This window comes from Neopsephotus bourkii, unplaced genomic scaffold (genome assembly GCF_033783945.1).
Source record: "Neopsephotus bourkii isolate Nb327-2 ecotype Australia unplaced genomic scaffold, CSIRO-AGI_Nbou_v1 NB_1493, whole genome shotgun sequence".
NCBI classification, from domain to species: Eukaryota; Metazoa; Chordata; class Aves; order Psittaciformes; family Psittacidae; genus Neopsephotus; species Neopsephotus bourkii.
The window spans coordinates 330518-459663 of record NW_026901969.1 but is presented as its reverse complement, the minus strand read 5'-3'; the positions used below and the strand labels follow the sequence as shown (position 1 = coordinate 459663).

The following is a 129146-nucleotide window of genomic DNA, read 5'->3' as shown; positions in this document are numbered from 1 at the left end:
AGGGTGTGCTTTGAATTTCCCAGTTGTCAGAAAAGAGGCTTATGTGCTTGCTACAAGAGCTGTCCCTCAAGATCACTCCTGCTGTAAGGAAGTTTTCCTGCCATACTATTGAATATGATTGTGAAACTTACGTCTTCACCAAAAGCACATGAATGGTGCACACAGGCACATTTTACTGTGATATGCCAATTGATTGTATTAGCCATATTAAATTTTGTTATTTTAACTAGAAAGCACTAGATTAAGTTTCTTACACCAGTTTACTTTGAATATCTGGTATTCCAGCTTGTTGCACTCCCTCCAACCAATTGTCACTGATGTTAAATCATACAGTGATCCATAGTGGTTGTCAAATTTTGGTATTCAGATTCACAGCACAGATCATAGCAGATTCTCCTCCAAACCAAAACAAGAAGATGATGCTCAGGCAAAAGTATGAGCTGACAGATACATAGTTCATAGCACTCCTGGCATTAGTGCCTCGAGGTGGAGGAGCCTGCTTTTAAATACACAGTTTTCAACTTGTATATTCCTTGGTTTTGCTCCTCTCACTCCTGTCCTGTTACCCTGCTTTGATTCCTTTGAAGCTTTCAGCCATCTCCTCATTGCTCATGCTTTTCTTTCTACTCTCCCCTTTCAGCTCCCACTTAACTTCCTTCACCCACAGTATTTTAGCTGTTGCTGTCTCCAGCTCTACTTACGGTGGAGCTCTGGAGGGAGCACCTTTCCGTTTGAGTTACACTGTCCAGAGAGCAGCCCTTGCAGCTGACAGCATTGAACAAGCATCGGCTTGCAGCAGCAGCAGTTCACCCAAAAGTTGTTCTGGTGTGGTTCACCCACCACACTGTCGCAGAAGATGCACCAGCTACTAAGAAGGAGAAAAAAAGACTGCTACTGCTGAACCCAGGACAATGGCACAACTGATGGGACACTGCAGGAGCAGAGCAGTTAAGCTGAGCAGCATCACAGACTACAGCCCTGCTACATGTAAGGCTCAGTTGAATGTGATCGCACACCTCTGTGAACAGGCAGAGCAGTTTGCTCAGAACAGGTACAGTTTTGCTGGACAACAGACAAGGCTGACTATACAGATGTTTAACAGGTTGCAACTTGGCTATGATTTCCACTGGGATAGCAAAACAGATGCCCAGGCCCAGGAGATCCTCTTTGACAAGTGTCGAAACTTGTTCAAAACCTTGGAAATGGTGAAGTATCAGCACCAATGGGCATTAACAGAGAAATAATACTCCTCTCTCAAATGCCCTTCTTTGAAATGGCTAGGCCCTTTTATTTCATAACATTACTCTTCACCCCAGAAAAGCAAACCTCTTGATCTGTGTAACTTTATTAGGGTGATTAGCGGTTAAACATATTTCTCCATGAAGTTTCCTGGAAGGCCTGATTTCCAAGTTACAGTACAACCAACCATCAAGCCTTGCAAGACTGAAGCAAGGCAAGAAAGCCACAGGAGCCCCTGTCTTGTGTTTGGCAATATCCCAGAATTAGTCAGTTTTGAAATAACTATCTACAGCTTAACTGTTGAACTGAAAATCAATTCGAATGCAATGTTTCAAACTGGGTGTGCTTCAGCATCTCAAGTCTTTTTGACAGTGATTACCAGAGATCAAGCATGACTTCAGAAAACAAACACTGAGGGGTCTATTGGTTGTGCTGATTGCCTTCAGGGACAGTAATGAAGAAAGCTGATGTAAAGTGATATTCTCGAGTGGTATTTTATCAGCTCACGCTCCTCATCCAGCGATCAAAAAGCCCGTAGCACTTCCTCATTTAAAGTGCTGATCATGTCGATTGGTATCAAGCTGACACATGATCATTTGGTTGATGTTCAGACTTGGACTCTTTGTGACCCTTTTGGAAAAGAATAGTCAGTGAGATTTGAAGCTGTAATAATTGTATTGAAGCACTGGCATGCCTGAAGAATGGCTGGGACCCCTGCTATCCAAAACTCCTTCAAAATGACAGTTCAGAATAAATTTAACCTCCTGCTGTAACGTTCATCTTCTGATGAAACGTTAATACACTTCAAATGAAACATATTGCAATATACTGGCCCTACAGAAGAAAATTCAAGCTATTTCTGCACCTTTAGGATAGAGAGCCAGAATGCAGCGTATTAAGATTTAGTGGTATAGGGAACTCGCCCACATCTTCTATACATACTTGTTTAAATCTGGTTTCGTATAAAAAGCAATGTGTTATTTATAACAAAAAGAAGGCCATGACAACTCTTTTGCAGAAACCCAGCTATTTTTTTCAAGAGTTAGAATGTCAAATTTCTATTTGAATCATCTCATATTACTTTAACATTTGGCCAGCCAGCCAGCTAGTTCTACTACGCAGCTCCTATGTGGACTATTTGACAGTGGGTTTTTCCTATTACATCCTTTTTAAGGACAGAATGACAGTTTTGTAATGTCAGGCTTCCTACATTAGCATTTGAAGTTTTATATGCAATTATCTGAGAACCAGTAAAAAGAGACTCCAAATCTGATATAAGAGTAAGTTCTCCAAACTTCTGTAACTCAGAGCAAAAGAGGGAGCATTTGATTTGTATGTAACAGAACTGGTATTGAATATAATTTGATTTCACTAATACTTTGCTCAAGTAGATGAAAGCCTCTAACACCAGCACTCTATGAACCAAGGTAAAGAGAAAAACCAGCTTCTCAATTCCATTTAAATTATAGGCTTCTGTGACTGAAAATACATTTTTGGTGCTCTTTATTCTTGACCAGTTAGAAGAATAATATAGATTCTGTTATCTTTATATGCCTGAAAGAGAACTTTCTTTCTTTATAAACTGATCTTAAATGTATAAATCCAAGGGAAAAAACCTACAGTAGCTTTGAGGAAAAGGAGCAGGTTCTTGCAAGGAGCCCTAAGTAGAAAGGAGTGAAACCACATGGATCTGTAAGCAAGGCAGCTTTTAGTTTTCCTTAGAAATACCTACAATTTTTATTCTCCATACACCTGAAAGATTTGACAGAGAAAGCAGAGAAATCCTCTTATTCCTTGAGGGGCAGCTGCTTTCCACAGCTCTGCAGCACAGCATTCTGGAGACCACATTAAAACATGTGGGCTTTCCTGTGAATTACAGCCCTGAAATCGCTAAGCATGTCTGGCTTGTACTGTAATACTGGAAGGCATAAGCAAAGTTCATAAGCAAAGTTCAACAGACATCTACTGAAGAAAGTTTAAAAACAGGATCACAAGGTAGCATAGGTTGGAAGGGGCTTTGGGAAGTCATCTAATTCAAACTTGTGCTCAAAACAGAACTGCGTGGAACATCATTCCTTTAATTCCTGCAAAGATAAAAAGGCTGTGAATTTTCCTCACTGAAGAGTTATTTGCCGCTAAATAGTCTCCGATCTCCACAAAAGAATAACTGAACAAGGTGTTATTTTGAACACTGGAATACTGATTTAACCCAGTACCCCTCTTCAGAGCTCAGAATATCTTCCCAAACAGCTGTCTGCAGAGCTGCATTGCACGGTGCTGGGATAAGCTCAGGAAGGAGGAGAGGGGGCAGGGATTAGAAGCCACACAAAATCTCTGCAGTTCAGCTCTGAACAGTAACAACTAAGCTCTCCTGCAGGTTTCTGTCTGAACAGGAGATGAGAAAAGCTCAAATCCAGTTTAAGCTTCAATAGCCTTTACTAAGATTCACCGGGAGTTAAAAACAAATGAATAAAAAAACCAAGGTACCTGAAGCTTCCTACAAGGAGCTTTTAACTCATGACCAGCAACTTAATTCCTGACCACCCCTGAAATCTAAAAATATTACCACTGAAGACTTCAAGATTCGATGTTAGTGTAAGTTCAGCCCACTAGAGAACACCTCTAACAACTGTAAAAACAAGTAACATTATTTGCACCAAACACCATGCTGCTCACATAGGACAAACGAGGAATAGCTGCTAGGAGAAGAGAAAAATGCATGCTGATATTGACTGGAAGATGCTCCTACAGAGGAATGGGAACTGCATGTTTTCTTCAGTGCACATATGCTATCCCCTGTCTTACGCAGCTGATGGCCCTGTCTTTCCAAAAGAGATTGAAGCCACTGGTGACATTTTAGACAACCTGAGTCCCTCTGTTGTAGGAAGTGCTCTAAGATACTTAAGAGGCCAGCAAGCATAGATATGATCTTGCATGCAGTAACTTAAAGCCTGAAAGCTGTAGTGTTTTAGTTAAAAAAAAAAAAAAAAAAAAACAGGCAAGGAAGAATTACTTGTGCTTAATCATATAATTTTGGGAGTACTTTTTAAGTGGCAGCATCTCTCAGTGCTGTTGTCTAGAGCAACTCATAGGGGAGCTCTTTTGACAAGGTGCATGGCAAGAGCTAGCTTTGAAAAATATACATTTTTAAGGCAGAGGGACAAATTTTCTTCCCCATTAGAGAAACAAGAGTACAAGTTTCCATTTCAAAGTATTGAAGCCCAAAAGAGCTATCACCAGAATTGCTTAGCTGTTTACTTGGCACATCAGGACTCCAGAAGGCCCATCATGTCTTTACAAAACATAGTTATCATTGATGCCTCCTTAAGACATTAAATTTTGACTTTCCAGTCAGTCATCATTCAGAAAGGTTTACTATAGCAGAAGCAACCCAAGGTCTGCTATCTCAGTAAGCCCTACAACAGCAAATATCAGCAAGCCCAAATGTTCCTTTCTTGCTTTGGCTCAGATTTGATCACTCCAGTGACTGATTTCTTTGCTGAATTCCATCTATGTGGTGAAATAACGAGGCTAATGGAGAAACCCCTATAGGACTATACCTCCTGCTCAGGAATTTCAGGATCACAGAATAGCCAAGGCTGGCAGGGACCTCTGGAGATCACTTGGTAAACACCACCCCCCCCCAGCAGGGTTAGCTATAGCACAGCGCTCAGGGCTGTGACTAGTTGGGCTTTGAGTGTCCACAACAATGGAGACTCCGTAACCTCTCTGGGCAACCTTCTCCAGCATATGACCATCAGCACAGTACAAAAGGCATTTTCTTGTGTCCAGGCAGAATTTCACATGTAGCTTGTGTCTGTTGCCTTCTGTCCTGTCAGTGGGCACCACTGAGGAAAGTCTGGCTCCCTCCTGTAATTCTACCCATCACACATCCACAACTGTGGCAAATAAGACCCCTGTGCAGCTGAAGAGCTTGACGCTTGTTGTGGGGTTGTGTGGTGGGGAGGAAGAGGGGCTGTTAAGCAGGTGTTTGTTACCTGGAGCAAAGGGATCTGTGCAGCACAGCACAGCACAGCACAGCCTGCATCTGTTCATGTTAATTGTGTTGTGGATCAATCAATCACTCCTCCATGTACAGGGGTCTGCAGGTGAGGATCACTACACTCATTCAAGTAAGTTGATGGTTTATTTATATATCTACTTGCCTTTGCATGTATTTTCCCTATTAAGTCCTTATAGGCCTTTTATGCTCATTTTCAAAGTCCTGCCCTTAGGACTTTTTGCTGAAGCAGGTCTTGAAAATATACCTGACAAATGTCTACTATAAGACATAATGCTTTTGAAGTTTCCTGCCCAAGGCTTAAATTTGAAAGTGTTATCCTAATTCTCAGCACCTGCATATCTGCAAGCATGTCCAAAGTCCCTCTATGCGTAGAGCTGGAAACCTGTCTATATTCTGAGGTGCTTTCATATTAGCAGGCACGGAGGTACAAACATCAAGGTGTTTTTTTATGAACTATGTGGAAGAAGCGTTTGTTCATTCTCTACTGCTCATTCTTATGTTCATTCTTAGCCTAAAACCTAATTCTTCAATCCTTCACACCAATTAAAAAGTGGAAGCAGCACATTAAAGACCCTTCACTGGAACACCAACAGCCACACTGCACAGCAGTTTTCCAGTGTTTACTGATAGCAGGTGACATTTGAAGTAGAAGGCAGAAGATTGTAAGTTGAAGGATGATAAAGCAGACAAATCCACAATTGCACCTCTTACTCTCTCTGTCCTTCACTGATTCTCCACAATAGTCCTTGGCAGGCTGGAAGGGAGGAGAAGGGGAGAAGATACCAAGTTTTCGGTTAGGTCCGTATTAATACCAGATTTATTAGAACAGAGCATGATTGATTTGTACAAGGAAAAATATTACTCATCTTTTGGGAAATTAAAATACAACAAAATACCTTTTCCAGAGTATTCTTTTCCCTTTTTTTTTTTTTTAATTTAAAATCATAATACAGTTGGTTTTGATGATGGTCCTTAATGAATTAGGCTGATACACTGATCAGAATATTAATGACCAGTAAATGGCAAGTAAAGACATACCTTCCAATCTTTAAAAGTAGTGTTGTCAGAAAGCAAATCCTATTGCTTCCTACCAAAACAGCAATTCCAAGAGCTCCCTATTTCACGTAATGTCTGACTCACGTATCTTTTGACAGGTCCTCTGACAACAATCTGATGTTATAAATTGGTAATTTTGCTCTCTCCTAAAATACAGAGCACAAACCACTACACAGTAGCTGCCAGCACAGTATTCTAAATAAGCTCTATGTGTCCCCACAAACACCAGCCAGATAGAGGCTTACCTTCAGGAGATCTTGAGACTAGCTTAAGTCATCATCACTGAAGATTCTTTGTACCTACAGCCATCAGAGCAACCAACTTGTACACAAGGGAAAGTGTCAAGTTAAATCCCGTATTTGTAAAACTCAAATTGTCAAAGACAACAGAGGCATCATCTAGGGTTTATGTGTAGAGTGATTTGGGGGTTCTATTGTAGTACCTTAAATCAGAAGTTCTGGGTGGCTATTCACTCCAAGTGTAGAAGCATCTGAACCGTACACTGATTCTCTACAGGAGACTCTGAAAGCTTTTAAACAGGAAAAGCTAGGGTTCACTTTGTGCCTCAGCAACTGTCATGGAGCAATGCCAAGACTGTGTTCTTGCTAAGGAGGAAGCCATAGAAAGCTTTCTGTATGATCATACTTACAGTCTTCCAGCATACTTCAGCTTCATGCCCTGAGAGACAGCCTAGGAAAGCAGATTAAGATATTTAAAGTACTATTAGATACCGCTAGCTTTGCAATGAATCAAAGATACACAGACTGCCTACTTCTGTTTCAGCAAGCAACTGCTGCGTCAGAGTTGGGTTCATACATGTCAATACACCAGAATTTGATGCCAGGTGATGTTCCAATATTCCAGAACGTTCACTTCCATCAACCAAAAGCCATTAATTCCCAGAAATCCCCGTTTTTCCCACTGTCTTCCAGTAAGAGTAAGCCAAGGAACCCTTTTCAACTTAACAATTTTATACATTTTTAGAAGACGAGATTTCACATAGCAGTAATAAAGAGTTACAGAGGAATTCACTAAATCTTAATGACCAGATATGACTGAAGCAAGTTACTGCCCATTTTCTGCAATGCCAGGTGTCCTTATCTATCTTTTAAAGGAATATACTCAGAACACTGACAAGATCCAAAGTGGTCATAAAGTTGTATGTGAACACGGAACAAAGTCCTCTGCCTGCTCCATACAGGACAGGAGAAACTTGCTTGCTCCCTTGTAGTTGCTCATGTTTTGGACATAAACTATGTCAATCTCTCCTCCATTTATATATAATTTGTTAATGCTTCTGAGTTACTATGAAAGTGTAAGAGCCACATCCAGTTTGTTTCCCCTATGGAAGAATACTCTCTGCTTTGTGTGATTTGCAGTGTAAGCACCAAATCTACCTTTAAGCTTTGCAACTAGAAAGGTCTCATTGCTAATGTTCTGTCTAGTCAGCTAACTTTTTAATGCTGTCTTTTAGGGGCTTGAGCCCATCCTGCTTTTTAAGCAAATCCTCATCCTAGAATCATAAAATGGCTTCGGTTGGAAAGGTGCTCAAGACCATACAGTTCCAAGCCCCTGCCATGGGCAGGGATACCTTCCACTACACCAGGTTGCTCAAAGCCCTATCCAACCTGGCCTTGAACAGTGCCAGGGATGGAGCATTTACCACTTATTTAGGCAACCTGTTCTGGTGTGACAACCGGTTAAAGTGAAGGAGACTTTACTTTGAACAAGAAGAACAAGTAGGAGGTTTTTGGTTTAGACACTGTGTAAGCTGCACCTCCTTGATGGATATTGCAGTCTCTTGAAGAAGGTGGTTAAGTGTACAGTCCAGGTGAGAAGTTTAGCAGGAATAGCTCTAAGGCTCTTGATTCTGGCCCAGAACTTCCTGTGACATGGCCCTGAATAAGCAGACCAGTTCAGCCTGGAGATGGGTGGAGCTGGACCCTCCATGCTGGCCAGGCTCATCCAACAAAGCTATTTCAGTGAGGGCTTGAAATCTGTAGGATCAGAGGATATGCATTGCTTGGCAAAGAGGGTAAAGGCAGAAAAAAAGCAGGAGCTCTTTAGAACCAAGTATTTGCATCAGTACATACAGGCATTCTACTTTAATTTATTCAAGGCTTAATTTGATCTGGATTCCTCCAGGGCTCTGCAGAGGCTGGCACCACTGCCTGGAGAAACTGAACTTATCAAGGCCTTTGGAATAACTTCCCAATGCAGCCAGCCATACACGAGTTAAACTTTCCATGAAAATTACATTTGCTTGCTTACTTTGAAACACATTCGAAAACTTCCTTTTATTCTAAGAAAGTCTGAGAGTTTGTATTTTTTTTTGGCTGCTTACACTTGCTGCATTTACCCGTTGGTATGCCATTAAGGCATTTGTTTCCATTGTTCTCTCCAGACTACTTGGTGGTGCAGCATTTTCATCTTCCTGTTAAGACCAATACAGAAAAAATGAGTCCCTTACACTACAATTTTCATCCCCTCCCTCAAAGCCAAGATTATATGTCCTAACATGTCTTGTACACATGTATAGTAGACATCCTACCCAGAATACTGCATTTTAAGCCACTTCAAACAGCCTTTGGTCTAGAACTGCATTTATAAGTTACTACTGCTTGATGCCACGTACACCATGACCTCTCAAAAGGGAATGAGCTTAAAGCCGTAGCAAGAGCTATTTTACAGAGTTGCCACGCACTTCAGGTTGAAATCAGTACTGTACTGACATTCAAGAATTTCAGTCCCCATACAGACTGAGATGAACAGCACTTTTATTTATTTCAGTTACAGGAAGAAAGACAAGTAAACCTTACAACCAGAAAGGCAATGAAGGCCTCATGAGCTCAGTGAAAATCATTTCATAATCTAGGCAACATGTTACGATTTCTTGAGATCACAAAGAAAGCATACTCCACTCTTCAACAACTTTTCCTTGTTTCTATGAAGAAGTTTCCTGTTAACAGAATCAAGGACACCAATTCACAAAGCCTACATTCACCCTCTCATCCCCCCTCAAAAGCCTTAAGTGTAGACTTTATTCAAAAAAAGTTAACATGCAGTCATGATCACAGCTAGAAGAGAGAGAAAAATTAGTCTGTCATCATATGAAGTTAAATTATGATGTGTTAATGAACTTAAATGAAGATACTTTCACACATGGCAGTGTACTTCATCGGTAAAGAAATTCTCGTCATTTTAAGCCAATGCTTATCTAACTATTCTAGTAGGGAGAAAACAGCTTCAATAAAAACTGATCTCCCTACCAAGCACTCTAGGTAAGAAATATGATGCAAGTGCTAGAAATATGTGGGAGAAATCACTATACAAAGTGTCAAGTGCAAACCCCCCCTTGCCTAGAATTCAGTGTATTTACTTAAGTACAATAGAAAAGACTGAGTTCAGGAGTGGCTGACAGTGGGATACAGTGCTACAGGCTGAGCATCATCCACTAAAAGGCAAACCCAAGCATGCATCTATCCCACCACAAGACACGCTTGAGCTTCCTAACCTGCTCATTTCTGCCCTTTGCTCTAGTATTATCTTCTCCCTCATCATCAACTTAGTTCCTGCACTCCTTTAAAGAGACCCCTTTAAAACTCTCCAAAATTCTGGATTATTTGGCAAAAAAACCCAAACCACCCACTATTTTAAATAACACATAACTAGAAGAAGAAAGGAAGAAACAGAGTTCATAATTCATCTCTTCGGTTGCTCTTCTAAGCTGTATCAGACCTAGAAAACATGATGAAGTACTAGATCAAATACTGTTTCATCATCCTTGAGGCAGATCATAACTTCAGTCAGTCGCTAGGCAGGTCAGTTTTGGTGCACAAGATGTTAATCAACTGAAAAATGTATTGTCACCCATGCTGTATGTCATGTCTCAGTTTCCCCTCACTTATGTGGTCAGGGATACATTTATCACGCAGTACTCACAGAAAGTCTCAGAATTTCAGGCAGACCTATTCATTCCCAAGGAGTATCCTTTTGGCTCAGTGAAGACTTTAGAGTACTTTGGTTTACATTCATTCTGGAGGCAGCCACCATGACTCCATTTACCCAAAATACTATTGTTAGTGGGGCTGTTACCATCTTGAAATTGCAGTGTAAAGCTAACCAGCAATATAAAAGAGTACTTTTTCAGTGTTTCCAGTGAAGGAGCTGAGAAGAAAAAATAATCTGTAAGAAACCATTGCTGCAATTTTATTTTAACAAAAGGGCAGATTTATTCATGTTTACAAACAAGTTCCAAAAACAAAAAGGAGAACATGTATGCTACCCACTAACAACCTTTCAAAATGCCAACAGCCCTCATGCTGCATGAAGGATTCTATAGATTAGAAAAAAAAAATAAAATAAAAATCACAGTTCCACTCACAGTTCACCAAGACAGCACTAAACTAACATGTTTAGACAAAAACAAAGGACTAAGATTCTGATGTATTTTGATTTAATCCATTTTGCCCAAGATAACAGAAACATTTCAAGCAAGTTCCATCACAGATTGATGTCCTGCATTAAACAATCCTACTAAGTTCTGAACAAAAGTTATTCAGTATGTTTCTCAAAATTTTTAAAAATTAAACAATTGTTTCAAAACCATTAAGTAGTAAATGTATTTAAGAAACTAATTAGGACAGAGGCCATAACTTCATTAGAACACCACTGCTCATGTTTTTACAAAGCATTAGTGTTATCTATTTGGCTATTAGTAGTAGCAATTTATCTACAATATTTAACAAGGTAAATTGCAGGCAAAATTTAGTACAGTTTCAATAGAAACACCCTTTTCCTGAAAATACAGCAGTATTTGAAGGACTAGTTTTTTTGTTTGTTTTTTGGGGGGGTTGCTTTTTTTTTTTTTTTTTTTTTTTTTACTTTTTCTCCGCATCATTTATAAGGAAGCTTCCCATCTATGAACAGGAACAAAAAAGTATCTACAAACCTTGTAAACAGATCTGTATCATTTATAAACATAAATAATCCAAATTATTAACAGCCAACAGCAGAAATTAAAGTATCAATTCAACGATCCAGGGCCTCCTTGCCCTTCCCAGCCTTTCCCTCAGAAAAGGATCATGATAAACTAAAGCTCTGCTAACACACTGTTCAGGACCATTCTTAAGTACAACAGATGATCCACAGGTCACTTATGCTGAGTTACTGTTTATCTGTCAGAGTTCATTATTACTCCCACCCCAGAAAAGCACCCTCCAGTCTGGCAGAAAGCTTTTGTTTTTTAAAAAAATAAATCTACATTCGTACAAGTGTGTCTTCTGTTGAAGTCCGAGACAAGAATATCATCTTGTCCATCATAATGTGTGAAGAGACCCAGTTTCAATTTCTTTACAATGCAGCTAGTGCGTTAACATTCAGCTTACAATCAGAGTGATGTTTCCAAACTATGTAGCGGGCTCCCTGGGGATGAAGAGGTAGCAGACTTGTTCATGTCTGTTGTAAGGTGAATTCCACTGTCAACCGCATTGTTATTTTTATTGGGAGAGGGTGGGGGAGTAGAGTTGCGTTTTGTTGGAGCATCATCTTCAGCATCAGTATCATCAATAAGGGGAATATGAGGCTCGGAGTCTTCTATTCTAAACTCAGGATGCGTCATAAAATTGTGAATTGAACTTCGTGTCTCAGGTTTCTCTAGCCCCTCATACAAGGAGCTACGAAATGCATTCACCACTCGGATCTGTGAACAAAGGAAAAAGGTTGTTAGAATGCTGCAGGCTTCTGGCAATGGCATGGTTCTTATGAGTTTGAATCCACAAACAGCTAGACATGAGTGAATCGAATTTGTGTATGATGCAGTGGAACTTGCAATAAACTGTAAAAAATGAAGAGCGTTTCAGTAAGCACTGCCAAATCTACACAGTAGGAATAAAAATTGTACACGTACTGCAAAAAGCTGAAGGGCCTAAGATTCATTCATGGCACTAGAATGGTTCAATTATTTAATATGGGCTAAGAGTTATTCAGAAGTGAGGTTGACAACTATTTACTTATTCACAAATTAAATCTCAGTGAGTGTTTTATTGAATACTTGGGGGAGGTGGGAGTGGGGGAAGAAGGAAGAGGCTGGAAGTAAGTTAGAGGATAAAAGGGTTACTAAATCTCATGCTAGGAATTAGGATGTCAACTGACTATGAAAAAGCCAAGCAAGTGTAAGCCAATGTCACAATGACCGGACACTTACAAAGAGTCATGCAAAAAAGAATACCCCTGTAACAGCTGTAAATATTCGAGTATATACCCATTTACGACACTAGAGAAAGCTCCTTACTGAAAAGTGCTTCGGAAACTTAAGACCAGAACTAGGAAATTGAATAGTGTATTGTACAACTACGTAGCCACGACAGGTCTCTCTTTGAAGAGACTATTCAAGTATGAGAAAACTAGGTGATCAGCCTTTGCTTGAGTCTTCAATTTACACTGAATTCATGGACAAAATTCCGAAGGAGAGTATTATTGCAAGTCCTTTCATTACTTAACTAATGTTTTTCAAAAAGCTAGGTTTACAGAATGCATAACATTCTACACTCAGGTAGAATAAAGTACACCTTCATTTTGCAAACTGTGCATGTCCAGGATTGACTTGAATTTAAGCTTTCCAAATTGTGATGTGAATGATGAAACCTCCTGCCCGCTCACCTTTTTCCCTCCCACACCCCACACATTTCCCTCACCAACTACAGGAATTCAGAATTCATTCTTGCACTGATAAAACAAAGGTTAGGCAGCAGTCAGTAACCCCTTTGTCCAACCCTTTTATCAAGATACAGTTTCCCTCATCTGGTAGCTCCCTGTTCGGTTCTCAACATCTCTACTCTGGATGTACCCAGCAAAGCAGTTTCAATCCCAAAGCTCCTCTGTTGTCTAGTAAGCAGCAGAGCAACTGTGAGTAAACAAGAACTTACTGTGACAAACAGTAAGTCCAATTTAAAGATATTTTTAAGTACTTCCAAGATGACTTGTTTCAAGCTGAGAAATGTGTCATGACTAGTGCTTCCATAGAATTCCTTGGCAGTAAAAATAAAGTGACTTCCAGGTGAAGGAATGCAGGTGGATGGTCAACCAGACTTTAAAAGCAGCTAAAATACACCAGCCAACCTCACTGAAAACGGAAGTGCTCCCTAAAAGCAACGCATTATCAGATTTGTTACCACAGAATCACTGCACATTATGGGAGTCTTAGGTTCTGACCATGTTCTTTGACATCCAAAAACAGCGCTGTTCCCCACCCCTAGCCCCTCAGAGTACTTGCACAAAGAATTTTACTAAAAAGCATCACGGCCCCATTTTATCCTACAGGTACAGAGCTGAGCCCCATTACCAATGAAAACTGGGGCAGGAGCAGGGGGGAACACACACAAGGAGGGGACATAACTGTAACTACAGGAGGGCAGGGAATAGGATGCATGTCCTTGAGAAGTAAAAGATTACAACAGCAGCTGATACTTTACTGTTTATCACATGAAAAAATAAGAACACGCTGTTAAGGAGCTGGTGTGTTACATGAGCTTTAAACAAGTCAAGCAAGCTGCATAAACTGTCTTGGCACTTACCAAGAAAAATCAGCAGTGACAATGCCAGACTAAAAGTTTGCAATGCCTTTATTTGGCATGTTGCATCCCACTGCACCACTGATTTATGTGGCAGAACGAAATATGACTGCCTCGTGGGACTGCTTTTTCATTGCTTACAGATGGTAAGTTAGAATGTAAGCAAGAATGGAAAACAATTTTTGGTTTAACAGGACAGATGTAATTATCATAGGAATATAAGTATACCCATGATAGTCTTGATTCCCATGCAGAATGCAGACTAAATAAGCGGTCTAGACACTCCTATGAACTCAAGATCCTCAAAGAATCCAGCCATGAAGGCAGAAATCAGACTATCAGTGTTTTAAGTTATGCTTAAATCTAGTGTTTCAAAGGCTTTATTTTCAACTACTAACGATAATTAGATGAGAGGGATAACTATAAATAAATCGTATAAGTGAGGAGCCAACAAGACAATTCGTTACGTGTAATTTATACTGTCATCAGACCTTCCTCATATTAGTATCAGAATGGCAAAGGAATGCAGCAAGCACTCCAAATCCTTCTAGCCAGATGGCTGCTCAGGAGTTGCAACCTCATTTCATAGGAACAGCTGAACAATTTTCCAACAAACAGCTCTGAAAAAGAGACAGAATGAAATAACACATCTGCTTCCCATTAATACTTATTAGTTATCAAAAGCTGCTCTCCTGAAAGGTGTAGCAGAAGGCTGTACTGCTTAGTAAGGATCAAAAACTAGTTCTCTGGTATTGTGGCTCCATATCTGCATTGGTCATTTGATGCAATGAGATGCTGCAGTGCCCTTTAGATTCTGATCAAATGGCAGCATGGCATGGAGTTGCTCTCTAGAGAGTTCTGAATGTCTAATTAATGTTCTTGAGTGTAGTTAGGGATACAGGTTACTAATTAGCATTTTAACTAGGAGATGCAATCCTGTGCATCCTTACTGTTAAATCTACTTTTCACATTTCATGTTCTTGAGGCATATGAACTTGCGAGCTGCGCTTCTTAACACTACTGCAAGGTAGGAAAATACCTGCCTCAGCAATGGAGAACAAGTACAGAGGTAAGCACTTGGTGAAGCTCACACAGGAATTCTGGCCAAAGCCAAAAAAAAAAAACCCAGCCCACCCAAACAAACAAAACCAAGGGAGTGTATTTCTTTTAAGACAGCTCCTGTAATTAAGGGTCTTCATCCATCTGGTAATCTGCAAGTTTAAAAAGCAGGGGGGAAAGAAAAACCCTCTCAGTTTTAAGAAGCAATTATTTAACCAGTCTCTAGGAAATTTAAGAAGGAAGTTAACAGGGAATATATAATTAAGCTGGAAAACTCTTTTAGCAATAGATATTAGCTATCAGTATTCAACTACAACTGTTATGCGTCTTCAGACTCCAGAGTTTAAACTCATATACATGAGTAATTAAATCTCTAGCCTCTACAGAGAGGAAGGCTGTAACCAAAATGCCGCTTAGAGCACAATATAAAAAGGGCAGAATTAAGGTAAGGCAATCTTTACTTTCACTGATGGCTTATGAACTGCTGCCAGAAGAACCTAGAGAGAAAAACCCCTTCAGATTTGAATGGCAATTTAAACATTCAGTGCTTAAACCTTATTTTCCTTTTGTATGAGCTACTGGAAAGTTCTTCTGACTTGCATGCATTTTAGAAGCCTTGATTCGCCACCTGAATCCTGATGTTGAGAAAGTCATGTTATTCAGTTAAAAAGGTCCAACAAAAGCAGGGATTTAGAAGCTCCTTACAGGCTACAAAGAAAATGTATTTAGTGTTCCATATTCTAACTACATTCATATTTTTAACATACCATTTGCTTTCCCATCAGCTTGTTTACCTCAAGTATCACTTGTGCTGCAGTGCAAGACATCTATTTTTGTTGACCTGTGTCCAAGTTAATTCACTTACTCAATGTAAGTCACACTAAGAGGCATATACTCGAACATTTACAACAGTTTTCCCATTTTATCTTATACATCCCCCTGTACACAAATGGATGAAGGCACAGAATGTGCAGGCTCACAGCTTTCACATTAAAGTCTTTTGTTGAAACTGTTCCACCTGTTCTCAGCCCTCTAAGAAAAAAAAGTCTTGAGGACTCCACTTTGTGGAAGAGCTCTATAAAAGCCTGAACGATGATTTTAAGTACTAAGGAGAAAATGAGAAACGTTAGGTACGTGAATTAGGAAATGTTAATTTCATGCACTTTAGGAACACACACTCACACCCCACAGTAGTAGAAGCAGTAGTAGAGGAAAACACTACATGTGTAGGGGTAGAAATATTTGTTACATCATGGTGCTGGCTGGCGATGGAGGGTTGCCGCCTTAGAGCCCCCTGAATGGTACTTCCACTCTGGAAAGCATTCACTACATCCATCTGCAAGGAATCAGAGATTGTGACAGCTTGCTCAGCAAGAGAGAGAGAGAACAAGAGAAAGGACCATCCCATCTATAACACACAAAAAGTAAAGAGAAAAGGCACTTTTTTTAATAGGGAGATACACAAGCAAGAGTTGCATTTAGAGCTGAAGAAAACAGAGGACTGAGGGATTACACATCCATCCATCCATCCCCCCTTTTGACAGTCTCAGTCACACGAGTTAGAACTGCCACCTTAGTCAAAGGACCGGAGATGGAGAGATTTCCCTCATAACACCCCGTGTCCTACCTTTTTCAAGACCATACCTGAGTTTGTATCCTGTTTAGGCCCCTAAACCACAAGATCTGACCACGACGTAATTCTCTCTCAGCATGATCAATCTCCTCTACGTCTTCTGCTAGTTCTTCTTCAGGAATCTCTTCCTTTTGTGTTCCATGACCAGCTTCTTTAAGGAATTTCAAGCGGCTGGTTGGAATTGTTGAAATCAACTATCGGTGAAGGAAAAATACGAATCAGGATTATTCTTTAAAAAAACCCAAAAGAAAATAAAGGAAATAGAAATACCAGACTTGAGGCTTAACATAATATCCTACATACAATTAGCAAAGGTGAAAAAAACCAAATTCTGTAAATGGGATAAATGCATCAATGTAGAGGGATCCCTGAATAGATGCAAAGCTATGAATATCCTTACCACTTCAACTGATATGTGAAATATAAACCTGGAGTACAAATCATCCTTGCTAGGGACATAGAATTCCACTTTCACATTACATGACTATGCCAGGAAGAAGTACTGGAGCTACAAAAGCCATTAATTCTGCAGACTGCACTTGAATCTACAGCTTTCAGAGCTCCATCCGTTTGATGAACATAATGGGTTACCTCAAATGAGACACATCACTGGAACAAGTCCAGAGGAGGGCCACGAGGATGATCGGGGGGTTGGAGCACCTCCTGTGTGAATACAGGCTGAGAAAGTTGGGGTATTCAGCCTGGAGAAGAGAAGGCTGCGTGGAGACCTCATAGCAGCCTTCCAGTATCTGAAGGGGGCCTATAGGGATGCTGGGGAGGGACTCTTCATTAGGGACTGTAGTGATAGCACAAGGGGTAATGGGTTAAAGCTTAAACAGTGGAGGTTTAGAATGGATATAAGGAAGAAATTCTTTCCTGTTAGGGTGGTGAGGCACTGGAATGGGTTGCCCAGGGAGGCTGTGTATGCTCCATCCCTGGCAGTGTTGAAGTCCAGGCTGGACAGAGACTTGGGTGACATGATTTAGTGTGAGGTGTCCCTGCCCATGGCACGGGGGTTGGACCTAGATTATCTTATGGTCCTTTCCAACCGTAGCTATTCTAAGATTCTATGATCATTTAATGAAAGTAGCCACAGTTACTTCAGAAATATAGAACAGGCATGCATTATTTTGTGACCTGGAAGATAGCAGTCCATTTGCAAGGTAAGTGATGTTTCCAAAACTCTATCCCATACTGTTACTTTGAAACTTGGTATACACTATCTTAAACTAAACAAAAGCTACATATGGCTGTTCCAGCTTTCCTTTTCATCCCCACCTTCAGGGATATTCTGGTGAACTATGTAGTTAAGGGGAGTCATCTTTTGATACGTCCCATCTAGCAGATCCACACCAGTTCCAAGACTGCTTTCCTTGACCATCACAAACCTAGACGACCATTTCAGCAGCTGCAGAGGAAAAAGACTGCTCCAAAAGCAAGATAAACAGCCCTTTATGCTGAAATTGCTATTATGAGTGCTCCCAGATCACACTTCATTTTCTATTATTCCCAGAAAATCAAAAGTTCTTTGGCTTTAATGAGATGCTAGAGCAGCATGAACTGCAGCAGGGAAGCTTTGCCCTTGCAAGACGCTTTGGGTCAAAGGTATTTTGAACCATCTTGATTTTTTTTCTAGGAACTTCTGAACCTCAGAGTGACTCTATTTGATTTTAATTTTTAATTATTTATTTTTCAGAAAGCCTTATTAAAAAGCTTATACCCCCTTGCAGAATATGCATATATATATATACACATATATATGTGTACGTATGTATTTACAACTAAAATGCACCCTACCAATTTTATACTGAAACCTGAAGTGTCCTTTTCATAATGGAAGGAAAGATACTGTAATGGAAAACTCTTCATGTGGTATTAAAAGTTTAGACAAGTATGTCCTTAAATAATGGAAAACGCTGTTGCTCTAAAGTTTCATGTAAATCAGCTTGCTGCTTACCAGCACTGTTGTGCATGCAATAGTAATGAAACCCTAAGCGAGCGAGCAAGTAAAAATCAAAATGCAGTAGCTTAGTAGGGGAGAGAACTTTCCAATTATTTCATAATTATGCAAATGAAGCTTCAGAGAAAGTTGGTTTTCAGTTTTGCTGCATTTCTTGCTACTCCAGAAGTTTTTAAATCAAGAAAATACTGTCAAGTTTAACAGAGCTGATTTTTCAAGAAAATCATTCATTGCAAAGTTAAATATATTTCAACATTAACATGTTCACTGCATCTGTATTCTTACAGAATTTCTAGTACTTATCTGACTAAAGATATAACTTTGTATTTTAAAAGTAACTACAGTTTCTTCTAGTTAAAAGTTATTAAGCATAAACCAGCCACAGCATCTAGTTATGAAGTGTAACTAACTGACCAACTCAGAGTAAGGACTATTCACTTAAAGACTTTCTGGCTACTGAACTAGTCAATTTTAATCAGTATTTACTGTTCATCTCCATATATTCATACAGTCCACTTGAATGATCTGAACATTAAAGACACTGTATTTTTCATCTTCTATGTAAAGTATTTTAATGCGGTAGGTATTTGGCATTTTGAAAAAGCTAGTTTACCTGGCCCCAAAGTAGTGTTCCCATGCCCAGGAAAATGGACCACAGCCACTGTTCAATCGAGAGTTCTGAGCAACTGAAAGGCTTCCCACCGAACTGCACAATTATTATCTGTGAAGAGCAACATCATTAAACAAAATGTATCAGTGACCTGTTATCAGAAAATTCCCTAATGTTTCAAGATCACTAGAGACAACTCTGCATTTTATAGCACAGGATTTCCCATTTTATTAAGCCCATGCATCATCCACTGTCTCAGCAGTCTGAGCAACTTTCCAAACCTATCATCTTCAGCTTTTCAGTATTTCAACAGCTACCTGTTTTTCTTCAAGTGTCACAATCACAAAAACCTGTTGACTATTTCATTTTGTTTGCAGTTCTGTTTCACAATTACAGCATGTATGCGATGCTGCAAATTTACAGTGGTTATTTATCAGATGATCATCACGCATTTAAGAACCCAGTTTATTAATCGGTTTCTATTAACACAAGTTGTAGATCCGTAAGACATAAAACACTTCAGAAATGATTCAACAGAATATTACTATGTATCCCATCAGTGGTAAATGTCAGACTTTAAATCATCAGTGTGACATCTATGTAGTAAATCTTAGGAGAAGGGGGAGAGATCTCAGAAGTTAAAATAAATGAGCTCCTACTGACTTACCTACTATTAGAAAAAGCTGTATGGGCCCTAATGAGCAAGGTATCCCTCTGCATAGGAATTATATGCATGAAAGTGTGCCCTGGAGAATCAACAATTCAAGTAGCACAACAGGCATAAAAAGGAGACAGTATTGACCATTAAGTAGGACAACCTGACAGCTGAAAAACCCTAGAGTATTTTATTAACACAGAATAAAATACTGAGACAACAACTCAGGAGTTACTTATTTGGGAAGACACTCAGCCCACCAAGTTTATAAAGGGAACACAGTTGCAGCCAGGAGTCATTTCTACATATTTAGGTTTGTTGCTTAAGAGTCACTATGATGTCTTGCAGAGTGCAAACCTGAAAATAAGAGTAGCTTCTGAAGAAGTGTCATCCAAAAAAAGCCTAAACATGGAAGAGTAAGTGAACTAACAATGTGAAACAGAGGTGCATATACTTGTATTGCTTAAACTGCTACAAATTTGGTCCCCCACTCCCCAAGAATTTACTTACCTGCACAACGAACGTCCCCAGAACAATAGAACAGAAGATAGCATTGTTGAAGATTCCTTCAAACACATTTCTTTCACCATGGATTTTCCGGGCATTAATTTCATTAAAAAGCTGCATCATCACAAATGTGTTAAATACAATAGTATAATGCTCTGAAGGAGGAGCGTGTAGAGGTGCATTTCTTCCACTGTCAATATCAAAAATTCTCTCACCTGTGTTTAAAAAGCATTTGTCAGCAGCGTAATTGGTGTTTTTACACACATACTACAACAAAAAAATCAGTTTTATGATCACATCTCTGTATAACTTTTAGGATAACTCTATGAAGCCTCAGTATTCTTACCAGCAAAGAGGAGTGTGAAGACCACTACGAGTTGGTAGAATGCATGACCCAAGATGTTCTTCATCATTGTACGAGAAATCAAAGGCTTGTTTCTACCATAAGGCTTTCGCAACAGCAGAGCTTCAGTAGGTGGTTCTGTTGCCAGGGCAAGAGAAGCTAATGTGTCCATTATGAGATTTACCCACAGCATCTGCACAGCTTTAAGTGGAGAATCCTAGAAAGACAGATACATAAACCCTCCAATAAAAGTGAACAAATTGCAGCTATTAAAGGCATTTATTATACAACAGGGGCATGTTCTGAGGAACACTATGATCTTTGGACTAATGTCTAAGATTGAATTCAAGAATTAATCAGTCATGACATTTTCAACTATTATTAGCTAAACAATCCACCACCAGTACGTACTTGTGTTATGCATGCTCCTGTAAAAGCAACAATTACTGCTACTACATTGACAGTAAGCTGGAACTGAAGAAATTTGGAGATGCTGTCATACACATTTCGTCCCCACATAACTGCTTTAACAATACTTGTGAAGTTGTCGTCTGTAAGGATAATATCAGAAGCTTCTTTAGCTACATCTGTTCCTGCAATACCCTAGTAGAAAAAGAAAAACATGATGAAATATAACAGGATGCACCAACTTACATAATAGAAGCTATTATATCCTTGGTCAGAATTCACTTCGAATGCACCAACCCTGAAGGACTATTTTAATTTAAGCATCTAACATTCTGCTGAATCAAGTTCTGCTTACAAGTTCCACACAAGCATGGGGAATCATAAACAAAACAGAAACCTTAATGTTGTCTTTAAAGATCTTGACATAAAATCCTCGTGTTGATGATAAAGACACTGTCTTAACTTGTCCCAAAGAAACGTTACTGAATCCTGTACAAGTTAAAGGCCACCAGATGGTGCAGTACTACAGTTTGGTCCATGTCCTAACTAGTCTGCTATACAGACTTCAGAAGTAGGGCAACCCATGCGTTGGTAACACAGCAGAATGATACACGTTACAAAAAAACCTGTTGCAGAAGAGCACTGGCATTAAACAACAACATATGCAATGTCATTCATATGACATTCTTAAGTTTTAAGCGCCTGTACTCTCCTGCAGTATGTAAACAGCTAAGCTAAGTTCTGTGTAATACCTACCTGAAGGATATTTATTTTTCTTTCACCATTTCAAAAACACTAACTCAACAGCAAATTTAATGATCCTTAGTCTGGATATCTTGTTTTGCCAAGGAAATGAACCACCTGCACAGCTATATGCACACCTTAAGAAGTGTCTTTAATATCATATGGAAGATGGTATATTTTAAGTGCTGTTTAGATAAGCAGTTAGAGGAACTAGTTTCTTACACAGCTGAACATAGACAGCAACTGCAGGAAACATTTAAGTTCTGGAAGATTAAAATAAATCTGCCCTTGAAAGTGCCAACTACAGCAGCTATACAACAGCAGAAAACAGATACCCGTTAAAAGAGAGCAAGACTGCTACAGTCTAGAACATTTCATACATAGCTGTCAAATTTGTAAGTTATGCTTTTGAAAAATACCCCTCAAAAATGAACAAAAGCTCTTCCTCTTCCCATTTTTTCCTGCAAGAGTAGCATCTAAACCAATGCAACTGCATGCAGATGTCTCCCCCTGCCTTCAAATGCTTAATAATCAAAAGGAGCATGACCAGCAGGTCAAAGGAGGTGATCCTGCCCCTCTGCTCTGTTCTCGTGAGACCTCACTTGGAGTACTGTGTGCAGTTCTGGTGTCCTCAGCATAAAAACGACATGGAACTGTTGGAACAAGTCCAGAGGAGGGCCATGAGAATGATCAGGGAACTGGAGCACCTCTTGTGAGAATACAGGCTGAGAAAGCTGGGGCTGTTCAGCCTGGAGAAGAGAAGGCTGCGTGGAGACCTCATAGCAGCCTTCCAGTATCTGAAGGGGGCCTACAGGGATGCTGGGGAGGGACTCTTCATTAGGGACTGTAGTGATAGGACAAGGGGTAATGTTTTAAAACTTGAACAGGGGAAGTTTAGATTGGATATAAGGAGGAAATCCTTCCTGTGAGGGTGGTGAGGCACTGGAATGGGTTGCCCAGGGTGGCTGTGAATGCTCCATCCCTGGGGGTCTTGAAGGCCAGGTTGGACAGAGCCTTGGGTGACATGGCTTAGTGTGAGGTGTCCCTGCCCATGGCAGGGGGGGTTGGACCTAGATGATACTAAGGTCCTTTCCAACCCTAACTATTCTATGATTCTATAATGAGGTTTTAAAGACTTAAGTGACCTACTGGCACCAAACTGTCTTTCTAGCTTAAGACTGAGGAGAAATCTTGAGGAAAAAGGAAGCTTTAGGAACCCATCTTACACTGTTTTGAAAGACAAAAGAAAGCTGAATCCTTCATACTTAATGCATGAGTCTACCCAGTATTAGCACTTAAAGCCAAGACTTGGTTTAGCTGCCATGTGAAAGCGTAGTTTGAATTCAGATTGAGAAAGCCAAGTAATCTAAGAAACCATCCAGACAAATGCAAATCCTAGGTTGTCATAAAACTCTGATACTTCAGCTGTACTAGAGATGTCTCTTAGTATATACTCCAAAACCACTTTAAACATCAACTGGCAGTCTCATACATTATAGTCTCCCTGTTGCTGTTCATTGTTTCACGGAAAACAGATGAATAAGCTCATTCCATATTACATATAAGCTTTTCTCAAAGTCAGCACAGTATGCTATCTACCACCTAGTCATTTTGCCTTATGTTGAACAGATCTCCTTTTAGAAGTCTTCAGTATCATTAATTCTGTTCCTACATGGAACATGGATAAGTTAGAAGAATGAAGGAGGAAAAAGTACTTAGTATTAAGTCTGAGAAATGTTGTCTACATAAACTTAGTATATTAGACTAATGAAACAAGCAAGGTTGTTTAATCTTAAGTGATTTGGGAAGTTACTGTATCAAATCAGGTCTCCAAAATACTGAAGATTAAAAATAAAATATCATACCATAGCAAATCCAACATCTGCCTTCTTCAGAGCTGGACCATCATTGGTACCATCACCAGTTACTGCTACAACTTGCCTCTGTTCAAAGACAGTGCTATCAATTATACCTAAAATGGAATGACATCTTGGTGTTAAGAGTTTGACAACATAGCACAGATTAAACCTGAAAGAGAAACCCAGTTTTGTCTTCCTCAGTCATAATTAAAAAAAAAAGGAAAAAAAAAAGAAAAGAAAAAAGCCAGAACAAGAACAGCTAGACCTAACTGGCTCCACTTCTCAAAGAGGAAAAAGGAAAAAATGCATCATTCAGCAAATGAAGACACCCTCATAGGCATTTCCCCCTGCTCAGTTCGAGATGGTTTTCTAGGAGCTTTACTTAGAAGCACAGCTAGTTTTTAATTACCTTTTACGAGAGTGTGTTTGTCAGTGGGAGATGATCTTGCAAGAACACGGAGCTTTGGCCAAATTTTATCTATTCGCTCTTGCTCTATCTGCAAAAGAACACTGGTTATATTGCACAGTTAGGCGATTTAGAGTATCTGCTGATCTACCTCACAATCAGTACGCTTTACCTCTCCTTTTTCATTGCGTATTCTCCTGTTAAAGTCTTTGCCCTCTAAACACAGAAAATCTTCACCAGGATTCAGAATTCCACATTTTAATGCAATAGCACGAGCAGTGTTAATGTTATCACCAGTGACCATACGTACAGTTATGCCTGCACGTTGACACTTCTTTATTGCATCAGGTACCTGTAAGAAAACACACAGGCATAGAGACTGTACATTATCTGAATAAATCTAGACACGTGAGTCTTTTTTTAAAAATCAAGACTGATGTTATGGAAAATTTAAAAAATTAAGTATCTTACCACAATTATTTTCCTGAAAAACACAGAAATGGCAATAGTGGCAAAGAGGCTTTGTTGCTGTCATTACCCCCTTTCCCCCCCCCTTAGTTTTCAAATACTGCAGTATTTAAAAATACCATAAAAATGCTCATTAGGCTGTAAGTACCAAGTACTGGCTTTTCATTTATGATTGTGTGAAATCAATTACATCTCAACTCTCCACTATTTTACCCATGACTTTTTGTGTAAAGTTATGATTATACAGGTCAGATTGGAGTTCCACTTATATGTGTCATAAAAGCTTTCACTATTTAAAAACACTGCCCTCCTTAGATGTCAACCACAAGCCAGACTCCATACCTCAGCTCTCAGGTGACAAACTCTCCTCTCTATTACCCATGAGAAGCTGGCAACAAGTACAATGGTTAATATTATCCTAAACAATGCTCCTAATATTCCAAGCGGTAAAAAAAATGACAAGCTGTTCCATCTACTACTGAGACCCTGCACATTGAGGACCTTAGTTTGTACAGAGCTTCAGTAACACAACATAAATGACATTAAGAAGTTTAATCTTTTATAGCACCATTAACTTTCCCCCCAAGTTAGATTTTCATTTATTAACCATGTTTAAGGCATACAATAGCAATTCAGTTTCATGTACTCTCTGCATAACAAACCACATGAATCAAGATCCATAATGCAATCACTGCAGTTTAGTCAATGACCCTACCTCAGGTCTCACAGGATCTTCAATCCCGACAACAGCAATGCATGTCAGGCCAGTAACAATATCATTTTCATTGTCCCATTCTGGCTCAGGTTCCCCTGCTGGGAAGTCTCGGAATGCCAAGCAGATGGTTCTGAGCCCTTCAGAAGCCATTGGCTCAATTACAGTTTTCACGATATCATCACGGTCCCTAGGTCTAAATACCTTTGGTTCTCCATTAGCACTCAGTATTTTGAAGCACCTGAAAAGGAACGTTTCAAAAGTTAGCACATCTTAACCAGAAGTTCAGACCATTCAATGGCTTATTAGTCAACTCCAGTAAGTTTCCACAAGCCTTGTTTTCAGTAGACTTGAACACATACAAAAAAGGCCAGTAGCAACTTCTCTGAAATAATTTTCTTCAGATGTGCTTAATCTTGTCCCAATTGCAAAACATCTTAGCTGTAGAAAGTTAACAGAGACAGTCATCCTAGGATGAAAATAATGCCCAACAAATTTAGGACACAAAATTTAGTTACCTCCCAGAAGTATCCATTTCTCCATTGTATGTAAACAGACTAGTGCCTGCACTGGTTGAGTCAAGTCAATCCAGTTTCAAGTTCAACAAAATATTCCCACCTTGTTAACAGTTATACAAGCCTCAGAAGAGCAGTATGCTTCTAGAACATGCATGTGGTGCTTAAACAGCTGTAAACACTAAACTTACAGCACTAAAAGCAAACTCTGGTACTCATATCCTGGAGTAGTAAGGTTTGACCCCCCCAACTAAGTGCAGAGAATTTAGAGAGCATCTAGCATAGAGTTCTTAATGTGAAATATTAAATTAAAAGCAAATACTTAAATCTGATTTAAATGTTTATACAAGAGATTAGATTCAACACGATGTACTCTAGCATTTCAACACATGCTTTTAATTGTTTCTTTAGTTTCTTCATGCCAAAGAAACCACTGCTTTCACAGACAGCTTATACATACACTTCACTAATACGAATGTAACACTACCAACTATTTTGAACAAAAAATTTAGTCTTGTTCATCTGCATCCTTAGCCAAGTTTTGCCATAAAGCAATGCCATAAGCACTTGTTTTACAAATTAGTACTAATGTGGCACTGTAAAAAATTAAGAATTCATTACTTTTTTTTTTTTAATATCAAGTTCAGACCTGGCATACCCCTCAAGAGGACTACTGTTATGCTTAAGTGTTTAGTCCCAAGGGGTTAGGGAATTCCCAGGTGCAATACATATAAAAAAGTTTCCACCTTGTCCAGGATATGGAAATGGAAATGAAGCAGTCTCTTAAAGCTTCATAATATTCATCATAACTGAAATTTGAAGTCTTATCTAAATTTCCTGATTTTGGTTATCTGTTCAAATGTCAGCAGTCACAGGGCTTATGATAAATTCAAAGCATTCCAAGATTACTAAATGGAAGCCAAGAAACTCTATGTAAAGATTACATTGAAATGTATTTCAAATATTTGACTTGAGCACAAAGGAAAAAAAATAATTAATGGAGTTGATCTGCTTGAAAAAGTCTGATGCATTTTTTCTACACTTGTGAGTCATCTGCATCTTTTAAATATTCGTGTTTAAGTTTCCAGTGCTCAAGAACAGTCATACATGTTATAATAACGAATAAGCAGTACAATTGAGAAATGAGGTTACAAACTCTGAGATTAATTTCTGGCACTGCAGAGGTGGCGGGTAAAGAAAGTGTTTTATGCTATTAAGAGTTCTCCCAGTCAGTACATACTCTGAAATAGTTTTGGAATTACAACTATTGCAACAGTATCCAAATCAGTTTTCTTGTTCTTTGCCAAGTGCCCTTATTATTTATTTTCTTATCTCAGGTATGAAACCACACGAGGCTGAATGAGTTCTATCAACTTCTATATTTCAATTGCTCAGTAACATAGCAAGGTACAAAATACTTCTGAAGATAGACGCAAATATAGGCATACTTACTTATTCATTGATGAGACTTGACTTAAACCTTGCTATGATAAAAATTACTTCTAAGTTCTGTATCAAAAGGAACAAGAGTCCTTTACAGACCGACAATACTAAATTGAGGAGAAGGAAGATTCTGGATTTTTCCTTTATTAGTACTTTCCTAGATAATTATTTGGGGGTCTAGTAGTAAGCAAAAAGGTAAACTGAACAGATATTATTTATGTGCTACTTGGACTAGAAACAAGCTGATGTTAGAACCAAAATCAGAGTGGCTACCACTGCTGTTCCTAGAGAACATGGTGCATACACACTTGACTTCCCTTCTTGTCTAATTAGGACTTAAGACAGCATTCTTTACACCTAAAGGTTTGTCCCAGTAGCGACTAATCTCTCAGTAACAGTCCTACCTCATACTAATAAATCCTCTATAGATGGGCAGATGGATAAAGAAGCAATTTGCTTTGTCACATTAAAAAAAACTCCAGTTTTTCCATTGGCCAAGTTAAGCCACCTTTTAAAATGATCAACTTGGGCACCAACCTGCACAGTCTTTTGAAGCTAAAAGCAATCAAAGGCACAAGTGCTTCCTGGAATCTAGGCACTGTAGCTGCTGGGACTACTGGAAGATGAGTGAGCATTTAGACCAACCACACCTAAAACTTGAATAGTTTACCTACAGAACTGATCACTTCATAGATACTTTCCTCTAAGAGAGTTCACAAATTAACCACAACCAGCTCATTCTGGGGGGAGCAGGGCTGGGGTGTCAAAATTAAAGTAACTTAAATGCTAATTGCCTTTCTTGATGTAGGAAGTCAAACAATTGAAGGAGACAAGCTGAGAAGCCGGCTGCAGTGAGAAAGGTACAGGACTGCTGCACCTGTTTGCAAGTAGGGCAACAGAAGTATTTCACAGGCTATGGCACAATGTTGTTTAGCACTTCAGTCTCCTCACTTATCAGAACATTTAGCCAAATTTAAGTGCTGAATTACAATAGTTGCTCTTACTTTTTAAGAACTATCTCAGAGGCACCTTTACTGAATATCCGGAAACTGCCATCAGAGTTTTTTAAGACAGTACTCATAGACTTTCTAACAGAGTTGAAGGTGTACACTTTGTACAAGTCCTCTTCTGGTATCTCATTTCTTACATCCTGATAATCACGCTTTAAATCCAAGAGCAATCCCAGCAAGGCACATTCAGTTTTATTTCCAACGTGACGTGGTAGGCCACCTTCTTTTTCAGGAGGCTGCAAGAACAACAAGAACCTTCACTGATTAGGAGGTTAATTTATGAACCACTGAAGTACAGCATTTAGAAAAAAAGAAGTCAAGGCCAAGCTTAGCTCTGGGATGGGGAAGTTTCACTTTCACAGTGCTTACTCTATAAATTCATGAGTCATAAGTCAAAGTCATGCTGCTGGCTTTTATAGGTAACTTTTGTACCTGTTTAGGATTTTTCAGTCCCTTTCTCAAGACTTAAAAATCACTCATTCAGTTTGTATCAAATTGTAACATGGTATTTCTGAAAGGTATTTTCTATTACTTGAAATGATCAAATTCTGATTGAGTGTAGTCCCTGAACAATTACTTCACGTTTCAAAAATACATAAGTTTACTTAAATTAGCATTATTTCTGCTAAATTAAGTGTCCTTTCCTGTAATAACGCTTCCTCAATGACTTAAGACTGCAATCACCTCACCTGTTAGCCTTCCACTGAAAAACCTAAGTCTTTAAGCTTCTTAAGTCTCGCTACAAGTTCCGTTTTCCAGGTTATGGCCTATTTAACTGGAAAGAGTTCAGAAACAAGTTTCCAACCCTTTACTGCCAGAACAAGTTTCTTACCTCATCAGTGTGAAATATGCACATACTAGTGCTGTAAGTAATGTGAAAAATTTTCTCTCAAGTTATTCCTGAACCTATATAGCAGTGCAGTCTGTAGCAAAAACCTGCAGAAACACTTAGTCAGCCTCACATGCCTCAAGCATCTAGAGCTGAACCGTATTAATCGTGAGTGACCCATTCTCATTTTTCAGAGGTGCAGCATCTTGGATTTGGCTGTACTGAATGCTCACACTTTCAAAATGTTCATTTTAATGTGCAGTTTAAGATGTCCAGTTCTAAGCTTGCCAGTAAAAGACACACGGACATCCAGAGGCAAGTCAGCCATGTGCCACAAAGACATATAAGGACTGGAGCACCTGACATGTGAGGAGTGGCAGAGAGCTGGGACTGTTCAGCCTGGAGAAGGCTGTGGGGGAGAAACTTATCAGTACTTATTAAATGCCTGAATGGGGCAGGAGGGTGGAGCAATGGTAAAGACTACCAAAGCCAGGTTTCTTAGTGGTGCACAGTGAAAGGACAACAGGCAGCAGTTGCAAAGTGAAACTCTTGAAATTCCATTTGAAAATAAAGAAACACCTTTTTACTCTAAGGGTGGTCAAATACGTTACCAGGTTGCCGAGAGGTTTCAGAGTCTCCATCCTTTGAGATTCTTGAAACCTGACTGAACACAGCCCTCAGCAATGTGTTCTGACTGACCCTGCTTTGAGCAGGTGGGTTGGACCTCAGGATCTCAAGAGGCTTCTTTTAGCCATTTGTGATTCTGTGAAACAGACTAACTATGACTGCCTTGTGTGTAATTTGATTAAAATTATAGTAGTAAGGGGCCTGGTCAGTTTACATGCAGCTTTTTATTTTTTTTTTTTTTTAATTTCTATATAAAAATCTTTAGAAAATTAGACTGTGAAACTCCTCACATGCTATAAACCATTAGCAGTATTACAGTCTTTTTTCACAGGAATCAGTGCTGGCAATCTTGATGTGCCAGCCACCTTAAGTACTGCTACTGAAATTCTTGCAGAGGTCCAGACTGGCTGAAAAGTGGCTTTTGGACTAGGGTTTGACTGCTATTCTTACACAAAGCACTCATAGTGTAGACTTCTACTAAACCTTGAAGTGCTAATTTAGTCTTTAAAGCTAGTTACTAGTTATTTTTCCTGCCTAAAAGAATAGAATTTATGCAACACATTGGAATAACTACATCAAGGGAGCTATGTAGGTTCAGAAAATGATGCAAGTAAGTGCTAACTAGTGCAGTATTTAAAATGTGTAATGGTCCATTATTCTTTTCATTCCAAAATATTTTGCAAGTCTCAAATAAGGTATGAGCAAAGATGTTACAATTCTGAAGCCTACAAACTCATACAACAGTACTTGGAATAAAAATCCATTAGTATCCTCATCTGTACCTGCATTTTCCCATTCCATTCTAGCTGATGTTATGCTCCTCTTACATGCTTACTTTAGAGTAGCACTCAAACACAGCCAAGATGTTCTTCAAGTTAACAGCCCCACTTATAAAAACAAATTTAGATACAACTGTGATCTTGAAGTTGTCTTCCTGAGACTGTATCTTTGAACTATCAGTTCTAACTGAAATAAGCTATTTTTGCAGTTTACACTCAAATGCCTGAGCAATCTACAGCAGCTATAAAATACCCTATGCTGCATTTTGTCACACACACTTACTTAGCTGACTACCACCATGTGGGCCACCAGACAATTTAGAAATTTTGAGGAAGTTTTTTTTACCTTGATTAGAATGGACATCCACTTACCAGTATTTTGGAAGTATAAGCACAATTAACCGAAATTCCTGTCACAAGGTAAGCCATGGTTTTCTCTGGAATAGCTTCTGGTTCTGGAATTTTTTTATAATGTTTTTCATTGATGTAGGCTTGGACCACTGTCATTCTGTTCATGGTCAATGTTCCTGTTTTATCGGAGCAAATAGCTGTTGCATTGCCCATTGTTTCACATGCATCCAGATGTCTCACCAAGTTATTATCTTTCATCATTTTCTAAGGAAATAAAAGCAGTCAACAGGTATAACCATTACTTCATATTTCAGATAGGGTGTCCAGTCTTACACAGCAGCTTCAGAAGACACTGAGCCTTTAAGTCATCTAGCATGTTACAGAGGAAGAATCTGTGGCTGCCACAGTCAGTCAGGATTCCTTTAACTCTATTACGTCACAGTAAACTTCATTTTGAACAAGGTTCATAAACAGTCTTAATCCATTACATCTGCATGTCTCACTGACTACTGACACTTTTCAGACTGTTACGAGCAAGTATCTTATGACGATATTTATAAACAGAGGAGAGGTACAGACTGAGCTTTACCAGACACAACAAAATGAATAAATAAATAATCTTTCAGCTTATGAGAAAGATCAAGTAAGTTGTACCACAGACTTATCTGAACATCAGGTAACGTATTTCAAAAAGCTAAAGTCAGACTTGAAATCAAATACAAACTGGGAGCCCAATGTTTCAGCTAAGATAGTGAGGACTACGTAAGTTTCATAGGCGAAATATCTCTTTAAATTCTTTACTTAACAGATTTGGATAGTATTTTAACCTTGAAGAGGCAGTATTCAAATGATAAAATGCTAAGGCCACTACTAGTTAGTGTTGCAGGTTAAGTTTTGGAACATAGGCTAAAAAGCCGCATCTTTACAATCAGATTTTCAGATTAATAACTGGTCCCAGCATGAGGAAGCAATAAGAAAATTTAGAGAACAAAGAGCATGAATTAAAAAATGTTGCAAGACAAACAGAAAGCTGCATATTCTACAATATTCAATCCTCAAGGAGAATCAATCCGGAAACTTTTGTAGCAGTTGCTTAACACATCAGTTAGGTAGAAGTTCAGCTTTACAGAAGAGTTTGTTATTTACAAATTCTAACACATTATTTATTATAAGCAAATGCTACGATGTTGTGAGTTAAACCCATTCATCCTCAGATGGTGACAGCAGCCTGCCACTTCTCACTGTTCCTGTTAGTGTGTATTCAGATATTAAATAAAACACTTATGCAGCTCAGGGAAACAGGAAAAGCTTCCCCCAGTCTGTTACATATGTGATGCACCACACCTAAACAGATTTACAGCTGATAAATACACCCACCTATTCTTAAAATCTGTTCCACATCTATTCACTTACCTTAACAGAGTAAGCCAGAGATATAGTGACTGCAAGTGGAAGACCTTCTGGTACTGCCACCACCAAGACTGTAACTCCAATAATGAAGAACTTCACAAAATACTGAATATAAATTGGTGTACATTCAGCAAGCCAAGGTCTCTTCTGAACCCAGAAGGTATCAATTATAAAATATAACACAAGGATAATGACTGTAATTGCAGACATCAACAAACCTTGTTAAAAAGAGAATAAACAGTTGTCAGAAAGTATCTCAAATATCTGGCAATACATACCATGGATAAGTCAAGTGCAAATACTTCTGCCTTTATATGAGCTAAATAAGTAATTACTTTATGTGATTTTTGAACAGGCAATTCAAGAAACACTGAGGTAGTTCTCAAAGGTGTTCCAACTTCCAATGCAAGTACTTCTTCATGCATTTCATTTAGAAACTTCTAGTATCTTTTTTCACCCCTATCCATTTAATTGAAAAGTGAAAGATCTAATTATGATCAGGACAGACAAATATGCAATGTCAACTGACTAAGCAGAACAGGAACTGAAATAATTCAGCAGAACTTGAACGACTGTACTGCTGAATTAGTTAGTAGAGAAAGCTGCTGACAGTCTGCACCCTGCTTCCTGCTGAAGCTGGGATTAAATATGGCAGCTAAGCACAGTGTTCAGTGAACTGGGAATAACTGGGAAGACAAACCAGAACGGCTACTAGCAAGCCAAGCAGCATGTTTAAGACACCACATAAAAACAGTGAAGGAAAATGGATCTAGCTGGAATAAAGGAACAGAATTCACTGTATGAAGAGTGTCAATTCTTTGTAAAAAGGTGCTTCAGTGTGTGCAGGACAGAAAAACGCATGCATGAAGATGAGCATTAAGGTTATGTGGAGAGTTACAATGGATCAAAAAGCAAATAAAGGAAAACAGAAGCCCTATGAAAAGTGGGGGGGGGGGGGGGAAGGTGTTATAAGAACAATACTTCACATTAAACATACCATGGAAGCTTTATTCCACATTTGTCAGTACAAGTCTTCCTGAAAAATTAACATTCCTATACATAACTAGAGTGCTAAAGCTAAAAGCTTAATTGCTTTGTTTTCACACTGTAACTGTCTTATGACATAGATGCTGAAGTCAGCCCTTTTTGAGCTGTGGGCTCGGTTACAAGACTTCTTGAAGTCCCTAACCTACATCTTCCAACAATTCTATATGGGTCAAAGTAAACCCTGAAATATTTTAATTAAACCTCTACGTGCTAGATAACATAGCCTAAAATTTATACTGAACTTCATTGTTGCTTTAGCCTACTTCCAAGAAGCAACTGTTTATGAAGACAGCTGAATACTAGCTGATTGAGGAGTAACAGAAGCTAAAGGATAGTAGAAAGTGCAAAAGTGTTACATACTGTAAGTCATATGTTAAGTGGAATTATCTAAGCCTCTGGAAGTACTAGAGATAACCTGGTTGACCCTACTACATTTTCCAGACTTCACTCAATTTGTAGCTCTTAGGTACATCAAGAAATGCCTTATCTAAAAATAATCTTTTGAAACAGTTGTCCAATGTTATGAAGTTCAAATTTTCTCTTCCAGAAGCTGGCACTCTAAAACCTGCATCTACTTAAATCAAGGAAAAATAAAAGCCATCCGTATGACAATCTGAGAAGCCATAAGCTTGCCCAGTGGCATACTTGCACATATTGGAATTTTGCACTTAAATAATCAAAACAGTCAAGGCTAGCTACTTCAGTTAACCCCTCACAAACTGCACACATTCCAATTTTATTCAAACACATGATATCAACATAAGGAGCTTAATGACACATCATACCTGCTTTGCCAATCTGAACAGCAAGCTTCGTAAGTTTGCCTTGAAGAACTGACTTCTCTTTCTTTGGCAAATTCGCTCTCTTCTTGTCTTTCTCGTCTCCATCCCCGCCATCCTCACTCTTCAGTGGCTGCATTTCCATGGCTGCACCATCCTGAGCTTTAGCTAGAAGATCAAATTAAGTTTATCCACTGGGGAGCCCCCAAAATCAGTGATATTTACAAAGGTTACCAACACCAGTACTGTGTAGCACCTTGTACCCAGAGACACCATACTACACATGAATGTTTAAACAAGTATATTGGTTGTAGGTGCCCAGGTGCTGGCAGCTAGGGAGCTGCAGCCCATGAATAAGACCATGTTGAAGCAGGCTGTCCCCCTGCTGCGCACAAAGTACCACAGTGGAGCAGATCTCCACCTGCAGCCCATAGAAGACCCCAAGCCAGAGCAGGGGGATGTGCCCTGAAAGAAGCTGCAGCCTGTGAAAGGCCCATGATGGAGCAGGCTCCTAGCAGGAGCTGTGGCCTGTGAAAACCCAAACTGGAAAAGTTCCAGTAGGATACAGTCCTTTCTGAAGGACCCTGTGATCAAGAAGGGGAAGAGTGTGAGGATGAAGGAGCAGAGGCAAGCGTTATTAACTGACCAGAAAACCCTGTTTCCCATCTCCCTGCACTCCTCAGGGGTAATTTTGAGTGAAGTTGAGCCTGAAAGGAAGGGGAGGCAGAGAGGGGCAGTTGTTTTAGATGTTTCTGTTTCTCACCATCCTATTCTATTTTTAACTGGCAGTAAATTAATCTCTCCCAAGTTGAATATGTTTTGCCTGTGAAGATAATTAATGAGTATCTCCCTGTCCTCATATCAATGCACAGGATTTTCATCCTGTTTTCTGCCTTGTTCTGCTGAGGCAGGCAGGAGTGAGAGAGCAGCTGGGTGGGTATCTGGTAGCCAGCCAAGGGTAACTCACCTCAACAAGATAGCTTGAAAATCAATGGCAAACTTTAGTTTTGTAGTATCTAGCTACGTTGAGGCTACCACGTTCATTTAAGCATGTGCTTTGGACAGATTAACTTATGCCATCTTTAGCATAAGCACTTTGGATTTAAATAATTCATCTGCTTAGGAAAGTATGTATTCATTATTACAAACACTCTCAGAAAATAGGGACTTGCAAGAAAGGATCAGAAACTCTGCATTTACCTTTGTTACGGTTTTCAACAGCTCCATCTTGCTTTTTACCTGTTGGAGAGGGAAACAAGCTGCAGTTTAAATTGGCTGTGCAAAGTTCATTTCAGTATATATATTTATATATAATGCATACATTACCATATGCTGAAACAAGCAGTTATGTGAGGCAGAGGGATCATGTAACTGAAGCTTTAAAAGCAGATGTCAACTCACAGAAACAGTTTGCATCAGGATTTTTTTTTTACTTTTTCCATAAAAGACTGCTGCAGAGTTATGCTACCATAGTTAAGCTTGCACACATTACTGTAACAGATATTTATTACTTGTGAGAAAAGCTTTTAAAAGGCTTGCCTAAGCATTTTTCTAGGGTAAAAAATGGCAACACTAAGGTGATTCTGGTGGCCTCAGTCTTGCTCTTTGTTCCTCCAACATTTGGCAACTTCATCTGACTAGTACTGTAAATAAACTACAGAATCTCATTTCCAGAAGCAGTGCTTTATTCAACACTGCAGAAGCTACTGTAGTATGAAATATTTATAACTCCACACCAAAGCTTAATGGAGGTACAGCACTGGATTACTGGATCTATGCTAACCCTATTTACACAAGCATGAACATAATCTATAGGCAACATACCAACATTACACCACTAAGAGAACAGTTCACATTCATAATATCCCTCCTAACTCTCTTCAGACATGGAGTTCAAGAGACCAGAAAGAAGGACAGTGAAGTAACAGAAGAAAATAATGGACGAAACATTAAAAGTAACTAGAAGACTGACACATTGTGTGGAGCTTATGGGGGGAAGAAGGGGAAAGACAGAACCGACGCTACCTTTTTTTATTTGGGTTTTGAAGGAAAAAGGTTTAGGTACTACCTTGGCAAGTGACAACAAACGTTTCTCTTAAATAGAGAAAGCAAGGGCTATAGTTACTATCTGCAGTAACCTGAAAGACAGAATTGAGGAGCTTGGGGGAAAAAAAAAAACAGAATTTTTCGGTACCACTGGCAATTTATTAAGTCTTCAGCCTTAAGTTACATAGACTGAAACGTGTAAGAGCACTCAGGTAGAAGAATATCAAAATATCAAGCAGCCTGTCTGCAATGGCATTTAATACCTCCACTGTATTATTGCTTTAGACAGTCTGATTGCTATACTAAGATCTTCCCTCAAGCATCTTCAGAACAGCTGAGGAGGGGGGAAAAAAGCATGTTCACTTTCTACAGAAAAGTAGAAAAGAAGAAAAGAAGCCACTTCAGACTCAAGAACTCATCATTGTATCCTAATTTAGTACTTATTCTTTCCTATTTCCCCTCTCCCTCTTATAAGAGCAAAATTCTACACTTGAGTTACTTCTAACTCCTTGTGCTTTCATTCTGAACCAAGCCATACACAGCCATCTGAAAATAGCCACTTTAATCTCCTTAACATTGGCAGAGAAGCTAATTGAGTTTAACCTGAGTTTTACCAAGGAGAATCTTATTAGGCACCTAACTTAAAGGAAGGAGGAAGCTGTGTGTCTTGGGAGACAAAAAAGAGCCCCTTAAATGTTCAGGCCCTAAGTTACACCAAAACACTACTTGTCAAAAATACTGCTCCTAAATAAGAAATGGTGTTAGAATAATAATAAAACCTATAATCTTCTGCACATTTCCTGTAGCAGCTGGTAGTGTTGCTTGCTTCCTTCTTCCTCTGTAAGGGAAAGAGCAAAGGATGGAAACAGTTCCCCACTAATCCCTAGAAATGTTTACCTTCACTACCATGCCTGAGCTTCAAACTAACTTTGAACTTCCAATTCTCGTAACAACTCTTGTAACTTATTTAGGATGAAGTTTACTACCTTAGTTTTCAAGAAGGGTCAGAACTGTAAACTGTTTGTGGATTAGGACAAAACAAAAAGCACAGTTCAATCCTAATTTCTGCACAGAGCACACATTTCAACAGTTGCCTTTTTAGTTTGAAGGCTATCAAGATTCCTAAGCCCATTTCTGTACTGCTTTTTATTACTGTTTCATGTTCTTCTGATGAAAAAGTATTTTTTTTGCCAAAATCCTCAGGCTCAGTCCTACCAATAGATTTCAAAACAGCTAAGAAACTTTCTGTTGTGGTGCAGCTTAGTCCTAAACATGCCTTATGAAAGCTAGTATTAAAGCATTACTCACTGACATTTCTAGATCTTTGATTCTCTGGATAAAGGCTATAGCTTAAATAAGTGACCTTAAAATTCCAGCTACTAAGCACATCCCTCAGAAGAAGGAAGATAGCCCATTTCACACTTTACAGAAGGCCTCATCCCACCAAAAATAAGTTTACAGAAAAGTGCAACTAGCGATTTGCCTGAGCTCTGAGTTGCATTCGGAGTTTCAGCACTCGAAGAAAAGGAGCAGCAGAAGCAGGTCATCTTTATGAAAATCAGTCATATATACTTAAGATATTCATAAACGCAGCAATAACAATGATACAAACTTTCCCCTTCACCACTTTTTGATTCTATGATTCTAAGTATCATAGAAGAGCTCACTATAAAGGACATTTTCTATCTGCCAAAAGCAAAATGAGATACTTCAGTGGTATTATTGGCAATAACCTGTTTGCCACAGACAGGTATTTGCTATTATTAGACATGAATGCACTTCACATTGTATACAGTTAAATTACAGAAGATGGCAGTTTAACAATTTACAGATGGTATGGCTGGTCTAGAGTTCTAAACTCTCCAACCTTTAATTGCTCAATGAGATCTGAAGTTTAATTAAAAATCCACTTCAAGAGCTATTAGTAGTAGAGTAGTCTCAGGTCCCTGGACCTGAGTTTTCTTTCAGTGAAACTCACTGAAACTGTAAGGCTTAGAAAAAGATTTCTGTCTCCAGATGACCAGTACATGCTTTCGTCCAGTAACATTCAGGAGTCCAACCCTCCCTCCCCAGGAATCCAAGATGATTATGCCTACTTTTCTTGTCCTTCTTCTCCTTTTCCTTCTCCTTCTCTTCTTCATCTCCTCCAGCCCCAAGTAAGGTAAAGATGATTCCAGTCTGAGAATTCACACCTACAGCAGTTACTACCATTCTTCCAGAGCCTTCCATCACGTGTGTGCCTGAAAGATTGAATCACGTTTTCCATTGAGACTTGAGCAGTTACAGAATCATAAAATAGTTAGGGTTGGAAAGAACCTTAACATCATATAGTTCCAATCCCCCTCCCATGGGCAGGGACACCTCACACTAAATCATTTCACCCAAAGCTCTGTCCAGCCTGGACTTGAACACCACCAGGGATAGAGCATTCACAGCCTCCCTGGGCAACCGATTCCAGTGCCTCACCTCCCTTACAGTAAAGAACTTCTTCCGTATGTCCAATCTAAACTTCCCCTGTTTAAGTTTAAACCTATTACCCCTTGTGCTATCTCTACAGTCCCTCATGAAGAGTCCTTCCCCAGCATCCTTACAGGCCCCCTTCAGATACAGGAAGGCTGCTATGAGGTCTCCACGCAGCCTTCTCTTCTCCAGGCTGAACAGCCCCAACTTTCTCAGCCTGTATTCACACAAGAGGTGCTCCAGTCCCCTGATCATCCTCGTAGCCCTCCTCTGGACTTGCTCCAACAGTTCCATGTCCTTTTTATGCTGAGGACACCAGAACTGCACACAATACTCCAAGTGAGGTCTCACGAGAGCAGAGCAGAGGGGCAGGATCACCTCCTTTGACCGCTGGTCATGTTCCTTTTGATGCAGCCTAGGATACGGCTGGCTTTCTGGGCTGTGAGTGCACACTGCCGGCTCATGTTCATTTTCTCATTGACCAACACCCCCAGGTCCTTCTCCACAGGGAGAAGCAAAGCACAATGGAAATGAGCTCCCAAACTTTGTGCTGACAAATGTAAAATGTGCACATATAACACCATGTTCTCCTGGAGCTTTAATTGCCAAAACTATGTGGAAGAGGAAACCATAGAACTGACGAAGATTTTATGTAGTTGCTTGAGAGTCTACTCACTTTGACAAAGCGCTATTTTTGTATACCTCAACATTTTAAATAACCAGGTTACCCCCATAAAGTTCTTAAAGAACTGCCAAATGCTACACACCTGACAGCAGCATAGGATCTCTGTCCAGGGATTTCTTAACATGATCAGATTCTCCAGTCAGTGAGCTTTCGTCAATTTTAAGGTCGTTTCCTTGAATGAGTACACCATCAGCCGGTAAGAGATCACCTACAAGAGATCACTGGGTATGTTGACTGCAGTTCCTTTTTTGAAAATAAAAGAAAGTTCAACTTTTAAAATATGTTTACCATATTTCACTTGTGCAATATCTCCAACAATTATGTCAGCTACTGGTATTTGGATGACTTGGCCACCTCTGATGACTGTGAATTTCTGTTCTTGTTCAATACGACTCTGCAATCCCCGAAACTGTTTCTCTTTACTCCAGTCATTGAAAGCTGTTACTAATACCACACAAACTACAGATAGGAGGATTGCTGCTCCTTCAATCCAACCTGTTTCAGATTCGTCCTCTTCTTCACCAACATTTACTGATCCACATACTGTAGAAAACATGTTTTAGATTTAAGAAAGTTCACACAGATAATTATTCAACAACAATAAAGTTCTGTCAAGAAGAAGAAACTACTATTTGTTGCTAAACTTTTTCCATGCTAGCCTTCTTTGCAATTTTACCTTTATTTTTAGTCAGGGTAATACACAAAGAAGCTAAATAACCTGAAAGCTAGAGCAGTTCAAGGAAGTTAAACTGCTTAGAATTTACATCCCTGCTTCTCTGAATATAAGAGAAGTTGATATAGAAAGTTACTTGTCTTTATTATCTTGTTAAATGATGGCATGAGAATGTCATACTAGTTGATTAGTTAACAACCTTATGCTTTCGCAACATTTCCCCCTTCACCTTTATCTTAGCAAGCCAGATATCATTGCAAAAATTCAGTTCAATGAAGGCCAGATGCCTACATTTTCCGTTTAGAAGTATAAATATAGCTTCAATTCCTAAATTAGAAAGTTACCAGTGTCATATTGCAAATCAAGGAAAATTTAAGACTTGCTGACTCCTCAAAGAAAGCACATGACCACAAATTACAAATTGCTTAAATATTTGAGGCAAAGCTAAAAAAAACACTTGCACAGAAACATGACTGGATTTAAGACAAGTCCTTGTTTGTGCTGCTTGAGCTTCACCTTTGCATTATTTTAGTCAGAATGATACCAGATCATGACCAGGGAAATCTCATGTTGCCTTTCTACAGTAAGCTAGACTTTTAGTAGCACTCTCTCAATAAGGAACAATAGGTTGCTTTTTCCCTGACTTACTGTCTCCCACCAGATTTACAGTATAGGCATGCTGGACAAGAGAAAATGAGTAGCATAATACAGGTACATACCTACTTTTTAAAAGGTTTACTTACATGATTCATTTCCTCCTGGAGGCTGGTAAAAAGAAAGGCCCAAGGATACTACAGCTGCAATTTCTAATATAATTAGTGTCACGTCCTGCAGTGCTTCCCATACTAACTGAAGAAATGTTTTTGGCTTTTTAGGAGGTATAAAGTTCTTCCCAAAAACTGCTTCTCTCCTTTCTATATCTGCTGGATTTCCACTTAAACCTATTCAACAACAAGACAAAGTTAGTGACATTTACTTGCGTTTCACCCTCACATTAGAAGTGACTGAGGTTTCCCATTTATGGAGTGAAGTCCCACTCTGTAACTCAGCAACAATGCTGAAAAACCATGCCAGTATTATTGTTAAATCAGAGTCACTACAGAAAACCAGCTATATTTTATAATTCACACTTTGCCAATATAAAGTAAATTGATAGTCTACCTAGTTGCACTTACTATGACATAGCAAAAGGTAATGGTAACAGACATACCTTCCTAGCAAGTAAACAAGTCTGCAAGACAAGATAATTTGTAGAGTTACTACTATTGAGACTGAGCACCACCATGCAGCTTTAGCAAGAACACAAGACTGTGAAGTCAGCTCTGGCTCCCACTGCAGGGATTCTGTATTCAGAGATAACATCCTGGGATCCTACAATTAATGTAGCATTATAATGAAATACTTAATGTAATTAATAAAAATTCCATAAATATGATAAATCAGTATTATTTAATTATTACGGAAAATTCTACTATGAGTTTGTGAAGCTCTCCAGGCATCATGTGGACAGAAGCAGCCACTTAAGGATGCTGCTTCTACCAGGACAGCAACTGTTTGCTCTTCTGAAGCTTTACTTTCTATCTCCTCTCACACAGAGACAGCCCACATTTAGCACTGTGCAGGGTCTGTCCCCTCAGTTTTATAACCATCTTATTTCTTATGTGGCATATTTGAGTCCTCTCTTCTGTCTCAACTCTTGTGCCATCTTTAAGGTACACTAGCAGGCAAGAGTGAGTGAGCGAGTGGCCTTCACTAAAAGGCACAGCAGGCTTCAAGAATTGGCAAAGTCCTTAAAAATAAAGAAATACAAAGTACATTCAGTGCAAGGTGATGCACTCAAGACCTTCTGTAAGTATACCTCGTGTTTATTCCTTCAACATTTTCCTGCTGCCATTCAGAATTTAAGCTAATAGCTGATTTTTCAAAGCAAAGTGGCCAAACATCCAGCCATGCTCAGAGCAAAGGTCTGGATGCTTCAACCCTAATGCCTCCAAGGGTACAATAAGCACCTTCTTAAAGACAGCAGTTTTCATAGTAGCAGTTTTTTAGTAGTTAACCCATCTGCTTAGTGATAAAGACACTGCAAACATGCTAGGTAACCAACAAGAACAGTGACCATTGCAACTGCCTTTCGTAAGTGGGGTATTTAACACATCTTAACATGCACTTCCTAGAACTGTCAGATGTTATTTCAGGACACTGAACTGCAAAGCTCAGTTTTAAATGCTAGCAATTGCTATGAAATCACTTAACTGAAAGGCAAAATATTACGTGCAGATCTTTCTAGAAGTGAAATTAAACATACTTAGTGTAGATAATAAATTATTCTAACACTCTTAGATTTACCTTGAATTCATTGCTTTGGAGGTTTAATACAAAGGAGTAGTTTTACCCGTTATCCCTAAGACTGTACTTCTTGAAGTTCAAGCTTTGAGGTGCTTACTTTCACTCAACTCAAAGCTGCAAGACCATTTTCAAAATTCGAGCTATACAAGAGGATCTAGAGAAACTCAGAACAGCTTGGCCAATCCAAAATGCTGGACCATATTGCTATTTTGCAACAGATATCGTTTCTCTCTTCCTTTCAGAATAGTGAAGTTTGGAAGATTATTTACATAATGTCAGCAGCACCACTTTCTTCTTCCTTTAACAGGGTGCATCCTGCAAAAGGATGCAAAATACCAGAAGTGTACAGCAACAGTATATGTATGTATATATATAATTATTATGTATATATAAAAAGCCAAGCTACTGTCAAGAACCACTTAGTGAAGATTAGCAAATAAACCCAGCAAAGACAAGAAGCTTTTGTATTTTTAGTATTCTCCAATACACCATGCACCATTACCAAACTTGATACATTTACCACACAGCTGGCAATTTCATAGTTCATCATCTACAGTCCTGAGGCTGACATTACTGTCATTATATTGTTCATTATGTATCTGAATTAGGCTAATTTATGTTATTTAGTATTAAGTTGAAAAATATTGGGCAAGTGAATAACTAAAGCTTCATATGCAAATTTTATTAGAAATCTAGAAGTAATAGTTACTAGAAAACCAAACTTATGTTGACCTGTGGCTCATCTCTCCAGAACCCAAGGACCTTTACTACTACAGATGTCAGACATTCATTTATTCACATTTGCATGCATACAAGGACATAGTAAACACAAAATACTAAGCAGCTAAGTCTGCTCAGTGTCTGTTTTAGTAATACTAAAAAGTAAAGGACAGATTTCATTTCTCATTTCAAACCAGGCAGGTCTGATCCACATTTTGCCTGAAAACAGACATTGACTTACATTGTTCAGTAACTTCAAAGCAATTAATTCAAGTAATTATACAAGCTGAACTCATTGACTGTACCATTTTAGAACTACCTGTACTTTCACTGTGAATCACTGATAATTACAAAGGTCAGCCTTTCATACAACAAAAAAAAAAAACCTTCTGAATAGGAAGAAGTGTCATAGGGTCTTGTAGGCACACCCATGAGATTTTAAGAGAGCTACGACTACTCTTAACAGTTTTCTGCATGAATCTTGCCTAGTTTTTCTTCATTAGAACATCTCCATTCCTACGCTTACAACTTGAACTTGACAAAAGAAGAGACCTAGTTCTACTTTCACAAGAGCTCTCCTGTACTACCTCCAAGAAATTTATAGCAGCTTGCTTTACAAAAAGGCTGGCTCTTTAAAGTTTCATGCAGTGATTTAGAGTCAAAATGACACCTTTATAGAGGACACCGATCTAACTTATCTTACTTAACCTTTTCTGAGCTAATTATCACATTCAACTGTTGAGGTCCTGCTGCACATATGAGCTGCTCTTAAACTTCAAAAAAAATGATGGCACCCTTTTATCAAGTTAGTGACTGTATTTAACTGATTGCAGTACAATAAAACTAAATGTCAAATCCTTTTGAAAGTGAAAGGCCTTGATCACCCGGTCCTCTGTACAGCAGAATCAATCTACAGGAAAAGGCATCTAACCCTTTCTAGTTTTAGTAGATGTCAGCAGATGCTCATTTTCCCATGTTTTAACCTGCTTGTTACATCACAAAGTGAATCCTGCCATATGCCAGGTATTTGGTGCTTAGTGCATCATTACAGTCTACGGCTGTACACCCAGATATCATTCAGTAATAATAGGCCATAAGCCTTGAAGATGACTGCAAAATAGGATTCAACTCTGTTTCCAAATACAAAAGCTATGGACCCTCTTCATTGAAACTTGTCTTTCAAAGCTATGCAACTGCTTAACAGGGTAAAGAGAGATTTTGCTGCCCCAAGAAGTGTTACACTGCTTGTATGCAGCTGTTTTTCATACACATGCCCTAAATTTCACAAGTCTGTCGATACTGAGGAACAGGCATTTGCACACCTCACGTTTTACAGACTTCTTCAGCCTGGAACTGGTCTACTCCCATTCATTGGCAAGTCACGCATGAGAGCTGGCAACTTTCATTTTAGTAAAAGGAACCCAGTTCATGTACTGAAATAATTACTGGAGTCTGGCTTCAAAAGCAGATCAAACCAAAACATGCCAAATGCAGATGTACCCAGAGATACCTGATTAGTAGGTTTTTCTTGATCCAAGGAGACAAACCCTTCCAAATGCTTTCCCTAGCATTTCTGAAGAACAGAAAGCAACAGCTCTCCACGATTACAATAGCAGGTACTTTACTGCTGCCAACACTATATGATTAAAAGCTATGTGAGGCCTTAAATGCTGAGATATAATTCACCCATATCCTGATTCTGGTACTTCTCACTCACTACCAACAGCAGGAGTTCACACTGAGCTACTATTAGATCAAGAAACATTAAAAACATTTGTACAGGATACTACTGTTTAGATGTTTTAAGCAATAGGACTTGCATCTTTCACAAATATAAGCTCATAGCCTTCCTTTACACTAGAAGACAGTAGTGAGAGAGAGACAGATCTTAAAGTAAATTTCCATAAAGCTCTCGGGAAGGAGACTTGTTAGGTTTATTTCCTTCTCTACATATATCTTGGAATAATAACTGTATAGAAGCAAACACATCAGGTAGCCACACTTCACAGAATGCTATCAAGTCTAACATGACAAAGACTTCCTTAAAAATGCTTATTTCTAGACAACAGGAGTATGTGATCACTTTGCAAACTTTCTAGTAATAGCTACAGTACCTCTCAGTGCCTAAAGTTGCATCAATATTTTGCACAGATCAAATGAAATCTAAAGGAATACTATAGATTTAAAAACTAGAAAATGTCATCAGGAATCAAATGTAGTACAAATAGAAAAGAGATGTCATCAGTTTTAAAAACTGTTGCATTAGGGAATACAAAAACTAGGTATCAACACAGATAAGCCCTGAACTAGACTATTAAAATCTGTGTTCTGTGACAGCATGGTGCGAACTATGAACTATAGGTCATATGAGCTATTCATAAAAACTTACACTTTTGCAGCAAGTTAAACATTGCTGTTTTGCATTTATATTTCATATGCAGATGCTTACATCAATGAACTTTATTCTAAAGTGGAACTTCATCGCTAATCAAACATCTCACTTGCAGTTCAGACTAACTGAAAAAACTTCTGCTTGATTATTACCATTGAATACCTCTCTGCCTTGAGTAAGAAGCAGTATCATAAACTTTGCTATATTAAAGAATTAAGTAGCTTGCTTCACTGAGGTTTTTCCTAAACGGAGTTTCCTCAGTAAGTGATAAAATTGACTTACCTTCATTTGGTGAAGTTTTCAATTTTGTACAGATGCCATGTACATCTCCATAGCATTCCTGTATTTTATGCAGTGCATCTGCAGCTCGAAGTTCCATGAGAGAACGGAGCTCTGCAAGAGTAACTCCAAAATCTCCATGATTAGCTTCTTTTACAGCGTTTTTTACGCCACTATATGCAACCGAGTTGTTTGCCATATCACCCATGATGCGTACAGTCTTTAGTGTAGACAGTTGCCAGTAAGGAACAAGATTTCAACTTAAAATATTTCCAAAAGGAAAATAAATCCTTTGGGTATGAAGACAAGTCAGGAGAGCAGACACATCACCCAAGTAAGAGACCCCATCTGGAGAGGTATCTTTGAGGTTGTCCCATGGCGCATTCTGTTCCCGAAGCCAAATGGCATGTACAGTCTAGGGAAAGAATAAATATACATTTAGTTACAGAACAGCTATTCTGAAATGCATGGTAACACAACCCTCATCTTCACACTGAAATTACGGAACAAACTGCTGCCTAAGGACAATTTCTTCATATTTCCTATAACATTTTTAGTTAGCATTCAGCTAGGAAGAGTGACAAGGCATAAAATGGATGTTGCCCACTTTCTGAAATCATGAAGTTATTAGAACAGCTGTTGCCTTGCTGTTTTCCATTTTGCTTGATGATAAACCAAAGATCTGTAACAAAAGGAAACCTTTAAGAATGCCTGGAAGTAAATATGTTTCCACAGAAATGGAGTTTGGAGTATTCACCACTGATGTCACATAGGGTAAAGCACACGCTCAACTTAAAGATCACAACTTCTCAACGAAGCTTTCACCTCAGAGTTTAGGATGACCAAGCCTTTTTTTGTTCCCACAAATTCATTTATACACACCTCAAGGAAAACAGTTTCAACACTAAGTTAGCCCATGCATTAAGTACTTTTGTAGTGTAAGTAGGGGTATACCTTTAAGCAGACCTAGGTCTTACTGTTAATTTTCATGTCCAAACAGTTTTAGCCCCACTCCAGCCTATTTCATCACCAGTCAAACCGCTCACAGTATCTGCACTTAATTCTTTGAACAGAGGGGAAAATTGCACACCACCACCTTCCTACAGAAGGGATAAGGAGATTAAGAGCAGCTCTTCTGTCTGATTATCAGAGCACTGTAGCTGAGAAATTAACAACTACCCACAGGATTCTTGGCCTACACAGGCACTCGTTATTTAATTCCCACTTGGCTGACACATCTTGCACATACCCATGTATCTACACAACAGAATCGTGAATGCACAACCACTTCATGCCTATATAAACATCTGTTGTGCGCAAAAGACAAGCTTGATCAGGTACGTCACCTTTAGCAACTTAATGGATACAGTGAGCACAAGTAACAATATATTCCCCCATGAAACATTATGACTGCCAGGCTCAGATGAACAGTAATTTGGACACTTCGGGCTCAACAAGACCCTCGGGTATTATATGTTTAGATTAAGGCAAACAGTTACCACTGACTGCAGCACTGCTTTATGAAGGTAAAGAATCCAATAGCAAGGAATAGATCTCTGGCTATTGCTCTACCAGGTTAGGGGACTGGTTCAGCTGGACCACTGTGTCTATATCGAGCTCCAGCTATAAAGCACCTAATTACTAGAAAGTCTCTGCTCTCCACTCTGGAAACAACCAGCTTCAGCTATAGCAAATCTACAATTTTAAGCACCATGCCACAGTACTGCGTTTGCACTGAAGACAACCACTGATGCTGAAAGACCCTGAAGTGATGTCACTCGACCACAAGTGACAGTCCCATCTCCAGCAGAACTACAACCACTCTTCCTATCACTAGGAGAATCTGAGAAAAACTGTCTACAGCTGTTTTCTGGAAAGAAACAAAAAACAGTCATAATAAAGCAGTCAATACTTAACACACACAAAACTTCAACACCCTGTATCATCATCAAGGTACCTGATTTAAAACTTAAATCTTCATTGTTTACTGTTATTTGCAAAAAAATAATTCAACAGTTGAAGAATCCATGACAATGGTGCTCACCTGCATGCTAAGATGCAGTTTGGATTAATATACATTCTTTGTCTGACTATAACATGTTCTGCTAGAGTGTCCTGTAAGTGAAGAAATTCACGCAAATGAGTTCTCTCTAAGGCCAAACCATGTTTTCATCTAATGCCTGAAAGCTGAATGCTCTTGACCAACTAGTACCCCCGGAGAATTTCTCAACTGGTATCTGATCATAGCTATGACAGCATAACAAGAAGCAGACAAGGCAAATGAGTTTGTGTAACTATAGAGAAGATGCTGCAGCTGCTAATTAGGTAAAATAGACCAAGGAGAATGCCCTACAACTAATTACATCAAACTTGATCCATTTTAATTAAGAAAAGCTCTGGTTAAGCCCTCACTTGAGGTCCAAATACACCAAGTGCAGAAGTGAGGTTAAGAAAAGCTACAGCTCTAGTCACTGCTTACCTGGCACTCAAAAGCTTTGAAACTGAATATTGAGCCAGGGCATGCCTTGCTGTCATATGCAAATAATTTTAAGAGCAGTAACATTGCTCAATCATAGCTCTCGCCGTGCTCGTGCTCCATAATCTCTATACTGAGTTCTATCATCTCTATGCATCTAGATCAATTTTTGTTAAGACACAATACTCCAGTAATGAGCTATTAACAGTTTATCCTGAAAGGGGTTCTCAGATGTTCTGAAGTACCTCAGTGGTGTCTTAACATACCAACATGCCTTCAGGGCTCAGATAGAAGTTCAGTAAGTTTACATTAACACTACAGAAACAGCATGGTTCTGCAGATCAGGTCTACTAGTGTTACAGACTGTCATTCATTAGAGTCAAGAAATAGCTGTGGAAAATAGACAGAAACAGTGTGAAGACACTTAAAATTCTGAATAATGAGCAAGAACAGTTTTGCTCCATGTTATGAAAACTTGGTTAAACATTAGCAATTGTTACAGCAAATCAGACCAGAAAGAATCTGCTCCAGTAGCTCATTTTTTTACCAGGCATTGCAATAGACAGTACAAAACCCTCAGCACATGGGTACAGAATGGACTTACCTTAACATCATTTCTTTCCTGATTCCTAAAGAGAAACCTTGCTACAATTTTGAGAAATATCCTTAATGCAGGTTAAATGTCAAAATCTTGCAACATGCATTCGTTTCCTGTTACAGCAAGTTCCAACAGCCCACTTTTGTAACAAAGTAGTGATGCATAATGCAACTATAAACAGTGAAATTAAAGTGTCATGAAAGAATCATAGAATCATTTAGGCTGGAAAAGATCTGCAAGATCATCAAGTCCAACCTCTACCCCAGGACTGCTGAGTCCACCACTAAACCATGTCACTAAGGAACTTAATCTACGTGGTTTTTGAACACTTCCAGGGAAAGCGTATTTTAAGCTACATAGATCATCTAATATTTGTCTCTTCAAGTACTGGAATATTTTTTCTTGTTTTGATCAGTGTTCCAGATCTCAACTCAATTCTTAAAGCAGTCATTTGAGATACATCATCCAAGTAGCATGAGCTTCGAAGCAATATAGCTAAAAGTGACTCACCTCAAACTTGCAATCTGCTAGTATCTCAAACTTTTAAATTCAAGAAACAGTTATCAAACTGCAAGTCACTTATACACTATTGCTGAAGTTCCAGTTTAAAGTTTAATTCAGTTGAAGTTATGTTAGTGTCCAGATTAAAAAAACCTGCACACAAAATGTCTGTTGTACGTTAGGCACATGAACTTTCGGATAATCCTTTGTTTGTGCATAATTGAGACTAGGAACAACTTTAAAGCTGTTTTCTGTCACACTCAAATGGCTATAAATCCTGCAGTGCAGAGGCACCTTACAGTAGCAGCATATACTCTCACAGATAGAATTCAGATACTTGCAAATTCTCTCTGAAAAGACCCTGCTGCTCTATGACAGTAATTGCTTCACCAACAGATCATGTCATTGTGGCTGCCCATGAAGAATACTGCATCTTAAATTCCTTATCCAAATCATATTAATATTCATTGCTAAGTGAATATGCTTTGTTACTAAAGACAATAATTCAAAACCATAACCCATGAAATAAAGGTTAGATAATTTTGCCAGTGTCATAAATCTAACAGCCTCATGAACCTCTGCAGTTGGCCTGGAAAAGGGACAAGCTCTAAACACAAGTCTACTTACAGAGATGTATGAAGAGACTAGAGTACAATTCAGTTAATGCTACCAGAACATACTATGTTAATCAAGCCCGAAGTAGCCATAACACGTTTCTTAGCATTCTTAAAACAACACTCTACGTATAAACCCATGTTAATCCCCTGCCCCACCCAAACAGAAGCCCTGAACATTAAATATGCAAACAAAAAGGACTCCAGAAATAGTCCTTCACAGCTGAAATTATTTATTAATTAGTAATTTAATATTTAGTAATTCCTTCTATTTGAAAGAAAGCAATAATCTGCATTCTACATTCATTAGAAACTAAGGCTTCCTTGAAGTGACAGCTTGCAGTGGCCATTAACTGACAATCAAATGTGAACAGCAGAGCTCAAGTGTTGCATAATTACTACTGCCCAGATACACAGAACCTAGCATACCTTAGACCCCTATGCAAGCCTTTCCTGTTATTGAACTTGCACTTAATACTTGCTTCACCAACCTATGGGAAATGTGTTTTAATATTAAGAAAATTAAATCTTAAAATACTTGAGCAAACTCAGACATCAAGAGCCAAAGTTCCAGCTATCATACATCCTGTGTCATTCAATTTAATTTATACATCTGCTTGCATACTATGCATTCAGATATTAAGCATTAGCTGTACTAGCATTTGACCTTCAACAACACTAAAGCTGGTTGCTGCAATATAGGAAAAGGCTTGCAAAGTGATTATCTCAGGAAAGCCTTCGTTTAATCACATTAGTTCAATGAAGACTAGACAGATCTGCATACCAAGAGGCTGCAGTGATAAAAACTGTCCCCATATGTTTCAGCTGCCATGCTATTTTAACCTGTTTCAAAAGAGCTTTCAAGGCACTGAAAAATATGCCTTTGTATACTTTAGCTCGAAACCCATAGCACTCTTACGTTCCACTGCTTCAAGCCATCAAATCACGTTTCCTTGTGGTGAAGAGAAGGAAGTTATCTGTAATATTATGGAAAGTACCTGTAACTGAGGAAAGTGACCTGGAAATCACACTGAAGAAGTCTGAGGTCTTCTGCTACAGAGGTCAGTTTTATGACTTTAAAAGACTTTTCAAGTCAAAAATCTACTTGAAATACTACAGACACCTACTTGAAATACTACAGAAACTCACCAGATGTTTCACAATAAGTATGAATGAATGCTAAAAAACCCCAAAAGTTCATATAGAACCATATGCATTTACAGGTCACTATCCCCTGTTAAAATGCACCTAACTGAGCAGGAGCTAAATAATTTCAGTGGCATGCTGTTGTCTTGGTGCCAGCATCTCAGAAAAATGGCTTATGAAAAGACAAATACAAGTAGATCAAACAGCTAAGAGCGAGGGGGCACAATCATGGAAGACACTCCACAACATAAAGTTTTTAATACATCACTTTCAGCCTTAAATGTGCCCAACAGCACTGTAATGACAAGTTACCTTTATTACAGCTCCTGTGTTATAAACAGTACATTCATCAAAGGTGACAGGTTGCTGAGTTTTCAAAGAGAAATCTGACTTCATTCTGAAGCTTAATCTCCTGGGAGGCAGATGTACTTGCTTAACTGAAATAAAAACTGGCTGCTGTTCCTAGACTCTGCAGTGCCTGCAAACACTGGTATTTATCCCACTTAATCTAAAGGATCGTTGCTGACTACTGTGATTGACACTTGTGTAGTAGCAGTTTCATCCAATGATAGTTTCTTTGCTTCAAGACTCCAAATTATTTCTTTTTGAAATGATGGCTAACAAATTAGACTGCCATAGGCTGAAGTCAACTGGGTGGTTTAAATTAGCAACATTCATGCAAAGGATTCCCGCATCACTTCCCTCCTATCTTGGCAGCAGCAAAGGAAAATTTTAACACTCTTGAAGGTGAATTATTAGGGAAGGAAGAACATGACCTTCTCTTATGAAGCAGCTTGCTCACAGCCTCTGCAAGAAGCCTGGCAAGCAAGCAGACATTATCTTATACCATCAACCAACTGCACAGGCCTGTATTGCCCTGCCTTGTCCAAGCCATGGCCCTTCCACACTCACAAGCCGGTCAACTCTGACTAAGTGACAGCTGGATTAAGAAACAAGATTCAAAAAGTGCGGTATCGAATAGTCTGAGTAGAAAAACGATCTTAATCAAAAGCTTAAACTAACCATTAGCTTTCTGAATTTAAGGTATTTTAACTTGAATATAACAGAATTAAATAGATACTAGAGACTGATCCAACAAGTAGGGCTTTAGAAAAATCTGTGTAGACTTTCAACGAACATCAGACTTTGAGACATACTAGAAAGCCCTCGAGAATAAAAAAACAGCGCAATCATCATTACAGAAGGAGTCAAGCATCCCCTGTATTTAAAATACTATGCTTTCACATTCTCCTATTTCGTATTACAATGCCGAGTTGTCCACAAGAAGCCAGACACTTCAAGACAAAAATCCATGCAGAAGAGCCAAGTTTTTAACTAGTAAAAACACTTTACCAGAAGTAGCAGTTACTCATTTCAGGTATCCATTAACAGAGCAACGCCTTGAAGGGTCTTTGTGCAGTCCACAGGTCTGATCAACACCCAGACAGCTTTTCCCTTCACCACCTGCAGGCCCTGAAACTTCTTTTTTAGCAGCTTCCTTTACTAGGCTCATCTACTTTTTGCTCTGCAATGACACTGTACTAAAACTAAAAAGCCAAACTTGACAGGCCTTCTTGTAATACCAGGTAATTCCAGGTTAAGACTATAATCCCAGAGAAAAAAAGATTTAACTTCTAGACATGACTCTGTCCCATTCAGCATTGTAGCTAGTGTGTTCAAGTACCTAAGATGCATCCAACTGTGTGTCAGCTGCCTCAGGTAACTTGAGTAGAGGTGCCAAAATTTGGACTAAGGCAGCTGATGGCTGAAGGCAAGCCTGAGACATCAAATGCAAGGTGAAAAAAAAACAACCCCAAACCAAACACAAACAAACAACAAACCACCAGCAGAACACCACTTGCCCAAAACTCATCAATATTTTCCTTTACTTCAGTTGCATTAAGTCCTAAATAAGATGACTGAGGATTTACAGTCTCTTAATCCTGCACATTTCGAACTAAAAATATTTGCAATAATTATGCTGTAAAGCAAGTTATATTAACAGGTCTGTCTTATTAATAACTTCATATATAACCTTAAAAGTAGATACTTTTGTGTGTGTGTGTGTGTGTGTGTGTGTGTGTGTGTGTGTGTGTGTGTGCGCGCAGTAAAGTCAACCACTGACAAATATTCACATTAACAAGTTCAGGAACAACTTCCCACACTTTTCTCATCAACATTTATCAAAAACATTGTCAAAATTATAATACAGGAAGATAAATTATTTTTAATAGAAGAGAGGGTACCTATGATTATACATCATAGGATTACAACAGATTTTACCTGCATTCCCAAATTACAAGATGCACTCTAGTCACAAAACCTGAAAAAGCATGTGTTAAATGAGGCATAATGACATTGTTATATGAAGCTAAGTTTCAAATAAAGTGAGATGGTACCAAATTCCATCCAACAGAGCTGAAAAATGGATTTCTGGATTTCGCTCACTTGTAGCTTTTCAGGCTTAGTGCATGCCTGTAAGCAATGCATCCAGCTGGTCAGTTCTGATGATAATTATTGACTCAGAGCAAAACAGTAGCTGATCTCCTTATAAGTTATTCCCACAGGTATGTTACTTGTTTTGAGAAATCTATCTTTTTTCACAAAGCCTCTAATTTTTGCTGCTTCTCCTTAGCCCTGCTCCCGACGCCTTTTGGGCTAAACACACGTTTCATGTTATTTCTATTTTTACTTCCAATTCCCACAATACCAAGCACATCACTGAAATTGCTCTAAGCAGTCTGAGCAATGAGTTTCTTCCCATGTCATCAGATACTAAGTAGACTAGTGGATTTATTTTTTTTTTCTTCTGAAGCTCCAAGTCAACTTCAGGAGATCTTAACACCAGAAACCTTGTTTAACAACATGTTGCACCATTTAAATTAAAACACGTTCAAGTTACCAGCATTTACCATATCATCCCGAGTTGAACAGACCCCCAACTTTCTTTCGGGAAGTATTCTTCGATGTTAATATCCATTTAAGCAGATCAGTAACAAAACTGGGAGGAGTGCCTGACACCCCACAGTGCTGTGCTGTCATTCAGAAGGATCGAGGCAGGCTGGAGAGATGGACAGGGAGGAACATTTTGAAACTCAAAAAAGGCAAGTGCAGTGTCCTGCACCTGCGAAGGAATAACCCTATGTACCACTGCAGGCTGGGGGCTGACCCACTGGGAAATAGCTCTCTGGCTAAGGACCTGGGGGTACTGGTAGACAACAAGCTGTCCATGAGCCAGCCACGGGCTGCATTAGGAAGAGCGCTGCCAGCAGGTCGAGGAACGTAATCCTCCTTCTACTACTCCCTCACCCTGGTGGGGCCTCACCTGGAGTACTGTGCCCTGTGTTGGGCTCCCCAGTACAAGAGGGACTGAAGCAAGTCCGGCAAAGGGCTACTAGAATGATTAAGGGTCTCAAGCATCTCTGATATGAGGAAAGGCTGAAGTAGCCAGGTCTGCTCAGCCTAGAGAAGGCTCGGGTGTATGCGTGTGTGTATGCACACGTGTCTGATCCCTGTGTATTAGGGAGGATGTCAAGAGGATGGGACCAGACTCTATTTAGTGGTGCCAGGCAACAGGACAAGAAGCAATGGGCATAAAGTAAAACACAGCGAGTTCCACATGAACATAAGGAAGAACTTCTTTACTGTGAGGGTGACTGAGCATTGGAACAGACTGCCCATAGAGGTTGTGGAGTCTTCTTCCCTGGAGCCATCTGGACACAATCCTGAGCAATGGGCTCTAGGTGACCCTGCTTGAGAACATAGACTGGATGATCCCTGGTGGTCTCCCTTCCAACCTCAACTATTCTGTAATTCTGTGGTATGCTTTTGACTGTTAACTATACTTCCTGATATCAAAGAGGTGCCAAAAGCTCTTTAGAGCTATAAGCCTTTGGGCAAAGGGCAGAAGTCCACCCCTATCCAGTTCTTTTTGTATTCAGGAAACCTCAAGAAAAATTCTTAAAGCTATTAGGAAATATTTATGCCTAATGAGATTAAGCCTAAGTACTTGCATAAAACCACTCTGCAAATGACTGACTCATTTCTATTAGGGCAGTAAAACTAACTTAGTAGAGTTAAGTTCTAAGAGGCTTTTTTGCTACCTTGCACTAGCTTACTGCTATGCAGAAATGGCACTATGAAATATTCTATATGCTCATTGAACTATAAATGCATAATATATAAATAGCAATAGTTATGTGGTAAATCCTCTGCGATCCTCAGAATCACCATCCCTACCAAGCAATGGTTTGGAAAGTTTAAAAGTAAAACAAAAAAAAACAGTTCTAGTCAGGTACCTCAATAAGTACATACTATGCTGCTAAATTTCGTATTTGTTTTGTCCTTTTGTGGCCAAAGTTAAGAAGCTTCCCTCTGGTGTTGTAATGCACCAGTTTAAGAGCCTTCATCTTCAGATTCTTCAAAAGCCCTCTGGCAATACAAGAATACAGTTTATTCTGAACCTTAAACCTTTAAAAAAGCCTTACTTCTTGAAAAATATGTAATTTGAAAGCTATGGTAGCTTCCCCTGCACATCATATTTGTCTCTGCCTACCAGACACAGAATCACAGGTTAGGGTTGGATACACCAAGTTAACTAAAGGCTAAGGACTCCAGAAAACAAACTCTTTCAAAACCTGCAATTACATTTGGCATCCTCTGGTTCTAAGGAGCCAAAGCTTTTTGGTTGGTTGATTTGTCTTTCTTTTTAATGCAAATATCCTAACTAGTCTACATTGAAGTAGCTCTTTCAGAACTACTGCACCAGTTTGGTACTCCTGCTGGTGGTGGCAATAGGATGATCAGGGGGGTTTGTTGGTTTTGGTCGTTTGGTTTGTAATCTCAACACTTGAATTTGAGAATCCATGGCATTTCAAGAAACACAGGTGTGGGATCTCTTACAACTTTCTGCACTGATTATGCTGATCATTCCTTTAGCTCTTTTTGATAAATTTTGCGAGCTTAGCTCAGTAATCCATTCAAGGGGGCTCCTGTTTCTAGTACAGCGTTAAGTAGGATCTTCAGTAAGTTAAGAATCATGGTCTTCTCTGTTTTGCCCATTTAGTGAGGCTACATACTGTTTTATCCTTCAGGCACATCTCCAGTTTTAAAACTGGTCCTTCTGTGTGATTATACTTTTTGATCTTTCTGAAATCTGACACCTACTTAAAGGCTAAATTATCATGCTGTCTTCACTGTCCTGCTCTTTTAGGTACTCCTTTTAAAGAACTTTCTCATTTATGCAGGGTTGGTTGGTTGGTTGGTTGCTTGCTTGCTTTTTTTCTTGTTTTTTTTTTTTTTTTGAGGTTTTTTTTATCAATTTTTTTTTATTTTGATTTTCATACATTTAAGCATTTCTGCAATATAGTTATTGGTACCTGTCCATAGAATGATGCTGAATTAAATGCTGTGCCATCAGCATGAGTTACATGACAATCGCTGGTCCACCATTCAATATGAACTAATAAATTCTTCACATGCCAGTTTGTTTCTTTATCATAGTTAGGGAGTGTGTAAGCACTACCAGTAGACAGGATTTGCAAAGCTGAGATTCTCCCCATAGCACTTCATAAATCTAACAAAGGAAGCAGCAAGTCTGTCATACCTGCAGGCCACCAAAGGTACGGCTGTGCTATAGTGTCTAGGCTTAAGACTCTCACCCACAGAGGTCCTGAAGCAGCTCTCATTATTTGATACTAACAACAGTGCATACACCTATCACCCTTACCCTTTTGCACTGGGAGAAGCCACCTACATTAATTGGCAACTGCGCTAATGAAGCAGTAGACTATGCAAAAGCCTGCTGTCGCAACAATCACACAGAAACCCTAGGGCTTGGAACAGTAACTTCTTATGTGCCTTTTTACTCTTCTTTACATCACATCAGCCACTGAAAGACAACACTTCGCTCTGGGGTGTGCTCTAAGTCCATCTCTCCTAAGACACACAGCACTCCAATCAGTTTTAGCACCCCTTCCTTAACTAATCCTTTTGCCACTGCTCTTGCCTTCTCCCTGCACTTCCATGATGTTTACGAACAGATAGGGTTTTTTTGACAATAATGTAATCTCCCCATCCAGAGAGATCCAAGGAGACAGAAAGCACCATGCATGTTCTCAGGTCTCCACTTCCCACTAGCTGCAACTGTAGTGATTGCATTTCACTCCTCTACAGTCCAACAATGGGCTACTCACAGCAGCCTGGTGCAGAAAGCAATAATCCAAAAAGCATTTCCACTTCCAAAGCCACAAGATAGAGCTATAATATTTAGACCTATCAGAGTTTGTACTGGTTGAACAAATTACTACAACAGATTCCCAGAAGTTTTCCCCACAGGATGCTGAACAGCTGACCTATTTGTAGAAGTCATAGAGGCAATGCGGACGTGTCAACTGAAAGAGCACACATCCAGCTAATGCTGGGAGCATCTTCATCATGGAACTATGCTCCTCGCACTTTTAAGATAACATTAATTTCCATTCAAGGAAAGGTTCATCTTCCCTTAATTATTTCAAGTAAAATGACAGACCACTAAACAAATCACATGATACATCAATTTACTGGTTAAGGCCAGACACTGTTTAAACCGAACAGCAAATTCAGCAGATCGTCAAACTGCAGCTCAAGCAGATTTAGTAAGTTTAATTAATTTCTTAGTTTTAGTAGGTTATTTAATAATTGCTTTATAATCCGGCTATACATGATTAACAACTGCAGCTTCATTTCTAAAGTCTTCAGGTGTGAAGATCTGTACTCTTTAGGTTTCTGAGAGCACCAGGACATCAGTTGCACGATTAATTCGCTAGAAAAAAAAGTGACTGCAGCAAAGACTGCAAATGAATCTGTGCTCCATGACAGTATTTAAAAATCCTTTTCTACCCTGTAAAGGAAATCCCTCCCCTACTTTCCCATAAATTTGAGGATGGTTGTGCTTCCACTCTGAGCAGTAAGCTTTCAAATTTGGAGGTGAACTAGGCGTCTATTTAGTTCTGGCACAAAGCTTATTCCTCTGCGTATGTAAGACCATGCCTTGAAAGACTTCAGAGCAACCAGCCAGACCTATTCAGTGCTGAGGATCAGGTATTTGCTTTCCTCACACCCCTGCCCCACTGAAGCACAAGGCTATCAGAAATAACGTGGCAAGCCATCAGGCACTGATGCCTAGAGCACAACTACCATGAGTGCACATAGTGCAGTGTCAGACTCCTGCTAAGGCAGCTTGAATCCTCAGCAGTACTTCCTAGTGCTTAGTTCAGTAGAGGGAATATTCCTTTTTCCAAAAGACTATACCTGAATTAGGAGCCTACTGTCATTAGTCCAACTGCACCTCACCCTCAGGGCCAAGAGCCCTCCAATCCATTCTGTCTACAGATCATTATTCTGACTCAGCTAAATCAGACCTATTTTGTTCCTTCTACATAATGCTACTTCCCACGAGTGTTTATTTAACAGCGGCACATAGTAACACTCCACAGTTTCTGCAGTCAGGTTGTTTTTAGCAATAGCATACAGTGTCTTTGAAAAAAGGAAACTGGGAAGGGAAGTATCAGCTCCCTGATAAACTCAGGTGATAAACTTCAAACAACCTGCTGAACTGTTGAATTTGTGCATATTAGACTAACTCCAACCGGCCACTGCTGAAGGCACAAACTCCTTTACAAAACAAGACTTTTATGTCCAGCGTAAGGTTTCCAACAAACTTCCTCAAAAGGCCACTGCAATTACATGTCTGACTGTAGCACGCCTCAGCTCAGCATGAGGTGTGCTGAGCCAAGTAGGGGCTCACAAACCAGCCCTGATAAGTCAAAAACTAATTACATTTTTTTATCTAACACCTGTAGCTCACAAGTTTTCACTACTGCAACAAACGGGTAAAATGGAGTAAAGCCAAAAGCTTCCTCTAGCCTGAGGCTAGCAAGACTTGGGGAAATTACTGCTTCCCCATTGGAGGGCAGTAACTGTGAAGAACAGAGTATCACAAAATAAGAGCGACAGCATTGTGAAACAAAAGATAGCAGGAACTACCAAAACTCCAACAGTAATGGACTCAAGACTTTCTAGAGGTAGCCTAGGAAGATGCATGGAAGTTTCCGCCTCTGCCTCCTAGTGCTCTAGTTTCCTAAGCAGTCTCCTGTATCCCTGGATAGCACCACTTGGTTTCTCAGCACCTTCAATAGACTCTTTAGCTTGAAGGACTGGTAGCAGTCTCCATTTCTAATGGAGAAGAGAAAGCATACTTTCTCTTCTAGCAGCTGTGCTAGAACTGTTCTCCAAAGAGCTGCTTATTATTTCAGTTCCATTAAGAATGACTTATTTCAGTTCTCAAGGGAAGCACAAGAAGCAGCCATCTGATAACCTTTATAATTAGGGATTACTTCAGTAGTGTTTCCAAAAACCTACCCAAGGTAGGCAAGACTTAAAAAATACCTGCTTCAAGTATGAAGTCTGCTAGTAACTACTAGCAGACTTGTTTTTCACACTTTCAGATTTCCTAAGTTCTCTCTAGGCAAGGCACCAAAAACTGCTAAAAAAGTGAAACCTCTAAGTCCTACACCTTCAAAAACAACCATATGCCTCACTTCAAAGTAATCTTATGAATTTGACTCAATTAAGTTATTAATGTGCATATTCCAGTCTGTACACTGTGTCAAGCAGGTTGACAATATCTACTATGGTCTCTAACCTATGTTCAGTTAAATTCTTAGTTTGATTCCAGTTCCAACATTTGACAAAATTTTTTTCTGTTCCCTCCTTTCCTGGAATAAAGGAGTGCTTTAAGAAAGACACAAAGTTATACCAACAGAATTCTGAATATCCTTCATATGTTTAACATTCACGAGTATAGTAATGCAGAGTGCTTCCAGTTCACCTTCAGAACAAACATGGATTTACACTGAACAATTATGTGTAGTTTTGTATTTTGCACTTGCAGATTCGATACCAGAAGCCGGTAGCTTTCTCTAGACTATTAACAGCAAGTTGATTCTTGGTGTGCTACACTCCTGCTACAGAAATCCTTCCCTCTAACCAAAACAGCATTAAGTGGTAGTTGGATTTTTTGAAGGGGGAGCAGTTTCTTAGATTATTGGTATTTGAACACAGTTTAAAGCAGTCACCTAACTAGAAGAACTCAGCAATGTAATCAAGCAATATACGGTCAAAATTCAGAATCCAACTAAGTGTTAAGGAAAAACAGTATTAAGACAGTTACACAGCTGTCTAACAAAACAATAATCTAGCTTGAGGCACAATGCTTTACGCACATAATTATGACTAGACAGCTTTTGAGACAGTTTCTTCCTTAAAACTGAAAAAAAAATAAATAAAATAGGTACTTACTAAAACATTACTTTGTTGTTGAGCAATTATAAAAATAAGCTGTTAGCTGTCAAAAGTAGTTTTCATGTAGCAAATATTAAAACAACTGCCTCACAGTTCAAAATTGCTCAAAGAAAGACTAACCCAAGCTATTTTAAGCTACTTTATTATTTTAAGCTATTTTAAGATTAGGAATCTCTGACTTGTTAACTTGGAGGTTTCTAAAATACACTAGGCTTTCCTAGAAAATGGAAGCATTTCCCTCTGGACTGAGAATCCTCAGCTGTTCTTGCTTGACAAGATTAGGGTTCGAGGCAGGCATTGCTAAGCTAAATTTTACAGTCTATATTAAGTAGGTCCACAAGTTCTGGCTTACTTGTCAACTAATATAGACATTATCAAAACACAGTTTTGGACATTAATACTAAAATTATTATGCATGACAGTAAACCTCTAAATTCTGATGTGAAGTGGGGGATATCCATGTCATAAGGCTAAACTTCAAGACCTTAATCCACAATAGCATGCCCAAAGGAAAAACTCTGGAAGAACATGATTATTTGGTAGGGGGAACACACTCTCTGTGAGAGGAAGACTTGTTCTAACCTATGTGTGAATGCCTGGGCAATTGCTTATTTCTATACAGACAAGTAGTCCCCTCTCAGTAAAGCAATGCCTAAAGCTATCTGCAGACAGCCATAGGTTACCTAAAGAGAAAACTAACAGGAGAAGCCACAAAGCTTTTGGCTGCACTGAATTCTTAAATCAGGGTTGCACAGCAGTCTTCCCTTTCCAGAATATGTGACAGTCATGAATTATACAAACAAATGTCTGGACAAAAGACAGCGCTTTCCAGGAAACGTACCTTGCAGGCATGAAAAGCCAGAAAACATCCCTGAACTTGGCAACAAGAAGCCAGGATCTCAGTATCACAAGGCTCAGGGATTCTTGTTCAGGTATATCCTGAACTAGCAAAGGCCAAGAACACAGTCTGGCTTCATATTCCACTTATCCAGCTTCAGACCAGCTACTGACCACTGGAACAGGGTGTATTATTCTCTCAGTCCTCTGAAACTGTTAAAACCATCCATAAATTTCAAACTCCAAAAATAATTAGAAAAGTGCTATAACAGAGTAATACCAGAAAACAACAGAATTAACTGCATTTGCATGTAAAGATGTTTGTTAACTTAGAAAAGCAACTGTTTGATAATGGATATAATATCTGTACCAAGACTTTGAGGCCTGAATTTCTTCCATCCTGGCTTAGAATTTTTATATCCAATATCCCTACACATAGCAAGAAACCAAGAGTCTCAGAATAAGCTGCTAAATGTACAGAGCACTGTTAATTTATGGAAGGATACAAATTCTCTTCCCCTGTGGAGGCTTCCAGGTATTATACTTTTTTATGTACATACAGCACATAATACCTATAAAAACAGGGCTCATATGTATGACTAGATATACAAGTATTTGGTAGCTTAATTCGGATAGTCCCATCCAACCGCTGATACACAAAAACAGAGCAGACTACAATTACAAAGGTATATACAACACCAGTGTTTACCATTAGAGCAGGAGATAGCATCTGAGACACCTGATTACCTTTCGGTAACTATTAGTTGACCCATTTTTCAGGAAAATCCCTCTTCCATTCATTAAACTGTTCTTAACTCAGAATTTCACACAGGCATATTTGTAAGAGTTGCTACTCGACTATTTAGGCTAATGAAAGCTATTTTTACAGAGCCAGTAGAGGGAGTACAGACATCATTTTACTTATCAGCCATGGAAAAGATATTCACCTTGTAAGAAAGCACTAAAAGAGCTGTGCCTGCAAACCTAATGCGGTTAGTTTAAAGCATGCCAAGAACTTCCTCAGGCTTTCACAGACCTGTATGTCAATGGCCAGCAGAACTGGTGTTTTGTTTCTAATTCCGAGTTGGCAGTCACATCTCAAAGTCTTACATGTGACAAAAATGGCAGAATCAACAGTACAAACAAGAACCATAAGCCTGATGCTTCACATGTCGGGGGGGAAAAAAAAACGTAAAATCATATAGGTATAGTTCAAGCTAGTTCAACAGTTCTTATTTCTATAGATTCTGCTGTTTCGCAGTTTCAGAAAAACTAAACCCTTCAGATGCTAATTTCTTAAAAAGCAGCTTCACCTTAGAAAAGTTGAGAAACTCAAAGAGTTCAATACAACCCACTAGCTGGGAGCCAGGAGGGTATGGCACAGTGTCAGACTGGAAGGTAACAAAAAGCTAACTTTTCTGCTGGCATTCACAGAGGCACGCACCTACCAGCAAATCTGGTTTTACACATCCTCTGAGGCAAGAGCTCTGCTGCTTTATTTAGCATTTCCATTGATCAGCCTACTTTGGAGCTGGCAATTACGACTGAGCAGTGTTGACACAGTGGCGGCTGTGGGAACAGTCTGAATGAGGAACAGGCTTTAAGCAGACAGATTGATAGCTTTTTGCCATTTCATGGAGGTGAACACTAAGCTCTAGGCCAACATAAAACAAGACAAAATATCTTCCTGGCAAAAACTCCACAAACAGACACTCCTTGCTTTTTTTGACTGCAAAATTGACAGGATTTTTTTTTTTTTTTGTTCTAAATTAAGTCAGTATTTCTCAACTTATTGTCAAGAGGCAAAGCTAATGCAAAATTCTTGCCAATCTCAAGCATCTATCAAATTATTTCATTGGGTGGCTATTTCTGAGCGTCACTATTTAGAAGTGCGATATGAAAAGCTCACACAAATGTGATGAGCTCCTTAGTCTCAAAAGTTTCCTCTAGAAGAGCAGCAAAACACTCTCCTCCCAAAAGAAATTTCCATCATCTTAAACTTCACATGAAGTTTCAAAAGCTCTGACTATTTGAATCATTAGATTTTGATTGCTACCTACCAAAGAAGAATGTGCCTGTAGCTATGGAATTTAGCCTTCACTTGTTTCAAGTTGTGAAAATAGATGAACCACCCTTCAGCAAGTTAGATGGCTGCTGCTGCTCTCCACTTCCTACAGGGAAGTGGTGTTCACTTCTCACCTGTATCTTTGCATACTAGATTCACTAAATGTGTAAGTCAAAGTGGGCCAAAACTGGTTCCCATCTTACAGAGCTTATGGTTGAATACTGTATAGCTGAGTAAAAGTTCCCCCTAGCATGGGTCAAGACCACCTCACAGTTTTGCTGTTGAAATTCAGAGCTCCAGCAGCATTCCCTTTTGGCGTGCTGGGCCTGGCTGGTTCCCAGGACTCTGGCCAGGCTGTTCACTATACTTTATGTAGGGCAACCACAGCCAGAAAACCCCTGCCTCTTCCACCACAAACATGGTGATGCTCAAGTATCGGGATGCATCTCAACCATTCTGATCATCCTGCCCTTCCACAAGTTATTGCTGTCTCCTGTGATGACAGTGAAAAATGCTGTTTTTCAGTCAGGCAGTTCATCTAACCAGATTAACCACACAGATAATACCAGTGCCAAATCAAAACAGGGCACACTGAACCAGCAAGTGTGAAACCATACTTGCAGAAAAGATGCCTTTTTTTTTTTTTTTTTTTTTTTCCAGAAGAGATGACTGGATTTCTGACATATAAACAGTTGGGATAAGCAAGGTGAATGCAAAAATTCACACAGCTATTTATGAGTTGAGTACAATACCGTAACTAATTATTCCTGCAACTGGAGCCTTGTTAACCTCCCAAATGATTATGTTTGTAATACCCTTCCCATTTGAGAGACTGACATTAGGCTTCTAATCAGCTAGTTAAAATATGTGATCTGTTCACAGGTAATAGGTAGAGTGGAGACAAACACTGAAAAGCCCCTTGATACAAGTATGTCTGGAGCACTCCTACTACACAGCAAATTCCACAGAGTTTTTACACCTTAAGATTACTACATCTGCCTTTAAGGATCTGTGGAGGTTTATTATCTCATTTTTTAACCTAAACAGCTGAAGATCTTGCCTTTAGTACAGAGCTGAACAATTACTGATTCCAGTATTAATCACTCCTTAAGATTTACTGCTTCACTAATTAGTAACAGGCAGCATGCCTGTTTTTAGACGCAAATGATGATGTTTGCTCTTCTCCATCCCCTTTTCTCTATCTGAAGAAAGGCCTTATCTGAAGTTCTGAAGCTTGTTTGCATTCCACAGGTTAAAAGTTTACATTCCTGTCATCACATGTGAGATTCACTTGACCAAATGGTTAACACCTACACCTCAAATAGGCACATCAGGCTTTTGTTTTTCACATAGGCGATGGATAAATTTTAACTTCTCCAATGGAAAATTAAATTTAGCCACCTAGGACAAGATCTGAAATAGTCAGATGAGTGTCATCTTAGATGCACTTGTGTCTGTTCAACAGCAGAAGAGGCCCAGAATGCCTAGTTTCTGTTTAAGATGTTTCTGTAAGTGGGCAGGATTGCTTTGCAGAAGTGAGCGCAGCTGATTGGGCTGAACTCATATATCAAGCAGCTGCACTACCATGTCAGAGCAGGCATATGCAAGAGGAAGGATGTGGCTTCACAGTTAGTTTAGGAATATCCGAGCCTATACTACTGCCAGAGGGTACAGTCAGGCACCAGCACTGACACTCACCTGACCTCAAGGTCAGGGGACAGTCCCAGATCGGAACGGGTGGCAAGGAAGAGAGCAGCAATGCCAGAAGTTGCTCCTGAAGGTCACACAGGCGGTGGGGACTGGCCCCTTCCCAGTGCAGCACAGGCCTCACCAGCTCAAATCGATCATCTCCTCACCCCCTGTGTTTCTCCTGGGGAAATAAAAGTGCCTGGCTGCACCTTGGCTGCAATGCCCCAGTTAAGACCATCACCAGGGTCCATCCTTAGCCTTCTCCCTTCTAGATCAGGCAAAGCTATCTCAGTCAACCTCTCCCCAGGCACCACAGGATGGCCCCTAACATGCCTGGAGACACCCTGCCAGCCTTCCTTCATGAGGAGAGGGAGGGCAATAGCCACTGGCCATGCTTTTGCTAATGTGGCCCAGCAGGAGCTGGTCCTCACCAGCACAGGAGCCCTGTGCCACCCAGTCCAGCAGGGTGGCCAAAGCCTTTCCTACAGGCAGATCTTCCTCCAGCTCCCCCACAGGGGACCAGGCACCAGGGTAGCCCCAGTTTTGCTGTTCACCTTACCCCAGGGATCTAGGCTACCCACAGCCCTACCACCACAATCAGCACCAGATACACATCGCCATTTCCAGCTACTCCCAACTGTCATGGCAAAGAAGGAAGCCCTTCAGTAGTGTTTTCACTTTCCTAGTTCAGTAATGCTCAAGAAGGACCTCTGGCAACTCCCGTAAGGAGCTTGAAACAGGCCTGTTTTATGCTCACTGCCTCAAAGTAACATGTATTTACTTTGTGCAGTTCAAAGCATTTTGCCCATGGTTATAGTTTTATTCTGAATATTTATTTCTCTAGCTTTAGATTTGACAACAGAATGAGAACATAAAGCTTTGAGCCTATGCAAATCCAGCATTTCAGTTTTGGCGTGAGTAGTCCACTTATCAAAAGCATTACTACAATATCTTCCCATAAAATATGAAGTACTTCCCTCAAGCATCTACTCCTTGTATTTTTCCATCTGTTAAACTGATTTCCTGTGCTCTGAGGTAGCTTAAGCTCACACCTCAACTTTAGGGTGTTTTGCATAACCAAGACAAACTTTTATGAATGGTTTTGGTAATACAAACATGGTACCTCAAACCTAAGGTGCTCCTGTCCAGTGCCCAGCAACACCAGGATTAACAAGTAAAAAAAAAAACGAAAGCCATAGGTGAATTGTTCACTCACAAGCAGACAATATCCTTAGCATGTTCCACAGCTTTATATGCTGGTATTTAATTTTTGGAAGTGCACGGTTGCACTAAAGCTCTTTCAGAAGGTTCCTTTAACCTGACAGGCACCATGAGTGGCTGTCTCCATCTGAAGCATAGCTCCACTTAAGAGAAATCAACTAACATACACACACAAAAATTTGAAAAGCAAGCAGAGACCATGCTTTTCTCAAATGCTAGATAATTCAGTGCTTTAGTACCAACTCTTTCAGTTCACTTTAGAAGTACAGCTCCAGTTTAAAAACAAAACCCTAGACCTGCAGCCACTACACAGTACCAAAACACACCTCTGAAGTAAGACTTTGTGAAGATGTCAAGACAGCTCCCTATGCGAAGCAAGCTCATTACAGATTGTGAAAATCACTGTCACTGTTAACTACATGGATTTCAGAGCTGAAGCAGGTGCAAGCTGAAATTATCCGAGTTGCTAATAAAGCAGAAGTAAAGCAGTCATGCTAGCAGTGGTAGAGCACCTTCCCTACTCTCCCCAACTGTCAGTCTCAACTATGTATGTTTGAAAGCCATCTGGCACAGATCCTGCCAGCCAGTCTGAATCATTTCATGTTTCATACAACCTCACCGGAGTGAGGCTGCTAGACACTGCTCTAATTTAAGTACTGATTTGCATTGTATTCCATAGGCTTCATGAGGTTTGGCACAAGCTTCATTCCCAAGTGAAGAAAAATGGGAAGACCCACTGGCAGACGTACTTTAAAGTGAAATATCAACAGCGGTAACAGTAGCACCTAGATGGAAGTGAAAAAGCCCTTACACAATATGCATATTAAGATTTTGCTTTAGTCTCTACTATATTTAGATAGCCATGAAAGGTTAAAAAATACCACCCCTTTCTCAGATAAATTAAGGGCTAACTGTAACTGTCATCTTTCCTACCCGCTTCTTGCTACTTATCTATGTAAAAACTTTAGAAAGCAAGCCTGGAAACACATTAGAACAAACACCTTGTCATTTCCTCCACTGCGGTATCAGAAACCACTAGGCATTACTTGATGTGTTGTAACAGTTTCTAATATTTTTACTTTGTGCAAAGATCTGTATGGATCAATACAAATAATATTTTTAGGAAAGCCGATAGCTGAATGCTGGCACTCAATCTGCTCTCCAATCTACTGTCAGAACTTCAAATTCTGCATGAAAAGGTTAGTGCTTTCGAGGGAATGGTTTCACATGATGACCATGCAAAGAGGAACATTCCCACACCACCAATCCACTTGTACTGCTCCCCTGGTGTGAGCCTCGCCTCTCGCCTTGAGATCCCAGTCTGTGCACACGGCTTGTATAACACAAATCATCCACTGGTGCAGCAAGTAGGTAGATGCAGAGGCAGACATGGAGCAAAGACAGGGGCATTCACTGAGCAGTCTATAGCTGGGTGGAAATGAAAGCAGCTATAAAGCTGCCTCAGCCACCCTGTGAAAATTTCTACTCACAGTAACAAGCCAAGCAGGCAAGTACAAATGAAGCTGTCTGACTGTCCTCACAGTCCCTTGAATTATGCTGATCAACACAGCAGCTTCAGAAGGCCATTATAGAAGTGTGACATAACTTTGGAATGTTTAAAAAAGCAATCAAACATCTCCTATTAACAGAAGTGCCTAGCAAGTCTTCTGATCAGGACTTAAAAGACTTCCATCTCTTGAAATACCTACCACACAAATGTTTTCTAAGCTTCTGGGAAGTCAGTGGCCATTCTCTTAACTTTCTTAAATATTCTACAAGTATTCTTAACAAAAGTTTGCAGCAGCTGCAAGACTTTTGTACTAGTGGTGGCTAGGCTCCTTATTTCAACAAAGACCACAGCACTATGGCTATTTCTTCCTATGGTGGAAAAAAAAAAATCAAAACACAGCTAGCGTATCTTCTTCCTCCTTTCCCCATATATGGAACTATCAGTTGGCTTTGACTTGTTTTAAATCCAGACGGATATTCTGATCTGATTCATAGATGGAACTTACTCTATCATACTGCAATTTTTTTAATTTTATTTTCTTAAGAAATCTGTTATCACGTAAGACCCAAGACATTTTGATTTCATTAGAAATGTGGTAGCTCAGGAAGCCAAAATACACACTGCAAGCAACACATCCTTGTATTTGCATAGACACAGAAGCAATCTTGAAAGGCTCACGTGGACAAGCTGCCACCACTTGTCAAATAACAAGTGCAAAAAAGGTTGAGTGATCTCTATGCAAGAGCATATTGTAAGACTCCAGGAAAAAAAAAGCAGCACTTGTTTTTTCTTCCACTGGTGTATGCATTGTAAAGATAATTAAGAAACACCTTGGATTCAACATCTTAATACCAAAATTTGGATTTCAATGAGGACATAAGCAGGAAAAGAGCACAGCACTGTGAACCATGGGTTGAGTCCCAAGAAGTTGGGTAGTAACTGAATCACCTTTTCTGCCGTGAGATGGGGTTTGTTGCTATTGACTATGCAGAGTATGGTACATCCCAGGCCTCCTCTTTGTAGACCAGACACTGTACACCAAGTGGTCAGAACCCAACAGTGTTGTATTCCCTGCTGCCACCTTATCTTCCTGTGAATATAAGGGAACAAGTAAGGGTAGCAGATTACAAGTGATAGGCTCCACAGAAGTGTGTTTTAAGAACATGGTGTTTCCTGTGCTCACTGGGAATTAAGACAGCATCCAACTCATAAACAATATTAAAAAACCTGAGACATGCAGACCGATGAAGTTCAATGTAAGTAGGCCATGAAGGAACTCGGGTAGCTCTCCTCCAAAGCACTACCAGAAAATAGCCAGCACTAAGCAAACACTACCCCCAGTGCTGAGACTGGTCATGTTTTGAGAGACAAAACCAGCCAGACTTAGTGGCCAGCACCAAAGCTTATCAACTCTGTCATCCTCAAAATGCACCCATGTACTCTGTAACTGCACAGTACAGCTGGAAGCAGCAGCAAGGGGAGGGTACACCCCCTTCCTCAACCCATTCCCCAGATGTTACTTTCTGTCTTGTAACAGCATGCTACATCTTATTTCTTACTGGACACAAAGAATTTGTATTTATTTTCAGTTATTTCTGGCTTTTTTTTTTTTTTTCATTTCAAATGCCTCCTACATTTTCTTTACATTTCTTCTCCCACCAGATCTTTGAAATACCAGCTGAGAAAGTCTCATGCCTACTTTGCAATTCACCAAACTTAAACTAATAACACCTCCTGCTGTCATCTGTCAGTTAGAATAAGATTTATAAGTGGCAGCAGAAATCACTTTCATGATGTTTACTGGAATATGAATAGCCTGAACAGGCAGATCCCTCAAATTTACTGCTCATATCAAGTGAAACCTGTCATGAAAACCAGAAACTCATTTTTAAACTGCAGCTGAAAGCCTCATAATTTAGAAATAAAATACTAACTGGACAATACCATGTACTTGTGTTGAAATTACATTCAGTGTGAAAAGGTGTGACTGTTCCAAAATGGGTTAGTCCGATACATTGCCCAGTGGTTTCATTGTAGGTTATCTTCTGTACTGCTTATGACCACTGCTCCCATCTTCTGCATGCAACCGCCCCACTTCAGAGGCTCTGAATACATTTTAGCTTTTACATGTGGCTAGAAACATATAGGGGGCTTCGTGAACAAAAAAATCCTTTTGTATTTTTTATTGCACTCTGCTGTGCAATTAGTGAACATGGTTGCTTGAACTATTTGAAGCTAAAGCTAGGGGAAAACTAACACTAGTGACCGTTAAAAGCGATGAAATCCAAATCTAAAGACAAGCCATTCTGAGTGAGATTCTTAATTCTTGTGAGAAATACCCATCCTGTACATAAAATCTCCAGATTCTTAATGCTCGTGAGAAATACCCATCCTGTACATAAAATCATCATAGGTTCACTCTTCTTTTTCAAACAGGCAACAGTATTGCATATTTGCTGCGCTCCTTGCACTTCAATCAGTTAACTTTGTAAGGAAAAATAAAAATGTCTTTTAAGAAAAAATTCAACAGGTTTGAATAAAAATAATAAATAAATAAATAATAAATTAAAAAAAACACAAACAAAAAACAACCACAAATAAACCTACCTGAGACTGTTACACACACTATAGCAAGCCAGTAGGCAAAACTAATCCTAGACACAATACTGCAACCCCTAGATTTTATCTCATTTTTAATTAAAATACTCTAGAAAGATCACTATCTCCTGAACAGCAGCTTTTAACAAGTTCTATTATTATTCATTTTGAGACAAGTTAACACTGAAGAGTACAAATTTAAGAATATTACTGCTACTTTATTGATCCTTTTAGAGGCAACTAAGCATGCATTTCTCTAACAAAACCTGCTACAGATGCAAATAGTTCCTTAATTCTCAGAAGAAATTTACATTTAAATGTCCTGGGCTAATCATGGCTGTTCATTATTCTGCACTGGATTAAATTTTGCAAACTGAAATCCCACTTCAACTCAGAGCAAACTGTGGATCCTTGCTGCACTAACGCTATTTTCCCTTTCAAACCAGAAAAGAATATATATTAAAGTAACAGTTGAAACACTGAAAAAACATCACTGAGGTCACATTTCAGCAGTAAAGAATGCTCACTGCCATTAATATTTAGTCTTCCTTAATGGAAGAAATTTGAGTTAGAAGACACTTTAGGTTATCTTGTCCACCCTTATGTCAAGGGAGACTTGCTTGCTATGGCATGTTATTGATTGCTTTGCCAGGTCCATTTTGAACTTGTCAATTAATACTGAGTTCCCAGCTCTAAAATCTTACATGCTAGCAAAGTTAATTCTTCCAAAGCATCTGGTTTTGAGGTGGCTTCACCAGAACCAACCTCTGATTCTTCCTTCTTAGTATCTTCACCTTACAGCTGTCTCTGGTTTACAATACTCTTCATTTCTGAATAAGCTCAAATGGTTTAAAAAAAAAAAAAAAGTAATTGCTGCAATACACTTACAAACCTCCCAGCTTCCTGTTAAGCTCACACACCATGGTTTAGAGGTTCTCAATTTTACCAGCTGACAGAAGTTCTCTATATCATGGTCCACAAAAGAGTCACTTCCTAAACACGATTCTAACATTAGACTGCAGAGCATTTTAATTGGTAGTATCACTTACAGATTATGAGCTAGTTGTATATTAACTGGATGGGGATCCTTTTATTATATCTAAATCTGTATGTAATGCAACTTTAAGAAATCAATACACAGTTTATCCGATGTTAATGTGCACTAGTCTGTTTTCTGCTTTAAGTTCCCAAACACATCTGCTTAATATGCAACAGTGAGTCACTGCATGTGTGCATACATAGACTAAAGCCACAATTCCCTTTAAAATTAGTTTCGACTTGTATCATTTTAGTTACCCACATGATAAGCAGCTTTTTTCTTTGAATGAAGCAGTAATATTGCAATGTAGCACGTAGATAGCAACATTGATTGGGAAAACCTGCAGGTGTCCTTTCACAACGCAGGATCCCTGTTTCTTGAAATAACCCAACCTGGGTGGGTTACCAGAAAGTACAGAAGAGCAGCAATACACTGAACCACCCAACGACGCTGTTCGAGACCGAAAATTTCTCACTGAAGTGTACAAGGGGTTTTTAGCTCACTGAATTCAGTGACCACTTTTTCCACTGACACCGAGAGAGTTTCCATTCATTATGCCATAAGTATTAAAGTTCTAGTACACTGAAAGCTATTCCTGCCAAAAGAGCCAACAGCTTAAAGATACACAAGTTTACTTCTGTTGGAATTCATGATCTGTGGCATTTGGAACAAATCCTTGAAAAGCTCCAACGAGGGAAGGGTGGGGGGGAGAGAGAGAATGGCACTGGCTACAGCTACCATCTTCTGAATACACCGTATGACAAACCAAGGAGTTGGCAAGTTATCCAGCCGAGATCTTTTCAAGCACCTAAAAAACCTATTTCAACTCAAATTCATTAGGACCCAAAAGTGTTTTAAAGATGCAGTAGCTTCTGGACAGGTTTCACTCTACTTTTTCCCCCAGCAAGCCAAGACTGTCAACCACTAATGATGCGACACGTTTCACAGGCACGTTTGCCTGGGGCTTTGCTTCCAAGAAGGGACACGTTAAGGGATGTGATTTTAATATTCACCTAGACAGTCACCTCTCAGACATCGTGGAGCCAGACACCAGCACAAACACATTCTAAGAATGACGATTTAAGACAAGGCACGAGGTATTATCACCAGTTCCTCTGGAACAAGCCTTGGGAAGAAAGCCTCAGCACCTTAAGTTACAAGATTAAGAATGTTGTATATAATAGATATTGATGGATTTCTGTAATAAGGATCTTAAAATGATAAGAAAAAAAGCCTCCGAAATTTTATTCCCCTGCATCTTTCTTTACTTTCTCCCTTCTCATACAGTTTAAAAAGTAAAACGTGGAAAAAAATGGCCATTTAAATATTAGTAAGGATTTATGTGGAGTATGAAACATGCATAACAACGCATCGACTCCTATTAGAGCTGTGCAAATAGGTTGCCCCTCAGGTCGCAAAACCTGCGGCAGACTCACCCGCAGCCCCCCGAACGCTTCTCGGGGCGCAGGCTGACACCCCGACCCCTCTGGCAACCACCGCTCGGCACCGCTTTCCAGGAGACCTTCCTCCCGAAATTCTAAATCCTTCCGACTTCAGCCTCTTCCGACAGCCCGAAGGGCTCGGGGGGAGGCCCGGGTAAGCCTCGGCGCGGACAGTCGCCCTCCCGCCGCTCCTCTCCACCGTAAGTAAACATCGAGCGCTCGCTCCTACCGCACTGGGCAGCCGCCCCCCATTCCCAGCGGAGGCTCCGGCCCGCTCCCGAACTCACGTGGTGCCGCATTCAAAGGTTACACGCACCGCCGGGGCAAGGATGGCACCGCCGCCTCGGTCAGAGGCGCGTTCGTCCGCGGGGCTGCTCAACGATCACCCCCGGCATGACGCCCGCGACAGCTTCACTCTCCCGGCTACCGAAGGGCCGCCGCATCCCTTCCGCGCCCGCGCCGGTTGATGAGCAGTCCGGCCAGGAATCGATAAATCAGAACAGCCCGCCCGCTCCGACAGAGAGCGGCGTACGACCCTGCCGCGGCCAAAAACACCGCCCCGGGGGCGCGGCGGGCGGGCGAGGGAAGGAGGGAGGAGGCGGCGGGGAACGCTGCCGGGTGCGGGTGCCGGGCTCCCGGCCCCCGCGGGGCGGCAGAGAAGCGCCCAGGATGTCGATGTCGTGAAGCCGCAGCGGGCTAATCCCGGCTACTTAACCCGGCTAGCGCCGGGGGCTGAGCACCACCTTAATCCGTGGCGTGTGCGCGCCCGCCCGACCGCCGGGGGCTGCGGCGTGCCGGCCATGCCCGGTCGCGCGGTCCGCGGCGGCGCCGCTCCCGGCAACTGCGCTCCCGCGGAGGCTCACCCCGCATCCGCTGCCCTCAAGGTCACGCCGCGCCCCAGCTGCACGGCGGTGTCTAGGTGCACGCTCCGGCTACCTGGGGGGAAAACCGGAGACAGCCCTGAACGCAGCACCCAGCCCCACCGGCTGTCCCGCTGCCATCACGGCCCCGCCGTAAGCAGCCGCGCCGCTCGTCACCTCCCCGGCCGAACCGTGCCACGGCCCGCAGCCCCACGGCGTGAACGGAGCAACGCTGCACCTGCCGCCGCGCCGCTGCACGCCGCGGCCAGACAGCCGGGAGAAGATCTGCCCCACGCCGCCGTGCTTACCTCGGCGCCTCGGGGCCGACCCCGCCACGGGCCGGGAAGACGTGCCCGTGAACCTGCTGCCGCCCGCCCGCTCTCTCGCCGAGCGCACAAGGTCCCCACGCTCTCCGCCCAGCCCACGGCCGGCCGGCCCCGCCGCGCCGACCCGCCCTGCGGCCACGGGAGGAGGGAGGAGGGCGGGAGAGGGGGCGGAGGGGAAGCGGCGACCGAATTGGGGAGGAAGGGGGGGGGGGAGGGAAGGAAAGAGGGAGGGGGCACCGGTGCGGGGACAGCCGGGGGAGGAAGGGGGGTGGGGGGATGCGGACAGCCCGCCCCGCCCCCGTCGCCTCACCGGCAGGAACCAGCGATTCGCTCTCCTGGCGGGCGCTGCCGCCGCCGTTCGCCGGGGCCCGCCCGCCTCCTTCCCCCCCGCACGCACCGGGCAGCGCCGACCGCGCCGCAGAACAACCGCTACAGGAGCCGGGCGCCACCGGGCGGGGCGGGGCGCAGCGATCCGCCCGCCTCCCTCCTCCGCCCGCCGCGGTCACTCACTTGTCCGCTCCCCCCTCTCCTCTCCCCTGCCGCAGCCACCGGTGCCCGACGCCCCCCTCGCCGCCTGCGGAGCGCGGGTCACGTGACGGGGCCCCTTGTGAGCCCAGGGAAGGGGGGGTCCTGACGTGCGGCGTCTTCAATGGGAGAGGTGGCGGGGGGGGTGCCGATAGGCACGGCGCCTGCGGGGGCGTGGCCCTACACATCGCCCCGCCCCTCCGCGGCCGCCACTGGCGGGCTGGCGGCTGACGCTCTTGTTTCCATGACGTCGGTGGGCGGTGCCACGGCGTTTGATGGAGCCCGGCGGGCTTCGGGGGTCGGTGACTTTGCCACTAGCGGCTCCCGCGGGGCGGGCTGCGAACGGGGCGGGGCGCGTGACTCTGTGTGTCCGTCCCCCTCCACCCGCGCGTAGCGGGGCCGCCGCCAGCCGGGATGGGGACTGCCTCGGCGGGGCGGGGATCCCCCCGGCGGCGACAGCGGGAGAGGCCGCGGTCCCGCAAGGGGCGGTCCGGAGCGCGCCGGTTGCCCCTGTGGGCGGGGGCCGGGGCCGTCCCGGGGGCGGGGGCGACACTGCCTGAGGGGGGCGTAACCGTGCGGGGCCGCCCTAACGGTCCGCCGGGGCGCGGTTCGCCCCTGCCCCACGGGGGCGCGGCGCCAGCGCCTTGTGGCCTTCTGGTCTCGAGGACGGCAGCCGGGTGGTGCTGAGTGCCGGGTCGGTGCTTGTGGGAGCAGCGGCCGCGGGGGGCACGGCGGAGCCCGGGAGAAGCTCTGCTGCGGTTGCGGGAATGAACCGGCCGGCCCCATGAGTTCAGAGTTGAGTCATCTCGGGAAGGTCCGGAGCGGCGGGAGCGAGCGTGGCGGTCGCTGCTGGTGGTGGGAACCGCGGAGCAGCGGGTCCAGCCGCCCGTCAGGTCTGCCTGCCTCTCAGGGGACCCTCACAGCTCCCGCAGGAGGACGGGGAAGGTAAAAGGGCCACAGGTGTTCAGCACCTCTGCGTCTCCAGCTGAAGGCTCTTCGGTTGGAGATAGAAAAATAAATGGGGTTATGAAGGCCTGAGCCCAAGTGCGCTGTCTGGGGGAGTAACAGGGCTTAGAATTAAACTGGAAATTAAAGACCCTGATTTCAGTTCTCCCAGTGTAGTGCATCACACCCGGCAGTGAAAAATCCCCATCCATAAGCTATATGTAATTCTGTAACCACTTTGCGTGGTTTTTCCAGCCTTGTTTTCACATCCTACCCGCCCCTCCGCTGGGCACCTCGCTGGAATGGCTGGCCAGCTGTGCCATAGGCTGTCGGGTTCCCTGAGCCTACCATAAATACCCTGCTTCTCCTTTGTTACCGCTCAGATCCCGCCGCTGCCAGAGCCGGTGCTGCGAAAGAAACAAAGCGGAGAAGCTGGTGTATCCCTACTGTTGCAGACCCGAGATGGTGCAGAGCCTAGGGGGTTAAAGCAACAGGATGAAGTCAGCATAAAACAGCCTACAAGGACTGGCAAATAAATAAATCATCCTGACTACGTTATTATCATGGCTTGCCTGAGCTTCATTGTCTTTTTCGTTCTTACCTGAATGCCTGTTACATTTTTCTGCTTGTTCAAGAAAGGCAATCAAAAGGGACTGTGAGCAGTAAATGGCTCCTGCCCATTCTGGATGTTGCTAAAAATACTACCTTACCTCTCTACATCTAGAGGTCAATTGAAAAATCGAAATACTGAGGTCAGCAACCCTGCAGACTGTTCTGTTGAGGAGATTTCTTTCATTTCTTCCCAGAAGGAGAATATAAAACTATCTGAACGCATATGAAAAATTCTCTCACATTCTGCTTGCAGCTCAGCACCCTCCTCTGCACTGATGGCTATAGCTCAGCAAGGCTTCCCCAGGCACTTGGAAATTGCATTTCTGGATACAGCTTTGTAAGACTAGCAGATGTGTTCTGCACTGTTCTGTCATATCTCCCAGCTCTCAGGCAGACAAAATTAGCTTTGGTACAGCTAAGGAGATGGTGTGTTCAATGTATTGCAGTTTGAGTACATGTCTGTACCTGCTTCCTTTTGTCTTAGGGAAGGTAGGTAGATTGTGCTTCAGTTCTTTGTCTGTGAAATGGGAATAATATCCTATTTATTTTGCAGGAAGGAAGCAAAGGCGGGAGGGGTACACATCAACATTAATTTTTTTGTGATACTGTTATGGTGGAATTCTCTAAGTGGATACATTTTTCAAGGCGCAAAATATTTCTTTAATGTTCCTTTTGCACTGATATCAAGAGTCAGCATAAAAACATGGAATAGATGGACTGAAAGTGAGAATAAATCCCTTCTGACTCTACAGAATCTTCTCCTGGAGGAAGAGCTAGAAGTAAAACCCCAAGCTATGAAACTTCATGATTTTTGTGAGAAAACAGGCACTCTTATATCTAAAGGTTAGGGCATGGCACTGACTAAGAGAAAACGTTCCATGTAATGTAGGTCACCAGTCATATAAAGCAAGCAAAATCAAGATGCACAAAGGAACATTTCTGGAGATCTTTTATTTAACTTTTGAGGAAGCATTACCATTTCAGGAAAATTCGGCATGGCTAGCAGACAATTTGGAAAGGCCAGACTTGACAAATCAGTGACAATAGCTCAACTCATTCTGTGACCAACACTAACAACACAAGTATCATATGTCTTAACAGACCCAGAAATTCACAGAGAATTTAAGTGGGTTGCCTGAATCTGGTCTACTTACTATGAGACTTTTAACATGAAGGGTATGAATCAGAGTATTTAGATTATTACAGTATTTGAGGAAAAATTAATAAGGTGACCAAGGTCTAAGTGACCACCTCACATCCCATCCCATCCCACATTAAAAGAGGGAGGGGCCTTTTGGCAAGATCAGATGAGAGGCTTGACGCCAGAAAATAGAAAACAGACTGTAGTTTGTTCATAGATCTAAACTTTATTTTATTTGAAACTTGTTTCTTGACTACCCTGCTACTGCTGATCGTGTTCAAACTCAGTCACTTAATTAAATTTGATGAAACTGGAGAAAACAGAGAAAGCATGAAAAGTTGGGAGAAAGTCTGTTTGTGAGCATTCAGAGATGAGTTCCCAAAGCTTCCATGGCACTTGCAGAGCGAAAAGTTTTCTGTACCAGCTACACTTCTCCCAGTTGGCTTTCTCAGCCCAGTACTATTGTTTGACCCCTCTCCACAGACCACTCTGGAGAAGATCCCAAAAGATTCCCCCTGGCTGGGGCTCTGTTCCAATCCTGCTGGGCAGGGTAGGCTGTATCCTGTGATGGTTCCAGCATCCTGCATCCTACAGATCAGCCTATTGACTAAAAGACCAGACAGCCATCTAGATAAGCAAGCCGTTGACCTCTCGCTCATCTTGTAGGTGTCACAGTGATCAAATTGTTCTATCATCCACCCATGCAGCCTAACAATGACCTTGTGGTACAAAACGATATTGTGCAATTCACCCTGAAATTGTCCACCCCCTACCCCTTAGGAAAGAGGCCTATCTGTAAACATTTGCATTTTTATCAGCTCAAAAGTCTTTCTCTTGACTGTTCAAGAGCTCAAGATTTGTGCATAATGTGTTTCCTGTTGTGAATGCATATGGTAATTTAAAAGAGTTGGATTTTTTTTTTAAACTCATTCCATTTACCTCAAAAAAGTTTTAGTTTGGGTTTTTGTTTTTGTTTTTTTTCTTTTTCTTTCAGTGTTATGTTCTTTCAGTGTGACACTGCAGGATAAGGAAGGTGAAAAATGAAAATGACATAAATAAAGGCATGTGAGAACCAGCAGTTATTGCACAAATCACTTTTTCATATATATTATATCTGAAATACATTGGAAAGAATACACTGGACTTCATATATTCACTGTGTCTTCTTTACATGTTCTTTTCAGGTGCCACCACAGGACAGCAGCATTACAGCCCCAGACCAGATGAAAGAGTGGAAAGATATTTCATGAACAAAGGTGCAACATCTACATGCAAAGAAAAAAAAAAATAACAAAGCATAAAATCCTGGAATTGATGGAGAATATGGCTAACTAAAGGACTTAGATCAGGCAGAGGAAAAAAAAAAAAAAAGAGCAGAGTTGGGAAACTGTACTTTGCTAGAAAAAGCAGGAAGAAACATGTTTGGGAAGCTTTTAATGGTAAAATGTAAAAAAAAAATAAAAACAAATATGGATGTGATGAGACTATATGACCATGGCTGCCTCTTAGAAAGTGAGAAATGACTAGTAGATGAATGTGTACTATTTCTCTGCAAATAATGTACTGGTAGAGCTGAAGAATCCACACAGTGAGCACCCAGTCACCTCCACTGCAGTGGCTTTTCCTATGTGGCCAATTTTCCAAATTCCCCAATTTGGAGCTGATACTTTCTCACCATGGCCTCACCATTTCATTGCTGAATTCGTAAAGAATTGCAGGAAGGCCAAAGACTAAAGCTGTCTGGAAGCAAATCTGTCCAGTTCACTAGAAGGGTTTGTTATAAATAACACTGCTGTCGTCTCCCTGGAGCTGGTCTTAGCCATGGTCTCTCGTGTCTGTCCTTGGTATGGGTATGTATCAGTCAGGCAGCTCACCTGTCACCCCAAGACTCAAAATGTGGGAGTATCCATTATACTTCCCAAGGTGCAAAAGTGCTTTGGAGGTACATGGTATGTACAATTCTGTATTAAAATAAGAAGTGTTAGTTCATTTGATTTGTAGCACTGTGGGTGCTTTTAGATGTGTTGCTTTTTAAGGCTTCTCTGCTGAACTTGCCTAACAAAATTGTGGTCTTATCTTTGAGAGCATGTTGTCATCTGATGTTAGTTTGTGAAGATTCATTGTTTTCACTCTTTTTGTGGGCCTGTTCCAATTCATGCTGACTGAATATCTGCTTCATGAACTGTAATGTTGTGATCCTCTCCTCTGTGATCAAGTGTCAGGGAAGGGGTTTGTTTAATTTTCCTCCCCTTCCCAAGATAGGAAGAAATACGGGCAACCAAGCTATCTTCTTTCTGATGCTAACTGGCCAGTCTGAGTCATGGCTTCTGACTCATAAAAATCAGTTTTAGGAAGAGTAAATGTAGCCCCTCCTGTCTCTCATCAGTGATGGGTAATTGTCTTGAAGAGAATAACACATTATCTCAGTGATGCTACTTCAAAGTCCTTTGGATAAGAAAATAGATAATTCAGTTAAGTCGTGGGTTCTTTCAGCAAACATTAACATTTCTGCCCCTTGGCGATTGTTCAAGATGGCTTTGAAACATTTAAGAGTCATTAGAGCTAATAGCTCCCATTCTGTGTTTCCTTCAAGGAGGAGTATCAGAAAAAAAAACCGCACTACCTTATTCCTGCTACCTTAGTCAAGAATTAATCACTTAAATGATAAACAGTGACCTGAACATACTTGAATATATTGTTTTATTTGTTGATCAGATACAGCTCTAAATCATCTAGGCTGGTTTTAAGAAAAAATTCCCAGCTATCTAAAATTGCATTTAAAAATATTAATAGCAACCTATTTCACATTCATGGTTTCAAACTCTGGGCTCAGCCTTGCAAGCCTTATTCAAGAATAATCGTTTCCAGGTTACAAATAAGAGATCTGAAGATGATCAAGATAAAAATTTGGATGTTTGTGAAAAGCTGTGGATATACAATATCTAGTGCCAAAGCCTTAAATAAATAACTCTTCACAGTCGTATAAATTGTAGTAAAAGTATTACATAAAATGTTTATACTCGTGTGCATAGAAAATCAAGTATGATTAGAGTTCTTAAGCATAGATTATGGGCAGTCATAAAAAGAGAGTTTTGACTACAGTGTTGTCTCTATTAACAGGCTATTATATAACTATAAATATTAAGGTGAGCAGGAGCAAACTTTTAAAATAGTTAAGAATGTAGCTTGTTAACTCATAAAACCAAGGAAAATGAACTGAGCTGTTGTGACATCTACTATACCTCTATTATGTACTGATAGAAAAGATCAATAGGATCTTCCTCTGCGTAAGTTCCCTTTTGTAAATTGGATAACATGGCAGCCATGTATTGAACCACCAGAGTTTAAATATATCATGTTATGGGCACATCTAGTAATAGTACTGCTGTAGGTTATTTTCAGGCTACAACATGTTATGCAGCCGTAAAGCAGTTTGGTTTAGGATGGAAGCGGATAAAAGAGAAAACTGTTTTGTACATGACAGCAGTCCAAACATTGACAGTTCTGTTATCTTCAGTTCTGACTCGAGTCAGTGAGAGCTGCACATGCTTAATAATTACTAAAACTGACACCTATGTTACTAAAAATACCTCAGATTACTAAAAGAGATTTAAAAATTAATTCCAATAAAAGGCTTTTAGATCTATTCCATTTTAGATCTACAGTAAATCTTAAATTTCTTTATCTTTTGTGTTTCACTCAGCTTGATGTTAAAACCAGCCAGGTCCATTTCACTGTTCAGCCAGTTCTCCGTGCCTTTCACATTCAAGCCCTCAAGCCCCAGCAACGGCTATCGAACTGCAAGCTACACACTGAAGAACACTCCCCCAGGATATCAGAAAGGACCCACAGCTGGTCTGCGAGACTATAGCTGGGAGTAAATGTATGACATGTCCTTGACAACATTTGTAATGTTCTTTAAAAAATGTCAAGGGCTAGTGATAGTCCACTGGTCTAAAGCATCTGAGAAGCACTATCCTAGAGCATTTGTGCATTTTTTGGCTATATACATTTAAAACATATATTTTTTTACTGTTAATGAATCAGTCTTTACAGGAACACTTGCTCTGCAGGTCACAGCAGAAGGATTTATAATGGCATCAGAGTGCGGGATGTTTCAGTCAAGTTCAGCTAGAATCACCTCTCTCCATCATCTGCTCTGGACTAAGAATAGTAGAAGGGAGACTTTCGTTTTACAATGGGGATGACCCAAATGTTCACACTTCTCTGCTGCAGAGCAAAAATGCAGAGATGAACCAACAAAGAATTCAGTCCCATCATAGTGTAGTTTCAGAAACAGCTGATGTATGCATTTGTGATATTCCAGATATCTTTCTTTCGGATTTGCCCAGCCCTGTGCTAAAGTGCTAAACCACACTCTTACACCCTCTCGGTTCCTTTGCATAACTGCTTTTGCTTCCTTTTATATACTCTCTGCTTCTCTTTTCCTTCAGTTTAGCTTTTTTTCCTAAGTAACACCTTTCCCACACTTCCTGCCAACCAAACCAAACCCAACTAAACCAAACCGAACTCCAACATCCTGTGGCAATAATGCATCAGATGGTGATTTGGCGGTTTGTGTTGTTGGTCTGTGGTATTCCTCCTCTTGCCAGTAAAATGGAGTTGATTTGTCCTCACATGGACATCTAAAAGAAGCACATCCAATCCTGTAATAGTAAGCCCAGGATTCCTTTATTGTCAATGCACTGTGGGAAGCTACAGCCTCCAGGAGTACATGCATGTCATACTAAGTTTAATGTTTAGGGTAGTTCTGTAGTTGTCTCTGTTTCTTCTTTCATTCTGGAGGTAAAAAAGGGTGAGTAGTTTAAATTCAAATGTGAAACTCTTAGAAGGTTAGTAGTGGGTGTGTGATATGGACTTGTCTTTCAGACTGCATTATTTTCTGGACTCTCTTAATCTACCAGGCATTACTTTTAAGCAGCCACTGATCTGTAGAATGTATGCCAAGAAGCCAAAAGGAGAAAGATACAGTAGGAGAACCAGGTTTTAAAACAATATTTTGCTAGGTATTTTTAATGAAAGCAGCTTTTTAAATTAGTGCAACTTTTGCTCCCAACTTTTTGTAATTAAAACACAGAAACTTGATATGAGTTGGGTAATCCTTATGAAGTAAATGACATGATCTTTAGTAACAACACAGATGAAGGATGTCTGTGTCCAGCAGAACTATCTGTAAGGAAAGGGCTGTTGGCGTGTGGAAGGCTACAAGGACATGGCTGGTCCATCATGGTCCTGATAGACTGATTCAGTTCAGACTAAACACCCCTGAGAGCGTATACCTTGTTGCTAGACTAGCCATCTATGGGAAGAAAATGACTGTGGATCCCATACTGGATGTAGTGCATGGAGTTTCTTAAGAGTTGAGATGCAGGGTGTTCTTAAGGCTTGAGATGAAGGGTGGAAGTGCCAAGTAAGTTTTGAGATGCAAGGTGGAAGTGCCAGCACTATCACAGCCTATTTTGAAAATGACACTGAGACTTTAACTTTGATCAGTCTAATCACTATGCTTGTCTGCCTCCCACCTTCATGTGGTTCTGTAGAAGTCCATGTTCCTCTGCTGAAGTGCAGGGACAAGTTAGCACTCAAGAAAATTGTCGAGAATCCCCCTCAAAAAAATAGTGTTGGTGTGTACAAATAAATATAAAAATATACATATACATAAAGAGAACTTTAGGAGCTTTAGGAGGGAAGTGTCATCCAAAAATATGACCAGCTAAAACTCTAAACTGGTATTACATTTAGCAAAAGTAATAAAAAATTCAAAATTATAATCCAGCAGTAAAATGTCCATAAATTCTTTTGGTAGTAGAAAATCCAGCTTGTTATATAAAACAAAATTGTTCCTTTCCTTGTTACTGATTTTTTTCCTCATGCATATCCCCCTCCATTTTAATTTTGCTGAGAAGACAAGTAAAAATATCTATTTCAGAAAAAAGTTAGGTCTGATGGTTCTGTATGGGAACCATATGCAAATTTTATTCTTTTTTTTTTAAAAAGAACCAGAACTCTTATGGTAAAGTATGGGTGTTAACCATGAGAAATGAAACCAGCAAGAATTAATTAAGACCTCTAAAGCCAGCAAATAGTGTTGTACAGACAAGTTTGTGAGGTTTGTGTTTCCTCCCTTCCCTTCCCTTCCCTTCCCTTCCCTTCCCTTCCCTTCCCTTCCCTTCCCTTCCCTTCCCTTCCCTTCCCTTCCCTTCCCTTCCCTTCCCTTCCCTTCCCTTCCCTTCCCTTCCCTTCCCTTCCCTTCCCTTCCCTTCCCTTCCCTTCCCTTTTCCTATTTCCTTTTCCTCTTTCTTTCCTCTTTCTTTCCTTTTTCTTTCCTTTTTCTTTCCTTTTTCTTTTTTCTTTCTTTCTTCCTTTCTTACCTTTCTTTCTTCCTTCTTTCCTTTCTTTCCTTTCCTTACTTTCTTTCCTTTCTTTCCTTCCTTTCCTTCCTTTCCTTCCTTCTTTCTACCTGATATTGTTCTCTTTTCTAAGTTAGATACAAAACTACGTGAAGCATTAAATTGGCAGACAAATAAGCCTAAGATAAAGTACCTCTCAAACCCATAAGACCAGGGAATTCAGACATGAAGCTACATCGTTGCTCTTCATCCTGCAGTACTTTTGTGTGTGGAGTTTCTCACTGTTGACATAATACTGAGGTAGGCAAGAACATAGATAATTTTTTCTTCCCTAAAATTTTTTTGGGTTGATGCTGGGGTTGAGGGCTAGGGCTTTTTAATAACATACTACAACACTTTTGTTTTCATGTTTAATGTGTTGCGCACATTGGAACATATTCTTATTTTATTTTTGGTTTTATGGTTGACAAAAGTAAATAAAATGATGTGAGAGAAAGCAATGAATATAATGTATAGCTCATACCTGATTAGATGAGGTTTCTTTTATTATTCTGTTGCAAGTTCCAAACAGAAACATGAATGTAGATCAAGTTAGACTTGTGCATGCCTTTGCAGGTTTAGGACAGAAACTGCCTAAAGGAAGTCAGGAAAATATATTGCTTGCATTGTATCAGAGAGCTTCTGTATCTCTCTCAGAATAGTAATTGTTTTCCATCTGCAATATTAAAAAACACTTGCTAGAACTCTGGTCTGTTCCTCTGAAAGTTTAAACATGTGCTCTTATTTTCCAGTGTTATGAGAAAAAGGAATGTTTTGGGTTTTTTTTCTTAATGTATTTCAACTTTATTGCACTCCTGAAATACATTGAGAAGTATCTGATCTGAAGCCTCCTAGTGTGTGTCATCTTCAGTAGGGGTGCAAGTATCAGCAAGTAGTTTAAAAATAGAATCACTGGGCAGGTCCAATTTATTTTGTTGTTCAACTTTTCCCAGTTTTTACCTGTGGCCCACTGTGAGGAAAGGATGAATGACTTTCCTGAGAGTTCAACTCTTTCAAGAGGTGGTAGGAGGGAGGGAGAAAGAAAATAAATCAACAAAGCCCTAGTTCTGCACAACCCTAGTCAGCTACCACTTTGTATATGTTGGCCTATTATAGTAGAAAGACATTTCTTAATTCTTCAGAGTAAGGAGAAATTAGAGGGATAATGGATCTCAAGGACAAGCCACAGACATTGTATCTTAGCTGTTCATTCATGGACTGATGCAATTTAGCCATCTCCTCTCCTATATTTCTGTGCTGTCTTTCGAGGTACCGTGTCAGTCTACAAGAATTAAAATCTGAGCAGAAGAAATACAAATAGTTAATCATATAAAATGCATTCACCTGTATTCCAGTTCCTTTAATCTATATTTTGAAACACTAGTGAAATAAGAGGTGTAATAAATTCAAATCTACCCAAATTATTTTTCAGTGCTCAAGGTATTGCATTTTTATATCATTATCTACATAAACATCAATGATATGGTCTGTTTCCGCTTGGCCTTAGTCACACCCGTTATTTTTTGGTTCATTTTGTTTTTAAATGTGACTCATGAGGTTTCTCTATGCTGCTTATACAATACTTCTTCCTTCCTGATAATGCCTATTTGTTCTCTATTTTTGGCTTGCTTTTCCATTGTTATATCTAAATTATGTACATTTAGCTGATGAATGGAGGATCTATTTAATTACTATAACCATAATAGAATAGTTATATTTTGCTATATATTAAATGTATTTGAAGAAATAATTTTTAGTATTTGGTGCTTTCGTTTTATTCTTCTACAGTGTTCCTATACTATCATAGTATTCTATGCATTAATTATGATTATCTGACTACAGAACCAAAAAAGCTTAAAATATAATCTGTTTCCCTGAAGAAGAAGATTCACATTATCAAAATCAAATGCAAGAAGGAGTAAAAGGTGATATTTGTGTAAACTGTGGAAGACATTATCAAAGGTTTATGAGGATTCAGATGAGCTAGAATAATGTTTGTGTACATTTTTGTGCTAACTTTTATTGCGTCAAAAAGGGCTAATGGACTATAAATGCAACAGCTTTTAGAAAAAACTAATTCACTAAATGCCAGTACCAGTTTAGTAGCCAAATAAATAAAGCAGTATTCACCCAGAATGAACATGGCAGAGCCAAGTTTCTAACAGTCTAAAGAACAGCTGGGGGAAAGGTATCCACATTTTATTCTTGTCTTCCCTGATATTTGCTTTCCTCCACGGTTAATATTTATCTTAACAATGGGTTTAATATTGCTTCAAGAAACAGATGATATAGTGAAAGAAAATATGTATCAGCAATGTATAAGATCAGTTCTCTACATTTTAAAATCCTAGTTTCCTTAATAAAGTTTACAATCCTTATTTTTAACGATAAAATCTAGTCTACAAAGTGGTATTTGTTACCCTCTGGTACACTTTAGTTTTCATATATTGTTCACTAATTAAATTTCATTTTACAAGGTAATAACGGGGATATATTTTTATGAATATAGTTTGATAGAATTGATAGTCCCTATTTGATGATAGTACTACCTTGCAATTAAACAATTTGATTTAGCCATAGAAAAGGTTTCCATGATATATCCTTTTGTTTTTGTCCACTGAATTGCTGCCAATTGTTAAGTGAAACTATTTGCCTTTTCATTGCAGTCTTTCATCCTCTTATTTAATGCACACTTAAATGTTCTTCTGAACTCTGGATGTTTGATGTCAGGCTTGCAAGGTTCAAAACATTTGATTTGTCAGGTGGTATCCTTTGGAAACAGAAAAAAAAAAAAAACCAGGAGAAAAAATAGTGTTGCCTCTGAAGACTTGGATGGGATATAAATTGTCTTTCATAGCCAGTATAAACCTAAGAGGGCTATGCCTCTGCAGGGTAACAGTGAGACTCTGTAAAGGAGAAGAATTCAAGCTTCTATTTTTGATGAATGGTTGTTTTCCTTTAACTGCGCTCGACTTAAGTTTTGTGGTCTTTTACTGCTAAGTTATGTAGTCTATCAATAGTAAGTTAAATAGTGGTTCAAGAGTCCTGTCTGTAGGACAGTTTCTAGTCATCAAATCTATAATCAGGCACTTGTATAATGGTATGAGGTGCTGCGGCACAGCTGAGTTTTTACATCATCATTGCAATCTATGTGACAGAAACTGCTGCATACTATGGATATGTTTTTCAGAGGCACTCTCTCCTAGTTCGTTGTTGTTGGAATTGCTTTATCTATGAAACACCTTTCCCACCTAACAACTTGAAAGTCCTCTGTGTATATTCCCCTTAGAAAAAAGGGGACTCACATATGGTGTAATGACAGCACCCATCAACTCTACTTCAGAAAAAAACCCTGTAGTATAGGGGACATGGCACCAAAGTTCTCTCAGGAAATTCTTTCCCAAAAATTACCACCTGATTGTTTATACTACAGGGAAACTGTTGGGAGGGAAAAAATAAGGCAGAGCCCAAAATCTTAGAAATGTAAATTCAGTGTCTATGCATCTGAGACATATAAGGAGAACAAAACACAGTCTACTTCAGCCTTACCTCTTCTGAAAACATCTTCTGCCAAAGGCAAGAAGGAAAACTCACCTGTATGTCTATTTGACCATAACGCTTAGTTTATATAAATTTGTCACTGTTTTACTTGTACCTATTCGTACTTGCAGTTCTTCAGTAGCTGACAAGCAGTAACCAACACACGTACGTGACATCACAGCTTGCCTATTGCAGTTTGAAATCGTGGCTAATGACTAAGCCAGGCTCATAACTAAGTTCTTCTGCCTTTTGTTCAGTTTTACATCAAATACAGCATATTACATCCAGATTTTGATAATGTAAGGCTTCTCTTCAGCCAAATGGCCTCTATGAGTAAGGCAGAAACATTTTTTATTTTCTAGGGCAATTAATTAGACATCCACACTGTCACTCCCACACTTAAATTAATCTCCATATGTTCAGTTATCATAGGAAAAAAATAAAGAAGATGAAGGGAAAACTCATAGACACATCTCTGCAATGTTTCTTTCAGGCACATAAATTTCTGTCAGCATGTTGGGAACTCATAACCTCATTATTACATGCTTAACTAATCAGCACACTTCACAATTTCCCCACAAACAGTGTCCCTGTCGCTTTTCATCATATATTTAAAATAGAGAAGAAAGAAGTCTCACTCATGAGACTTTAGTATTTTTGTTACGTGTCATTTAGCCAGGTTAATATTTATCTGTGAAATATAACTTCTGACTTAAATAGCACTTCTCAAGTTACTTGTTTTGTGATATATTGTCTTTGGTTTATTTAATTTCTTGTTTAATTTCCTTGTTAATTTGAAAAAAAATAAAAAATCCATACTTTCTCAGTCATTTTTCTGAATCGCCCAAGTTCTAATAGGGCTTGTTGGAAACCCTTTTACACCACGTTTTAAATTGTCATGTGTGATAGGTGGTCTCAGGTAAAAAAAGAAATATGGGAAGCACATATGAGCAAGTAAAATATTTTCAGAAAGGAAATATTTAGAACTTGCAGGTAGTGAAATGTATCCTGTACAAATTCATCCTGTAACAGCTTCTGTATCCCTGTCCTGATGTGGTTGTTTTGTCTGTGTAGCATTCCTGTGCTGTATGGCATTAAAACTGTTCCCAGCTAAGGTTTCCACCCTTGGCCCGGCGTTTCAGTTGCATAGCCATAGTCTGACTGATCAGTTCATATGAGGTATCAGACTTTACCATTGTACTGGTCTGGCTGAGCTGGAATTAATTTTCCCCCTAGCAGCCCTCATAGTGCTGTGCTTTGTACTGGTAGCTAGAAAGGTGTTGATAATACTACTGCTGGGCAGTGCTCACATGGCATCAATCTTGTTCCTCCAACATTCCCCCTCATCAGCAGGCTGGAGAGAAGGTCAAGATGTTGGGAGGGAACAGTCAGGACAGCTGACCCCGACTGACCCAAGGGATATTACATACCTCAGGACATCTGCTCAGCAGTAAGAGCTGAGGCGGGGGACATGAGGGCATTTGCTATTATGACATTTGTGTTCTGGAGTAACACTATGCACACTGAAGCCCTGCATCCTGGGAAGTGGCTGGACAGCTGCTGATTGTGAGTATACATCTTCTGTCTTCCTTTGCTTCCACAAATGGCCTTTACTTTTGCCTTCTTAAACTGCCTTTATCTCGAACCACAATTTTTTCCTCATTGTGTTTTCTCCCCACCCTGTCTAGCTGAGGAGGACAGTGATACAGTGGTTTGGTGAGCACCTGATGTCTAGGCAGGGTTAACCCACCACAACCATACAGGCACGAACCTTTCATGCCTGGTTGCACAGCTAACAAGACGCAAACTTGTCCCATTTTTTAGGCTGGTGCACACCTGTGTTTAGGATGCTTACCACATAGCTCTGGCCATAATAAGGAGCTCTCCTCTCCCAGCTTTTGGAAAGGAGAATGAGTCTGCTCAGAGTGCTCTCCAGAGCACTTCAAGGCATAGCAGGCACTTGAAACCTATAGTCTTAAGAAGCTGCCAATCTGCAAGATTTTATAGTCTCAGTAAACAAAACTAGATTAAGGAGGAAAAGGTTCAAACCTTTATGTAAAGATATACTTGATACGCTTTACATCAGTTATGTGACCTTCCCATCTTTAAGGCTTCGCTTCTGCATTTTCTTGAATCTCAGGATCTCTTTTCTTCCTTGGTTCAATATTTTCTTCCAGCTGCTGCCTGCTTGCTTGCAGCTTTATTGTAACTGGGTTATTCTCTATGTATAGCAGACATGTATAGGACATGTATATATATATAATATATATACACATATATATGTATATGTATATATATTATATATATCTATTTCTCCACGTATAGGACAGAGATGACAGCTTAGTTATAGCAGTTATTTTATTTTTTGTTTATTTTTTGAGGAGATTGGAGTAAGGTGTTGGAGCTTAATCAGTTGTATTCAGAAGCAGGCCTCTCTTGCTTCCTCCCTCTCATTTCTTCTACTTCTTCTCCTGCCTTTCTCCCTTCCCTTCCCTCCCATCCTTTCTCCCTTACTCTCTTTTTTTCTTCCTTCAGCCGTTCCTGGTTCATAGAGCCACTAAGGAATTCAGTGAGATTTTTGAATTGATTGTAGCTATGTAACTGGACATTAGAAGAATTGTTCTTCTGTGTAAGGGCAAATAAAACAGGAGTTTAGTGAGAAAATTTCCATGGAAACAATAGTTCAGTAACAATGAAAAATATTTGTTACCACAATGTGCTAAAAATAGCTTCATAAATAACTTTATAAACTTGGACTTTTTTTTTATTGATAGCATGGCAGGCAAAAACATTGCATTTTTCATCTGGAGGATAATATGGCTCATTACAAGTTCTGCGTCCCTAATTCTTGAATAGGATAACTTTGCACTTGCCAAGCTGCTTTTTTAAGCCTATTCTGACATTGGGTATTCTTGTTCATCTAGATACAGGGATTACAAAGGAAAGTGGGCTACATTTTGTGCTCAGCTGCTTACCACTTCCCAAATTCTGCTGCATTGTTGCTATTTCACAGTACTACTAAGATCAATTCAGTAGAAAAAGAGCAAGCAGCTTGGATCTGCACATTCTTCACTCTTGCAAGAAAGCTGTGTTTTCTTCTATCTTTCCTACATTTTTTAAAGACAGGTTGATTGGCAGTCCCTCTAGAAGGTACAATAGAGCAATTAAATTGGATAAGCAGTCCTCCTATGTGAGAACTGTCACTGTACCATGCATACTGCTGCTTCTGTCTTCAGGATTATGAAATTCTGTTTGGGATCTCAGTTTTATCTTAGTATCTCCAATAGTCATGGGTTTTCTTTTCTGCATTTGATTTTCAAGTACAAATGGATAAGAATATATCGGTGATGAGTTGTGTATTTAGCTATATCTAGTTGATTAATACTGATTGATGTTGTAAGGTATATGCAAGTTGGCTACAGACTTCAACTCTGTTTTTTTCTTTAATGGTTATATGGTCATACATTATTTTCCCATGGTGTTTCACTTTTTTAGTAAACTCAAATTTCAGTGGAATTATCTGTATAGGTTGTTAAGTGAACTAAAACATCATAGCCACAGAGGAAGGTGTTAGATTCTATGAAATGAAGTAGAATTATACAGACCACTTGGTCAACAGATTTGTCCAGCAGGGTTTTGTGGTCATCTGATGGGTCTTGCTTGATAGACAGACTGGAAGGTTTATAACAGAAGAAGCTAAAGTAAATACGCATGCTTTTTCTTTTTTGACAGCCTACTTAGGCAGAAATTGTCTGCAAGAACAGGAAGAGGAAATATTCCTGTCTTCTTGCTGACTGATGGGCCCTTGGGGCTTGCAAGATGTATAAGCTTAGAAGTCCTGTATTTAGACCTGCTACTTATAAAGCAATCTCTGACTATCTTTGTTTTGTCCTTTGAGTAAATGAGACTATATGCTTGAAAAGGTCATGCAGAAGCTCAGTTGCTCATTATTACAGTGTGGGTTTTTTTCCTGAGAAAAGGTATCCCTAGCTTATGGTGGTAGCTGGAACTGGATCCTACATAGACATACCTGGACTGTGGGTTTGGCTCTTAGGAGAAATGTTAGATAACTGGCCTATGTTCTCAAATTGAAAAGTAGCATTTGGATTCCAGACAGATAGGATGGTAGAAGTTTCAAAATGGGAGTCAGTAACTGAATCTCCACAGTTACATGAGAGTCTCCACAACTGGGTGTTACAGTGGTGAACAATACAGGTTTGGGCCTTGAGGTATCTTCTCTTCTAAGGACCTACTCCTCTATGTCTGTTTGTGAACCACTCCCAAGATGAAGTAGGTCATCAGCTTAAGTGCCTTAAGAAATTACTTATAGAAAGATAAAGAAACCATCACAATTAAAATATGTAAACATTTTAAAATCAACAAAGTCTGTAGGGGATCGGGGTCAATACACCAAGGCTGCATAGCCTCCTCCAGTCATATGATAGCAAAACAAACCTAATACTCTTCTTAACATGAAATTCTGAAAAAAAAAAGTAAATATTTTGAGATGTAAGATAGGACATACAATGATAAAATAATGAAAGCTTTGTCACATTGCTAAAAAAGAATTCTCAAGATCAATATATTTTTCTTCAATGTTTTGTCCACCTGTGTAGTGGGACTTGTTTTTAATTAGATCAGTGCAACTTTAAGTCAAACATCTGTGGTGTATTTATGTAGTGGTGGGAAAGAAAAAGCCTAAAATCTGAAGACCCTGAGAGGAAAGTTGAGACAGAAATCTCAAATGAAGGCTTGACTGAAAGAACAGATTGGAGGGGGAGGACATACTCTTTATTTACAACATTGAGGCAGGGTGAACACAATAACTGAGATCACTGAATAGGGCCACTATAGAGATGCAAAGAAAATGAAACCTGTCTTAGACGGAATTTCTAGGTTAGGTAAGGACAGCATGAAGCCTTCTTGACCATTCTGCACAGGTTTTTTTGGCTGACCAAATGGATAGGGCCAGGAGACATCTATATTAACTATCAAAAATGCCTTTTGTCTACTAGTGGCCCTTTCTGGAAGAGCAAATTTCTTCTAAAGCTAGTCTTAATATGCAGTTTCTGTTACGTAGACATGTTCTAATAAGGCACCTCTGTTTTGATTCAGTGTCCTCAATTTCTTTGTGCTTAGAAGTTTTGTGACCATGCTTAAAAATACTGGCTTCAAGTAGGCAGCCTTCTCTGTGCAATGGATTTAAAAAATACCCTGAGCGTCAGCATTTGCAGTCAGAACTCCTTATAAGTGGATTTTGGAGTGTCAGATTGAACATACCCTCCTGCCTGTGATCCAGAGTAGTCACCCATGTGAGATATTTTCAGCCTCTATTTGTTTGTGCTCCTGGCTCCACTTGCAGTGTAGGTCTTGCACAGTCAATTTAAGCTGACTCTCAATAAACTGTATTCTTCACTACCTGTTAAAGATACTGGCAACAGCTTATGCAGAATATGTAGACTGTAACTTGAAAACCTTCAACCTCAGAAACTGTTACGTTAAGAAACATTTTAAGGCATATTAAATAGTATGCAGTGTCACAGATTTGAAATGGGCATGTAGTAATAACCATCTCATGTAGCAATTATTTTAACTAGATCCCTTTCTTTGCATTACCTGTGTCTAGATCCAGAAAAGCATGTGTCTGTATGTGTTTTCACTGATAGTTCGTTTGACCCTGATATTGACCTTCAGCCAAGACCTAGCAGCTATTTACATTGCATACCTAAGCTTTACCCTAGCAGAGTCTAGCACCATGTTGGGAGGTCCCAATGTCCTCCCCAGAGGCTAACAGTCTTCCTGTGGAGTTTGGAAAGTGAATCCATGCTGAAATGCGGTTTATAGGCTGCAAATCTACGTAACTAATTACAAAATATGGAACTTCAAACTTGTCATCAGCTGACACTTGTGTTGAAATGGGTCTGTTTCTACCAGTAGAATTCCACATGTGGGCATAGGGCTGACGTGAGCATGGTCAGAGGCACTGGTAAACTCATAGGGCTGAAAGAGTCACCAAAATGCACTGAATTGGCTTCTGAAGTGTGGATATTCAGCTCATCCACTGCATGTATTCAGAGACTGCCAGCTGATGAAAACCTACTCTAAACCCCAGTTGTGATGCTAGAAGAGCCCCCTTTAACTGCTAACCTGATGGTTAAACCTCTCACCTGTTACATGGGGCACACAAGTCTGGTTTCTTTCTGTAGGAAATTTCAATCTGTCACTTCCTAGTGAAAGTGTGAAGATCAACCAGTATATGGTGTTCTGGCTTGGGCTCCTGCAGCCTTTCCTGGTGAAAGATGAAAGTCATTGTGTTGAAACACAGTGCTCTTCTTGGTGAGGCCACTTCCAGGGTGCCAACAGCTCTGTTGGGTGCTTGGAAATCCATTGTGACCCTCCTTCCATGATGAAAAGGAGGGCTCCTTCTGCTTGGGCTACTTTGGTTCTTCAACCCATCCCTTCTTCACACAAAGGATGTGAGGCTTTCCTTGTCCTGTGTTTTCCAGAAATGAAGCTGCCTTTCTTCTGTACTTGTAACAAAGAGAGGAATTTTTGAATATATTTTCTTTAAAGTATTCTAGTATATAACTACTATTTGGAATAGGTTGGTTGTTTTCTTGCTCTTTATATAAATATGTTGTCAGCATTTCATTCAAAACCAAAATAAAGCTGAGAGAAGAGGCAGTCTAATCTAAAGGAAAGGGCTGCAGGCTCTGTTAACCTTCTCCAACTCGGCAGCAGATGTTGCTTGAGGGAGAAGGGTCAAACGTTTCTAGAAATCCAACTCTCATAGGCACAAGAAAATGCTGCAAACCTGTCCTGGTGCTGCTAACAGTTGGTTTGCTCCTCAGGTGCTGGCAGCATTTAAAGCCGCCAGCATTTTCAACACTGTTATCTATTTAGAGCAGGCATAATCAACAGTGCTTAAAATGTTAGAGACCGTCTGTGCTCTGTTTATGCTGTTGCTCCCAACTTTACTGATAGTAGGGGAAGTGAATCAGTCAAGATTTTAGGTGTTGCCATGCTGTAGAGGCTTGTCATTCATTTTGTTTACTGAAGTCTGCTCTCAAAGCGGAATGTCCACTCTGCTTCCACTGGGCTTGCTGCTCCCTGCAAGATGTCTCTGCATCCTCGAGGTGTAGTAACACATTTTAGCTACTTCCTAAGAGCTGGGGTAATTGAGAGAAGTACAGGATGTTCTGCAGAAATGCAAGTAGTGTCACGTGGTGGGCCCTGAAGAAAATCTGCTCATACTCTTGGTCCAGGCAGGAGGCTGCTGTTCGATAAGAATTGCCATCAGTTGTCATATGTCAGTATTCAGTTATATCAGAACACAAATTGGTTATGTGTGAATTATTTAATTATAATTAAAGCTGTTAACAGGTAGTAAATGGCTACTACAGATAGTATTGGCATTGCCAGTATAATCCTTTGGATTTCAGTTGGATCAGAATGCACTTCCACGATGTTAAACTGTAGATGACTCTGTTAAACATTTTTGTGTTCAGTGGGTCAAATTCTTAGCTTCTGTGATATAAATCAGATTCTGATCTTGTGAATGCTCACATATGGTGCTTTGCACTGTAAATCACATATGCTTTTCAGTATACATTGTACTGCAAAGTAGGAAACATCTTTTTGAGACATAGAGATTGTAAAAAAAAAAAAGGTTTATATAAAGCACAACTGGAAAACTTCAGAGTGCCTTTTACTGTGCCTTTCATGACATAAAAATATAACTGAATATAGGTTGATAAGGACAGAAAGCTTGATGAAGGTCCTTGTCTATTTTGGTGACATCTCGACTGTCTGGTTTGCTATATTTGCCTTAGTTTTGTCTTGCCTTTACTGAGTATTTAATATTAAATGTTCACATATTTATTGATGCTATTTTAAGCTTTATTTTCCTTTCAGTTACTTGTATGTATTTCAGACTGTATTTTGTCATAGAATTATTAAAGTGTGAACTTTAAAGGCTTGATTGGAATTCATATTAAGTGAGGTTCTTGGGGAGACCCCCAGTTCATTTCAACTGTCATTTCTCCTTCAAGTTTTAGGATCACATTCCTAAAAATGGAGATTTAGTCTGCACAGAAATTATTTGTCCCTGACCTTTCGTATTGCTACTCTGCCAAATTCAAACTGTTGTAGATTTGTCTTTTTTTCAAGTTTAATTTGTTGCTGAGTTTCCACCACCATTTATGGTGTAATAGTTTCACTTATTCTATGTATTTTTGTATTCTGACTAGATTTAGTGGAATGATTGAAAACAGAAAACTACTGAGCATGCTTTGTGGGATACTAAAGCAGTATTTAATTTCTGGCAACATATTGTAGGTATTATCTCAGCTGTGTAGTAAAAATACTTAATATTGGTAGGAGGAAGAAAGAGGAGAAAGAAGCAAAACTTGTTCTCCCTTACATGGTTGTAGAAGACAGACAAAGATGTGGAAGCAGCAAATAGCATCTCTTTTATAGCATATATAAAGGTTTTGGTAAGACCACAGGATAGCTGCTGTCATTTTGCCCATCCCGAAATAGACTTGTTGGAAAACAATGGAGAAAGAGTGGGAAAAAATGTCACTGGCTGGTCTGGATGAATGAATATTGGACCTGTCAAAAACATGCAACAGTTGGCTTCCTTTCCTCCCTTATTGACACACCAGCATAACTCGGAAACACGCTGTGAGTAGCAGAAAGCTTCCACAAGAAATGCTCAATCACCCTATAAGGTTGAATAACTCATTTGTTCTTCCATGCTTGCAAAAAAATATGGTTCCAAGTGTGAAGATCTTTCAAAGATCAGCTTTGGACAACACAGAACATAAAAAATGACCAGGAAGATGAAGGCATGAAGAAAAACTGGGTAGGTTAGTAAAGGTGGAGTAGCAGATTTTTAACAGGGCTTGAAAGCAAAGGAAGATGCTTGGCTGACAATGAGTGGGAGGCTTCCAAATATAGGAAGTAGCATTAAAGAATGTAGCAGTTAAAAGAGGCAGAAGGATAAAAATGAAGAAAAAAGGCAAAGCTGATTGTAGGGTCACAAAGGGTCACTTGAATTTTTTCAGTCCCATTAGACTTTTTATTTATCCCCTTCCCCCCCAGAATCTCTATCCCTTTGCTTATCCAACTTTTTAGTGGCTTTCTCTTATTTTCTTTCCTTTTGGAATGAATTATGTATTAAACGTTGCTTTCAACATGTCTATGTTTAAAGTCACTGCGCCGTACCGATTCTACTCCTTCTGTTCCCTGTTCTGATAGTGGAAGAGAACTTCAAAACACTTTTTTTCCATCTGTTCATGAAGCCAAAATGAACAAGATTGAGATCTGAGACTGGCTACTCGGCACCTGAATAGCAACTCCTTTTTCGCTGGAAAAAAATACATTGATCTGAGACTTGGCTTGGCAGGTTTTACATTTTCATTAAATATTGATACTCAAACATCATCTTTGTTTACACTGCATGCTGCTTCCTCTAGGTTTTAAACAAGGTGGGAGTTTTGCAGATAGTGTTGAAGTCAGGAGTTCATAACAACTTTGCTTATTCATGCGTGATAAGAGTTTATCAGTGTGCATTGAACAATATGGATACACTCAGGTATTGTGAACTATGCTTGAAGGCTGTGGTTTCTGTGATACAGGTTTCTGAGTCCAGTCATCATAGAGAATGCTATCATCTATTTAGTCAGTCATAGTCTAATAAATAATATGCATAAATATCGTGCTAGGTTTGGTCAATAAACTAGGGTGTGAACAGTAAACTTTAAGGATATCAACCTTTGAAATTGATTTAATCTGCCATCATGTTCCAGTTGTCTGTATTTGCTCTCTAGTAAAATATATTCTGGTGATTTAAATGAAGAAAATTGCTTGTGTGTGTAGTCCTTTCGTTTGATTTAATAAATTATCTTTTATTTTGCATGTAACTCAGGATTTTTAGGGAGAGGCAGAAAGAAGGCTGAGAAAGAACAATTTAAAGGTGCTTAGGAGTAAAATTTTGAGATAAGCAAGGCCTTGCTTGTGTGTTTAGGTTCCCAAATGAGGGTCAGATCCGTCCTTGAGGTCATTACAGCAGGGTAAATTGGCTGCTTTGGCTGTTGCTACCTTGTGGATGGGTGTGCAGGGGTTGCACAATCAGCAAGTCACTGGTAACATGACTGGAAACAGATTTCACTCAGGGTACAGTGGAAAGGGGAAGGGCTGCCTCCATCTTACTTCCTCATGTCTTTTCTAAAAAATCACAAGAGAGAGAATTAAATCAGCACTTTTTCATTTGTCAGTCGTATCAGTACCCTGCAAGTTCATGGGAATGGAAAGTTCAGGTTATCTGCAAAGTCAGCAATTCAAGAAGTGGTGGATGTGGCATCATGATAAAGATTACGCGTAGCTACATCAGCCTAGATTGAAGTGGGACTGCCATGGAGAGCAGGTGAGAGCATGGAGTTGTGTCATGGATACTTACTACAAGGGTAGTGTAAGGTGACACCAAAAAACATGTTAGAGTATAGGCACAGGGTAACTCCATCTTGCATCTTCCCATAGCCATCTGCTCAGAGCTCTTCTTGCTTCCATTCTTGGTGCACAGTAATTTTGTCTTACTCTGTAGTGTCATCTACACCACCAGAGACACCTATGCTACCTTACTGTCATCACATATAACCACCTCTTGTCTATGAAAGATCCCAACAGATATCATCTACTTGCTAAAAGGAAGCTTGTTGACTCTGAATCTGGATTATACAACCACAGCCTCCCTGACATCCTCCTTTTGGTCAGCCCTTGACTTGCTGAGAACATTGCCCACTTTCTGCACTCTGCTGGACTGGATCTGCTTGTCTTCCACCTTACGCTAGTGTTGATGACCCTCACAACAAATGTAAAATAAACTTACTCAAGAGGGCAAAACCAAGTGTGTCCAAGATAGAGATCTCTGAGCTGCAGATGCACATTAAGAAAACCTTATGAACTGTTATGATAATTTGTCAAAACAGACAGTGGACTCTGTTCAACCCTCACAGAGTGATTTTCATAGAGGTACTGTAGTTCAATCAGAAGTTGTGGGCTTCATGCAAAAATTAGCTGGATTAAAATTTATGACCTAGATTATCACTGTGAATATATTTGTTTTGCAAGCAGAGTCCATGCAATAATCTGCTTATATCTAGCCACAAAGAATAGGTAGGAATCAACATAATTTAAAGAAAATAAATCTAAGCATAGATGCAGATTGGAAAAACATCCCTGAAGTCAGTAGAGCTATTCTGATGTAAACTGGCATAGGTTCACAGTGAATCACAAGCAAGTCATAAATACTGTTTCAGAAAGAAAAAAGGCTTATGGAGTATTAATATCTTAAACAAAGAGTAAAGGTGAGTTGCTATCACCAGCTCATTTTGTTTGTCATAGTAATGGATGGCTATGGAGGGAGGCAATTATTTCATAATTTTCCATGAGTAAGTTTTTCCATTGTATCTTTTATGCTCACATATAACAATCAAACATGCAATGAGTTGTAAAATGGTTTCTGAAGCTGCACGCCACTGGCAGGCTCAGGTCAGAGGTAAATGGGTGTACCTGTCGCTGCACGGGACTAAGCTGTGCTGGTTGCCATGCCAGGGGCGTGCTGGGACACCCTGCTGTCAATGATTCCTCCTTCCCACAGCTCCAGAATGGGCCTGAGGAGCCATCACCAGCCCCAAATCTGTTAACTGGTGCTAATAAGAGCCTGACATTTGAATATCAGTAGTGTCAGTCAGCAGATATGGGGAAAGCAAGTGGAAAGAAGAAGACGGGCTGAGTGAAGCCAGTATCTTCTGTGCCAGGAAAAATGGGCAATAAATGAATTAACCTTCACAAGGTGCACAGAAATCTGGGCATGCAAACAAAGAGGGAATAGATTGTTGAGTCAGTCTTTCCACTCCACTTGACTAAATAACTGATGCAGTTAATGCCCTGAAGACCACCACCATCCCTTCTACTCATTGGTGTCTGTCTGATAGGAGGAGAGAGAGAACAGGGTAAGAGCTGGAGTATCATGCACGGAGCTGACATCTGGCTCGTCTGTGAGCTATTTGTGCATGGTTTGTTTGCCTGGTTCACTAATTAGGTCTTTTTTTTCCCTCCTTCCCCCCCCCCCCCCCCCATCTTGTTCAACACTTCTGGGAGATGTCTTGCATCTGTTTCTTAAGTTAAATATTTCGTGGTGAGCTAATCCTCTCTGACTGCATGTAACATGCAGACTCAGCAGCTCAGCATTTCTTCTTCTCATGCTTTCCTGGAATGTCACACAGCAGCATTCATATCTGTGCAATGACAGGGCAGGAATCAGCCTGAAAAGAGAGTTTCAGTATTGATGCAGTTCTAGTTTCTTTTCAGATGAGTGGGGAAAAAAAAACCTGACCATTTTTTGGTCAGCTTCAATAGTGAATTAAACCATTTTTCTGTATGTGCAGGTGAATTGTGCCATCCTGACAGCAGCAAGGTACAGGAATTCACTTAGAAAGCCAGCTTGACCACTACGCTTCAAAAATACAAAACTGGGCTTGCACTGCTTGATATTGTCAAATAAAATAAAGCTGTATCTGGTAAAAAAAATGCATCAGATAATAATTTGAAAATTGTAGCCAGGGCACATTTTCCTGTATTATGTTTTTTGTTTGCATGTTTCCCTGCTCTCAGAAATGCATCCTAAGCCATGTATTGTGATGGTAATTGGAATTTTGATTATTGTGTGCATTACCAAAGAAATCATATAATATTGTTGTGACTTGAGAGAAAAGGGTGGTCTGAAAGAAGTACCAGAGTCAAGAGATTGTGAAAAGTGTATTTATAGCAGTTACATTTGGCTGGCATAAACTCTAATTGATATATACTCGGGGGGAGCACTCTGCTTTTCTTCCATGATTTACCTGTCATTATAAAATGAAGATAGAAATGAGACTTGATCTAATACAGAATTGTGGGTTTGAGTGGCCTCCTAATATTCAATATGGCTTTGTCTACAACACTATACAGTAAGTCATATTTAAGCTACTATAATTTCTTGATTGTAATGAGATCTGTGATCTTTACCATCAGATATAAAGTCTGTGGGTTATGGTCTCTCCAGTGCAGAATGGAGGAGGGGAAAGGGAGCTGAGTGTATATGTGTGAGGAACACGATGAAAATAAGACCACAGTATATTCTCATAACCAAAAAAATCCCCCAAAATACTAAGAATCCAAGATCTTTAATGCTTTCTTTAGTCCTCAGCACTGGTGCTAGAGAGAATAGAGAAAACATGCATTGACTGAGAATTCGTTTTGCAGATGTGTGAACTCCTTTCTGCGAAATGCTGTTTGATCAGTTTTGACCACACCTTTCCTGTCTTCTAAAAAAAGCTAAAAATATAAGCAAGGACCTGCACTTAGAAACTGACAACACTTATTTGGTTGCATGGTTACAGGCTGTAAGCATGTAATATCTGTTAAGGTAAATGGATTTATGTTATTGTCAGCTCGGAGTGTTTTGTGAGGTTGTTTCTATGTACAGTCCCAGAAGCTGTTGTGTAGATCAACAGAGACTTAAATAATGATTAGTGTTTTGATGAACAACTGCTGATTTTGGTCAAAAATGAAAAGGAATGACTGAAATAATAACAAGTGAAGTTCTATATGCTAAAAATCAGAATAATGTTTACATTTTACTGTAATGTCAGTGGTGATTAATGGGATTTGGCTCTGTATTTTTGAGGGGAAAAGGGATGAAAGATGTCTAGGATAGTGGTTGCAGAACATAAACCATGCAGAACTGTCTCAGAATATGGTAAGTATCTTGGAGCTTATTTAAAGTGGACAGTTACCATATCTTTGGAGCACACCTGCACTTTCAGCTAACCTGGTTTGGATGTGGTTAGCTTGAATGATATAGCTGTTTCCACTTACAAACATTTCACAGCCTGAAAATGGGCACAAAGAGCAGTATCAGATGTAGAAGCTTGGCCCTTGAAATGCAGTGTAGGCTTAGTGTAGGCTTAGGTCTCTATACTAAAGCATGACACTTTAAAACAGAATAAAATAAATAATATAGAAAAAAGCCTGAATGACCTGGACAAGGTCCTCCAATTTCTGAGGAACCTATGCTTTCTGGCAAAAGTCCCTTGCATGCAGTTTGGTCGTTAAGACAATATCCTGTGAGGAGGAAGGAGCTACTCAGCTTCAGCTCCCTACTGGGCATATTGCAGGAGTAATGTAAAATTCAGAAAGTTTCCTGGAAACAGATGATATAGCAATCCTTCAAACAATATGCTGTTGATTTAGAAACAAATAGGGCAGGAGCCGAAATGGAAGTGAGGCAACAGGACAAAATGTCACAAACACTAGTGGAAATCCTAATAGTATTCACAGATTGTTCTTACCCTCATTGCAGTCACTGATAACTTTATTGGTTGTTCTCTGAATACTGAGAACTGTATTCTGAAGCTAAATAGAAGCAATCTGGGTGTGTAGGTGCTGAGCCTGTCTATCAGAACTTCAGTTCTATACTGGCTTTGATTTGTGGGGGTTTGGGCTGCACAAAACCTCACTAGATCCCTAAAAGTTGCTTGCTAGCAGGGAAAATGCTGACTTGTTATCCAGTTGTCATGACATCTTCAACTATACAGCCACCAGGCTTGAGATGAAGGCATCTATTCAACCTGTCCGTAGAGAGAAAATAATAGCATGGCACTCCACTAGAACTATCCTCTCATTCTTACTAGTGACAAGCACAGTAAATGGAACTTAAGACCTCTCTTAGACAGTGCAGAAAGGGCACTTTTGCAGCAGGGTGTTATACATTGTAGACTGTCATAACATTCATTAACTGAAATGAAAATAGGCTTATTTATTCAGAAGGTGTCACTTGGAAAATCTTGCAGCAGTCTGTACTGATGCTAAAACTCTTGGGACAAAAATGCAGGCAGGCCAATGGAAAAAAAAAGCAAACAACCCAAACTTTTGAAGATTATTACGTTAATTTTACAAAGTATCAATATACATACTGCTAAAATGAGATGTAAAAGATGAGCCAATGACAAAATGATATATCAGGTGATGGAATTAAAATCAGGTGCTTGCTACATTAAGAACACTTGATACTTCATCATCATCTATACATTTATCAGCATTGTGACTGAGATGGCATGTAATTTGCTCCTGAAGGCATTCTCCTGCAGTCCTTGGATCTTCAGAAGCCATTAACACAAATTAGCAGCAGAAGTTTAGAGATCAAAGATAGGCTGCCAAATAGCTCTGCATGGACTTTCAAACCAATGGGTATAGTAAATACCAGATAAAAATCTTAATGTGTCCCTGCAGTTGTAGTCCATGGCAAATACCAGGTGTGGCAATTACTATATTCTAATTGCTTTTTTTTTTTTGGCCTGAAAAATCTATGCCTTTAATAGACATTACACATTAAAGTTCAAAAAATATTTTTTTTGTTTGTTTTTAAGTGGCAAAAGTATTGTTTGCTTATTTGTTTGCTTGTTTGTATTTTTTCTTTTTTAAAGTCAATCCAGCTGTTACTGGTACTCTTATCAGAAACTGGATGTACTTTAGGATAGCTTGTCTACTGAATCTAGCTCTGGTGTATCTATAATCATTCGGCCTTCGTGACTGTAGGATCTTCAGTATTAAAAACAAGAAAAATATTTGGCAGACAGGAGTTATCTGAAAGAGAGGTTACAGCCTGCATAATGGTGGTAAAGTAAGCTCACACTGTTTATGTCCGCACCATATGGCCTATATATAAACACAGTAGTTCAATACTTGTCTCATTCTTACCCAACATCTTCTTCCTCTTATTCTCATCTTCACTTCCTTGTTTATTTTTTCTGTTAACATCAACAGCATTGTCTATGGACTAGACAGAAATGAGCACTAGTTTCATGCAAAGTTGTAGTTCCCAATACTAGCTTTTTTTAGTTTTTCCCAGCATCTTGAACTATTCAGTAGTGTCTACATCCCTGAAACATGAAAACATAAATTCCTCAAGCCCAATTAATAGCTGAGTTCATTGGAACTATGCTAAAAGGGAATATGACCACTCATGCCTAAAGAATGCATCCAGAGGGATGAAGAAATATTGTTATAGGTTATCACTGGACTGGGTTGTTAAATGGTCAACATTGAAGGTTAACAAAACCATTTTCTAACTGAAACTGTAACCACAGGGGGAAGACGGTTTGACTAAATCATGTTTGTTTTAATTGCTTGTAGCTTGGCTGATGATACCTGTTGCCAGTCAATGGAATAATGAAGCCCTGTTCCTGTTGCACATAGTTCTCTTCCTTTTCCATGCCTAAGAACAATAGTTTATATTTATTTGTCCCACTCTGTCAACTATATCAGCTAGTAAGATTTGCAAGAAGAAGTGTTTCCTATTACCTTTGTGTAATCTTATGGACCTTCACTTGGCACTATTAATGCAGGTAAGAGAGGCAATATTGGAAGTACCAGAAAGATGGAAACCTGTGCCTTTAAACCTATACTTGCATCCTTGTTTTCATATTTGCATATACATTCTGGCATGTATGAGAAGATGTATCAGGCTAACAGAGGAAAACATATGTAGCAATATCAAACAATTAAGAATTGAGCATGAGTCAGCAGTGTGCCCCAGCTGCAAGGAAGGCCAGCAGCATCCTGGACTGTGCTAACAGGAGCACAGGCAGTAGATTGATGGAACTGATTATTCATGAGACCACAAGAGACCACATCTAGATATTTAATTCAGTTTCAGGTCTCCGAGTACAGGAAAGGCATCACTCCATTGAGCAAACTCAGCAAAAGGCCACCAGGTTGGCTGGGGCTGGAGCACCTGCTATGTGAGGAGACACTAAAGAACCAAGGCTGGCTCAGCCTGGACAAAATGACCAGTGCCTACAAGGTACCAAGAAAAGGCTCTTCATGGTGGTATACGGTGGGTGGATAAGAAACAGTTGAAATAAATTAAAACAAGAGGCATTCCTACCTAGTAATTTATTTATTTACCATGAGGACACTCAAGCAGTGGTTGCCTGCAGAGGTTGCGCAGTCTCCATCCTTAGCGGTTTCCAAAACCTGATTTAAGGCTCTGAGTAACCTAGTCTGATCTCAAAGCTGCATCTACTTTGAGTGAGAGTTTGGACTGTAAACTTCCTGAGATCCCTTCCAACCAGAATTATTCTGTGATTTAGCTATCCTATGATTCTACATGGATGAACACATTTACTATCTTGAATGGCAAATTCAGACCTACTTAAACAAATGAAAATCAGGAGACTCTTCTGCTATTATTTGTGCTATGGCTGTAGTTGTAAAGCTAAGATGTGAAGATATAAATTCAAAAAAAGTTCATTTAAATTAAATAATTTTGGAAAACCTCTTCAAGATCTCAATTTCTTTAGTTTCTTGAAGGTACAACAAATGTGATATGACAGGCTTACTGCATGTACATAGACTTTGTATCAGATCATGGAATCATAGAATAGTTAGAGTTCAAAAGGACCTTAAGATCATCAAGTTCCAACCCCCCTGCCATGGGCAGGGACACCTCGCATTAAACCATGTCACCCAAGGCTTTGTTTAACCTGGTCTTGAACACCTCCAGGGATGGGGCATTCACTGGTTACATAAGCATGTACTGAGAACTTTACATATTACATGCGATGTGCTGAATTTCCTGATATTTGTTGTTTTGGGAGCCATGTAAAACTAGAGAGTCAAAGGCTGGCATACTGCACAATGGCTTTGCTTTTTCTACTTTTTGTCCTTGAGGAATTAAATGGTCACACCCCATGTGTTGCCTCGCTCCAGGTACCTTGGATGATGTTCAAGGCCTATGTCTTTGATATTATATAAGCATTTAATGTTTCTTATATTTTAAAATAGAGCCATGTCAATGAACAATAAGATAAAATAAATAAGGTGACAAAATAGAGTGAAAGCAGCAAAGTTACTGTTCACGTTGCCAGACATGAACATTTGAGTTGTTCCTTTTTTAAGGTTTCTCCAGAGTTGCTCTGTGATTCCCTGTTCATAGTAGCAAATTAAACCTGTTTGTATATGTAATTTTTGAATAAAGCAAGATGCAGTGAGAAGTGTTATTCTGGAATCAAGGAATGCAGGGAAGATGTTCAATTTTGCTTCATTTTTATTTGCTCAAAATACATTTCTATGGCAAGAGAGGAAACTAATTCAAATACTATTTATAGCAGATCTTTGCAATCAAGTGAAAAGATAAGAATTTCTTAACAGCAGTGACTAAGTTAGACCAGATGAGAGAAAACTTGGTTCTACCCAGACAGCATTTTGCACTCTGAAATGATAGGGTGATGAAGTCTAGCGTTTTCCAAGGACAAACACATGTTTTAGTACTGCTGTAATTTAGCTACTGATTTCAAAAAAGCAGTAACATTCTTGTAATTCATAGCAGTTATTGAAGTAAAGGTGGCAGAACAGCCTTCTGATCAGGACAGTTCTCTGAAGTGTTTAGCCCCATTACAGGGTTTTTGGTATGTTATCTAACACAGGCTAACTAGCACACTTTTACTTTCTGTAATCCTGATATGCCTGGGTATCCAAGGTCTGTCTAGACTCTGCAGGTCCTGGACATGAAATGAGCATAGTATATGCAGTTTGTACATCTCCTTTATGGCTACCAGCTTCCAGAGGAACCTGAGAACCATTCTGGCTGTCATATGACCACTTCAATCACAGGTCACTCTGGTGATAGAACACATAAGCTGTACAGGTGTTCTGGATGTACCCATTTTTTTCAGGAAAAAGTCTAGACTGTCCTGGTTTCAGCTGGGACAGAGTTATTTTTCTTCTCAGTAGCTGGTGCAGCGCTGTGTTTTTGACTTTCGGCCTGGGAACAGTGCTGATAACACTGATGGTTTTAGTTATTGCTCAGTAATGTTTACTCTGACCAAGGACTTTCTGAGTCTCATGCTCTGACAGGGAGGAGGGGCAGAAGAAGTCAGGAGGAAGTAGAGACAGGACACCCTACCCAGACTAGCCAAAGGGGTATTCCATACCACAGCACGCCATGCTCACTATATAAAATGGGGGCAGTTACCTGGAAGGGCTGTATCAGTGCTCAGGTCAAGCTGGGTATCAGTTAGTGGATGGTGAGTGATTTTATTGTGCATCACCTGTGGGTTTTTTTTTGTTTCATTCCTTTCTCTCCCTGTCCTTTTCATTGCTACAACAGCAACAATAATTTTAATTTTTTTTCCAGTTATTAAACTGTTTTTGTCTTAGCCCACCAGGTTTTTTTCCTATTCTCCTCCCCATCCCACCAAGGTGGGGTGGGGAGTGGGCGAGTGGCTGCATGGTACTTAGTTGTTGGTTGGGGTTAAACCATGGTATAGCCCTACCAACCTGTACTTTTTTTTCTCAGAGATTTCTCACTGATCAAACTTGTCTATTTATGTGCTACTCGCTCCACTTAACACATAAGAGTGATGTTAAGTGCTTAAGGTTGCACAGTTAATCTGCTGCAGAGGGAGTTAGCTCAGACCTCTTGGGCTCCAGTCTATTTTGAATTTAGCTGTGAATACATTGGACTCACAGGTTGTGTATTCTCGTATTCTATAATAACAACACTTGTGCTCAAAATGCCCCACTGAAAACAACTATCTTTAACTAAATAATTTTTTTTAATAGAAAAGGCTTTAATTCCTTAAAAAAAAAAAGTAAAATACATAGACTGACTCCACAATAGAAATTTCCCTGGCGATCAAACCCTATTGTATTTCAGAGGGCTAAACTTATTGTGCTAATCATTCATTTGTGAAAGCCTTAACATCAAAATATTGCTTGTAATTTATTTTAGCTCTGGATGGGAATCATATTTATTTATGGTTAATATTACAGTATGTGCAATCCAAACAGAGTTGGTGTCTTATTCTGTGTGAGTACAGGCACATAGAAAAGATTGTTCTGCTTGTGAAGAGTTCTCATGATTAACTAGATGTCTGGTTATTAGAGACACGTGATACCCATACTTCAACTAAGACAGGGCTTTAAATTCATTACCTGGCATTCCTTAGATGTTATTCGACACAGAGGACTTTGGGTTCATACATACTTTTCAGTTTCAAAACTCTGAAAAAAACCCTCTTTTCACCTCACACCCTCTGAAAGCCATATGTATACCTCTTCACTGGAGCCCCAGTAATACTCAGAGTGTTCCCAGGAGCTTTGAATTAGCTAGTGTGCATTGTACTTAGTCTTGTAATTTACCCATTGTAATATGGAGTTGTTAATTTTCTCTTTCAGCTGTCTCCATGCCAGGGGCTGATTACCTGACAACTATTCCTGTCCATTTTACTTTCATCAGGGAAACAGCAGATAGTATTGATCGCATGTTGACCATTTCTATTCTGCCTTGAGTCTTTAGATCCTCTTCCTCTCAGATGGTTGGCCTGAGATGAAGCCTTAGTTTGTAGTTGTTTCTTTGATTATTTTTACAGCTGACCCATAACATCTTCTATCCTGTCATCCTATACGTTGCCACAGAATGAGTTTTCTTCTCTTTGCCTCATCAGGTATTTGCTCTTGTTCTTTTAAAACCTGTCACAGAAGCACAGATCTCAGAATAACCTAATTACCTTATCAAGAGCCCCATGTTGAGCTCCATGCTACTCTACTGAGGTGACTACTGTAATCTAAAATAGATAGTAGGTTAATGCTGGCTTAAACATACATTTTTACAGTGTAGTAGAGGTGCTCTGCTAATTTATGTCATGTCATTCAATACTCAAAATACCTGATGTGGCCTTTATTTTAATTCCCAATTTGAAGAACAGCTGCTATCCAAAATGAAGAGAACTGTAATACAATTACATTTGTTACAACACTTCATGGTTTCTGTCTTAGAAATGAATAAGGTAATTATGGAGAACTATGCAGAATAATTTCACCATGACCTTTTAAATAAGCTTTCAGTGCAAAATACGTTCAGAGTTAAAATTTCATGTGCAAAATGGTTGATTAAATTAACCAGTCATGGAAACAACTGTTTGGACAAAATAAAACTGGCAATTTAAAGGCTTCTTTTGTATATATGCACTTTTTCACAACAGGAATGCTATTGTTGTCTTGATTGTGTTACTGAAAACTTTCCTTGAAATTCAAATTAAAGATAACATGTATCAATATCCTATTGTGTTTAAAGACCACTGAAAGTAGGAGAAATGATAGAATGATCCTGGAGATTACTTTCATATCCTGGGTGTGAGTGTGCGTGGCTTTGTTTATATGGAGTTTATACACATTGAAGGTGAGCTCACAACGTGGCAGTGTAACTAAAAGCACTGGTGTAGCTCTTACTGTAGAAACAAACTCTATAACCGTAGAGGCTCTATCACCGCACATGTGACATGTCCTGACTGTGCTTGTGAAAGCAATCTCAACTGGAATAATGTGTCCATTTCATGTGTCCAGACCTCAAGAGAATATTGAAAACTGAGAATGGAAAAATAAACTGTCAAAATAAAGCAGTTTTCAGCAGCTGCATTGTCTGCATTTGAAGTGAAACAAGTTCAATCTTGAATTAAAGAACATGGTGGGTTTTTTTCCAGAAAAGATAATTAGAACTACTTACCAAGGTGAATTCTTCATCATAAATGCTTTAATATAACATAGGTACATAGGGGTTTTGGTGTTTTTTTTGCTGTTGTTGTTTGGGGGTTTGTTTGAAAAACATGCTGTAGCTCAAACAGGAGCAGTCTGGGAAAAATCCTGTAGCCTAGTGGAGATCAGAAATACCAGTTGTTACACTTCTCTGGCTGATGTACTATTGCTACTCTGCATACCTTCTAATTATACTAAGGGAAAATGTGGGGGCAGAGAAGGATGTTAGTTCTATTCCTAGCTCTATCTCAGCACACAGGGGTGACAAAACTAAAGAATAAGTGAGAAGAGGCATCATACACTAATTGCTATTTACTATAACAGCAATGGCAAGTGTAAATATTTCATCATGGGTCTGAGTGACGTTGGATGTTTTTCCTTAGAAGTGTAGTTCTCGAAAACCAATGACTGGGATTTTCAACTTTCTTAAAAAAAGATAATTAAAAAAAATATAAAATATATAAATATATATAATATATATTAGGAAGATTATTATATAAATAATTATATATAATTATATAAAAATTATATAATATATAAATTTTATAATAATCTTCCTAATATATATATTATATATTTAAAATATATGTATAATATATTAGGAAGATTATTTATATATTATATATATATATAATAATAATCTTCCTAATATATTATACATATATTTCCTAACTTCCTCCTTTCAAAGAGAAACTGGAAAACAAGGCACAGTTTCACCCTAAAGGCTCAGAAAGAAACTGATGAAAGCATGCAAATATATAATTAAAAAATAAAACATCATGATTTTTTAAGAGAGAAGTGGCTCATAAATTTTACATGCTTGAAGTTGTCAATACTGTCAGTAATGCACTGGAGTAACACACTGATCTGGGTACTCTAGGCACTGCATCCTGTGCTTCACCTTTCAAGAACCTGGAGAAGAGTAGGTGCCATCCTGTTCAGATTACATGAGGAGGACATTGCTGTGGGTCAATAAAGTAGTATTTAATCCTGAAGTCACTTAGAATTCATGTTCTCTTTTTAATGTCTGTGAAAGACATTCAATTGCCAGCTACAGGAAGAGGCAAGAGCTTCTAAACCATGTTCAGACTGCAAGTAGCCAATAACAGTAGGAAGCAAATGACAGAAGCTAACAGGAATGACAGTTTCCTTCAAGCACTGCCTGCTTCTTTCCACCACCTCCTGCCCTGCTTGATACTGCTGATATTGCCTATGGCTTGAAAAAAAACTTGCATATAGAAGACGCTGTGTGACTCGGTCCAAAATTTTTCATTGTCTGTTTACTTCTTATGCTTAAACTTGGACTTATAAACTAATGCATTAGCTTCCTAAAGATATTTAGTAATTTAGCAGGAAGCCAGTTGTTGGGAATGAGGTGATGAGTTAGGAACCTAAGGGGTCTATATCTGCTTAATTATCAATCAAGATGAACTAATAATGAGACCTGAACTAAAGTACCTTATTTGGTTCTTTGCTGATGTTGGTAGAGAAAGTATTCCTTATCTTAATTCCCTGATGTGACAATGCACTGAGTTTTGATGTGGTATAAGTCTTAATAATAATCTTAGATTATGTTATTTTGTATAATTATTTATAAACATACTTTTATTATAAAAGTAATTATTTAGTAATTGAAAACTACTTATATTACAACTGGGAAGTGTGATCCCAAAAAAGAATGGTTGGCAGGTAGGTGATAGCTTGGGACTTGTCAATTGGCAACGTAAACATGAGTTAAAGTGAGTTAATGAACTTCCGTGTAAGGTACCGTACATATTTTAAAAATACATTAAATCCCAGAGCAGGTCTTTAGTCAGCAAATCTTGGGGAAACTTGGAGAGGAGCAGTGGACTTACACAGAGCATTAATTATACGATATTCCAGCCTGCTCAAAGGTCAAGTCCCTGGCCTCATGTCCAGTTGCACTAAGGTTGCACTGAGCGGTGCAAGGCAATGAAGAGTCTGCTCTTAGTACAATCATATTCCTGTTATTAGAAACTTTTAGTCCCTTCCCATTGCAGCCGCACAGTGTTAAATCAGGAACAGACAGCTTTTACAGCACTCATTCCCATGATTCTGTCTAAGAGAGCTATTTCAAGGTGATCGATCCCAGATTGAGAAAGATCAAAAAGAGATTTAAGAGCCTGCTCTGGGATAAACCACAATCACAGATAGCTCAGAGTTCTTCACCAGTGTGTAAAAATTTGAGTGTGTCCCCTGGGAACATTCAAACTTGGACAGTTCTTCCATGTGAAGGCAAGTTTCCAGAGGAAAGCTTTGGAGAAGTCGGTGTACCTTTTTTTTTTAATTCAGGGGGTGTTAAAAAAAGGTGTTGGTTCTGCCAGTGTCTGGTTCTGCCTTGGAAAGATGCCTCTAACCCTCATGCTGCTGATCACTGGTTCTTCCAACCTGTTATAGTTGCAGCCACAGTTGACCAGCATACTCTGACTCTTCCCTCTCAGCTACAGCTGCAGACCTGGCTTTCTAGGACTTGAATAGCCATTTGCTGTCCCTGGACAAATTCCTCCTTTACTTGTAACTATAACTTTTCCTGACTGTGTCATCGAATGTCCAGTCTGGACTATTCTAATTTTATAAGTTTTTCTAGGCCAGTTGAGAAAACAGTCATCATCGGTACACTTTACTCCATTGCTATTGCTTTTCCAACCTTTTCTTGGTGAGGTTCTTAATTTTATGAAAGCAGAAATGGAATGCTTTTGATACTGACTTTGATATCATCTAGACTAATGTCTCTTCATGCTTCCATTTCTATGGCTTTCTCTGCAAAACTGAAATTAAAGATCTGTGCTTATTATTACTGTCAAACAAAAATCACTCCTTCCACTATTCCTGTTGTAAAGGTTAGGCTAATGACTTCACAGGAGAAAAAGAATTTAGGTAGCTCTGTGGGAAGAATTAGTTCAAAATGAGAAGTCTCAGGATGTTGGAGGCAAAAATGCTATCCTGCATAAGATTACTGTTTTAAGGTACCCCTCAAGGCAGGACCTCACTTCATCACCCATATTGTTTTCAGGAATATATGATTGATTTACCCACATAATTATGCTCTGACTGCAAGAAATGTGTTAAAGACTATGAGAAATGCTCTTTTTTAACTTTGTATTTTAACATTAAATATGGCATAAGGGCAACTTTTTTTTTAATGTAAATGGCACTTGAGCTTCTATCCAGAAATGTCAGAGTTTGGGTTTGAAATACGTATTTCTTTCCAGTACTAGTGTCACAAATACTAGATTTGGAATTCATATGGGCAGAATTGTTTGTAAATGTGTGTATGTGCAAATGAAAATATTAATATACTTCTGTGTAGTGATAGAATTATAAAACTTGATGCAAAGGAGGGTAATGGATTTCAGTATACTTAAGTAATTATTGAATGTTTAATTCAGAATTTAAATACTAGTCTATTTTTAAAAATTACATCCTTTGTAACGCCATTGGACAGGCAACTGTATGGAGGTAAAGTAGTAAAGAAGCAACAAGACTTTCAAAATAGAAGAATGATGCTGTTCATAGTTTTGAAGTAGCTAATTTCAGATAATAGACCCGTTTCTTTGACAGTAGATCTTAATTACTTTATGGAAACTAACATCTGTAAAGCCTTTCAGTGTGGGTATCAAAACACTTAGCTATCCCAAAGCATCATTTTTTTCTTGATTAGAATGCTTCCCAGAAAATTATTGCAAATAGGACTGCATAACAATCTTCTTCACATAACATTACATGTTGTAGTAACAAACATTTTTAAAGTGTTATTTAGATTCTGTTTTTTTACAGTCTTTTTCCTTGAACTTTTTCGTAATATCTTGTATTAATTCTAATCTGTCAATTGAATTTAAATCCCTTTTTTCTTATACCTCAATGTGCACAAAGAACTAAAGCTATATCTAGACTGAAATATTTGCAGAACACTTGAGGGGATTAATTATCCCACCACATTGAACTCAGTTGACTGAGGTGAAGTAAATGGAAAACTTCTACATCTGGAATGTTTAAAGAAGCAGAAATTTAAACTCCTGGGTTTATTTGCATTTGACCCATGCTTAGAATTTGCCACTGTAATTGAATATGTGATAGCCATGAAGTGTGGTAAGTGACTTCTGTGTGTTAGTGCTATAATAAGCACTGTTCTGTTTCATAGCCAAATTCTCTTCATCAACAGAACATTTTAAAAGTTTCAACTGCAAAATTATAACAACTTTTATGTTGGAAAAAATTTAGTAAAATGCTGGTTATAGACAGCTTCATATTTCCTGGCAAGTAAGTAAAGCAGGTTGCAATATTTTTACATGAAAAATTTTCCTCTTGGAAAATGTAGTTCTGCTGAAATAAGAACTCTCAGTGGGGAAATGTCAATATCAATGCATATTTTTTATTTTACAATTGGGATAATCAAAACAAAGCCCTCCACATTTTAAGGTGACAGTCTGAAACAAAGATACTTTTCAGTTTCAAACAATTTGTTTTAAAAAGAAAAGAAAAGAAAACAGCAAAAAAACCCAGGTCAAGTTATGCAGGAACTTTTGTTCCACATCAGAGGTGTGGTAATTTTTCACTTTGACAATTTTATTTTGAAACTTCTCAGAGTTTGTTGTCCTACTTTTTTTGATATTTGAATTTTTCCTTCTGCTTTAAAGTAGGAACTAATTTCCCATAGAACACAATTTTGTTTCCCAACCAGGTCTACAAGAGACCAATCAGTGAAGATTTTCAATAAGAATGAGAAATACTTTATGAACATATGCATACCAGTTACAATTACCTGTCTGATCTCCCAAACTGTTTTCAAACAGCTCAGGAGAAAATGATGTCATTATCAGATGTAGAGCTCCTCAGAGTACCTTTATAAGCAATATTGCACATGTAGCTGTTTTAGGTTTTTCTTTGACCTGGTTACACACACAAGCACTTCAGAAACAATTTTTCCATGTGAGACAGATGTAAAGAGCTCACTAGCACTGTGTTCCCAAAAGGACACCATCCTGTTGGATCAATGCCCTTCTAATTCTTTTTTCTTGTCTCATGAAATTATATGCATTAGCATGTGTAGTCAAGGATTTAACAATCTGAAAAATCGTATCTGAGGAATCACCTCTCTTTGATTTCCACTCCACTCAGTAAATAAGTTCTTTTGCTCACCACCAGACTTTCACAGCCACACTCTCAGTCATCTGCTATGAACAATGATCTACTTAAGAAATACTATGTAAACCATGCCTGAAGAGCATAGCAGGTGACCAGTTAAATTACGATTATAACTACAGTTAAGTTTTCTGTAAGAAATAAAGCACTCTCTAAACATAGCTTTTACTTCACCTGATTGCTCCTATCTAGACTTCACTATCTGGCCTCCAGAAATACAGGATTATTTTTCACTTGAGCTTTAGTCTCAGATGTTTTGAGAATCTAGATATGCTGGAAAATGTATCTCTAAAAATAATACACCCATCTCACATATTTTGGGAAGATTAGCTAGAAGTACTTGGAAATTCCATTAATTATGTTATCATTTATGATTTTGACTGTGGTGGTAGCCGATCATCACTGTTGTGTCTGGGAAATAACATCTAACAAATATCTTTTCCAGCACAGAAGTGATGCTAGAAACAGTATCAGTAAGCCTGGAATATACCCAATGAGGTGGAGTACTGGATGTTATTGAAAAAAGAAAGTAAATCTTTGTTTCTGGAGGCATATAGTTGAAGTATAACACTGTAAATACCTTGTTTCAGAAACAAGAATTTTCATTATAGAAGATATGCGGTATTTTCCTCATTCTTTCCTAATTCATTCTGAGGGTAGACTTTACAGTATCATCTAAGAAGCCTGCTACTAGGCATAAATAACAAGGAAGTGCTTCCTCAATCATATCATAAAAGTCAACAGTTTAATTAGCCAACATGTTTAACAGAATGAATCAGTGAGCAAGATGGTACCTTGCAGATAGAAATTGTTCTTAAGAAAGGACTTTGGGAGCAGCTTGTGGACTAACATTAAATATCTTATACACACATACATGCCCATGCATCTTTGATATATCTCAAAATTCAGGATGTAATAATTGTAAACCAGTCATTTTTCCCGAAGTGCTATAAGATGGAATGAGATAAACCCAGTTCCCTGATGGTCAAGGCAAAGAAGCCTTTCATAAGCTTCACAGTTTACAGGGTTGTGCCTATCAGTGTACAGCTGGGAAATATGTAGCTGTCTTTCAGTGACAGCATTTATACTTGGACCCAGCCCTCCACAGAGTTCATGAATGTTTTGTTTCAGTCCCATCACAGCTGATGGCAGTCATGTGTTTTAATTTGCTGTTTCAGACTGAAGTGGTCAAAAGACTGCTTGAGGAAACATCTTTAAGAAGCATGGGATCTGCAGGAAATGAGATGCACAACACACTTCTTTCTGCAACCTAACTACTAAACCATATATCTGCTATGATTCTGTGAGGATTTTTATGTTATTGCTAGCCTACAAAAAGAGTTTAGCTTCTTATACCACTGGAACTCTTGGATCTGACCCAGTTCATCAGCACTGCTTGAGGAGGTAAGGAAACAAACTCGGGTTTTGCTTTAACTGGTGCTCTCTTCTGTGGTTTTCAGAGGTGCTGAAGTTCAAAGAGAAGTTACCTCATTTTCTTTTTCTGTAAATTATAGAAAGAAACTATCTGTATGAAGTAAACCTCACATATCTAATAGGAGCTCTAAACACATTACATTTTTTACATTTATTTTTCTATTACAGGGGTGACACTATTCAACAATCAGTTAAACCCTTTTGGGAAGAAAATAACATAGTTCCCTGCCATAATGCAGTAGGCTATTATCCAATTAGAAGCGATCTGATAAAAACACTTTTTAACATTTGTCACATTTTTTGCCTGCTTGTGATCCAGCCAAAGAATTTCTATCATTTTCTGAATGCAACCAAGATGTAACTAACTGTTGCCATACCAATAACTAGGAAGAAAAAGAACCTCCTCCACATGGACTACCCACACAGATCTGATGGGCACAGTTTGTGAAATGCCTTGGGAATAAAATGGTGTGGTGACTGATGGTAGGCACATGGCTGCTGCAGTTGGATCTGGCCTTAGACTTATATGCTCTGTGAGTGTATGTGCATATGGTATAAGTGTGAATCACTGAGGCATTCTATCTGCTCATGTTCCCAATCACATTTCCTATTTAAGTTTCTGGCTACTCTTTGTTTCCTCTGCCTATCAAACTGTACTGTGTCAGAGGAGCTGTGGGCCTGAGTCTGGCTGTAGTTCGCTAACAGCACAACTCACTTAATCCTCACAGCAGAAAAATTAATGAGATTTTTCTTTTCTTTTTTTCTCTGTAACTTGAACACAATTTTGCCCATGTATTGTCTTGAGTTCTTTGATGTCTGGTATTCAGTGATACCTGTTCACTGACATTTGATGTTAAGATATTCATATGTTAACTGAAAAAGACTTTAGACAGTGCAACTTGCACATTTTTTCACTTTCAATATGTCCACTAAGTTTCCTTTTAAAGCACCTTTTCTTTTCCCCTTCTCTCTGTCTTCTTGGCTGTTAGATTATGAGTATCTTGGAATAACATTCAACTATTTATGGATGATTACAGTGGGCTTAGCACATCATGAAAACTAATACATATATATTTTTAAAGGGATAAGAGTCTGAAGAAGTGTCTGAGCTACTTATTTGTCATTTATGTTATCAAACAGTAAATAAACAAACCACTGTAGTTCATGGAAAACACTTAGTAAAAAAGAGACAGCAGGATATATAGTTCCTTAAATCTTTAAATTCTCAAAGATACTGAATTCACTACTCAGTTATTGTTATCTTGTAATGCTGATGTTGTGATATGACTTACTACCATGAGCAAATCTAGTTGTGGACCCCCAGCATTGGCAAAATTAGGCCAGTTCAATTCAAAACAAATTTTGTATGAGAAGAGAGGATTTCTGCAAAATGAAAAGGGAAATCCCATGCTGATTCATTTTCACATCAATCAAGAAAAGCTTAATCTGAAATAAAATATAATTTGATTGAAGGCTATTTAAGACTTTTAACCATTCCTTATTTTAATCTAATATAAACATTTTTTTCCATTTTGAAAGCATAAAAAGCAAAGATTTTGGCCTTTACAAAATGAAAATTGTAAAAATGTTTTGACATTTAAAAATTCCCTTGATTTTTCAGCTAGCATTTTTCATCGAATCCTACCCACACTTGTAAATATCTTTTGCTATGTGTGCCTCTTCCCCTCACTGGAAATGCCATGAAAAAGAATAGTAGCTTCACTGTTCATAAAGCATGTACACCCATTTTAGCAATGGAATAATATTTTTATGTACACTTAAGTGTCTGCAAAGTTTCATAAATCATGGTCCCATGCAATATATACAGTAATTTTGTATGTGTCTAATGCACTTTTTATTGAATTCAATCTTTTATCACTCACAAATCTTTCTTCCCACTGAAGATTATGGGGATTTTTATACAGTGCTTTGCTAGTAACAGGATTATTTTCACTTATGCTTGCTAATGAAAATGTCTTCTAAGATATTTGATAGGAAAAAATCAGAAGCTTAGGTTGGATCTGCCTCTTTGTGTTCTGATCTCGTGTCCTCATTTCCTGCTTGATGTGTTTCCCTCTGTGAGAATACAAACTTGCTTGTTGTTCAAATAGCTTTAACGTGGGGCAGTTTCTGTTCTTTCTCTACAAGCTGTATACCATTCACATGTATTTATCCAATGTCTTCTTTAACAGTTCTTGCAAAAGGACAGACAGGTACCTCATTAGAGATTTACGTATGAATATCTGAAAAATGCAGTAAATGGTGTATAGTAGCACAAGCAGTTTGCATTTTCCAGGTCATAGAATTGTAGAATCATAGGACAGTTTGGGTTGAAAGACATCTTTAAAGGTCATACAGTCCAAATCCTCCTGCAATGTGCAGGGACATCTTCAACTAGAACAGGTTGCTCAGAGCCCTGTCCAACCTGACCTTGAACTTTTGCAGGGACGGGACATCCACCACCCCTCTGGGCAACCTGTCCCTGTGTTTCACCAAAATATTTGTTCCTTATATTTAGTCTTAAACTACCCTGGTTTAGTTTAAAGTCATTGCCCCTTGTCCTATCACTCAAGGTCATGAACTTTGAAGAATTTGTTCCTTGTGGATATCAGTAAGACTGCTCTTGTGGAAAATAAAAGCAATATTTAGCTAAGGATCCAGCTCTCGTCTGGGACACATGCATACTGCTTCATCCAATTTCAGTAGAGCTTACAAAGTGGTAGATGAGTATTAAATAACCCTAATTAATTGTAACGATTTTTAAATGAAGTTTTACCTGCACTGTTCCAGTTAGAAGTCCCAGTGCAGAACCTTTGATAGTGGCAGATCAAGCAGTAGAAAGGCATGAGTCTCTTTTGTCACCTGGTAGAGTTGTCACAGTACATCCATAGCAACTCTCTGCTGGGGTTAAAGGGGAAAAAATATTAAATGCAATTTCTCTGTGTTGTGCTTGTGGTAAGATTTTGTTTTTTCATAGGAAATTTCAGTTGAAGACAGTATCTGCTGCCTCTACAAGGCCTTCTAAGTTATGCAGACATGTGTAGTAGGGGCCAAGAACTAAGGGAAAACGCATCCCGCGCTATACTGGCTTGAATCAGGACCACTGAATGCACACCTCTTCTCCTGTTTCCTGCACCACAGATGGTTACACAATATCTGTGTGTCTGTTCTCCTAATGGCACACACAATTGTATAGGTTGGACTACAATATAATCTTAAACAAACTTTGCACAGTTAACAAAAATTCAAGTATTTTCAGTTATGACAAAAGGACTTTATTGTCAACGCAGAAGTGTTTCCCTTCATAAAAGTGAACTTCATAATGGGTTCAGGGTTTCAGAAACGATCCCTCAAGTTCCGGTCTTGGTGCTGTATAATGGACTTCAATACCCCTTCATAATGACTTTCTGTTTACTTAATAGAAAGCTATTTAGCTTTTGGAACTTTACAGATTTTGGCACACTAAGAGAAACCAACCTGCTTTATTAAATTCATGATTGAAGGAAATCACTGTAAACCTAATAAGATTTACGTGTTTCCATTCAGTGTCAGCAGGGAGTCAGATTAAATCAAGGCTGAAGGACTCAGCTGCATTCGAACCCTTGATCAAGGTACTAATGCTTCAATTTGAAAAGTATGACAAGATGATTAGATGATTTAAATAGCCCTGTGCTTTTTGAGATGGCTGATATTACTAAAGCAATTATTTTTGCAGTAAAATGATGGATTCCTCATACTAATAAAATGTGGAGTGGTTTAACCCCAACCAATGACTAAGCACCATGCAGCCACTCGCTCACTTGCCCCTTGTCCGTGGGGTGGGGAGAAGAATCAGCAAAAGATAAAACCAGTGGATTGGCATGAGAGAGGAATAAAACCTAAGACAAAACAAGTGGTGTACAATACAATTGCTCGCTCCCACTGACTGACACCCCATGATAGCAACATCTGTGCTGATCTAGAGCAACTAAGGATTTGTTACCTTTTGAGGTCCTGTCCCATAAATAGAGCTAAAGCACATCTAAAAAGATATAGTCATTTAAAATGTATTGAGTATTCGGAAGAATTTTCTTGTACCATCTGAGGATTAAGTAGTGCTAGTTGGTATGCTTTCATGAGGGATGGTCCAAAGGCTGCCCATGAAGTTCTACAAACTGACTTGTCCACTTCTTCTTCCAAGATGAAACCAGTGCTTTACCAGTGCTGTTAGTACCTGCTGCTACCCATAGCGTTTATGAGACTTGTAGTCAAGAATGGATGGCTGAAAGTTTCAATACCATCTGCTGGATTTAGAAACACATCCGTTATCATTTTAATGGAATGAAATATATATTCAGTCTACTCCAATTCATGCAAAATAGGCTTAGATTTTTTGGCCACTAGCCCCCTGCTGAAGAAATCCAGGGGCATGAAGTAGAATTTTGGCAACCTTATTTTCACGAGCTGCATGTGGTGAGAATATTGAAATCAGTCAGCTGAACTATGGTTCTGATAAAGCACACACTCTGAAATCCAAGGTGATTAATATACCTTTTGCCTCAGTATGTGCAAGCCAAAACTGTGATTCCTGACAGTCAGGCTGGAACCTAAAAACTGTAGATAATGGATCTGTTTGTAATCATGTCAAAAAATAAGCCAAGCTTTAAGGAAAATGTTGGATATGCAGGATTACAAACTCACATGGAATTTATCCAGACTAAGTTATTTTCTAAACCATATTTTTTCTTCCTGTGTGAGTTGAGTGATCTTTGCCGGCTTTGTATGTTTCCAATGCTGTGCAGCTTCTTCCAAAAAATGATCAGCACTGATGTAAAATCAAACCTGGCTTTGGCAACAACGTGTTATCCAGTCCTTACTGGGACTATATGACAATCTAGGACACTAAAAGCTGGCAGTAAATACATTTTTAGACATTTTATTATAGCACAGGCACCTTTCTGAAATTTTAGCCTGTATCTTTTACTGGACTTCATGCACAGGCATCAAGCAGTTGTACAAGCAAATGGTCAAGATCAAACCATGTGGTGCTAGAATTATTCTGTAGTGAAAGTGGTAATGGGAAACTGCTTCCTGGGTTTTCATCCAGGCTACAGGGAACCCTAATACTCAGCTGAAGTGGATGTGGCAGGTAGGGAAGATCACAGATCGGCACTTCACTGGGGTAGATCACTTCATGGGAAAGGCTTAGAGTGAGAGGCATCATTGTTGATAATGTCATGCAATTGTCTGAACTGTAATCACACTGTGCCTGGGAGATAAGTATTTTCCCTTTGCTCTTAGCAAAGTGATAGCTGAGAACCCTCCTTATAACTTTTCAGGTCACTGAAAGCTGTTTTCCCCTTAATGAATACCTGAAAAAAGTGACAGGCAGATGGACAAAATGATTCTTCAAAATATATTACTCAGGACTCTATAGTCAAGGGTCCTTTAGTGAAGCAAAATGTTGTGGGTTGTTATAAACTGTCAGTCTTATCCTCTACTGGTATTAGCCAGTTTACTGTGGCTGTATAATGTTATTGGTCTACTGTACTTTGAGAACGTTGATATAGAGAGATAAGAAGTTTCCATTGTTTATCCCAATCAGATAAGAGTAATGGCAGTCTTAAATACAAATCCCCCCTCTAATTTGAAATTTTATGGGTGCACAGTTTTGTTTGACTAATGTGGTCTGTAGGAATTTCAAATAATGCAATGGCTGAACCAATAAAACGCACATGTCATACTAAATGCTGTTGAGTGAGTACTGACTGACCAACTGCAGCTCCCTGGCAATAAATTATATGTGGTTCAGGAGTCTTAATTGCTGAGGTGTCCCAGAATGTGCAAAAATGTCTTTTATGTGATGCAAACATACATAAGTGTTTTATTCTAAAAGTAGGAAACAAGAAGTTATATATCTGTTACATATATACACACATGTATATATATAAAATGCACAGTATGACTGACAAGAATGGCAAGGGTAAAGGGACATGTTTTGAAAGGAAACTCTCATTTTTTGAGTAAATCAAGAGGGGGGTATTTTGCAAAGCCATCTAGTGAACTGGTTGAGCTTTCCAACCTTTCTGTGGGCCACTGACCACAAACCAAAATGCTTATACATTGCAGGCCATGAAACATTGTGTAGAATCTGTCTAATGATGAAGGCCTGGTAAAGGAATTTCATCTCTTTTTACATGAATTTCCTATACACGTGAATGCCTTTTCTGAAGCAGTACTCTTGGCTAAGACTCTGCAGCAACTGGCCAAACTCACACAAGGAAGATAAGACAACTTCTGAATGGCAGGTGTCAGCAGCATAGGCAGCTGTGTGAGGTGTGACTGACATGGAAGGAAGGAGCAGGCTGGTGGCCAAGACCTCTAAGCAGCAATGTGCTTGAGGTATGTGTGAAACACTGAATTCGGTGCTTCAGCAGCGGGGCTGCTCTGACCTGCTTAGTACTTACATATGGAATGTGTCTGCAAGTACCAGAGATAAAGCTGGAGCAATGTGAGATCGAGAAGCACATGTGCATCCATAGCACTAAGCGCCCTTAGATAACTTGAATGGACTCCAAAGTCAAACTCATGTCTGCTGTGATAAAAGTGCCAAATGACTAAGGACTAAACTGATAACTGGCAGTACAGAGGCACAAGGTGGGCTCTGACATGCTTAGTAGTCACCATTAACCTTAATGCTAACCGCTCTTTCCATAAGCATGGGAACCCAATGACTCCCATGAATAAACTCTGCCAATGATAATCCTGCTTCTGTCTCTTCAGATTCATACAGACACTCAGGCTCCTTGTTCAAGAGTTTTTCAGATGCTAACTGCTAATTTACAGGGAGATAGGAAACTGCTGTGACTGTCAAATAAAGAGCAATGACACAGATTCTAAGCTGCCAGACATTAGCTTATCTCTGGGACTTGCAAACTACTGAGTGGCACACAGACTTCCAGGGCCTGTAGGAAACCACATACTGCAGGCTCCCCTAGCCTCTCTCCTCTGCTATCTGCTCTCAGGGATCATTATTCTGCCTACAGACTCCTTGAGTGTTTGAGGTTTTAATCTTTAATGTCTCTACATGTTGCTTTTTTGTGTGTAGTGCCAACCGTAATGGATGAAGTGTCTTTTTTTAGTAAGTTACCATGTTTGTTTATGCAATATAATATCTGTATGGGGCTGGTCTGAATATTTGTTTGTTGGTTTGGTTTTTTTTTCTGCTGTTGGAAGATCACAGATTGTTGTTTACTGGCACATGCTGTCCAGCAGTGTTAGTGGAATTCATAAATTAATAATCTTAACCCTAAATCCAGAAAACCTTGTTCTTCCTTTGTTTATTACCTTAATGCAGAGTTAAAACACCTTCAAACCTGTGCAAAAACCTCAAAGGGAATCCTTTTCTAATAGTGTGCACTTCCTTCCAGAGACATTGCTGCATTGGGCAACTTTGCAGTTTAGCATAGGATTGCTTGTATAAGCTCCTCTCATACCTGTAGGTGTCTAGCTGCTCCTGGAAGCTCAGTATCCTACATTCCCGAAAGCACTGCATTTATTCTAGCAATAGCAATTTTGCTTGTGCAATTGGCCTGTTACTACACTTCATCTGTTGAAATAAGCATGCAGGTGGAGAGATGCTACAGGTCTTCTCTGTGCTAAAAGTAGGCTGAGAGGGTAAGTGGAGAGAGAAAAATTGCTATTGTTTTTAGTGTTAAAAAAAAATAGGAAAAAAGAACCATATGCTCAGGTAAAAGTTGAATCTCATTAATTCAAACCTGTGTGACAATAAGGAGATTGTAACCCCATCACCTACGTCTTTCATACAAGGTTAGCCAACAAAACATCAAGGATAGGAAAAATGCTACACATCTACTTGCTTTCCTGCAGTTCTGAAGACAAACCAGATCTGTTAACATTCAAAGCAGTTATTTTCTGTTAAATGCTGTCCGAAAAAACTCCTGCAGAGAAGCTTTATTTTTCTATGGGAAGGTTTGGGAGTTAATGGCTACTTAGACGTGAAGTTGAGGCTCCTTAGCGACTGTAAATCAGTCCCATCTTGTTAATGTCACTAAAGCTATGCTAATTTATGCTTGCTAAAGTACTCAAACTTGCCAACAGGCACCTGGTTAAATACCTATGTTTAACCTGCTGGAGCTGCTCAGAAGCAATTAAAGCAGCAACCACTCCATTAGATGTAGAAGGGTTAAAGTGTCAAGCAGTTCAAGTCCATCTCTCACTAGGGTCCCAGGGAGTGCCTTCCATACGTTCCCCTCCCAGTAAAGCCTCTGATGGAAATATGAAAACAGAGGACAACATACCCTAGGATCAACTGAAGGAAGCCGAGACCTTGTTCTGCTCTGCCTTGTGCTGAATGAACGAAACCTCCCCTGCTGTTTCCTTCACAGTTCTTACATCGCTTTTCCTTTCTTTACTTGCCATATCTCCTTGGTCTCTTTCCTTCAGCTCTTGAGCATGTTTTCTTTCTGTTTATCATAACCACACACACAAAAAAAAAAAAAGGAAGAAACCCCACCTGATGTTTGCTGCTGCTGCTAACTCTGCTTACATACTGCATGCTTTTTCTCTCCTTTGTGTTATCTACTTGGATTGTAAATGCTGAACGCTGTTTTTAGCTAAGTGCTGTACAAATAATGGAGACACAATATTGGTTTGTCCTCAGGCATTACCATAATAAGAAAGGCATTTCAATTGAGTGTAGTATCATAAAAATGTTCCTGTTCTTAATGAGAAATTGTCTTTCTGAGTTCTTACCAGTACAAACAAAGCAAAGAGAGACCAGAATACTCATTATGAATAATACTTCAGGATAATCCTGCAATTTCATTGCCTTTTGCAGTCTACCATCCACTTCTTTTCCTCACAAAATGTACCTGTTTAATAACAGGTAAAGTATTATCACGAAACAGAGCAAAAAGAGTTATTCTAATGTGGTAATTTGATCCCTTGCAGGATTGATGACACAAATGATAAAAGAAACATACCAAGCAATTAAATTAATATTTTAAATAACATATTACATTAAGGAATAGTTACAAAAGCCCACCAAGACCTAGTCCTGTAAACATACAAAGTAAATTTCTGAGGTTTTTGTTTGGTTTTTTTTTTTGTTTGTTTCTTTTTTGTTAGCATCCAGTTTTCTGTCTTTATTTGCGGCATCACCTCCACGGATTCTGCTGGGGCTTTATATGCATTATGAGATGTCAGGGAAGATTTTGATTGCTTGATGGCAAAGTTTCTTGAGTACGCCAGCAATCGCAGTGCTGTTCTCCCACCAACAAATTTTTTGTGGAAAGATTTAGCCTGGGCAATGTCATAAAAAAAAAAATAAATTAGAATTGCAAGTGTAGACACTTGCATGGAAAGGCAATTCAAATGTGGATTATTTTTACAACTGAAATCAATGTACCTCTGCTATCTTTCTTTATTGGACGTTTGAAACATCTCACCTCACTGTAAACCTCTCCTCACTGTCGATATCTCCTTTAAGGAAGTCATGCTACTCCTTTCATAGTCAATGGAAAGAACTGCCCTATTTTAGCCATTTCCTTTCAGATGAGATAGATTACATCTGTAAGTGCCTGTTTCTCCCTCTTGACTCTAAAGGCCATCTAGACTACAAGCTCAGATGGGGATGTTTACAGTACAGACATTTGCATTTGGTCACCTGAGTCCTTTGCTTGGTATTGTGCCTGTCAGGAGTGAAGAAAATGTACCTTCTGAAAGGCTTCACTCAACATGCACCCATTGCTCCTTTTGTGCATCCCAGGCCTGAACCAGAGCTGGGTCACAACTTCTGAGTTTGAGGCAAAACTGAAATGGCGGTAAATGGGAAGGATGGTCAGATGAGGGTCTGCAGCACAAGAAGGAACAGGGAAAGGATGTAAAATCTAAAGGGCTGGGCTTAGTGGTCCCACCATCTCACTTCTCTCATCTGTCATTGCCTCACCACATGCTCTGATACCTCCCTTGGCTGCAGCAGGCAGCCTGGTCTCAAGCCCTCTGGCAGAGGGAAGCAATGGTCTGAGCCTATGACCTTTCTGACACCTCTGCTGATTGCTGCTGCTGGTGTCTCTGACATAAGATAGCTTTGGACTGAGAAGAAAAAGAGGCATGCTTCCAGACCAGGTGTTCTCAGGGATAAGTCCTTTTTCCTCATTTATCTGTCCAGCTGCAGTTTTTATTTGCCACTTATTTGAAAGACTGTGATAAGTGGTAATTGGTACAAGATAATACAGGCAGGCATCTGACTCCCTTAGTAAGGAAGAGGATGAAATAATGTGAAGTAATTTGCTTCCCTTCAGAAACTTAATTCTATTTACAGACCTTCCTGTCATTTAAATAACTAATCTCAGGAGGTGGGACATGGCTTGGGGTTATGGGAACAGCTAATTCCTGACTGCCACTTGCTCCTTGTGAAGAGTAAATCCTTCATGGTTCTTTCTCTTTCTCTCTGTCAAAGATACCTGAATGTTATATAATATGGACAATAAAAATTACATCCTTTTTATTTTTGAGGTAGTAGTAGGCCACACAAAAACAATGCAGGAGAGGAATTATTACTACTTTGTGTGTCTCTGACAAAAACCACTGTGGTAATCCTGGTTGGAATTACATGATGAATCAACCAGTCAAAAAATAGTTTCAGAGGAGGTGGAAAGGCCTAATATATTTGTTTAAATATTAAAAGAATTATATATACCACCTTTCTAGTATGAAGAGATCCTTTTGTTTTGCAATTGATTTGATCTAAAGATTTTTTAGAAGCTTTCTTTAATTTTTTAATCTTTTGAGATTCCCCAAACAGAAAAGAAAACAACATATTTTGTTGCTGAACCAAGTCCGAACCAATCTTTTTTGCCAAACCTAAAAGGCCCTTATTCATAAAATTGTACTTAGAAAAACTGGAGACAGATGAGAGAAACACTTTTTCCCCAGGCTCCTTGGAGACCAGTGAAGCTGCTAGTAACTTGCTTTAATGCAGACCTAGAAAAAATTCTGCCTACCCACACAGCATAGCTGTATTTATCTGAACATATTCTTATTACTTTGCATTGGATACAATTCATTATTTTGCACCTATAGTGTTCTGTGGCATACCATTACATTACATTAGCCTTGTGTTTGACATCAAACTGATGCAATGTGATACATTAGGAATTTAATCAGAGCTATTTTAATTAGGCAAGATATGTTATTCATTTAGAGAATATTTGCTTTGGGTTGCCTGTAAAAGACATAAAGTACAGGCACCTAAATGTCAGATGGGGTATCCTGCACTCTGCTCACTAATTACATAATATTTAGATCATTTAGCTAATCTGTTGAATGCATATCACATAGTTAATGAAAGATTTCAAAGCTGCAGGCAGACTTAAGAAATGAATCATCATGTACAGTACAGTCTTCATTACTCATTACAGAAATGAAGCATCCGTAGCTACCAAGTTTGAATTGGGAGAGGTGCAAATGGCAAGGTTACCCTGCCAAATTGCTTGCTCTCTATTTTCTGCCTATTGGAGGAGTCACACAGAGCATGGTGAATAAATATTCTGGCATCTCAGTGGGGCAGAGATCGATGCCTGAGGTACTGAGGAGGAGGTAAAGGAATGGTAATGCTTGCCCAAATGAAAGAAATTTTAGGTGGTGCTAGATTGTGCACACCTCTGGGGTTTGGGGGTTTGATGTTTGTTGTTTTTCTTCCCCCCTTCCTGTATGATTAACTAACGAAGGTTGAAAAGTCAACATTATCATCACCACCTATTGTCATGGCTTGAGAAGCTTATTTCATTTCCAGGGTGTGGTTTTTCAAACTATTAGCAGCAATTAAAAGTATCAGTTCACTTCTAAATCGTCATGATTTTTACCCCTCCCATATCTCTGAGGGCTGGAGCTGGAGGTTTATTGAGTTTCTCGGGGATGGTGGAGGAGAAAAGGTTTCTTGGGCCTATTTTAAGAAAAAATCTAGGAATTTGAAACGGAAAATTTGCCAAACTCCAGCTCATTGATGTTCTGTGGCCTGGCTCATCAGGTGTGGGCTGGAAGCTTTAGGCTTGTAGCAAAGTGCTTTTATGAGGTTTTAGTAGACAAAAAGGTGAAAAACAAATTGGAAATGGTAAGGAAGAAAGGCAGATGGGCTGAGAAGGCAAAAATGAGATCTGTTTAGTTCTTATGATTTAGCTGATCAGGCAACTCCTCACTCATACATTGTGGAAAGAAATGACATGAGCATGTGGCACACTATCACAAACCAATTAAAAATAGTAAAACCTTTCCTCTGGGATGAAGCCAAGAGGCTACAGAGCAACATTATTCTCTACATCTCTCTCACATCACTGTTGTGCACAGCTATCAGTGCTCAGGAACCTTGGGGTTTGTCCAGCCCTCAGCTCCCTTGATGGGAGGACTTGTGAGTGCTCTCCCTATCTGATGCAGCCAAAGTGAGCTGGGGTAGCTAATATCTATCTACTTCTGTGTTTTGTGGTTTGGGTTTTTTTTGTTGTTTTTTTTTTTTTTTCCTTATGCTGTCTCTGGCTGAAGCAGATTAAAGACCATTTCTGCTACCCCTCTGTCCCCTAACCCTCCAACAGGGGTGGGAACAAACATCTGAGGTTGGAGTGATAGTGTCTTTTCTGCTTCAGCCACTTTCTCAGTAAATATCCATCCTTTCAGGGTCTGAGGAATATACAGCAAAAAAGCATCATGCATCTCCTCCTCTTGGTAAAAAATTCCCGCCTGTGGTCAGGACCTGAGTTTTATATCTCATCTGAAAGATAACACCTCCAGGAGAGCATCTTGGGAGAGCAATTTAGTACTGAGTCAGAGAGAAGAGCATGAGTCACTGCAGCTCTTAGATTTTTCTTGGAAGTTTCTCACTAAAGCATTGACCCAGCCTGACACTGTTTAGTAGATGACATCAGAGAAACTAGAGTTTATGGTGAATTCAGAGTGGATAAAGACCAGGATCCTGGAAAACTGGTTTGAAAAGAGTGGTTGTTTTTTTCTGTGGGGCAGTTAAAAAGTCTTTAATTGGGGATGTTCATAATGCAGTTACTGTAAAGCCAAAGTAAACGACCAAAGGGAAAAAAAAAAAAAGAGAAATATGTAGGGAAGACCCTCTGACCAGAGATCTTGAGCTGTTGAGTAGGATACAGCATGTGTCACTTTATAGACTGTTCCTTCCTTTAGCGATGGCACACAAAGCGAACTCATTATAATTGAGTTGTATTTGGCTGGAAAAAGTGACTCTTTTTATTTTTTTAATCTTACTATGCAGCTACCTGTTTTTTGTGGCAAAGCTGCCTGCAATCCTGTGAAGGATCCCCTCATCAACAGAGAGACATCAATGGCAGTGCCAGGTTGTCACTGTGGAGTGGTTCTCTGGTGATTATCAGTGAATTGACAATGATTAGTGACTCACTGATGCTCATTCTTAATCCAGCCCACTCCACCAGTGCTTGTACTGCCTTGTGGGAAGCAAATCGAAGCACATGCACAGGAAGAAGTCTCAGTGCTATTTGGCTGGCAGCCTTCCAGAAACCTCCTTTGCACTGTAACTGTTGTCTGCTACCCACAGAGTTTGCCATCCGGCTAAAGACTTTGTTCCAGCCCTAAGGGTACTTCAGAGGACAGACATCCTGCATTAATGCCAAGTGGTGCAAAAGATAAAGATTATTTAAGCCAGCGATGTAGGAGATCGGCATGGGTGTGATACAATGCTAGTGCATATGTCAATGAAGAATGGACCTGATGGCATGAGTTAATTGAGTCAGGCTCCTGAGGAATCTCCCTGTGCTGAAGAGATTGTCTCCTGTGGACCACAGTG

The 129146-nt window shown here is 39.6% G+C and overlaps 1 protein-coding gene and 1 long non-coding RNA gene across 13 annotated transcripts; both read right to left on the bottom strand.

Moving 5' to 3' along the window:
- Positions 1–11176: 11176 nt before the first annotated feature.
- Positions 11177–76386, bottom strand: ATP2B1 (ATPase plasma membrane Ca2+ transporting 1). 12 transcript variants are annotated; one of them, XM_061369323.1, is made up of 23 exons: positions 75981–76386; positions 75737–75853; positions 45649–46060; positions 40652–40849; positions 39524–39778; positions 39318–39443; positions 38187–38330; positions 35245–35283; positions 34051–34212; positions 32222–32436; positions 30830–31072; positions 28217–28458; positions 25258–25495; positions 24247–24426; positions 24078–24165; positions 23675–23781; positions 21069–21260; positions 20661–20874; positions 20318–20529; positions 19156–19263; positions 16594–16776; positions 16199–16357; positions 11177–12020 (listed from the first exon to the last, which is right to left on the bottom strand). In XM_061369323.1, the coding sequence occupies exons 3-23, from the start codon at positions 45851–45853 to the stop codon at positions 11709–11711; spliced, it is 3822 nt and encodes a 1273-aa protein (XP_061225307.1). In that variant the 5' UTR covers positions 45854–46060; positions 75737–75853; positions 75981–76386; the 3' UTR covers positions 11177–11708. The 12 variants fall into 12 exon arrangements, with proteins under 12 accessions (XP_061225307.1, XP_061225308.1, XP_061225309.1 ...); XM_061369324.1 differs by having other exon boundaries at positions 75756–75853; XM_061369325.1 differs by having other exon boundaries at positions 76232–76382.
- Positions 76387–78276: 1890 nt separating this feature from the next.
- On the bottom strand, positions 78277–88484 carry LOC133220921 (uncharacterized). Its single transcript, XR_009727814.1, has 4 exons — positions 88393–88484; positions 86092–86312; positions 85673–85812; positions 78277–78397 (listed from the first exon to the last, which is right to left on the bottom strand). It is a non-coding gene; the product is annotated as an uncharacterized LOC133220921 (long non-coding RNA).
- Between the last annotated feature and the right edge of the window lie 40662 nt (positions 88485–129146).

Bases quoted from the DNA above. Each gene is read 5' to 3' on its own strand.
- ATP2B1 (XM_061369323.1), bottom strand. From the start codon at position 45,853: ATGGGTGATATGGCAAACAACTCGGTTGCATATAGTGGCGTAAAAAAC. The intron at 28,459-30,829 runs GTAAGTGGATGT...TTGTTCTTGCAG, and splicing joins CTTATACTTCCAAAATACTG to CCTCCTGAAAAAGAAGGTGG. The intron at 16,358-16,593 runs GTATGGTCTTGA...TGTGTGTTATAG, and splicing joins TAAACAGGATACAAACTCAG to ATGGGATGGTCCTTTCTCTT.